This window comes from Paroedura picta, chromosome 5, assembly GCF_049243985.1.
Source record: "Paroedura picta isolate Pp20150507F chromosome 5, Ppicta_v3.0, whole genome shotgun sequence".
NCBI classification, from domain to species: domain Eukaryota; kingdom Metazoa; phylum Chordata; class Lepidosauria; order Squamata; family Gekkonidae; genus Paroedura; species Paroedura picta.
The window spans coordinates 19,457,140-19,596,577 of NC_135373.1; the positions used below are offsets into that span (position 1 = coordinate 19,457,140).

The 139,438-nt window shown below is 47.4% G+C and overlaps 3 protein-coding genes across 5 annotated transcripts; 1 reads left to right on the top strand and 2 right to left on the bottom strand.

The window, feature by feature from the left end:
- The first annotated feature begins 11,490 nt into the window (after window positions 1-11,490).
- Window positions 11,491-65,585, top strand: LOC143837218 (pleckstrin homology-like domain family B member 3). Its single transcript, XM_077336811.1, is given in 17 exon segments — window positions 11,491-11,665; window positions 27,410-27,697; window positions 32,535-32,681; window positions 33,837-33,977; window positions 37,903-38,031; window positions 38,968-39,123; window positions 40,276-40,386; window positions 45,450-45,498; window positions 45,501-45,535; window positions 49,362-49,460; window positions 52,939-53,032; window positions 53,476-53,644; window positions 54,856-54,943; window positions 58,936-58,992; window positions 59,785-60,004; window positions 61,703-61,788; window positions 64,574-65,585. Coding segments are annotated over 16 exon segments (1,977 nt in total). The 5' UTR covers window positions 11,491-11,665; window positions 27,410-27,436; the 3' UTR covers window positions 64,709-65,585.
- A 12,037-nt stretch (window positions 65,586-77,622) lies between these two features.
- On the bottom strand, window positions 77,623-85,209 carry LOC143838972 (chemerin-like receptor 1). Of its 2 annotated transcripts, none has more exons than XM_077340856.1 (2): window positions 85,123-85,209; window positions 77,623-79,630 (listed from the first exon to the last, which is right to left on the bottom strand). In XM_077340856.1, the coding sequence occupies exon 2, from the start codon at window positions 79,620-79,622 to the stop codon at window positions 78,570-78,572; it is 1,053 nt and encodes a 350-aa protein (XP_077196971.1). In that variant the 5' UTR covers window positions 79,623-79,630; window positions 85,123-85,209; the 3' UTR covers window positions 77,623-78,569. The 2 variants fall into 2 exon arrangements, with proteins under 2 accessions (XP_077196971.1, XP_077196972.1); XM_077340857.1 differs by lacking the exon at window positions 85,123-85,209 and adding an exon at window positions 83,895-83,953.
- A 10,125-nt stretch (window positions 85,210-95,334) lies between these two features.
- Window positions 95,335-115,160, bottom strand: LOC143837219 (ly6/PLAUR domain-containing protein 3-like). Of its 2 annotated transcripts, XR_013230936.1 has the most exons (6): window positions 115,003-115,160; window positions 105,173-105,304; window positions 101,871-102,041; window positions 99,616-99,756; window positions 96,174-97,478; window positions 95,335-96,058 (listed from the first exon to the last, which is right to left on the bottom strand). XR_013230936.1 is itself a non-coding variant. In XM_077336812.1 (5 exons), exons 1-5 carry the CDS (start codon window positions 115,064-115,066, stop codon window positions 96,919-96,921), a joined length of 1,068 nt encoding a protein of 355 aa, XP_077192927.1. In that variant the 5' UTR covers window positions 115,067-115,160; the 3' UTR covers window positions 96,106-96,918. The 2 variants fall into 2 exon arrangements, 1 of the variants encoding a protein (XP_077192927.1); XM_077336812.1 differs by lacking the exon at window positions 95,335-96,058 and having other exon boundaries at window positions 96,106-97,478.
- Window positions 115,161-139,438: the final 24,278 nt, after the last annotated feature.

A 139,438-nucleotide genomic window follows, 5' to 3' on the forward strand; every position in this document is an offset into this window, starting at 1 on the left:
GATGGCCCCAGGGCTTGGTCTAACCTATTAAATAGTACTGTCTGTCCCTTTAAGTGGCTGCTTCCGTGTCGAGTCAGTTCCCCGGGCATTTCTGCACATCGGCAAAAATAGCATTACGCCAGCTGAATGGCATTATCGCACCTCCAAGCCCCTCCTCACTTTTTTGCTGTCTGGCTTTCGTCTGCCACCTGTTTGCGCTTCTCATCCTCCCCACCTGATGCTGGAAATGGCGGAAGAGAGCAACTCGCATTACACATGGCTTTCTTCCGCCTGTCAAACAAATCCCCTTTCTCTATGTTTTAAAGCAGGGGTAGTCAACCTGAGAGCCTCTTGTGGCGCAGAGTGGTAAGGCAGCTGCCTGAAAGCTTTGCCCATGAGGCTGGGAGTTCGATCCCAGCACCCGGCTCAAGGTTGACTCAGCCTTCCATCCTTCCGAGGTCGGTAAAATGAGTACCCAGCTTGCTGGGGGGTGAACGGTAATGACTGGGGAAGGCACTGGCAAACCACCCCGTATTGAGTCTGCCATGAAAACGCTAGAGGGCGTCACCCCAAGGGTCAGACATGACTCGGTGCTTGCACAGGGGATACCTTTACCTAGTCAACCTGTGGTCCTCCAGATGTCCATGGACTACAATTCCCATGAGCCCCTGCCAGCAACCAAAAGGGCAGGGAGTGGCGCTGAGCTCCTTTTCCTGGAGCTTAATAAAATGACCAGTCTTGATCTCAGCTTCTCCCATTTGATTTTGGCTACTTCCTTTTGGAGTTCAGAGGAGTAAGCCAAACAGCCCCCATCTCACTGCAGCCGTCTCTGACCTCCTACCGCTGATGACAGTCTAGGAATCCAAATTTCCTCTGGTCTTTTACTCCCTTGCCAAAAACTAGAACTCAGTGAAGTATGTTCTGCTTCTGAAAGAAAGGAGTTACGTAACACAAAGTAGACAGGACTGGCAAAATAACCCCGTTTCAGAAAATTGGCCGACATTTATGGCATTGAGGTTTAACAAATCCATTCCCCAACTCTGGGAACTAGCCCATGATTAACCACCAAGCCAATTTCGCGCAGTTTGCTGTATCAGCAGAATCAAATGAAATTGAGGAAGGAGAAGATTTCATTGACAAGCTGTTTAAACCTGCACAGGGAAGAAGAGACCATGCCAGAGAGGAATGAGAGGGCTGACTTCCCTATGGGAGTATCCCTACCACACGATCCCAAAGGAGTCAACCAAGACAGCATTCAGAGCCACTGGGGCTTAGGAACAGAGTTTAGGGCCTAGTCTGCACACAATAGATAATGCACTTTCAATGCGCTTTAGAAGTAGATTTTCCTGTTCTGCACAGGAAAATGCAGCTGCCAAAGCACATTGAAAGTGCATTATCCTATGTGTGCAGACTAGGCCTAGGTCCTTGTGGGGGACATGGGAGCAGCAACAAGGACAGAGGAGGAACCAAACCGAAATGAAAGACGGAATGAAGAGGGCATGAGGATAGGAGGAAACAGCAATGGAAGAAAAAGGAAAATAGAAATAATTGGTGATTCTCTCATGAAGGGTATGGAATCTCATATGTTTAGGCCTGATCCCCTAGTCCGAGAAGTGTATTGCCTGCCAGGGACCAAAATTAATGACATTACAGACCGGATGCTGAAACTGCTCAAACCTATGGAATATTACCCGTTTGTGATGGTCCACATGAGAACGAAGGACATGACTACGAACACAATTGAACATATTAAGGTTGACTGTGAAGATCTTGGGAGGCAGCTGAAACAAAAGAGTGAACAAGTAGTATTCTCTTTGATTCAGTTTGTCAGGGGAAGAGGAATTAATTGGGAGCTGAAGATAATGGAGGTGGACCGCTGGCTGCATTGGTGGTGCTGTTTTCTGGGATTCGGATTCTGGGACCACCAGAATCTAGAAGAAGGCCAATAGCATGGGATGGACTTCACTTGTCAAAGAAGAGGAAGGATGAAGAAGAAGAAGAAGAGTTGATTGTTAATATGCTGCTTTTCTCTACCTGAAGGAGTCTGAAAGCGGCTTACAGTCGCCTTCCCTTTCCTCTCCCTACAACAGACACCCTGTGAGGTGGGTGAGGCGAGAGAGCCCTGATATTCCTGCTCAGTCAGAACAGCTTTATCAGTGCTGTGGCAAGCCCAAGGTCACCAAGGATGTGGGGGAGTGCAGAATCAAACCCGGCTCGCCAGATTAGAAGTCCGCACTCCTAACTACTACACCGAACTGTGTTTGGTGGGGACCTTGAAAGATGAATCAGGAGAGCATTAAACTGACACCACAAGGGGAAGGAAACATGCAACAGAGGGATTTCAAAGTAGGACAGCAAATAGCCTGGGAAGGCCAGGTCCAGTGGAACCAAAGATAAGAGGTTTCAGCTACCGGTACACCATTCCCTGAAGCCTGGGCAATAAGAAGGAAGAGCTTGAGTTTCTCATGCTGACAGAGAGAGATGATTTAGTAGGCATTGCAGAGACTTGGTGGAATGATTCCCATGGCTGGAATACAGTAATGGATGAATATGAGTCGCTCAAGAAATTCAGAAAAGGTTGAAGAGGAGGTATGTGAGGAGAGGGATTGCCTGTTAAGAAATACTAGAGGAAGGGAAAGACACTCCAGTGAAATGTATCTGGCTGAAGATAAGGGAGGGGGAAAAAAGAGTATAGTGGTTGGCATCTGCTACAGACTGCTTGACCAGGGTAAGAATGGAATGCTGCCCTCCTTGAATAGCATGTTAGAATATCCGGGGAACAGGACCTTGTAATTATGGGTGATTTAATTTCCCTGTTTGCTGCGGAAAAAAGCTCTGCTCAGTATCTAGAGTCACGCAACTTTCTGACCTGCCTGGCTAACAATTTCGTTTATCAACCCTATGAGAGGCCTAGCCATACTTGACTTAATACTGACCAACAGGCAGGAGTTGGTGGTGAGGGTAAAGGAGGAAGTGACCATGTCCTCCTAGAATTCCCTTTGAGATGAGCGGCAAAGATGTTATCTGAAATGGATCCCATGAGGGGAATTATGGGAAATTTAGGTATATAGCGAGAGACTGACCAACTGCAAGATCTTTTTTTACCCATGGCTCCTTTACTCAGATAGAAACCTATTTAAATAAAGATGGAAATTTAACTTAGGAATTAATTAAAAGGATTTTCATTTAAAATCTAAACTAAAAAGTTTCCTTAAACTAAACACATACACACAGAGGAAACAAAAGAGGTGATTGGATGTAAAGAAAAAGGATCATGATTTGGGGCATAGAAAAGTATATTTACCATCCAACAAGAAGAGAAGCAGCAGTCCACTGGCAAGCTGGGTTGTCTCTGCTCTCTTTTTATAGTGAATTTTGGACCTTGGGGGCTAGGAACAGTTCATATAAATCCTAAAACAAAGTCTGACAAGATTAATTGAACTATAACAAAGAAACTGAGGGTTTGTTAATGGGCAGACCAGACTTTGATCAAGAAATTCTAATGGACTATTTGGGAACCTCTGGAGCTGGTGAAAGACTATGGACAAGTCCTGGGGGTTGATCACATCTACATTTTGACTGGAAGCGGAGTCCAGGTGTGGTGGACCCTTTTGCTACTGGGATTTTGATGTCCCAGTAATGAAAAGACAGAAAGAAGCTGCCCAAAGGATTACTTCACCAAGAAGAGACATTAAGATAAAACAATACAGGGTCCTTGAGATGATCAGCCACTGGCCAAGTGTTGTCTTACTCCTTTTGTGCTAGGGTGGGGGAGAGATCATACTGCAAATTAATTGCATCACTCCTGTGATAGCCACGAAATCACTAACAGGAGACAGGCTTCACAAAGAGCCAGCCTTTGGCTTGTTTCTGACATGCAAAGCTTTCTGGGTAAGCTCTACTGTCTTGCTTATAGTGAACCAGAAATAAAATGGAGGACTGAAGACACTTTCATCTTTGGATAGTGAAGGCCATACTGGGGGTGTCTCAAAGGAAGTTCGTGGGTAGGCTTTCTGGGTAGGCTCTACTGTCTTGCTTATAGTGAACCAGAAATAAAATGGAGGACTGAAGACACTTTCATCTTTGGACAGTGAAGGCCATATTGGGGGTGTCTCAAAGGAAGTTCGTGGCCAGACATGCAGGTTAGACTTTCGTGGGATGGACTTCAATAAACTCAGAGACATGGGTGGGCATAAGGGATTGTGTCTGAGCTTGGCCCTTCTTGCATGCCCAGGGAAATTCTGGTTGCCACTTTGGGGTGAGAAGACGAATTTCCTCCAGAGCAGACTGACCAGGGATTCTGGGTTTTCTTGGGGAAGAGGGCATCATCTGGAGATGGAATTGGGGTCACTGTGGGTTGACAGGTAGTTGTGAATTCCCTACATTCTGCAGGGGGGTGGACTAGATCACCTTGGAGGTACCTCCCAACTCTGTGATTCTATGATGAGAGTCATCCCATGGACAAGAATGTGGAAAGAGAAAGGAGCAAGTGATGGGTGGGCTCTCCTTAAACAAGAGCTATTCTGTGCTCAAGCCACGACTGACAGAAATATGGTAGCCTATTTGGATGAACAGAGAACTTCAGGAGGAGCTAAGGAAGAAAAAGAAATTTTCACAAAATGGAGGGAAGGACAGACTTTTGAAGAAGAGTACCTGCAGGTTGCTAGGCACCATAACAGAGGCCAAAGCTGAGACTGGCCAGGGAAGCCCACTTTAACAAGAAAAGCTTCTTCAGATAGGTAAGAAACAAACATAAGGTAAATGAGGCAATAGGCCCGCTGTTGGGTGAAGATGAAGAAACTCTGACAGAAATCAGAGAGAATGCAGAAAGGTTCAGTACTTATTTTGCCTTTCCTCCCTGGAAGAATTTGGGTACTCGTGGTAGTAGGCAAAGTCTAGTATATGGACTGCAAGTTGACAGGGACAGGAAGGTTGTCAAGAGACACCTGGCTGCACTGGATGAGTTCAAATCCCCTGGGCCAGATGGTGTGCACCCGAGAGTGCTCAAAGAACTTTCTGGAGAGCTTGCAGAACCCTTGTCCATCATCTTTAGGACCTCTTTGAGGACTGGAGAGGTGCCAGAAGAAGAAGAAGAAGAAGAAGAAGAGATGACCCATGAAACTGCAGGCCAGTGAGTTTGACCTCAATTGCAGGGAAGATAGTAGAGCAGATATTAAAGCGGGTGCTCTGCAAACATCTGAAGGACAATTTGTTGATTCCAGGGAAGCCAGCTCAGATTTGACTCCAACAGGTCCTGCCGGACCAACCTGGTTTCCTTCTTTGATCGAGTGACAACGGGATTACTAAATCATAGAAACACAGTTGGTGTTGTTTACCTGGATTTCTGTAAAGCTTTTGACAAGGTTCCCCTTGATGTTGTGATGGGTAAACTGGAGGACTGCAGACTGGATTTTGGGATGGTTAGGTGGATAGGGAACTGGTTAGAAAACTGCACCCTAAGAGTAGTTGCCAATGGTGTTTCATCAGATTGGAGGGAGGTGAGCAGTGGGGTGCCAGAGGCTTCGGTACTGGGTCTGGTATTTTTCAACATTTTTATCAATGGCCTGGAGGAGGGGGGTAGAGGGACTCTTCTTTACATTTGCAGGATGACACTAAATTAGGAGAAGTAGCAAACAACCCAGAATACAGAGAAAGAGTTCAATGAGATCTGAACACACTGGAAAAGTGGGCAAATAAGAACAAGATGCAATTCAATAAGGTGAAGTGCAGAGTTCTACATCGGGGTCACAAAAATGAGAAGCATGCATACTGGATGGAAGATCTGGGTAGCAGTGTGCGTGAATAAGATCTTGGGGTCCTTGTGGACTGTAAGCTAAATATGAGCAGACAGCATTGATGCGGTGGTAAAGGATGCAGATGCAGTCTTGGGCTGTATCAACAGAGGAATCGCATCAAAATCACAAGATGTCTTAGTCCTGCTGTTATACTGCACTGGTCAGCCCCCACCTGGAGTCCTGTATGCAGTTCTGGAGGCCTCACTTCAAAAAGGATGTGCATAAAATTGAGAAGGGTTCAGAGAAGAGCGACAAGGGTGATCCGGGGCCTAGGAACCAAGCCCTAGGAGGAAAGGCTGAGGGACCTGGAAATGTTCAGCCTGGAGAAGAGGAGGTTGAAACATGATCGCTTTCTTCAAGATTGGCACTTGGAGGAAAGCAGGGAATGGTTCCTGCTGCCAACAGGAACCATTCCCTACTTTCCTCCAAGTGCCAGTCTTGTTGGCAGCAGAGGATCATAGAACTACAGTTTAAGCTATATATAGAACGGTACTGGCTTGATATCAAGGAATTATTTATTTTATTAATGATACTTTTATCCTGCCACTCCCAGCACAGCTGGCTCACAGTGGCTCGCAAAATATTACATCCATAAAAACATCCCATAAAAACACCCCCCTCACATAACAACCCATAAGGCTTTAAGAACAAAAATATTAACAACAAGTGGTTAATATCCATTGTTCCTCTTAATATTTGTGAAGCAGCCTTGGGGGTGGAGAGTGTCCTGGCTGTCCGAGATGGAATAGGGCCTGATTGGCCCTCCCTCTCCAGCTCCCGCCCTCCTTATGCAAAACCTTATGAAGATGCAAAACCTTCCCTCCACGGAAGAAATTAACATGTTTGGGAGAAACTTGGCAACATGCTATTTCTCATGAGCAGGGGATCTTGAGACCACGGATGAGCTTTAAACTGCAAAATTGTTTTTTCTTGCAAGACTGTGCAGATCCCTTGTTTTTAAAAACTGGGACATTGGCATTTTCTGATTGATGCTTTCTCCAGGGATCGTTACTGGGCTTAGAAAACGGCCGTCACTGTGGAAGCCACTGTGTTTGGGAGGGAAGGCTGCCCCAAATATGGAAGAAATATCAGGGAGGTCTGGAATGCATAGGTTTGTTTTGCACACATCCCTTCTCCACCCCCCACCCCCTGCCCCAGCAGCTTTGGAGTCACTCAGGGTGGTAGACGTTTTCCATTTCACCTTCACAACACCCCTGCGAGGTAGGCTAGGTCGAAAGAGAGTGGTGGGGATTGGATGAGGTCACTGAACGAGTAAGGATTTGAACCTGGGTCTTGCAAGACTTAGCTCAACACATTTGCCACACTGCTGCAGGAGGCAGAGCCTTGCTCAGAAGGCAAATCAGAAACCAGAAGCCAGCAGACCAGAAAGAAGAAATACCCCATCAGAATATTCACAAAACTCTTGGGCCTGATTTACTTATTCGTTATTGATGATGATGTTAACCATTCAGTCGTGTCTGATTCTTGGCGATCCCATGTCTCAGCTGTCTCCGTGTCTTTCGATCTCTCACCGCTTCTTTTAGTTGGATAATACTCTGGTCAGGGTCCCTTCTGGTCATATCTAACCATTGCATTCTTTGTCAGCCTGGTTTCTTTTCACCACTGACCAGTCCTGGCACCACTGCTCTCTCTCCAACAAGCCAGATCGTATGGTATGGCCAAAGTCAGCGAGCCGGAGTTCTGTGATTTTGCCTACTAATGATATATCGGGCTTTCTGAGCCATAGGATTTCCTTGTTTGTGAGTTTTGCTGTCCGTGGAATCCGCAGGAGCCTTCTCCAGGACCAGTAACTTATGACTCCATCTGTACCCAGTTTTTCTCCCCAAAGGGAACCCAAAGGGGCTTGCCTCATTCTTCTCTTATCCCGTTGAATTCTATAATAACCCAGTGCGGTAGGTCAGATTGAGAAAGGAGGCCACCCAGCAGGCTTCATGGAAGGAGCGGGAAATCGAACCTGGATCTCCCAGATCCTAATCTGACTCTCCAACCGACTCCGATGCTGGCTCCTCCTGTATTCAAGAGGTTGCTTTTATGGACTGCGGCCTCAACCATAAACCTGGTGGAAGAGCTCTGTTTTGCAGGCCCTGTGGAACACAGAAAGCTCCCGCAGGGGCTGCAGCTCTCCCAGGAGCTCATTCCACCTGGTGGGGGCCAGGACCAAAAAGGCCCTGGCCCTGGTTGAGGCCAGGCAAGCTTCTCAAGGGCTGGGAACAACCAACAAGTTAGTACTTGCAGAACACAAGGCATAGGGCGACAGACTATCCCTCAGATATGGGGGTCCAGACTGCAAAGGGCCTTAAAAGTCAAAACCTTGAACCGGAACCAGATACTACCTGTTATCTTGGGCAGCTGTGCAGACCTGTTGTTGAAATGAGGCCAAAGGCCAGGCCCCCAAAGTGACTGTGGTCCAGCCCGCCAAAACTATTTTCCATCTGTCACAGAAATGTGAGCATCGTGCTTTCCCCGGAGATGTGATGGAGCTTTTTGTACTCTCTCCATCTGCGACTGAATGGATTGGAAACTCAGGGCCTTTTCGCACGGGGATCTTTGTTGCAAATTGTTTGCGGAATGAAAAATCGGCATTTAAAATAGTGGAATTCGTCGTTATGCATACCTGCCTTTGTAGTGGAATCAGTTGCGTTTTTTAGCGTTTCCCACAGGCTTCCGGTCTCGGCAGAAATCGCTAGAAAGGAAGCGCTATTGCCAAGCTCGTCCCGCCCCTGGCCGTCAAGCAGCCAATGGGCAGCCGTTAGCATGCTCCCAAACAGCCCCTTTCCCTTTAAGAAAGGTTTTTTAAAAAAAAAAACGACCCATAGCAACGAATCTAGGTAGATTCGTTGCTACGGAGAGACCCATCCAGCTGCCTAATGTGAGCTGTCGTTTGATTGTATGATCGTTTGCACGCTGCCTCGAGTGATAAAAAATAATTCCCCCCCCCCTTCTCACGGGCCCGATTTTCGGCTGAATTTATGTGTAAAAAATAAAGGGACTTTATTTCAGCAAACGGGCTTTTAAGTGGTTTGTGCTTAGTGACTAAAGGTGAAGGACTGAAGCCAGGGAAGCCTCTAAACAGAAAGAGGCTCGCCGGTGCGTTTATCCCCGCTAGCTCGGAGAAAAAAAAATGGCGATCGCTTCGCCGGAAGTTTGGAGGAGAGAGCCAGGGGGAGGGACTTTGAAGAACCAGCAACAATGGTAACGCACAGGTCTTTAGCGCTACTGTTGCAGATTGGTTGCAGGAGTGTATCGCTATCCGGAGGGTGAATCCACTTTTCTGGATTCCCCTGAAAGCGCCACAACGAAGCGCTTTTTGCGGGTCGGTTTCAGGATTGTTGCAGATTGTCTACGACGTCGTGGGTTATGGCAAATTAGTAGCGTTTCCAATTAGCAACCATTGTGCTATTTTGAAGCCGTGCGAAATGGCCCTCAGATATTAGTATTTAGGGGGACTGCCCTAGCTGTCTGCATAACCGTTGTACCAACTTGGCTACATATTTTATTATTATTATTATATAATATAATAAATGTGTGTAACTTTGCCATCTGGCAAAGGTAGCTTTGACTCCGGAAAGCTTATCCCTTGACAATCTGCACCCCTGGGCTAAAGTCCAGTTCTACTATTGCAGACTAGTCCTTCTATTGCAAACCCTGGCTGAGTTAGCTCAGGCTATCTCAACCAGGGTTTCTCTAAGCCTGAAGAATGTTTCAGGGATTTCTCAATGGTAAAGAAGTCGAGAAAGGCTGATCTAACTTTTGGTCTGAGTCTTGTAGCTGCTAACTGGAGGAAAATTGGGATTGTTCCGTCCCTTGGAACGGCCTCTTTCAAATATGGCAACAGGCATTCCTTGGTGGGTAGGGGAGGGGTATTTTAATTAAAGAAGGAGGGGATGAAAAGGAGCATTCATTTTCTCTCTCCTACCCGTGGCTGACATCCCTGCCCCTCCATTACCAGGGAGGGGAGCAGGAAAGCTCACAATTAAGGCTGGCTGGGCCAGTATATCAGGCAAGTGCCAAGGATGGAAGGCGCATGTACACATGAAGCAGTGGTTAGTCAGTGGTTCTCCAGGGTCTCAGACTGAGGTCTTTCATATCTGCCCAGGGAATTGCTGATCACCACTGTGGGATGGTAGGTGATTTTCCTCCAGGCCACACTGGATTCTGGAGGTTTTTGGTGGTGGTGGTGTGGGGGATCACTTGGGCATGGAACTTGGGGTTGCTGCGGGTGGGCAGGTAGTTGTGAGTTCCTGCACTGTGAAGAGGGTTGGACTAGATGACCCTTGAGATCCCATGATTCCATTATTCTACTTCCTACCTGATCCTTTTAATTGGAGATGCCAGGGATCGAACCTGGGACTGCCTGGATGCCAAGCAGAGGTTCTGCCTTGAGTCACAGCTCCTTGCTGGACTCTATGCTCCATTTTTTGGAAGGGAAATTAAATTGTATAAATTATTCTTGGGACAACGTTCATCAGGGTAGGAAAACAGAGCTGACTATTTTTTTTCTGGGGGACGACTGGCTTTCATCTGGAGTTTGATGCACAGCCAGAGAGATGTCAACCTCCAGGTGAGGCCTGGAGTTCTCCTAGAATTACAACTGGTCTCCAGACTGTAGAAAAGAGTTTCGCCCGAGGAGATGGACACTTTGGAGGGTGGACTCCATGTGGCATCACATCTAAGCTCCCCAATGGCAATCTTCGCTTCTCCCCAAACCTGCTGGATTCCATGAGCCAAGCTGTTTGGAAAGCCCCGATATGGCCAAGAGGTCTGCTGCCCACCCCTGAGGGGAAACCACTGCCTCTAAATACATCTTGCGATGAACAAGAAAGCATCTAAGCACAAACAGGGTGACTGTAGCCTCACTGCCCTAGGCCAAAGTCAGGCTGCTATATGCAAAGGCCCCTTCTGCATCTCACCCCTCAGACACTGATCCTTGAGCAGGATGGGAAGAAGGATGAGGTGGCAGGTTACAGTAGATGAGCAATAGGTATGTGAGTGTCCTGCATAGTGCAGGGGGTTGGACTAGATGACCCAGGAGGTCCCTTCCAAGTCAATTATTCTATGATTCTAAAAGAGCTGTTGTTTTGGACCCTGCTTTTTACTACCCAAGGGAGTCTCAAAGTGGCTTAAAATCACCTATCTACTCCCCAAAAGACATCCTGAGAAGTAGGTAAGGCTGAGAGAGCTCTGGGAGAACTGTGACTTGACCAAGGTCTCCCAGCAGGCCTCAAAGTCGCTTACAAACATCTTTCCTTTCCTCTCCCCACAACAGGCGCTCTGTGAGGTAGGTGGGGCTGAGAGAGCTCTGGGAGAACTGTGACTTGCCCGAGGTCTCCCAGCAGGCCTCAGGTGTCTCAAAGTGGCTTACAAACACCTTTCCTTCCCCCCTCCCCACAACAGGCACCCTGTGAGGTGGATGAGGCTGAGAGAGCTCTGGGAGAAGTGGCCAGACCAAGATCACCCACCAGGCTGCATGCAGAGGAGTGTGTGTGTGTATGTGTGTGTCTTGAGAAATCTTATGAACTAGCAGAGAGCTGGAGCGTTTGTCGGCCGGAAGCTGCACCTGCCGAACGTCTGCCTGTCGTCCAGAGCGGGGGCGGAGCTGCGGGCTCCCCGCTGCCCAGGGCTGGCTTTGATGCTCCCCCCCTCCCCCTCGCTGGGCTCTGATGTCACGGGTTTCTTGTTTTTTTCCAAGGCAAGCTGGGTTGTAAAACTTGTTTGCACGCCGGCGAGGCGGGCGAGGGCGAGGGCGACTCCGGCAGCGGAAAGCGCTCGTGGCGGCAGTGCCCGGGCGGCCAAGCGGGCAGGGAGGCAGCGGCGCTGGGGGCGACCGGGGCTGATCTGCGCCCCCCCCCCCCGCACCCTCGTCCAGCCGGGTGAGTGGCAGCTGTCCATCCCGCTGGTCCTGGTCGCCCGCGGGCGCCGGTGCGCTTGGGCAGTCTCGAACCGACGAAGGCGACAAGGCGGCATGGGGAGGGGGGCGGAAGCCGGGATTTGGGGGGGGGGGGGAGAGAAGGAAACAAAGGCAGGATGCCCACTCCCCAAGTTCTCATAGGAGAGTGAGCTTGCACCCTCCCCCCCCCCCAAAAAAAAACTCACCCTGGGATTGACGGGAGCTTTCTTCCACCCCCCCCTTCAAGTCATTGGGGGTCTGCTTCGGGGATGGTCATACCAGGAGTCGAAGCCCCCAAAGATCGGCGCGTCAAAGTGATGGGGATGGGGGGTGGGGGTGGGACGACTTCGGGTGCGGGACGGGGGAAAGCCCCTAGACGGCAGATGGGAGGGGTGCGCGTACAGGTGAGAAGGGGGCCTGAGAAACAGGGAGCTCTACCACTCGGAGGGTCCAGCTGTTGGAAAAGAGTTGTTTTTTTTGGGGGGGGGGTGATTGATGGAAGCCAGAGTCGCCTACCCCCAAAGCGCTGCTCCCGAATTTGGACCCATTCCGGAGGTGGGGGGGGGGAGGCTCCCTTCTCCGTGGATGTTCGGGGGAACCGGATCGGTTTGGGCGAAGGGCTGCATAGCCCGGGTTCGGAGGATGCTGACGAGGAAGCGTGGCTAGTTTCGAACCCAGGCCAGGGCTCTGGCGCAGCAGTTCTCTCTCTGGCCACACTGGGCTGCGGGAAACCGAGGGAGGGCAGCGGAGGAGCCCACCCGGCTTGGCTGTTTTGGCATAGCCCAGAAATCCACCCCCTTCCCTTGGTAGATGCTCCCCAGAGTGGATATGAACCATCCATCGAGGTCTCTTTCTCGCTGTCTCCTGAAGAGGGATTAAAACTAATCCTTCTCTTATCCCTACAAAAGGCGGTTGAGGTTAACTAAGCCCAGAAACAGAGAGCTGTTTACCCAAGGAGCACCCACCCACCCAGACAGCTTTCCATCTCAGCCGGGATTTGAACCCGGGACTCCGCTGGCAAGACGGAAACCCTATTTGGGGGAGAGGGGGGGAGAGAGGGAGAAACAAAAGCAGCGCTGAGTCCAAAGCTTTCCGGCTGATAATCAAACAATGGGCCACTTTAATTATTTTAAGTTGGATTGTTTTGAACAGAGATACTTACGGCTCGGTAGGTGCCGTCCAAGGAAAGATATCCCTCCCCGTCCTTTTTGAGAGGGCTCCTTCTCCGAATACTGCCTTCAAAGCCAGAAAGAATGCTTTTTATTAAAGGGCAAACATATGCAGATTTAATCGCCATTGATTAAAAGCCATTTCATTAACCCAGTGAGTGCTTTAATCAATCCCTTAAAAAGCGTTGGGTTAGATCCAAGAACGGCAATTCAGCTTTGTGGGAGGAGAACTCCTCGGGTCAGCTCAGGGGGATGGCTGGATTCGATTGTTTGGCGGATTAGTGAGTTTTGCTCCTCCTGATAGGGGAGAATTCTTGAGCTGCTGTTTCAGAGTTCATAGGGCAAGGGTAGTCAAACTGCGGCCCTCCAGATGTCCATGGACTACAATTCCCAGGAGCCTCTGCCAATGCTGGCAGGGGCTCCTGGGAATTGTAGTCCATGGACATCTGGAGGGCCGCAGTTTGACTACCCCTGTCATAGGGGCATGGGCGAAAGGCCTAGAAAGGTTTAAAGGCTGCCTTTGTTGTTAAGTGACCAAAAACCTCAAAAATATATAGTGCTGGACTTGTAAGGTTTCTTTATGGGCATCTAGCCTAGCTCCTCGTTGGCCGCAGGGCCTTCCCTGTTGTGGCACCTTGTTTGTGTAACGTGCTTTGTTAGGGGAACCGGTCCATTTTAGAAAACAAGCCAGATCTTTAAATTTTTTTAATGGCTTCAGCAGGTTTGTTAGGGCAGGGTTAGTCGACCTGTGGTCCTCCAGATGTCCATGGACTACAATTCCCATGAGCCCCTGCCAGCGAATGCTGGCAGGGGCTCATGGGAATTGTAGTCCATGGACATCTGGAGGACCACAGGTTGACTACCCCTGTGTTAGGGTACAAGATGAAGGCTTTCCCCTCTAAGGTTGCCAAGTTTTGAACTGGCTGCAGCTTCTGCACTGTCCGGAGCAGCTTGCTGTGTGGCACTGAAAATGAGAGCATGTTGCCGCTTTGTGACACAATAGCCGACTCGGGTAATTCAAGCTGCCATTTCCAGCGCGGAACCAGGTCACGAGCACATAGGCTCCCATCGGTTTTATTATTTGAAATATTCTTTTTTAAAAAATGAAAGGTTATGAACACGGCTGCTTTTTTCCGGCCGTGCCCAGCCTTGAGCGGCCTTTGCCTGGAAGTGCAGGGAGTAAAAATAGTGACAAAAGACAAACAAATATTTCGTAATAACTGTGCTGATGTTATCGACACCGGTTTGACCATCGCCGAAATGCACATCTCCTTCTTTCCTTGTTTGTGCAAAGGCACTGGGGCTCTGGGTGTCCTTATCTAGGACGCCGACCCTTCGAGTCAGAGTGTAGATTCCGTGCCTTGGCCAGAGATACAGGGACTGCTGCGTGTAACCTCCTAGGGGCAGGGGTCTGTTGGTCTGTGCCTGTGAAGCTCTCTGATCAAGGCCAATTCCTGTGGCCATGTGATCAGGCTGTACCAGTCGTCCTAGCCGGGTTCGAGGCAATCGGCCCGTGCAACAGAGGCAGTAACTGAACGGTGGCCCTCTTCCCACGTGGCTCGTGTCTGGCGGCTGAGCCACGGGGGCATGGTGGTCGGAGAGGGAGACCCAGGCTCAGATCCCCGCTTTGCTGTGATGTTCGCTGGGAGAGCTTGGATCGGTGATTCTCTGAGCCTTGTTTGGAATGTAAATGTGAGGAAATAAAGAACCACATATGCCACTCGGAGCTCTTGAGAAGAAAAGTTGACATAGAAATGTGTGGTTGCTGGGCTTGATGGACAAAATGCCCAGTCCGGCCCTGATAAATATGGATAACCCAGTTTAAATGAACAACAGGAGGTATGTTGTCAGTGCTTTCTTTTCTGTGTCACCCCCGAGAACTGAGGCCGGGCCAGGACAGATAAAAAAATGGCTGGCGAAGAAGAAAAGGTATCCCCAAACACCAGCATTTCCAAAACTTTTGATCCCCATTTAATCTCCTCTCAAACCGAGAGCCAGTGTGGTGTAGTGGTGAAGAGTGACAGGCTCTCTGGAGAACTGGGTTGGATTCCTTGTACCCCGCAGCCAGTGGGGTGACCCTGGGCCAGACTCTTAGAGCTGTTCTTGCAGAGCAGTTCTCTTAGAGCTCTCTCAGCCTCACCGACCTCACTGGGGATCTGTTTTGTGGAGAGGAAAGGGGCAGGTGTTTGTAAGCTGCCTTGGGGCTTCTTCGGGGAGAGAAAAGCAGGGTGTAAAACCCCCAGCTCTTCTTCTTCTGTGGGAAGAGGGATCTTTCGGCTGGGCTTCTGTAAAGAGAAACTTTACCTTTGTGTTGATTTGTGCCTGTGGATCGGTACCATGACAGAGCTCTGTGCCAGTGACTGACCATGTCTGGCATGAATCTCAGTTCTATCATGGAAATAAAGGAGAGTCTAGTGCAGGTGGGGCCAAATTGTGGTTCTCCAGACGTCCATGGACTACAATTCCCATGAGCCCCTGCCAGCAGGGGCTCATGGGAATTGTAGTCCATGGACGTCTGGAGAGCCACAATTTGGCCACCCCTGGTGGCTTACAATGAGCAGACCACCCCTGGTGCCTTACCATGAACAGACCCTTGGAAGTTGGACATGGACCCTGGCTCACGGTACAACGTCACGCAGAAGGTCACAGGTTCAATCCCCGACATCTCTCTTTGAGAGGACCAGGCAGTTGACGATACCGACCTTGATGGTCTGAGTCAATATTTGGCAGTTTCGTGTAATTCAGGATTTCTGGTTCCGCCTCTCTCACGGCAGAGTCTTCCGTGTCCTGCCTTCATTTTCTCTTTGTGGTGACTCCCTCCTGCCGGAAAAACAAGACTGAATAATGCGGCCACGCCTACGTCAGGGCGAGGTGCTGACAGAAGAGCAGACGCAGGCTGATTTTCGTTGGGCGCACCGTAATCGCAGTGCGTCCATGCGTTTGGGAAGAGGTTAAATTAAAAAGCTCTCCCACCTTCTGAAAGGTGAGCCCCTGGGAGCTGTTTGCAGGGACAGGTGTGAATTCCCCCCACCCACCTCCCACCCTCAATGTATATGCTGTGGCTTAACTGCACGCCGGCATGCTATCGCCACAGATCTGGCTTTTCTCAGTCGGCACGTTAACGTGGCTCTTACGGAAAACTTTGACCTTGGCTGTTATTGGTGTCCTTTGTGAAAAAAAAAAGAACACAGCGAGGCTCTCAAGTGGAGAGAAACCAGCCAGGGGGTGATAGCGAGGGATAAACATGCAGGTTGCTGAAACGGACTCCGTCCTTTCGGACACTTGAGGCCAACTTGACGTCATTGCGTTAGATTAGCCGGCGCTGAAGAACTCATGGCAGGTCTGCATCTCTGGAGCGGCCAGTAAATGAGAGGCACTGTGGCTCAGGTCAGGCCTGGGAATGTTCAGAAGTTATTTACGTTTTATTCCCTTGACTTTCCTTCCCATCCTGCCCTTGCTCCATGGAGCAGGGGTAAGCACAATCCTGTTGGCTCCATCGGGATCGGCGGCAACCAATTTAGTGCTGCCCAGTAAATTTCATGGAGCGTGAGGATTTGAATCCAGCTCTTATGCCGTTCTAGGCTGACTGGAAGGACAGCCGCAGTGGCGTAGCAGGGACGAGAGTTGGACTAGAACTGAGGAGACTTTGGTTCGAGTCTCTACATGTGCCACAAAGCCTTCCTGGGTGACCTTGGGCCAGTCACTCAGCCTGGTCTTTCTCGCAGGGTTGTTGTGAGGGTCAAATGGAGGAGATAGGAATGAGATTAGCCTCTTTGAATCCTCATTGGGGAGAATGGTGGGGTGAAAATGAACTCAGCAAATAGGCTCTGAGACTAAACTGTTTGCTTGTATTCTGGCATACCCCACATAGGAATCGTGTTTGTTTATGAGGATGGATTTGAGCTAACCTTTAGAGGTGGTAGTTTCCAGGTGTGTTTCCTTTAAGAAATATGCACAAGGTACCTTGGCTATAGTGACAGATTCTATTTTCCTGGGCTCCAAGATCACTGCAGATGGGGACTGCAGCAAAGAAATTAAAAGACGCTTGCTCCTGGGGAGGAAAGCTATGGCAAATCTAGACAGCATCCTTAAAAGCAGAAACATCACCCTGCCAACAAAAGTGCGTTTAGTCAAGGCTATGGTCTTCCCAGTCGCAATGTATGGCTGCGAAAGTTGGACTATAAGGAAGGCCGAGCGTCAAAGAATTGAGGCTTTTGAACTCTGGTGCTGGAGAAGACTCTTGCCAGTCCCTTGGACTGCAAGGCGAACAAACCGGTCAGTCCCAGAGGAGATCAGCCCTGACAGCTCCTTAGAAGGCCAGATCCTGAAGATGAAACTCAAATACTTTGGCCACCTCATGAGAAGGAAGGACTCCCTGGAGAAGTGCCTAATGCTGGGAGCGATCAAGGGCAAAAGAAGAAGGGGACGACAGAGAATGAGGTGGCTGGATGGAGTCACTGAAGCAGTCGGTGCAAACTTAAATGGACTCCAGGGAATGGCAGAGGACAGGAAGGCCTGTGGGATCATTGTCCATGGGGTCGCGATGGGTCGGACATGACTTCGCACCTAACAACAACAACAACAACAAAAACCTTGGCTATAGCTCAGTCTTGTTGTGGGGGTGGGGTGGACTGATAAAATGCTGGATCATTTCATGGTTTCGGAGAATGAGTGATCTAGGTGGCTCCGTGGTGCCTCTGCTCAAGGAGATATCTGCAGGGGAGAGCTCTTGGCAGTGACTAGGGATGCCAGCCTCCAAGTGGGAATAGCAATAGCAAATAATAATAAATTGCTGTATAGCTATTCCATGGAATTTGGGGGTGGCGGAACAACCATTAAACAATATTTATCGAACAAGTGTCCCAAAGAGTGTACTGACAAAAGTGAAAAGAGAAAATATGAAGACATAAGTTTTACAAAAAACTTGCATCACAATATCCAGGCAAACCGCTCTGCTACACAAGAAATGCTGATTCTGTGAAGGCTCAAGGGGGTGGCAGGTTACAATGGAGCAGCGATAGGGTTGTGAGTGTCCTGTATAGCAGTGGTCCCCAACCTTTTTATCACCAGGGACCACTCAATGCCAGGGACCACTCACCTTCAAAATAAGATACAGACATGCCACAACAATGAAGTGTGTTGTAAAGGGCTGGGGGGGGGATGAAGTGAAGGGCCAGGGGGGGGGAGAAGGTGTCCTTCGGGGCCCACCTCCAATTAGTCGAAGGACCACATGTGGTCCGCGGCCCACAGGTTGGGGATCGCTACTGTATAGTGCAGGGGGTTGGACTAATGACCCATGAGGTCCCTTCCAACTCTATGATTCTATGATTCTATGAAATGCCTGTGCAAATAATGCCTAAAAGTATAACAAACCATTTCTACAAGATTCAAGTGGGTAAGCCGTGTTGTTGTTGGTTACGACACTAATTTACTAATTTGCCATAATTTGCTTTTCCCTTATATTTACACAGTTATGATGGCTGTTCAGTCTGAGGAAGAGTGCTTGAACTCGAAAGCTCATGCCTTGAATAAATATTTGTTGGTCTTAAAGGTGCTTTAGGACTCGGTTTTCATTTCCGCAAGAGTAGTTGTCCAAAGTCTTTCCCTTCAATGTATCGCTGTAAATGTTCACAACAAATCATCAACATCAGTACGATCGTTTCGGTCAATATGACTTTTCTCAGTTTCTCTTTCCAATCTCTGGATCTCGCCGTCTTGAACTTGAAGGCAGAAATGTAGCGCTATAACGATCGCTATAACGATCTTGAATTTATAAGATGCTAAAGGTGTGATAATGGACCTCCCTGGTTTAATTCGCTTGTTTCAAATATTCTCCATCAACACCTCACGGGAGACTGAATGAAGACTGTGACTTATTGACAATTTTGAGATTAAGAAGGTTTCTGCCTTCAAGGCTGCAAGATGGCAAGATTCAGAGATCTGAAAGGGTTCCTGCAAGTTTTTTGTAATACTTATGTCTTCGTATTCTCTTTTGTCAGCTGGCAGGGGCTCCTGGGAATTGTAGTCCATGGACATCTGGAGGACCACAGGTTGACTACCCATGGTTTAAGGGGTGTTTTCCCCCCATGCCATGATAGCAATTTAGTATTGGTATTCTGATTTATGGCTTATCGCTGTGGTTCCCTTTCATTCATCTTCGCCTCCAAGTGGGGGCCTGGAAAACTCCAGACTTCAGGGATCCAGACTGCAGAGAAGAAAATTTCTGCTTTGGAAATCTAGCCTAGTAGCAGTGGTGGCTAAACTGTGGCTCTCCAGGTGTTTATGGACTACAATTCCCATGAGCCCCTGCCAGCATGGCCAATTGGCAGGGACTCATGGAAACTGTAGTCCATGACCATCTGGAGAGCCACAATTTGCCACCCCTGATCTAGTGCCTAGTGCAGTTTGGTTGATATATCTTCAGTGGTTGCTCCTAGATCAAGGCGTAAAAAAGGAGATGATTTTTGTCGATTTGCCCCTCTTGGTCCTCCAACTTTCCCATCATGCTTTTCCCCAGGGGCCAGTGTCCCCCAGTGGCAGATTTTGGGGGCTTATTTTCAGGAAGGGCAGGCAGGAAAACTGCATTCAATGAGAGGATTTCGCTGGGATCCAAGCCAATGTGTATATTTGTGGATCCAGTTTTATTATCTGTATATATGTTGATGATATGGCTATTTAGTTTTAGTATTTATATTCCAACATGTCTCTTGAGCCTCAATAGGGAGAGGGCCGATCAAACGGTCGCTATATACCACACTGGTGCCACACTCCCTCATGGGGCCTGCTAGTTTCGCTTGCCAAATTCTGGCCTCTTTATGAAGCAAGACGAGGCAGCAGAAACTGGAACCGTGAAGTGAAGGGTGGCACAGCAGGAAGCGGGCAGATCTGGTTTGACCTGAGGTATATCAAAAGGCCGCATCTGCACATTACTAGATGTTGCACTGTCATTGCGCTGTAGGAGTCATTTGAAACTGGGCCGCCTTGTCCTGGAAAAGAAAACCAGGTTCAAACTATTGTTACAACACAGTATCCTGCATTGCGTGGATGTGGTCCAAGAGACACTCCTCATGGAAGGACACTGCTTCATTTCACCACCAGCACAGATGCAGTGTTGGTTCCTCCTCAGCCACTATATTGTCTCAGACTGGGGAGTAGGGGTGGTTTAGGATGAATTGCACAGCCCATCCTAGCTAGGTGAATGGAGGCCACATCTGGAGCATTTTGGGAGCCAGCTGCTGTCAACTCACAATGAAGCGTAAGGACACATTTTGTTCTTGGGCCGAGCTTTCAGGAACTGAATTTATTTTTTAAAAGGCCAAGAGCCAATTCACACACAACCTTGAACAGTACTGTGGCTGACTGGCCACGCCCCATGTTGCTTGAGGTGGCTTGGAAAGTGGTGCTTGGCCTTTTTACCTCAGGGGCTGAAATGGAAATGGCTGGTCCAGGGGTGAGGGCTGTCCTTAATTTTCACTGCCACGGTGATTACACCTTGGTGGTAACTCTCGCCCTGCTTCCTGCAGCATGTTAACACCTGGTCTTTGGCCTGTTTTTTCACCTCAGGTAGGAGAGAGAGAGAGAGAGAGAGAGAGAGCAGCCATATCTCAGTGGTAGAGAATCTGCTTAGCAGGCAGAAATACCTGGCAACTCCCGATAAAAGGAACAGGTAGGAGGTGATGTGAAAGATTTCTGCCTGACACCTTGGAGAGCAGCTGCCAGCCAGAGTAAGCAATACTATGTTAAATCAGTGATCTGATTCAGTGTAAGGCAGCTTCACGTGATCCTTTGTTAGGGAAATGCTGTGGCTCTGTGGTAGAAGCACCTGTTTGGCCTGCAGAAGGTCCTAGGTTCAATCCTGAGCAACTCCAGGATCAGGTGAGCTCCAGGATTGAAAGGATCAGGTAGGAGGTAATGGGAAAGACCTCTGCCTGAGTCCCTGGAGAGCTAGCTGCTGCCTGTCAGAGTTGATAGATCAGTGGTCTGATTCAGTATATGGCAGCCCTATGTATTTCTGTGACGGAGCAACTGCTTGGCGTGCAAAAGGTCCCTGGTTCAAACCTCAGCATCTCCATCCAAAAGGACGGGGTAGAGGTGATGGGAAAGACCTCAACTTGAGAGCCAAAGCCAATCTGAATAGACCAGGCTTTTTCAACCAGGGTTTTGTGAGAGCCCCGGAAATTCCACCAACTGGGTGGAATTTAGTTATTTTTAAATATATTTTTAATTTTAAAAAATCAGGTGATGTGACCATATATGGCAGTGGTTCTCAATCTGGGGGTTGGGATCCCTTTGGGGGGGTCGAATGACCCTTGCCCAGGGGTTGGGGCAGGGCAAGCAGCTTGGCTGGGGGGGGGGCGCCATCTACACAACAGCCTTGTAGGGTAGATCGAGATTGAGCGTTCGTCTGTCTGGAGCAGCGGAAAAGAGCGAGATCGGCATGGTGGGACAAGAGGCAGAACTGAACTGAGAGACCCCGTAATAAAAAAAACCAATTTATATACAATCATGAACCATGGATCTTCACACCATTGGTGAGTTTTGGTTTCATATCTGTGAAAGAACACGTGCATCATTTTATGGTTGGGGGGTCACCACAACAGGAGGAACTGTATTAAAGGGTCGCAGCATTAGGAAGGTTGAGAGCCACTGATATATGGTTATGTCAACCAGCCTCCCCCCCAATGGCCAATGGAGGGGTGAGAAGGGGAGGGGCCCCGGCCATACAAGTCCTTGCTGACCGAGGGTCATCACATGTACTAGCAACTGGAGTCCAGTGAAGTAAGTACTCTCATGTTAACTTAACTGCGGAGGGGTGGAGCCTGTTTCTAGCATTGGGGGGCAGATGGAGGTGATGGAGCAGCATAGGCCTGCCCCAACTGTGTTTCTGCAGGCTCTCACTGCAAGCTTCCTTTGGTAAAGAAAGGCAAACTGGTAGCCAGCCCAGAGTGCTGGAATGGGACCAGCATACCTGCAGGACTGCCTTTCCCCTTATAATCCCCCCAAAGTCTTGCAATCTTTGGATGAACATCTGCTCAGGTCCCTTGCCTGAGAGAGGAGAAACTTGCCAGTGGTCCCAGCCTGGTGCAACAAGCTCCCAGGAGAGATCAGGGCCCTGCAAGACCTTACTCAGTTCTACAGGGCCCGTCAAACTGACCTGTTCCTCCAGATTGTGGCCCACAGTAACATCCACCAAAACAGCTAGGAGGAGAAGTCAGAAGATTACATCCCTGCTAGAGAACTCCCCTGTCTGGAAATTTTAGAGGGGGTCATTTTGTATATTGTAACCATTTCAATTGATGATATGATGCTTTGGTTTATTACCCGCCGCTCTGGGGTAATCACTTGCATGCTGATTTTACTGTGTTGACCAGCCCTGCGTGTTTCGGAAGGGCAGGCTAAACATAAAACATTTATTTATTATGCATTATTCATGTGACGACTAGCTTGTATTGTCATGGAAAATCCTACTCATTTTCATGCTTATCCTCTTGTGCTCTCTGCCCAGAGAAGCAGACAGGTAGACACGGGGTGTGGGCTGCACTGTCAAATTCAAAGCAGCAGGCATCTGCAGGTATTGCATACGGCGGGGTGGCTTTTCCATCCTAGCCAAGCCATTGTAGCTGCTGGCTTGAGCCCACACCCGGAGCCAAAGGGATTTGTTTAGCCTTTATTAGTATAATTTGTGGCTCTTTTAAAATATTTGCTGAGCTGTTTTCTGTGCTCAAAGGGCGTCTCTGCCCAGGAGACCAGGTTCCAAGGACAGAACCAGTTCCTTCTCTCTATATATATATATTTGTTTTGTTTTTAAAATGAACAGGGAATAGTTGTGGTGGAACAGTGGAGCCTCCAAATCCCAAGGCAGTGTTCCTTTGAGTACCAATTGCTGGAAGATGGACCAAAACAAGGGAGGACTATGGCCTTCATAGAGGAATGACTGTAAGGATCAGTACAAGGGGAGGGCCTGTGGCTTTAGAGGTACCGTGTCTGTCTGACATGTGAATGGTTCCAGGTTCAGTTTTGAGATCTCCGGCGAAAAAGGTCAAGGAGAAGGTGACGGAAAGACCCCGTGAGCTGGTGCTAGAGTACACAATGACCTTCATGGATCAATGATGTAATATCGTATTAAGGCAGGACAAAGCTTGAGTCCAGAGGCACCTTAAGGCAGGACAAAGCTTGAGTCCAGAGGCACCAACCAAGTTTTATTCAAGATATAAGCTTTTGTGTGCAAGCATACTTCGTCAGATATAAAGCAGTATAAGTATAAAGGAGTAAAAGGCAGCTTCATGTATTCAGTAACTGCTCTGAGCCGCAAGGGAGGCAGTATAATAAAACTAATAAAATAAAGGATAAAGAATCGGCATGGTGTCGTGATTATAGCGTCAGTTTAATAGTTGGGAGACCCAAGTTTGAATCCCCATTTGTGCCGTGGAGGCTAGCTGGGTGACCAGTGAATAACACTCAGACCATTTCTGCACCAGCAGTATCGTTCAGATTTGCATTTTTAAAGGGCCGGCGTTTCCGTCCGTTTCAGCATTAAAATTTGCCTGTCCAGATGCAGTCTCAAATTGCTGTCTAACTTAATGCACGTTTTGTGAATTTCCGATGTCAGTGATTTCATCAGTAAAGGCTGCGTCTAATCCAGGACTGTACAGTGCGGAAATGCATGCATTCAGGTATTTCCCTGCCTCTGTCATTTTGAGTCGTTTGAGCAGGCTTGGCAAAGATGGGAAAATGCCAGGTGCGCTAGCTTAGTGACCTGAGCCTCCATTGCAAGGGAGGCATCATAGAATCATAGAATCATAGAGTTGGAAGGGGCCATACAGGCCATCTAGTCCAACCTCCTGCTCAACGCAGGATCAGCCCTAAGCATCCTAAAGTATCCAATAAAAGTGTGTATCCAACTTTTGCTTGAAGACTGACAGTGAGGGGGAGCTCACCACCTCCTTAGGCAGCCTATTTTCCTGCCTATTCCACTGCTGAACTACTCTGACTGTGAAATTTTTTTTCCTGATATCTAGCCTATATCGTTGTACTTGTAGTTTAAACTCATTACTGCTTGTCCTCTCCTCTGCAGCCATCAAAGATTACACCCAAGTTCCTAGCAGATTGTGCAGAGGTTGGTTGCACCATGTCTAGGTATGGCAAATGTGCTTCCTCACCCGGTCCTTTCCCACCTAGCCACAGGACCTCTGTCTTGGAGGGGCTGAATTTCAGGCGTTTCTGCTTGAACCAAACCATCACTGTTTCCAAACATCTGATGAATGTTTCCAGGGGAAAGTTGGAAGGGCCCTCCAACAGGATGTTCTCAAAGCTTTGTTGCGAGTCTTCCTCCACACTCACTTTAACTGTCTCAGCCCATGTTGTCTCTTGAGTACCAAGGAGCTTGCTTGGGATGGGGTGGAGAGGGTATCAGGAAGCATCTGGCTGTGCCAGGTCTTGACCAGCTCATCTGATAAGTTCCCAGGAGGCATCAAATCCCACAGAACATTCAGGAAACCATCCAGTTCCATAAGTCTCTGATGGTGGGTCAAAATGCGTCCTCTGCCTACATAACGTGGTAGTGGTACACTGAGGTGGGCCTTCAGGTTTGACCATGTTATGGCATTAACTGCCACCAGATCCACTTCAACCCCTGCTCCAAAGATCAGATCCAGGGTAGGGCCTGCAATGACCTGCGGGAACCCTAGTGTTGCCATGGAGGCAGGCATATCTGCATGGACATTGAAGTCCCCCAGAATCTGTAGTCTGGGAAACTGACGTGCAGGCGGCTGCGGTCTACAGGAGGCTCAACAGGGCATCTGGTGGTGTGTTGTTGTTGTTGTTAGTTGCGAAGTTGTGTCCGACCCATCGCGACCCCATGGACAATGATCCTTCCTGTTCTCTACCATTCCCCAGAGTCCATGTAAGCTCGCACTGACTGCTTCAGTGACTCCACTTCATTCTCTGTCTTCCCCTTCTTCTTCTGCCCTCAATCGCTCCCAGCATTAGGCTCTTCTCCAGGGAGTCCTTCCTTCTCATGAGGTGGCCAAAGTATCTGAGTTTCATCTTCTGGATCTGGCCTTCTAAGGAGCAGTCAGGGCTGATCTCCTCTAGGACTGACCGGTTTGTTCACCTTGCAGTCCAAGGGACTCGCAAGAGTCTTCTCCAGCAGCAGTTCAAAAGACTCAATTCTTTGACGCTCGGTGGTGTGTTAGGCGGATGGCATTCCCACCGGATGGTCAAGTTCTCGCCAACACATTCAGTGCAGATGACACTAAATTGGGAGGGGTAGCAAGCACACTAGAAGACAGACTCAGAATACAGGATGATCTTGTCAGGCTAGAAAACTGGGCTAAAATGAATAAAATGAATTTCAATTGTGAAAAATGTAAAGTTCCTCGTTTAGATAGGATGAATCATATGCATCACTACAGGATGGGTGATAGTTGTCCTGGTAGTAGTATATGTGGTCTTAGCAGACCAGGCACTGAACATGTGTCAGCAGTGTGACTCGGTGGCTAAAAAGGCAAACAGGATGTTGGGCTGTATCAAAAGTAGTGTCCAGATCACACGAGGTGATGTTACCAGTTTACTCCGCTCGAACCAGAACCAATAGGTTGAAATGAATTCAAAAGAATGTTTGGCTAAACACTTGGAAGAAGTCCTTGAGTGTTACAGTGGCTTCTCAGTGGAACAGGCTTCCTTGGGTGGTGGTGGGCTCTCTTTCTTTGGAGGTTTTTAAACAGGGGCTAGATAGTCATCGGACAGAAATGTTAATTTTATGAACTTAAGTGGATTGTGAGTGGGTGGGCAGGAAGGGATGTGCGAGTGTTTGTCTCTTGTGGCCCTTCCTCGCATACCCAGGGAATTGCTGATTACCAGTGTGGAATGGTAGGTGAATTCCCTCCAGGCCAGGCCAAATTCTAGAGATTTTTGGTGGGGGGGGGATTTTTAGTGGGGGGGGTTGGACTAGATGACCCTGGAGGTCCCTTCAAACTCTATGATTCTATGAATGCCTGAGATCTTTTGTGCTGGAAGTGTTCTGAAGGAGTACACCTCCCAGTCCAGGATAGCCTCCTCCCTTGGCCTGAAGCCCGAGACTGATGGAGGAACGAGAATGCGTCGGGGGCGGGGGCAGGGGAGCCTCCTTGAAGATGACTGTTTCACCCTCCCTCACCCAGGTCTCGGTCATGCATGCCAGGTCAATCCCATGCTCTGTTTGCAGAGTTTAGGATTCATTTATTGTTAATTTACCTGGTGTTGCAGATGTGCTGATCCTCCTAGCCTCCATCGCTGCATTTCTGGGGATTAGATGGGGTGTGATCATTGACACATGGCAGTTGTCCTTGAGAATACCGAGGGTGACTGCTGTATGGCAAATTGCATCTCCCGCTTCATCTTGTCCAGGCTTCTCCCAGCACCATACTTTCCATGCCCTCTTATTGTTGAGATCCCTGACCCTGTCGGGCCCTTTCCCCTATAATCACCACCCTCTCTGTCTGGTCGAAGTCATCATTCAACGGTGCTTCTATTCATTCAGTTCTGACACTCCTCAACAACCGTTCAATTTATTCCTCTAATAACAGTCTACCTAGTCTATTACAACCCTGATAATCAGTTCCCTATTCTTTGTTGTCCAACTACTTTCTTTCTCTCATCCCGCTCTCTCTCCAGGTTCAACCTACCTCATCACTACCTCTCTGTCACTCATATCCGATACAGTCACCTTTTGTTCACTACTCTTACTCTCTACACTCTTTATTCACTTACTCTGACCTCTTCACTACCTCTCTTCTCAAGTTCTAGACACTCACCCTCTATTTTGCTTATACTCTCTCCTTCGTATCTCTTTTACTCACCTACCCCTAACTAGAAGTTGTTTTTATACTCTGCTTTTCATTGCCCAAAGGAGTCTAAAAGCAGCTTCCAGTCGCCTTCCCTTCCTCTCCCCACAAAGGACACCCTGTGAGGGAGGTGAGGGAGGTGAGGCTGAGAGAGCCCTGATACTACTGCTCGGTCAGAACAGCTCAATCAGGACTAGCCCAAGGTCACCCAGGTGGCTTCATGTGGAGGAGCGGGGAATCAAACCCAAATCGCCAGATTAGAAGCCGCCACTCTTAACTATTACACCACGCTTTCCACACCCTCCCATTATCATTCAATAATCTTACCAGTAACCCTATTCCTAACTTCTATACATTTATTTACAGTCCCTTCCTTCCCACTTTCTGTTCCGTCTGGGCCAGATGAACAATTCCTGTTTATAACATCGTCGAGCACTGATCGAGAGCACGGAGATTATATCAGTTCATTCTATGCAGTACATATTTAATGTTAAATAGCAAAATTCTCACTTCTTTAATGGTGGTCTTTAATACTCTTTCACTCCTCCCCAGAAATGTTTCACAGGTTGCTGTTTCTGGGCTTTTTGGAATACCTGACTGATCTGAAATAGGACGGTGAATTCGATGGACCCTTGGTCCGATCTAGCAGGGCTTTCAGCTATTCAGGCCAAGGTGACAATGATTAACATTAATAATAGCACCAATTTCTTTTTGTTTGTTTGTTTGTGCCTGCAGAGCAGAGCTACCATGTGCCCCTGAACAATGGTGCTCCAGAATGCAGATGCCATGGGGGTGCTAAGCCAGTCGGAGGAGTATCCGTGTCCAGCTTACTTGGAGAAGGCTCACTTGGAGGATGCATGTCTGCCGAAATGTTGCCGGTCGCCAGATAAGGAGGGATCCCCGACCCGTGGCAGTACGGGAGGCGACTCGCTCTCCTCAGAGGGTGGCTGTAGCCCTGGGGAGAATGCCGGCGACACGACAGAAGATGATGAGGCCAGCAGCACAGAGAGCGCCCAGAAAGGGGTGAGTATTAGGGCAGGTGGAGTCCAAAGTTGTTTTCACTCTGTAGCCGAGGATGGGGAGGAGGAAGAGAGGCACTTGTAACATGAATGAGCATTCTGGCTTTACGGCTTTTCTATTTTTTAGAATCATAGAATCATAGAATGGGTTGGAAGGGACCTCATAGAGTTGGAAGGGACCTCACGGGCCATCTAGTCCAACCCCCTGCACTATGCAGGACACTCACATCCCTATCACTCATCTAATGTAACCTGCTACCCCCTTGAGCCTTCACAGAATCAGCCTCTCCGTCAGATGGCTATCCAGCTTCTGTTAAAAAATTTCCAAAGATGGAGAACCGACCTCCTCCTGAAGAAGCCTGTTCCACTGAAAAACTGCTCTAACTGTCAGGAACTTCTTCATGTTGTTTAGACGGAATTAGTTCTGGTCCGTCCCTCCGGGGCAAGAGAGAATAGCTCTGCTCCATCCTCTACATTAGCGGTCCCCAACCTTTCTCAGGTCAGGGACCGCCTCCGGTGAGGGGAGAGCCGACGGCCCGGGTGCTGCGAAAACGTGCACGCGCAGTTGCTGTGCATGCACGTTTTCGCCACCAGGGGTGCTAACACGCATGCGCAGCAACTGCGCACATACGCATTTGTGTCACTGCCGTGCCGGCGGCTGTGCCTGCCTCTTCCCTTCCTTCTCGCTGTGGGCGGGGGGAGGCAGGCGCGTCTGCCTGCGGCCTGGTACTGTGGCCTTTGCGGCCTGACACCGGGCCACGGACTGGGGGTTGATGACCCCCGCTCTATATGGCAGCCTTTTAAATACTTGAAGATAGTTATCAGAACCTGTCTCATTTGTCTCCTCTCCAGGCTAAACAGACCAAGCTCCCCCAACCTTTCTTCATACGTCTTGGTCTCCAAACCCCTCACCATCTTTGTTGCCCTCCTCTGGACACACTCCAGTTTGTCTACATCTCTCTTCAACTGGGGTGCCCAAACCTGAACACATTTTTATATTATCTGCCCTATCTCCTTGGACTCAGGACGGATCACAAGAACAGCAGAAACATGTAAAAAGAGGACACAAAAAATGCAGGTTTAGAATAAGTACATCAAGTTATAAATATTAAACCAGGAATTTAACTAGTTGCCTGCTCTTCTATCAAGGAGAAGGGGGGGTCATAAAGATGGCCGCTTTGGGTTCTGACAGGGAGGCCTGCTGATGAGGTGTTCTTAGGCCTCAGCCTTAGGCCTGCCTTTGCCTTTGCAAACATAATGGAAAGAAGAGTGGGCTACCTTGGGTTGCCAACTCTGGATTGGGAAACAACTGGAGATTGCGGGGGGTTGGAGCCTGAAGGGGCAAGATTTGGGGAGGGGAGGGACTTCTATGGGGCATAATGCTATCTAAAGCAGCCATATTCTCCAGGAGAACTGATCTCCTTGCCTGGAGGTCAGTTGTAATCCCAGGAGATCTCCAACCACCTCCGGGAGGTTGACAACCCAAGGCAACCCATTTCAGTAATCCCACATTTGCATAAAGGGAGTGGCTTCCTGATTCACCGATTAATGTCCCCAGATGATGCATATCTCTGGAAACACCTGTCGCCTTTGCCCTTTGTGCTTGTAGGTGTACACTTAACCAAAAACATATCAGGACATGTTTGCCGCAGGCCGTATGAGGTGATGTGGGGCTGTTTTTAAGGAGGATCAGCTGACTGGCTAGAGAGTGTTTGTTCAGTGATGGGTATGAATTCTCCTGCAGGCCGGTTTCATTGCCTAGGATTGTTTCCGCACTAGGGATATTGTTCAGATTTGCATTTTTAAAGGTTTGAGGTTTTAGTCTGTTTCCGCACTGAAATTCACCTCTTTGGGCGCAGACCGTAATTGCTCCCTCGCTTGCCCTGCAGCAAAGGAATCCCCAGAAAACCAGTGAGGAAGGTGAGGCTGAGAGAGCTTTGATATTACTGAAGAAGAAAAAGAGTTGGTTCTTATATGCCGCTTTTCCTCTCCCCAAAGGAGGCTCAAAGCGGCTTACAGTCGCCTTCCCTTTCCTCTCCCCAAAACAGACACCCTGTGAGGTGGGTGAGGCTGAGAGAGCGCTGATATTACTGAAAAGGAAGAAGAGTTGGTTCTTATATGCCACTTTTCTCTACCTGAAGGAGGCTCAAAGCGGCTTACAGTCACCTTCCCTTTCCTCTCCCCACAACAGACACCCTATGAGGTGGGTGAGGCTGAGAGAGCCCTGATATTCCTGCTCAATCAGAACAGTTTTATCAGTTCTGTGGCAAGCCCAAGATCACCCAGCTTGGCTGCATGTGGGGGAGGAGTGGGGAATCAAACCTGGTTCTCCAGAATAGAAGCTGCCGCTATCAACTACTACACCAAGCTGGTTCTAATTCGGGCTGCCAATTGCAGAAATGTGTGCAGTTGGGTTTTTACCTGTGCTTGCCATTTTCAGTCGTTTGGGAATGCACCTTTCTTTGTTGCTCTCCCCCCTCCCTCCATTCTGAAAAATCTACTTTAAAAAAAAACGTAGTGATTGCGTTACAACGCAATTTCTACACTTTTAAAAAAGTAATCTTGCAATCCTACACAACACTGTTATGGAGTTACAACATTGTAATTTTATTGTACTAACATTGTAATGTTATAACCCAGGTTTTTAAAATTAATTACATTTGCTACACTTTGATAGCCTGTACGACCCTTCCCACTCTCGGATTGTATGAGTCTAGTTCAGCAGTGGGATGGGCTGCCTAAGGAGGTAGGGAGCTCCCCCTCACTGGCAGTCTTCATGCAGTGGCTGGATAGATCCTTATCCTGGATGCTTTTGGCTGATCCTGCATTGAGCAGAGAGTTGGGCTAGATGGCTTCTAAGGACCCTTCCCATTCTAGGATTCTATATTCTGCGACTTGGATACGTTTGCATGAGTTTGCACTTTTGCCTTTGCTATTTTTGCATAATTCATCCTGGCTTCCCTAATCTTAGGGAGGAATAAAGGCAACAGCCCCTGCTCCCGATAACTGGAAGCCTGGTTCAGGAAGCCTCCTGGTTTCTGAGTTTCCCACAAGCGGCACCCAGATGTTTTTGAGCATGTTTGCATTGCAACCAACCATCAGCACTTCCTCCATTTTTTTAAAATCAAAGTTGAGATTTGCAGATAGCCAAATTCTATACCGAATGCGACATTCTGCACCTTTCCCCTCCAAGGCACTCACGTCACTGTACGTGCCTCTCTGCTCTTCCGTCTTATCCTTACAACAGCCTTCTGTGGTAGGCGAGGCTGAGGGGTACTGTGTAACTCAAGGGTAACCAGCAAGATTCATGCAAAGGGGAAGAGCGGAACCCTGGCCTAACATGAGGTTCTTACCGCTACCTTTTTAACCTTTTGACTGTGAAGGAGCCCCTGAAATATTTTTCAGGCTTTATAGAGCCCTGGAAGTGATGTCGGAAATGTGGCCGAGTCCATTACGGCAGGGGCAGTCAACCTGTGGTCCTCCAGAGGTCCACGGACTACAATTCCCATGAGCCCCTGCCAGCGAACGAATTGTAGTCCGTGGACCTCTGGAGGACCACAGGTTGACTACCCCTGCATTACGGCAAGCTATAAGGGAAAGACAGGGGGGCTTTTGGGAAGCCCAGCTTTGTGGCATAGGCTAATATAGTCAGATCCAAGGCTAATCCGGCAGCTAGGCAAGGGGCGTTCAGTGGCGGCTTGCCATTGCATGCCTTCCCATCCTGACCCTGGTGTTCCTTGGAGGAACTACCACCTAAATCCTTGGAGATCTCCCATCCAAATACTAGCCAGGGTTGGCCCTGCTTAGCTTCTGAGATCTGACGGGATCGGACTTGCCTGGGCTATTCAGGTCTGGGCAGGTCCTAGTCAAAGTGAGCCGGTATGGCAGGGATGGGCAAACTGTGGCTCTCGAGATGTCCACGGACTACAATTCATGGGAATTGTAGTCCGTGGACATCTCGAGAGCCACAGTTTGGCCACCCCTGCTCTAGAGGAAGACAATAAGAAGAGCCCTACTGAATTAGGCCCGTGGTCCCTCTAATCCATTGTCATGTCTTGCATGGTAGCCAACAAGGCACAGAGGCTGAGGTCTTTCCCCCATGCTGCCTCCTGGCACTAGGATTTAGAGGTTTACTACTGCTGAATGTGGAGGCTTCTTTTAGCAGAGGGCCCCTCCAGTTCAACACTCTGCATCCCACAGTGGCCGAATGCAAAGGGCCATCCAGAGGCCACCCAGTGGGGTCAGAACTGTGGAAGTCCCCACTGTGGCTCTCCCAAGCATCATGTTCCATCTCCCCCTGTGGCTAAACGCCACTGATGTGCTTCTACTCCATATGTTTATCCGTTCCCCTCTTGAAGTTGTCTCCATGAATCTAATCCCCCTTTTCAAGAGGGTTTCCTTTCACCCCCGGGGATATCTTGAATAAATTAATTAACGACACTTTATTTTGCTAACCCGCCCGTCCCATGGGGCTGATGGCAGGCAACGAAATTCCTAAAAGACAGCCGTCAATACTAATGAATAACACGAAACGTTTAAAGCATTTAAACAGAAACTTGTGCCTCTCTTGAGGTTCGATCCCAGGCCTCTGATGACTCCTCTAGACGAGTCCTCATTTGTCCTTTCCCGAAACAGAAAAACAAGCCGCCTCCCCCTTTTTTTCATGTTCCTCACAGTTTCGCTTCACCCCTTTGATGGTTTTAAGCTTTTTGTTTATTTCCCCCTAGTTATACGATACCCCTTTGGCGACTGGGTAACGACAATGACGTGCAGGACTGATTCAAAACACATGCTGCCCGTGGGCGCCTGTGACATCTCATTGTACCATGCTTTGTTCCCAGGACGAGAGCCCCTGCGCAGGAAGGAATGGGTGCCCCACGGAATGGGATCACCCACCACCACCCCGTCATCATGCTTTGAGCAAGATCTCGGCTCTTGAGAACCGGATCAAGGAGCTGCATCGCCAGAAGAAGGAGATGAACATTGAGGTAGGCCTGGGCCTGTTCTTCTCCCTCCCCGGTGTCATGGGGACAAGGATGTCTGGAGGGCAGCCACAAACACCTGTATAACAGGTATTGTCGAGGCACCACGCCCTGGCAGGCAGTGGAGTGCAGGGGAAGAACTGGGGGAAAGTCACAGATAGGACAGAAACCAGAACCTCCTGGAAGAATCTGTCACTGTGGCTGTCCTGTTGTGGGGAGTGCATCAAGAGCTGGCTTGGGGTAGTGGTTATGAGGGGCGGCTTCTCAGCTGGAGAACTGGGTTCAGTTCCTTCCTCCTCCTCCTCATGAAGCCAGCTGGGTGACCTTGGGCCTGTCACAGTTCTCTCCGAGCGTTTTCAGCCACTCCTATTTCTATTGTGAGGCGAGGAGCGGGTAAGCAATGGTAAGCCGCTTTGAGAATCCTTTGGGGAGTAAAAAGTGGGGTCCAAAATGGGGTTTGATCTGTGTAGGAACGTTCAGGGCAGGGGTGCTCACCAGATGTCCATGGACTGCAGGGCTCTAGTGCCCTGCCAGCACATGGGGTTCTGTCCCCCCTGTTTGGACCTCTGGTGGACATGCGAGACTAGATTTGGACCTAGACTGGATGATGATTAATTACATTTATTTCGTCCAAAGCTTTCGTCCAAAGACTCATGGTGGTTCATATAAAACAATCCCCATGAATGCTTCTGTCCCTTCAAATCAACTCCGTCCCAGCATACCAAGATGTCAGAATCCCTCCTTCCTCCCGCAGCCACCCACCGAGGCTTTCGCCCGATGGAATAGCACAGCCTGCGGGGCGCCCGCTGCTCTTAAAACCTGGCCTCAACCAAAGACCTGGTGGAAGATCTCCATCTTGCAGGCCCTGCAGAACTGTGATAGCTCCATCAGGGCCCTCCGCTCTCCCAGGAGCTCATTCCACCAGGTTGGGGCCAGGACTGAAAAGGCCCTGGCTTGGGTCTAGGCCAGGCATACTTCTCTGAGGCCAGGGACCTCTAACAGATCAGTACCTGCTGAGCAAAGAGCCCAGCCGGGGGCATAAGGAGACAAGCAGTCCCTCAGATAGGCTGGGCCCAAGCTGCAAATGGCCTTAAAGGTCAAAAACAAGACCTTGGACTTGGTATTAGGACCCAGGGCTTTTAACTCGGTTCCCTTCCCTAGCAGATGGACTTGGAAGGGGCTTTGCTGGCAGGAGAACTGAAGGGGGAGAAGCAGGAGCTGCAGCAGGAGGAGGAGCGGCTGGTGGAGCTGCAGAGGCGGCTGCTGGAGACGGAGCGAAGGTGCCAAGCAGAGCGAGAGAAGGTGAGGAGCGGCGCGGTGGCCTTCTCCTCCCCGGGCGGCTTTCAGCCTGGCTTCTCGCCAGCTGCTTCCAGGGGGAGCGGAGGATGCAGTTCTTGTTGTATACGCTTATCTACCTGCTTAATTTTGGAACTGGAATCGATGCACAAGTTGTTTGTGTTTGGAGAAAAGTACGGGGATGCCAAGAGCCTCTTTTGGCGCAGGGTGGTAAGGCAGCAGACATGCAGTCTGAAGCTCTGCCCATGAGGCTGGGAGTTCAATCCCAGCAGCCGGCTGAAGGTTGACTCAGCCTTCCATCCTTCTGAGGTCGGTAAAATGAGTACCCAGCTTGCTGGGGGGTAAATGGTAATGACTGGGGAAGGCACTGGCAAACCACCCCGTATTGAGTCTGCCAAGAAAACGCTAGAGGGCGTCACTCCACGGGTCAGACATGACTCGGTGCTTGCATAGGGGATACCTTTACCTTTACCTTACGAGGATGCACTGTTGGGCTCATTCTGTTGGATTTAAGACAAAATAAAACGTGGGTTTGGGAAAAGGAGCTGCCACTGACAAGCACAGTCATAAGGAACTCACAGTTTACCCCCAACTTTGTGCAGAGAGTGCTGTCTGTTACTGATTTCCCTTTACCATTTAACCATCTGTTTCTCAGGGCACCGTGGAGGGCTGTGGCTCAGTGGCAGAGTATCTGCTCGGCATGCCGAAGGTCCCAGGTTCAATCCCCAGCATTGCTAGTTAAAATAATCAAGTAGCAGATGATACGACGGACCTCTGTCTAAATGCCTGGAGAGCCGCTGAAGTCTCTCTACATCCCTGGAGAGTCAATTGGAGTAGACCACAGGTGGCTAAACTGTGGCTCTCCAGTTGGCCACAAACATCTGGAGAGCTCATGGGAATTGCAGTCCATGCAGTAGACAATAGTATGATCCAGATCAGGGGTAGTCAAACTGCAGTCCTCCAGCTGTCCATGGACTACAATTCCCACGAGCCCCTGCCAGCGTTCACTGGTAGGGGCTCCTGGGAATTGTAGTCCATGGACAGCTGGAGGGCCGCAGTTTGACTACCCCTGATCTAGATCCATGTCAGGCAGCTTCATGTATTTAGTTGTTAGGGAGAGGCCATGGCTCAGTGGCAGAGCATCTGCCTGGCATGCATAAGGTCCCAGGTTCAAAACCCCTGACTTCCACAGCTGGAAGGCTGAGGGAGCAGGTGATATGAAAAGCCTCCAGTGCCATCTCCGAAAGGTAATCTTGAGAGGCCAATGGTCTAACCGAGGACAAGGCATCCTCCTGTGCTCAGAAGGTCCCAGGTTCACTCCCTGGCATCTCCACTTCAAAGGATCAGGTATGAGGTCCTGGCCTGAGGTCCTGGAGAGCCACTGCCTGCCTGAGTGGACAATACTGATCTTGACAGACCAACCATCTGGCTTGAAATAAAGCACCTCCCTGTGCTCAGGTGCTTCAGAGGATCAGGCTGTGACTCAGTGGGTGTGGGAGTTCACTGGGTTCAGTACACAGCTTCTCCCGTTAAAAGGATCAGCGGGGAAAATGACACTAAGACATTACAGAGCAGCTGCCAGCCTGAGTGGTCAAGACTGGCCTGGGCCTACTGTAGAAGCCACCCTGCGGAACGGGGGACTTCCGGATCCTCGTTTGGACTTTTGCCTGAACTATTTTCTGCATGCCTAAGGAAGTGGTCAGCTCCCCCTCACTGGCAGTCTTCAAGCAAAGATACACACTTTTCTTGGATGCTTTAGGATACTTTGGGCTGAACCTGCGTTGAGCAGGGGGTTGGACTAGATGGCCTGTATGGCTCCTTCCAACTCTATGATTCTATGATTCTATGTATTACATTTGTTGCATTATTGCATGTAAATTTATACTCATATTGTGTGGCTTTTACCTATGTTATCTTAATGATGCTCTCGGAATAATTATTTTGCACTTCAGAGGCATTATTTACGGAGAATTAAGAGCCACTGGAGGTTGTTATTGTACAGCCGGTCCCTGCTGGGCAGTCTCAGAAGAGTTCTCTGCCTGCAGGAGCTGAACAGAGCTGTGGACACGCCCACCTGGGGCTCCTCCCCTTCCCACCACATCCGGCCCGTCATTGGTTATTTGCGGGGGAGGTCGACATGACCATATATGGTCCTATCACCCGATAAATGTTTAACAAATTTAAAAAATATATACAAAAGGAATGAAACCCTGATTGAGGAAGCCTGCCATAGAGTCTTACCCTTCAAAAGAGGCATTTTCCCCAGGAAACTAATCTCTGTCAACTGGATATGCGATCTCCAGATGCCACCTGGAGGTTGGCAACATTTGTTTCCCTGGAGGCACTGGCTGCTTTAGAGGGTGGGTTGTACATCAGCTATGTCTCACTGAAGAGGCTCTCCCTCCCAACCCCTAGGTACCACCCCCAAACCTCTAAGAACGTCCGAAATGTGTTGGTTGTGTAGCAAGAGCCTGCCTGTGGGTTCCATCCAGGGCTCAGAGCTGTCTTTCCTTTCTGCTTTCAAACATTTGCCATTTAAGGACCGAGGACAGAGGGGAACCCTCTCTGGCTGGTTTCCCATTTGGCAGAAATTACAGTTCCCTGTGAGTCGATGCCTTCAGAACCCAGCAGCGCTGATTCCGTCTGTTCTGTCACATTGCTGGCTGCCATAGAGCTTGAGTAGGTGCTGTTGTGTCGGAAGAATTGGACCAGGGCAAAGGTTGCCTGTGGTTCTGGCACAACTACCTGATTCTTTTGGGTGCTCCCCGCAAGAATTGTATTCATGTCCTTTCTATCTGATGGTCGGTGGGGTCTGGAGATAAAGAAGAAGAAGAGTTGGTTCTTATATGCTGCTTTACTCTGCCCAAAGGAGTCTCAAAGCAGATTACAATAACCTTCCCATTCCTCTCCCCACAACAGACACCCTGTGAGGGAGGTGAGGCTGAGAGAGCCCTGATATTACAGAAGAAGAAATAGAGAATTGGTTCTTATATGCAGCTTTTCTCTACCCGAAGGAGTCTCCAAGCTTTCCCTTTCCTCTCCCCACAAGAGACACCCTGGGAGGGAGGTGAGGCTGAAAAACCCCTAATATTACTGAAGAAAAAGAAGAGTTGGTTCTTATATGACACTTTTCTCTACCCGAAGGAGTCTCAAAGTGGCTTACAGTCGCCTTCCCTTTCCTCTGGCACAGTTCTCCTGGAGAGAATGGCTGCTTTGGGTTGGAAAATTTCTGGACATATATTTTTTGGGGGGGTGACCTGGAGAGGGCAGGGTTTAGAGCGGAGGGGATGGACCTCAGCGTGGTACAATGCCCTTAATTCCACTCTTCTTCATTTTCCCCAGGGGAATGGATCTCTATCAGCTGGAGATTGGTTTTGAAAGCGGGTCTCCATGCCCCACCTGGAGGCTGGCAACCCTATAGGGTGAACTGTACAGCACTATAACGGGACAGTGTGGTGTAGTGCTTAAGAGCAGTGGCTTCTAATCTGGCGAGCCAGGTTTGATTCCCCGCTCCTCAACGTGCAGCCTTGGGTAACCTTGGGCTAGTCACAGTCCTGCTGTTCTCATAGAGCAGTCCTGTCCGAAGGTTTCTCAGCCCCACCTAACTCACAGGGTATCTGTTGTGGGGAGAGGAAGGCGATCCTAAGCCGCTTTGAGAAACGCAGGGTGTGAAAACCAACTCTTCTGCTGCCATCTCTCCACAAGCTCCGCCCCCCTCAGCTCCGCCCCCAGATCTCCAGGGGTTTCCCGGCAAGGAGCTGGCCATCCTCCCCATGGATGGAATCCCTCAGTTCTATGGAGAAAGGCACCTGGGACTTGCGGCTTCTCCTGGAGGGGTTAAAGCCCTGCCTGGCGAGGGAGAGGCGGCTGGAGAGGTGTTTCCCATGGGAATGTGGCAACTCTTACCCTGCCCTCTTTTTGTTTTTGGCAGGAGAAGGCGCGGCTGCAGGAGGAACGCCACAAGGTTGAGGAACTGCAGAGGCAGCACGCAGAGTCGCAGACGCATCTGGAGGACCAGCCGGAGTCCATGCGGGAGCGGATGAGGAGGCAGCTTCTGGAGGTGAGCGGGGAGAGGGGTTCAGACCCTGCAGGAAGAGAGCTCTTCTGAGACTGCCCAGCAGGGAGCGGTTGTAGGATTGCAAACTCCCTTGCGGGGTGTCCTGATTGGGGTGTTGGGAGACCTGGGTTCGAATCCACTTTGCCATAGAAGCTTGCTGGGGGGCTTTAGGCTGATCACACTCTCAGCTTCACCTGCATTGCAGGGTTCTTGTGAAGGCTAAGCGGAAGAAAAGTTAGGCAGCTTTGGGGACCCATTGGAAAGAAAAGTGGGATAGAAATGAAGCAGGTAAATAAATACATGGATATTCCCCCTTATTTTTTAAAATCCTCCTTGCATGTAGAAAGCTAGGTATCAGGGTTATAAATCTTCTTTCTAGTGCTAATTTTCTACTTGCAGGTTTTTTAATGTGCAGGTGAGAGCCAGCTGGGTGTAGTGGTTAAGAGTGGTGGCTTCTAATCTGGCAAACCTGGTTTGATTCCCCACTCCTCCACATGCAGCCGGCTGGGTGACCTTGGGCTTGTCACAGCCCTGATAGTGCTGTTCCCACAGAGCAGTCTCTCAGTCCCACCTACCTCAGAAGGTATACGTGGTGGGGAGAGGAAGGGAAAGTGATTGTAAGCCACTTTCTTCTGGTAGAGAAAAGTGGGGTATAAAAACCAACTCCTCCTGCTCCTCCTCTTCCTCCTTCTTCAGGGAGGGTGCATCCAAACAATGCAATTCTACTGCCTTCCGTTTCTTGCAATCTAAGCTTGTATACCCTAAGAAATGTGATTTCCCCTCCACCCTCCTGCCCAAGATTTCCCGTTGGCATCATCCAACCAAACTCCTTCTGTCCAGCACCAATGACATGCCGACCAGAAACAGGGGCTGTAACCAGTGGGTCCCTGCTGTCCTAGAGGAAGTAAGCTGGAAGTCAGGTCCGACTCTCTCCCCCAGACATCGGAGATGCTCGATGGAGCCCTGAGGAGCTATGAAGACCTGGAGTTCCAGCAGCTAGAGAGGGACAGCCGTTTGGAGGAGGAGAAAGAAGCCGCTTGCCAGGCCCTGGCCGAGGAAATCACTCAGCTTCAGAACAGCATCAACCAGAGGAAGGTGAGGAGCAGCGTCCCCGATCTCTGGGGATCCAGGGCCAGGGCTCAGAGATCTACACAAGTTATTCCACTTCCACCCAGCACATTCCTAGGCTTCCCTTTGCATAGGTTCAGTGAGTGCTTATCGATAGTAGCATGAGTCAGATGCTTAGGCCATCGTGCCCTGGGGACAACATGTAAATCCGGATCTTTAAAAATCAAACCTGAAAAGCTCAGTCCATGGAGTGGAGAGGTGTAATTGCCTAGAGATTGAGGGAGATCGCCCGTGCAGGTCTACTTTGAAGTCAGTCCCATTGGGCTCAATGGGGCTTACACCTGGGAAAGTGCTCCTAGTTTTCCTTGGGTGGGGAGGTAAGTTTTCAATGAGCCGTGATCAGTTTTAAACCAGGGGTAGTCAACCTGGGGTCCTCCAGATGTCCATGGACTACAATTCCCATGAGCCCCTGCCACTACATGGGAATTGTAGTCCATGGACATCTGGAGGACCCCAGGTTGACTACCCCTGGTTTAAACAGTGGGGCTCAGTGGGGAAAAGAGCATCTTTGTTTGTGTTTAAGCCATTATAATTGTAAAGTTTTTCCAAATGAGAAATGAATGTTTGGCAGGTGGTTTTTGGAAGCGGGATAGGATGCCACTCTCTGGGAAAAGAGATCAGTGTAGTTTGTCTGTTAGGGTTGCCAGCTCTGGGCTGGGGAATTCCTGGAGACTTTGGGGGTGGAGCCAGGAATGGATGGGATGTAGGGAGGGGAGGGACCAGAGATGATCATTCAGGGGGATCCTCCCTATCTGGAGATCTGTTTTAATTCCCTAATTGGAAGCCCAGTAGGCCCCCTGAGATGAGCACAATTCATTCTAGGACAGGGGTAGTCAACCTGTGGTCTTTCATATGTCCATGGACTACAATTCCCATGAGCCCCTGCCAGCAAAGGCTCATGGGAATTGTAGTCCATGGACATCTGGAGGACCACAGGTTGACTCCCCCTGTTCTAGGAGTTATTTTCACGAGTCAGAGCTCACTTCACCTGATGAGAGGCGTGTCCAATCCCGGCAGATCGATTACAGGTTACTGCTCCTTGTGGCGGGGGGGGGGGCAGAGGTGGAAGAGTTCTTGCAGCCCATTGAGGTTCTAACCCAGTTCTCTCCTCCCACCCAGCGGAAGGTGCAGAGGTTGGAAGGGCAGGCCTGTTTGACTCAGGAGCAGATGGTGGGCGAGAGCCAGCGGTTTGCGCAGGAGAAGGGAGAGGCCGTCAGGAGTCTGAACGTGGTAAGAAATTCCCAACCTTGCCCAGAGCCTGGAAAGAAACCCGGAGCCCTGTTTCCCAACCTCTGGCGTGCCGATCTGATTCCGCTTTGCTTTCAATAATAAAAACAGAATTTGGAAGCTGGGGCAGGTTCCCTGATTCCCAACCTCTGCCTGCCAACCTGCCGCTTCTGTTTTTTCTATTTAAATTTTGATGTATTCAGAAGAAGGGAAAGAAAAACACGACATGTTATTTTTTTATTTTATTTATTATATTTCTATACCGCTCTCCCTTCCAGCTCAGGGCAGTTGATATAGAACATCGAGGAAGTGCAGCATAATTCATGAGGTGGAGTAAAAACAATAGGAACAGAGGTTTCAACAGCTACCTGTATTTCCTGTAACATTTCCATATAACAATTCCTGTGACAGCGTTAACTTGCTAACTGTGCTAACAATGATTCCATAGGTAGATCAGTCCAGGATTCAGTAAATGAGTAGGGGGGTTTTCTGGGGGCCCAGTAGATGCTGTTGTTTTGGTTTACTTCAACCAAATGCGTGGTGGAGGAGCTCCAAAATATTACATATTACAGAACGACTATAATTTAAAAAGAGCATTAAGCTGATATTTTACAATTGGCTTCTTATTCTTTTGCATCATTATAATATAACTAGTAATCAAGCCCATTTTAATTTTTTAATAAAATGGGCGCTAGGGACGACATTAGAGGGAAGGCCTGAGAGGCAGAAGGCTTCCCTGGGTTCTTGGATGGAGGGGAGAGAGCGGGTGGGAGCTCGGGGAGATGAAGGCTGGAGGCGAATGGTGGGGCGCGGCTCGCTGGGGCGGCTGTCGGCTACCGGTCAGTGGCTGGGCTTGGCGACAACTTACAGCGGCTTGGGGCGGCGGAGAGAAGACGATCTGAGGCGAAGATCTCAGCGAAGATCTCAGGCAGCGAGAGGGCCGGCGGCAGCGAGTAGTCATCGGGCGCCATGTTGGGGCCTGGAGCGGCTTGCTGGAAAGGTGGAAAGCGCCCTCAGGAGCTCGGCGGCGGCGGCGAAAGCAGCAGAGAGGAAGGCAAGAGGTTCTGGAAGGGCGTGCGTGGCGGCGAGCCAACCCGAGGCCGTTCGCCGCCCCGAGGCTCTCCGGAGGCTTCTCTCCGGCAGCGGACGCTGCGAGGCTGCTCCGCCGGCCGGGAGGAGGCGGCCAGGGCCACCCGCCGCCCCGAGGCTCTCTGGAGCGTTCTCTCGGCCGGCGGAGCGGCCGAGAGAAAGCTTCCCGCCCCCCCCCCCCACCCGAGGCTCTCTGGAGCCTTCCCTCGGCCGGCGGAGCGGCCGCTCCGGCAGCCGAGGGAAGGCTTCCCGGGCCACCCCCCAGCCGAGGCTCTGTGGAGCCTTCCCTCGGCCAGCGGAGCGGCCTCGCAGCGTCTACTACGCTGCGAGGCCGCTCCGCAATATTCCCTGGGTGGGTGAAGCAGGCAATGGGGCTTGGGGCGGGATTGACACTCGGAGGGGCCAATCAGGAGCCGCTTTGCGGCTCCTGATTGGCCCCTCCGAGTTTTTATCCCGGACCGGTCCCGCCCTAACTCCTCCCCACTACCCCTTACTCCTTTATACAGTCCGTGGCGCCCGTGGCGCCACGGGCTGTTTACAGATTATTGGACAGAAATGCTGGTTCTGTGAACTTAGACAGATTGTGGGCAGAAGGAATTGTGTCTGAACTTGGCTCTTAGTTATTTATTTAGATTTGCTGATCACCACTTTGGGACTGGGAGGCAAATTTCTTCCAGGCATGGAATTGGGATCACTGTGGGTGGGCAGGTAGTTGTGAATTTCCTGCATTGTGCAGGGGTTGGACAAGATGACCCTGGAGGTCCCTTCCAACTCTCTGAATCTATGATCTCATGGTCACACGCCTCATAATGCATTTTTTTCTAAAGTTTGCATTTCCCCTAAATTTTACATAGATGGACTCTAGATCAATTTCCCCCCTTTCCATTGCAATTCTACTGATCAATGTAATATCGGACTTCTACCTACCAACCACCTTCTCCATCCCATTCAAAAGAAACAACAGGATTCGAAACCTCGGAGTTCTCCATCGCTAAACCTCATTTTCTAGCCTGCGGATTAAAAAAAAACAAAACAAACAACAGCAACAACAATTAACCACAGAAATTCCGGCTTCTTCTTTTCCTGGGTGTTGCAACGAAGATGAGCTTTGAATGTGTGCTTCACGCACATCTAGGGAGATCCTTTCTCCGGCTGTTTTCCAAAACGGAAACATTTTTCAGAAGTGTAGGAAGATCAGCTGGATCGAGGCGGGTCACTTTGGGCCAAATGAGATTCAAACCAAGAAGAAAAGACCTATCCTTATTATTATTGTTAGGTGCAAAGTCGTGTCCGACCCATCGTGACCCCATGGGCAATGATCCTCCAGGCCTTCCTGTCCTCTACCATTCCCCAGAGTCCATTTAAGTTTGCACCGACTGCTTCAGTGACTCCATCCAGCCACCTCATTCTCTGTCATCCCCTTCTTCTTTTGCCCTCCATCGCTCCCAGCATTAGGCTCTTCTCCAGGGAGTCCTTCCTTCTCATGAGGTGGCCAAAGTATTTGAGTTTCATCTTCAGGATCTGGCCTTCTAAGGAGCAGTCAGGGATGATCTCCTTTAGGACTGACCGGTTTGTTCGCCTTGCAGTCTAAGGGACTCGCAAGAGTCTTCTCCAGCACCAGAGTTCAAAAGCCTCAATTCTTTGACGCTCGGCCTTCCAACTTTCGGTCCAACTTTCGCAGCCATACGTTGCAACTGGGAAGACCATAGCCTTGACTAAACGCACTTTTGTTGGCAGGGTGATGTCTCTGCGTTTTAGGATGCTGTCTAGATTTGCCATAGCTTTCCTCCCCAGGAGCAAGCGTCTTTTAATTTCTTTACTGCAGTCCCCATCTGCAGTGATTTTGGAGCCCAGGAAAATAAAATCTGTCACTACTTCCATTTCTTCCCCATCTATTTGCCAGGAACCTATCCTTATAGCATGAAACAATTAAGCAACCATTCTGGCTGACGTCCTTGGAATGAAATAAACTCAAAGTAAACTCAAGAAAGGACATTGTTTAAAAACATTCTTTATTATTGTTTAATTGTTTAATGCTATAAAGATAGGTCTTTTCCACTTGGTTTGAGTTATCTGAGACCATCCTGTGTTTATCTTATTGTCACCAAATGAGACTCAGCCTGGAGAAGAGGAGGCTGTTCTCTTTAAGTATGGGAAAGGTTGACACTTGGAGGAGGGAAGGGAGTGGTTTCTGTGGGCAGCAGAGGGTAGGGCCTGCAATAGGCTACATGTAGAACTGAAGCTACTAAGGAAGAAATGTTCACAGTCAGAGTAGGGTTGCACTTCAGCAGTGGCATCAACTGCCTAAGGAGGTGGGGAGCTCCCCCTCACTGGCAGTCTTTAAGCAGCAGCTGGACAGATCCTTATCCTGGATGCTTGAGGCTGATCCTGCATTGAGCAGGAAGTTGTGCTAGATGTCCTGTCTAGCCCCTTCCAATTCTGTAATTTTATGGGTCTCCATGTGTAGGCTTTTGGGTCTCGCTTCCCCAGACCCAGCTTGGATCCCTGTTCCTTCAGCTGGTTTCCTGAGTGGAAACATCTCAGGGTGGGGAGTTATTTCGGTATTTTTCTGAAGTATTCTGTATATATATATATATATATATATATATATATATATATATATATATATATATATATATATATATATATATATATATATATATATATATATATATATATATATATATATATATATATATATATATATATATATATATATATATATATATATATATATATATATATATATATATATATATATATATATATATATATTTAAGGCCATCCCTAAAGAGCCTCTTGTGGTGCAGGGTGGTAAGGCAGCAGACATGCAGTCTGAAAGCTCTCCCCATGAGGCTGGGAGTTCAATCCCAGCAGCCGGCTCAAGGTTGACTCAGCCTTCCATCCTTCCGAGGTCGGTAAAAGGAGTACCCAGCTTGCTGGGGGGTAAACGGTCAATGACTGGGGAAGACACTGGCAAACCACCCCGTATTGAGTCTGCCATGAAAACACTAGAGGGCGTCACCCCAAGGGTCAGACATGACTCGGTGCTTGCACAGGGGTACCTTTACCTTTACCTTTAAGGCCATCCCTCACAGCTGCTATGTGGCTGAGGGGAACCCAGGTTGGGCTCAGGGGACTGAAACCCATCCTCTTGTCAATGCAAATCTGTGGTCTGGCCTCTAGTAGCTGGCCCTGGTTTAGGGCAGAACCACATGTAAACTATAGCTTAGCAACTTCTTTTATTGGATTCTTGTTTTCTATTCCCATGATATATTTCCTGAGGCTGCAAAGTAGAGGAGGATGTGCTGGGACTTGCTGTATCTTCGCCCATTTCCTTGACTATTTTTTTTCCTGCAGGAAAGTGCCTATATCTTTCCCACTAGGGCAGGTCAAAGAATCTGTGGGAAGGGACGTTTTCCACAGAAAAACCACGCAAGAGAAAACGTTAAGAGATCCCTTTCCTTTCTGTACCCATTTTCCTGCACACACGGAACCCTCCACTGTCTTAAAACAAAGTTTGCACAAAGGAGCTGGGATTTTTTGCTATTTGGGAGTCAGATGAAGGATTTGAAGTTTAATCAACAAAGTCAGCTGGCTTCCCAATACGTCTCCCGGCTTAATTGCCAATAAAGAGAGACCACAAAGGCGCCACGAGGCCTTTGAGGCACTCCTGTGAAACAGATGTCTAAACAAGATGTCTCCGGAGCGCCCTTCTCTTTAGACAAAGCGGGATGAGCCCCCCCCCTCCCCTTTCCTAGCAAATATCCTGAATGGGGGATGGTTGGAGTTGTTCGCCTGCCAGCCCCTTGCCCTTGGCACAGGGATGTGATCCATGCTGGCAGGAAGCAGGGTGGGTAGGGCTGACCTCTCCCAAAGGAAGGCGCAATTGTCAATCCAAGTTTTAGGACCCTCAACTCAAGATACTTTTATTTAGGACAAGGCTCTTGCGTCACCCTTTTGCTTGTCTGTCTTAGGAGAAGAACCGTCTCATGGATATGGGCCAAGAGTATTTCGAGGACAGAGGGCGGACTCTCCGGACAGCCAGCAGTCCCTCACTCAGGTGAGTGCCTTTGGAGAGTTCCTTTTTCGTCACCATCTCCCTGTCTATATGTCCATCGAGGCCAGGACTCCTGTTCCCAGTGGGTTCATTGAACAGTCTGGTTGGATGTCATGTTGGCAGCGTTGACAACTCCCAGCTAGGAAATTCCTGGAGGATTTGGGAGTGAGGTTTGGGGTGGGGGGAGACCTTAGCAGGAGCTCAATGCCCAAGAGGCCACCCTTCAAAACAGCAGAGGAACTGATTAGGGTTGCCAGCTCTGGGTTGGGAAATAGCTGGAGACTTTGGAGTTGGACTTTGGGGAGGGGGCAGGATTTGGGGTGGGAGGGACCTTGGCGGAGTCTAATGCTATGGAGTCCACCCTCCAAAGCAGCCATTTTCTCCAGGGGAATTGATCTCAGTTGCCTGGAGATAAGCTATAATTCTACGGCATCCCCAGGTCCACCTAGAGGCTGGCATTCCTAGAATCTGTGCTACCCAGAGATGAAGTTTAATTCTGGGAGATCTCCAGACCCACCTGAAGGTGGGCAGCCCTAGATACATGGAATCCCAGTCCTTGATTCTCCCACTTCTTCGTAAAGCTCTAGTAACATCAACAGCTTTTCAGCAGGCAGAAATTCAACAGGAGCAACTTTCTGCTGGTTTGCGGAAAGCTGCATCTGCCTGTGTGTTTCCTAGCTAGGACAAAGGACTGTGGAATTTCACACACTGGTTGAGTGATAGTGCACTACAAAGGAATAAGGCACTTTACAGAATAAAATGTGCAGAAAACCCAGCAAGAGGTAGGTCCCTGCTCTAAGGAATTGACCAGCTAACCCGAATACATAAGTGTGTGTTAGTGAAGTTAAATACTTTATTTAAGTTGGGGTTTGAAGAATAACGAGAAAGTCATTTGACACTGGGTAGCTTTTTCCCCATTTATGACGAAGGTAGCTTGTCAAAGGCAACACAATATATTTTGCTGTGTACAATGCATTTCTTCTTTGTCACAGGAGAAAGCACCATGACTGTCAGGGGTTTTCCTCTAGTAAAACTTTCCCATTTCCCATAGCCAAACAGCACCTAAAAGGATGGGAAGTCCCAGCGAAGAAGGTTGGCCTTCAAAGTACTTGTTTCTGTTTTCAACATCTCAGCCAAGTTTGTCTCTGCCTGTTCCAGATGGCTCATATTTCAAAAGCAGAGGTCCCCAGTGCAAGGCCCACAGGAGCCATGGTACCTGTAGACACCTTTCCTGGTGCCCACTGACTGTTTTGAGGAAGTGGGTGGAGCTGGATGGGCTTCTTGCTCAGCAGGCCTTATGATTCGTTGCTGGAGATCTGATTGGCTACATAGACTAAAATAACAAATCATTTACAGCTGCCACTACCGTACTGGTTTTTATTCTCTATCAGTCCCCCTTCCCAGTGCATTTTTTTTAATTACCCCACTTCTCCCCTGGATTTGGGCTTTCTCCATGTGCCTGGATCTGCCTGCATTGTCAGCCATTTTATGTCTCCACTGCCCTGCATGAGAGTTCTAAATGTACCCAAAAGTTTATTTCTAGCTCTGTTGTAGAGGTAACACTGCTAGCCACATCCTATACTTGATAGCCAAAAGTCTTCCCGGGTGGGCTAAACACAGCAGTCACTAGGAACGGGCATGAACCGGAGCACAAACTGAAGTTCATGATAAATTTTGGCCAATTCACAGTTCACAAAACAAAGTTTGTGGCAGATTAACCAGCACAAACTTTCCATGAACTTTCAAGCTGTTTATGGTGGTTAATGACAGATAGTGAATGGATACATTTCCAGATAGTCTCCACTCAAACAAAAGGTTTTCCAAACTTCAAAACAATGGGCTGTATAGAATTATCCAACAATTGGAAACACTGTTGTCGTTTCAAGAGGATTTCCCCCTTCTTTGTCCACCTCCCTTTCTTGTTCAGAGCTTGTAACTCTTCCTGCCCTTACTCTGTGCTTAGAGATCAGTTCTTTTAAGCTTGCTATGCCAGTGGCACTGGGTTCTGCTGGGCACTTTGTGATTGCACTAGTACTGCTGGGATTGCAAAGATACAATCCCTTGCTTGGATTGTGACTGAGCTAGCATTGCCACATTGGCACTGGGTTCTGCTGGGCATTAGTATTTTGCACTGGTTCTGCTGGGCTTGCTTAGTTTATGATTCTTTGTTTAACATCAGTCCTGTTGAGCTGGCATTGCCACATTGGCACTGGGTTCTGTTGGACACTATATATTTATACTGGTTTTGCTGGGCTTGCAAAAATGCTGTCCATTGTTTGGATCATGTTTCAGCTGACATTTCCACATTGACACTGGGTCTGCTGGGCTTGCACACATGTCCCTATTATGTTTTAATTCAAAGATCCTCTGGGGGTGTTGATTCTGTTCTGCTGGGCTTCCATTACTTTCTTGCTGTTTTTTCATCCATTGGAAACTGGTGGAAGAGGCATCTTCTGGGAGGGGGGAGGCATAACTCAGACCTCATAGACCCACTCTTCACCAAATTTGGAGGCAAGAATTAGAGTCAGCTGGAGATCCCTTGCAAGTTTGGTGGCTCCAACTTACACAGGATCCATTCTTTACACTCCTGAACCTCCTGAATTTTCATCTCACAAAATTACTACCTGTCAGATATGATTTCCCCAGAAAGCACTTTCCTGGAGGCACCTTCTTTGGGGGGCTGTAACTCAGACCCTGTAAACCCAATCTTCACCATACTTGAGGGCGGGTAGAGGATAGTCAGCTGAAGATCCCCTGTGAATTTGGTGTCTCTAGCATGCTGTGTGTGTGTGTGTGCATTCTACCACTCAAACCGAACCACATTTTCTAAATTATAATCTCTTACATTGAAAGTGATGGGACCATTCTTTGTCCTGAGGTGTGTTTGAAAGTGACAGTTCTGTTTTTTTTCCAGAATAGCCAGCAGCCATCTGCACAGGGGCACCTATTGGCTAGCATGTGTAAGATTACTAACATACCCTCTCATCCATCTCATCTTAAAAGGAGAGGGACTGTGACTCAGTCTCAGATCAATGTTTTCAGAATCAGAACCTTTATTGGCATACAGAGCAGGTGGTCAGTGCACAGAGGGTCCCAGGTTCAAAGCCTGGCATCTCCAGCTGAAAGATTATCTGAATGCCAGGGTGCAGAAGCTGCCAGTCACCGTAGATCAGTGGTCCCCAACCTTTTTATCACTGGGGACCACTCACCGGGGACCACTCAACGCCTTTTACTGAGGCCTGGTGGGGGGGGGGGTAGTTTACTCCTCTACTCTCAACCACTGCCCTAACGCTCTCTGATCGCTATGGTAATGTTTAAACATCCCTTCAAAATAAGATACAGACACGCCACAACAATGAACATAAGGAACATTTTATTTTCATGGAAATTTTAACTCATGACAATGACAAATCAATGGGAACCCTGAGCTTGTTTCTCTGCAACGAGATAGTCCCATCTGGGAGTGATGGGAGACAATGACACCCAAAGTGTGTTGTAAAGGGCCGGGGGGGGGGGGATGAAGTAAAGGGCCGGGGGGGGGGGGGAGAGAAGGCGTCCTTCGGGGCCCACCTCCAATTAGTCGAAGGACCACATGTGGTCCGCAGCCCACAGGTTGGGGATCGCTACCGTAGATGATGCCCCAAGAGTTTGTCAATTCCAGGAGTTGTCTACATTTGAAAAATCTTACCTCTGTCTCTCTCCTTTGCTGTTCTCCTGACTAGCACCAACCAATCAAGAATGGACTTCATAATTCTGGTAGCGATAAGCAGTCTGCACCTTTGTCCTTTCAACTGTGCCCCCACAGTGATTTATCTATGTCTTCCTGCAGCTCACATTCACCCAAAAGACAGATCGGAAAGTCATTGTGTTGGGCTCCGACCAGTCCGACTCGTCCTCCTGTGTCTTCTCAGTCCGCAGCTCTGTCAAGGTCCGTCTTGTCCTCTTTGGTCTGTGTTTGACTGTAAATGTCTCTTTTCCTTTTGTCTGTTTTCACTGCAGAGAAGCAGGGAAGGTGGGCTGGGCATTTTAGACACACTCTTCACCAAATTGGAGGCAGGTATCAGAGTCAGCTGGATATCCCCTGCAAGGCATTTTAGAAAGGCATGGGAACACCTAGGAAAACGTGTGTGGAGCCAATGGGTTTTTGAAATGACCCTGCGTAGGGGGCATGCCGAGGACTGTCAATGTGTCATGAGGGCAAAGTCTCGTTGACCCAGCCTTTTTCAACCTTTTGACAGTGAATTAACCTGAAAATTTTTGCAAGTTTCAAAATAACTCTGAAATGATGTCAGCGGGATGTGCCTCCCTTCCACAACCCCAGAAGTATAGGACCATACGTCCCGAGAATAGCGGGCAGTCCCGGGATTTCCCCAAAAGTCCCACGTCTCGGACCATCTTCAGAATGTCCCGCATTGTCCGCCCATGCCCATCCTGCTCGGCCCGTGCGGCTATAGGCTGCCACTGCCGCTGCCTTCCCACTGCTCCCCCGTTTCCCTCTCAGCTTCCCTGGTGGGCGTCCTTCCCAGTCGGTGCAAAGAGGGTGCGGTGGGATGTCATATGTGGGGCTGGGGCTCGTGGCTCAGGGGCTGAAGGCTCAGGCCGCTTTCCTCTCCTGGGCGTTGAGGGAGGGAGGGAGGGATCACGCAGGCCGTGGTGGCCTCTTTTGTTCTGCCCTCCGACAAGGCCAGGCCAGGTTCTGCTCGGCAAGGCAAGGCTCGGCTGCCACCCCGTCCAGCGCGATGCAGCCCAGCCGGCCACACGGGGCCCCGAGATGCTGCTACCGTGGCTGAGCACAGCCTAGCCCCATGGCTGCACCTGGCCACCCCACGATGATGACGCTGGGGCTTGTGTGCCCCGCTGCCCCACCCCTACTCCCGCGCCGCCCCCACCCCAGTTGGAGGGAGGAAGGGCCCCCACTTCCGGTGTCCCGCTTTCTTACCCAGAAAGGACATGTCACCTCCCCGCTTCACTCCAACTCCCCCACCCACGTAGAATAAACAAGAAATGATCCCCCCACCAACCCCAAGAGTACTCATCCAACAGGAGAATGGTGGCCTGCTTCAACCACCTCTGGAACCAAAATGCTAGGCCACAGCAGTGGGCAGGAGCCGGGCCTTGCTCCCTACCTGCCCACCCTCAAGTCCTGAAGCTGCCCAGTAGCTTGTTCAGCCTCCCACCATGGCCGTAATCCAGGCTGCAGCTGCAGCGGGTGGGAGCTAGACCCTCGTTCTTCCCCCATCCCAAGCCCTGAAGTTGCCCTGCAGGTCCCCCTCCCTCCCTCCCTCCTACCCACCCACCCCACCCAGACTTAAAAATAGCTACAAAAGACCCCCCTCCCCAACCAACCCCAAGAGGACTCACTTTGCTGGACTCCAGCTGCCACCAACAGGTTGACAGTATGTGAGGAGCCTTGGCCAGCAACGGATTGTATGGCTGAGACCCCTTTCTTCCTACCCCCTCTATGCCCATCATCGGACATTTGGGGAGGGTGCGGGTTGACCTTCCCACATATGGAGAAAACCACCTTGAGAAAATGTAAGATTAAATATATATATAAATTGAATCCCCCCAAACTGGAGTAACCCCTCCAGGGGTCTAGTGTAACCCTGGGGCGATGTATAACCCCGGCTGGGAAATTCTGCATTTGCCCATTTAGAGAGGGAGACTGGCATTCCATTGCCTTTATTATTATTATTGTTGTTGTTGTTGTTGTTGTTGTTGTTGTTGTTGTTGTTATTATTATTAGATTTATTTCCTGCCACTCCCCGCAGTCTTATCCCCATTAAAATCCCATTAAAAGACTTTAAAAACAATTAAAATCACAGTTTGATAGTTCTAAAATCAATTCTAACAAATTTCACCCTTGGTTGTAAACTGTACTGATTTTAATGTTTTAAGTGGGGGGTTATGGGTATTTTTGTGACTTTGATTTTATATTGTAAGCCGTCATGAAACGACATTGTCATACGTGGTGAGGTATAAATCAAAGCATCAATAAAGAAATGCATGCTGATGTTCAGCTGATCGTTGAGGGGAAAGGGCGGCCAAAGTGACAGGGGCGTGGTCATCCTGGGGAGAAAGAAGAAAAATAAGGGCCGCTTATCAGAAGCTCTGACCATCACGTTTCTGACAATTCCCAGAGTCTTACTAGAAAATTTCCGGCAATTGCTAGAGCTCTCTTTTCACTTCCAGGTTGCCCTAGGAATATCGAGGAACTCTATGGTCAGAACTTCAGTAAACGACCAAAGCCTTATTGTTCTTTTTCCTCCTGGGACACTGCCCCCCCCTCCCAATAACCCTCCCATTGGTTGCCAGGCAACCCTGCCAGAGATGGACCAATCGGGTTACCCTTTGCTCAGAGGTCCATCAGCTGAAGCAAAGATAAGCGAAAGGAAAGCAGAGGAGTCTGAAGCAATCTGGGAATGTATTTTTCCCTGTGCCAAAGAAGCTTCGTGGTTCTGTGGGTGCAGAGGATGCTGGGGTGTTTGCTCCAGCAACGAAATCCAAGGTTCGGGGACATTAGGTGAGCCATAGAGCTCCACCTGCTGGGTGAATGGGTCACTGCCCCTCTGTGGAAGGCTAAGCAGGCAGAGGTGTAAATAGCAAGGGAACTGTCCTTACCCTTAACGAAAATGTAGTCCGATCGCATCTTTAAGACCAACAAAGATTTATTCAAGGTGTCACTCCTTGTGGTCTCAAAGGTGCGACTAGACTAAATTTTTGTGGTGCTACTTCAGACCAACACGTCTACCCATTTGGATCTGTCCTTACCCTGCATACGGAGCAGCAGGAAAACAAGGTGAGGTCATTTGGCGGTGGCGGAGAGAGTTACCTTTCAGTTTAGGCAGGGTCAAAGAGTTCGGCTCCTCCTCTGTTCCCCACTGGAAGCGTGGAAACGTCTTCAGCCTGATGCGTGCTTGGTGGTCCTGAGTTCTATTGTGCGCGTACCTTTGTTTGCGTTGTTGGTGTGTCATTCTTTCTCTCAGCGAAGCGAAAAGATAAGACTCCACGCAAGGCAGAAAGGGGAAGTGACATTTGTAGAAATGAAACCGTCTAGCCCAGGGGTAGTCAAACTGCGGCCCTCCAGATGTCCATGGACTACAATTCCCAGGAGCCCCCTGCCAGCATTTGCTGGCAGGGGGCTCCTGGGAATTATAGTCCATGGACATCTGGAGGGCCGCAGTTTGACTACCCCTGGTCTAGCCTAACATAACAAGATGTCCTGTGAATGTCCAGATGCTGAGATCACATGATTTGCCGGGTGCTGTTTTTTTATCGCTTTTTTACAAGGGTGCAGTCAAACAAACAATTTTTTAAAAAAGATTAGGGCTTCTTGCAAAGAGTAAGGATCAAAGGTAACATTCTTACATCAGACCTGATTCTTCCGCTGTCTGCTTCCTGCCCAGGGCTCAATCGGACTGCAGAGAACTGGAAGCCTGCCCCGGAGGCGTGTGGACCGCCATTCCACTAGGACGGCCCAGCGCCCGCTTTCAGTCCACGGTAAGGGTTATCTAGGATAGTTCTGGGTTAGGGGTGGAGGCTGGGAAGGAAAGGGAGCTCAGAAGGGATGTGATAACCTAGCACAGAGGGTCAAATATACAGCCCACAGGCCGGGAGCGGCCCGTTCAGTGCTGTTATCTGGCCCACGAGTAACCCGAGAGACAGCTTGTTGTTAAGAGTGGCAGCCTCTAATCTCTAATCTGGTGAACCAGGTTTGATTCCCCGCTCCTCCATAGGCAGCCAGCTGGGTGACTTCTTCATTGAGTGTCTCCTGGCTCTGCTGGAAGTCTTGCGTTTGGCCTCCATTTCTGGGTGCTTCCCACAGCTTTGGAAGGCTGTGGCGCCTCTGGGATTCTGGAAGTTTTGGGGCCCTGATGGAGCTGCTTTGAGAATGCCTTTGAGGGTGCTTAGCTCTTTCCTTGTCTCTCCTCCTCCATCCCCAGGCGCCCTGGACCCCAGCGTGCTGGCAGTGCAGCTCACCGGAGGGGGCAATGGGTCCTACCTTGGTGGCACCGGCCTGCAGTACTCGCGTCTCAACAACCCCCTCTTCCAGCTGCTGGGTGGCCAGGGAGCCATGGGCCAACTGGGAGGGACCTCTCAAGGCACTTACAGGTGAGTAGGGGCCCTTCTTGCTGCCTTTCGTCTGCAAAGACCTGTCTGTCTCCTAGGGTTTCATTTGCCTGGTAGCCTCCTGATGACTGTGACCAAGGCCCTCTGACACTCGCTTACCTGGACAGTGGGTGGAAACTGGGGCCAAATTGGGCAGGGGTGGGGGGGGGGAATGAAAAAGAACCTGCAACGATTTATTCTTTAAGTGACTGGTGCTCAGTTTTACTGCATATTTAAACTCTGCCAGCACAAAACAGGGTAGGAATAGGGCTGAGGAGCAATGCCCCTACGGATCTTTGTGTGAGGGCCATTTTCTCAGTCTAAATTGTTCCTATTTAGCTGGCCGTTACTAGCTGGCCATTACCCTGCAGAGTCTAAACCAGCCCTTCTTAACTTTTTAACCATTGAGAAACCCCCGAAACATCCTCCAGGCTTCGAGAAACCCCAGAAGTGGCACAGTCATGCAGAATAGGGAAGCAGAGCTGTGGACATGCCCACCCAGGGCCCCTCATTGGCCATTTTGGAAACGGGGAGTGTCACCTGATGAATGTTTAACACATTTAAAATATATATAGAAACTGAATTAACTCCCACTCATTCGGGAAACCCTTCCTTGGCTGTCCAGAAACCCCAGGGTTTCATGAAACCTTGGTTGAGAAAGCCTGGTTTAAATTAAAAGAAATTGTGGAGGGGAATTAGATTTGGGGTAAGATATGCATGGGGTGAAGGCTAGGTACCTTCTCTAGAATCATAGAACCACAGAATCATAGAGTTGGAAGGGGCCATACAGGCCATCTAGTCCAACCCCCTGCTCAACGCAGGATCAGCCCTAAGCATCCTAGAGCATCCAAGAAAAGTGTGTATCCAACCTTTGCTTGAAGACTGCCAGTGAGGGGGAGCTCACCACCTCCTTCGGCAGCCTATTCCACTGCTGAACTACTCTGACTGTGAAATTTTTTTTCCTGATCTCTAGCCTATATCGTTGTACTTGAAGTTTAAACCCATTACTGCGTGTCCTCTCCTCTGCAGCCTGTCTACTGGTGCTGCTTCTCTGTTCAAAGTCAGAGTACTTCCTCCCCCACTTTTAAGTTTGGAAATTAGATGGTGCTTCTCCTGCATGGCATCTGTTTTGGAGCCCACAAACCTCCTCCCCCTACCAATCTCCAGAATTTCCCACCAGTCCTGATGCTAACCAGATGCAAATCTCTCTGCAGCCTGGGGAACTGTGTCACCACACTGGCCGAGATGGAGCGGAAGGTGCGGGAAGCCATGGCTGAGAGGGAACGGCTGTTGCAGGAAAGGGTGAGGAGCAGAGAGAAGGGATCCGAGCCCCCCCCCCCTCAAATCGCAGGTGATGCCTGGGGCAGTGTTCTGTGAGAATCCTCTCTTAAGCACGTAAGAAGAATCATAAGGCCAGCTCAGGTCAATTATGTTTCGCCATTCTCTCACTGAAAAAGACCAGATCTCTGTTCAGGACATCAATAGCAACCCTTCCTTCGAGCACTTCATGAAACGGTCTCAGCGTACGAAAGCAGGCAGTCTGCATTTCCCATTTAATAGCCCCCATCAGTCCAGTCCTCCATGTGTTTATCACATCCCCCCTCCATTCCTTTTAAAAATTATTTCCGGCAGTAGCCATCACAGCTTGGTGTAGTGGTTAGGAGCACGGACTTCTAATCTGGTGAGCCGGGTTTGATTCCCTGCTCCTCCACATGCAGCCAGCTGGGTGACCTTGGGCTCGCCACAGCACTGAAAGCTGTTCTGACCGAGCAGGAATATCAGGGCTCTCTCAGCCTCACTTCCATCACAGGGGGTCTGTAATGGGGAGAGGAAAGGGAAGACAATTGGAAGCTGCTTTGAGACTCCTTCAGGTAGAGAAAAGCGGAATATAAGAACCAATTCTCTTTTTCTTCTTCAGTAATCTCAGGGCTCTCTCAGCCTCACCTCCCTCACAGGGTGTCTGTTGTGGGAAGAGGAAAGGGAAGGCGACTGTAAGCCGCTTTGAGACTCCTTCGGGTAGTGAAAAGTGGCATATAAGAACCAACTCCTCTTCTTCATCTTGTGGCAGTGAGTTCCACAGCTGTGTTCTATGAAAACGCAGTGGGTTTATAGAAAACATAATCCATTTTAATGTGTGGCACTGGGAACTTTGGGGGTGGGGGAAGATACCCCCTCCTTATTCACTCCCTTCAAAGTGATAATGGCCTTATCAAACTCTCTCTCCCCACACCTTGAGTTGCCAACTCTGCGTGGAGAAATACTGTGCCATAAAGTTCACCCCCCCAGAGAAGCCATTTTCTCGAGAGGAACTGATCTCTGGAGGTGTCTAGGCCCCGCCAGGAGGCTGGTAACCCACCTCCCCGTCAGCTACTAAACTGCTCCCAGACTAAAAGACAAAATGTGAAGCTGGGAGATTGGGAGATGGGTCTCTCTCTCTTGACTGCCTTTTTATTAGGAAACTGCTGATACGGAGGGCCCTGATGTGGATGTGGGAGGGGGCCAGCATCTCTCCTGTTATTTCCATGAACTCAAACGTCCTGGACTCCCAGCAGATACTTCTGCTAGTGCAGAAAACCTACAAGCTGTGTGAATGTTTCTCAGGGCTGAGTGGAGGATTGCATCTGAAGAAGGGAGCTCTGAGTCCAAAACTCATGTTGGAATAGTAAATTATTAATACATATTACATGTCTATGTTGCCCTCTCCTAATAGGCTCAGGGCAGTGAACAACAAAGTTGTTAAACAACAAAGTTAAAACCGCCTCCTTTAAAATTAGCCCCGGTCAGGGTTGAGCAAAACTTGGAGGGGTTTTCAGTTTGCGGATAAATTTTCAACATGGGGGGGGGGGGGGGTCCAAGATGTTGTTCTTCTAGCCTCAACCACAGGCCTGGCGGAACAGCTCCGTTTTATAGGCCCTCTGGAATTGTTTGAGGTCCCAGAGGGCTTTAATGTTTTCCAGTAGCATGTTCCACCAGCCTGGGGCCAGAGCTGAAAAGGCCCAGGTCCTGGTCGAAGCCAGCTTGAAGATTGTTAGTCCTTTCACTCCAACAGCCTGTCTAAATCTGAACATACATATCAGCCATTTACCAACAGTCACCACTAGGAGGAGCTGTCCAGTGTTTTCAGGGTGCTGTGGGTGGGACTGAATTGTAGCAGAAACACAGGCCCTCCCTCCGGCCCCCTACATTCTCTGAGCTTTGCTGGCACTAGCAGCAGTACTGAGGGTGGAAGGTGCTGCATGTGCTTGTTGGGGCAGGACAAGAGCTCTGCTTCCGACGTGCAGCGCCACCTAGAGGCTTTTAGCTGCAAAAACCTTACTGAGGCAAGCTTGCTCATGCGCAGTCCCCCCTGTCTTCCTGCAGAGGAAATACTCGGTGAACAACAGTTACCGGTGAACAACCCCGGTTTATTTCACTGTGCGTTTGACATTTCTGAAATAGCTTAGGATGCTAATTTTATTATTATTGTGGTATATCCAGTGCAGTCAGGTTTATTCCAGAAGAAAGATTTTTTTTCCCCTCTTGTCACTGGGAGATGATGTGTGTGGAGGATCAGTCTAGGTTGTTGGAGATCCAGGTTCGAATCCTTACTCTGCCAATGGAAGTTCACTAAGTGACCTTGAGCCAGTCACTCCCTCAGCCTCACCTGACTCATGAGGTTAGAAGAAGAAGAGTTGGTTCTTATATGCCACTTTTCTCTACCCGAAGGAGTCTCAAAGCGGTTTACAGTCGCCTTCCCATTCCTCTCCCCACAACAGACACCGTGTGAGGGAGGTGAGGCTGAGAGAACCCTGATATTGCTGAAGAAGAAAAAGAGAATTGGTTCTTATATGCCGCTTTTCTCTACCTGAAGGAGTCTCAAAGTGTCTTGCAATTGCCTTCCCTTTCCTCTCCCCACAACAGACACCCTGTGAGGTGGGTGAGGCTGAGAGAGCCCTGATATTACTGCTCGGTCAGAACAGCTTTATCAGTGCTATGGTGAGCCCAAAGTCACCAAGCTGGCTGCATGTGGAGGAGTGGGGAATCAAACCCGGCTCACCAGATTAGAATTCGGCACTCCTAACCACTACACCAAGTTGGTATGAAGATAAAATGGAGCAAGGGAGAATGTCATTACTTTTGCTGCCCCCTGTTGGAGAGAAGCGGAGTACAAATTGTTGGAATCTGCAAGTTCTGTAGTGTGCATGATTTAACGGTACACGAAGAATATCCTACAGGGGGCATTAGAGGAGATGCGTGCTAGTATATTTAGATTAGAAACTTCCTAATGTTTTTCAAATAATCTCCTCCTATATCCTGATAGGTTCAATCGGAGACTTCCTGCTCCTTTGAGTACACTTCCTCCCTGATTGCCTCCAGAACACCAGTCAGTTAAACTGTTAATTCTTTCTCTCTTCTCCCTCTTTACAAAGGTATTAATTTTATCAATAAATATATTTGTTTTTAAGAGAATTATGCTCCACTTTTCACTACCCAGAGGAATCTCCATGTGGTTTACAATCGCCTTCCCTTCCTCTCCTCACAACAGACACCCTGTGAGGTAGGTGAGGCTGAGAGAGCCCTGATATTACTGAAGAAGAAGAAGAAGAATTGGTTCTTATATGCCGCTTTTTTCTACCCGAAGGAATCTCAAAGCGTCTTACATTCGCCTTCCCTTCCTCTCCCCACAACAAACACCCTGCGTGGTAGGTGAGGCTGAGTGAGCCCTGACAGGACTGCTCGGTCAGAATAACACTATCAGGGCTGTAACTAGCCCAAGCAACCGCTGCCGTGCACCTCCTTTGCGTATTTACACCCTGCCTACATAAATATCTTAAAATCAATTTAAAATGTCATGAAGTGCACCTTTCAATTTAAAAGGCTAAGATTTCCTCCTTGCTGTCAAAAGACAGTAACTGAGCCCAGGATTTCCATGCACAAGTCTCTTTCCTATCGACTCCCAAATTCCATCATATAATATCCAGGAATCTCTCACTCACTTGCACCCCCCCCCCACCCCCTGCTTCTTTCGCATTAGAGACAGACACCATTTCAGGAATAGAACCCAGGCATCCTTCCGCCTCTCCTGACCTCGAGTAACCCTTTTCATCTGCCTTCCCCATGGGTTCCAGAACAAGGAAGTTGAAAGTTTCACTCGGTCAGCTTGCTGTCTGAGCGTTCATGTGAACGATTGGGTGGCAGGGCTCTAAGCCATGCCAGGAAACTGGCGAGGGGGGGGGTTGTCCCTCCCCCCCTCCCACAATGCCTGCAGCCCTGCCTTGCCCCTGCAGACTTGGCTTATGGCTGTTTCCCCCCAGGAAGCCAAGAGAGCCGCGGAGGAGGCCAAGCGCATGGAGTTGCCCCCGTCGACCAAGGTAAGTTGGCTTGTCTTTGGGATAGAATTAGCCTGGGCGGGGGCTTTTCATTCATCCTTTTGAGCCAGGTAGCCTGGGCGGGGTTCGCGGTGCCAGAACCTGTTTGTGCGCAGGTGGGCAGCAGAAGCAGCTAAGGTTAATCTCTGCGGACTGTTTAGTAAGACAGGAATCAGCCTGAGTGTTCCCCAGATTGCTAGTGGTTCTGGAAAGGCCTGTTGGGTGGGCATTCAGTCCTCAGAGACAGCCAAGGTTTTCAGGGTTTGAGATTTCAAGAGTCAAAACTCCCTTTGTCCCTTGAGAGCCAGTGGTGGGTAGTGGTTTAGCATGATGGGCTCTAACCTGGAGAACCGGGTTTGATTATCCGCTCCTCCTCCACATGCAGCCAGCTCGGGGACCTTGGGCCAGTCCCAGCTCTCCCAGAGCTTTCTCCGCCCCACCTACCTCACTGGATGTCGTTGGGGGGGAGAGGAAAGGAAAGATGTTTGTAAGTCACTTTAGGACTCCTGTGGGTAGTCAAAAGGGAGTATAAAACCCCAGCTCTTCTTTTTCATAAGATGCAAAGAGGACTTACCTGGAAGATCTTGTTGGTCTTTTAGGTGCTACTGGATTTAAATCTAGCTCTTCTGCCGACCAATTAAGCTTTGAAATGATCTTGGATGGGCATGTATCTTTGCTCTAGTCTGAAACCAGCAAATGTCTTGGGTGTCCTTGTATGAGAAAATAAAGCCCCTCATACAATAGGCTATGCTGTCCTCTACCTCTCTTGAATTTAAGTATGTCCCTCTCCTGCAGACTCCCGATCCTGTGGAGATCTGGGAGGCCAAACCGGCTGTGTTTGACCTGCGTAAACACCTGGAGGCGTCGGGGCACAGCGTGGATACCTGCCCGCAGGTGCGGGTAAGCAACAAGGCCTGCAAAGGTTACCTTGTCAAGATGGGTGGAAGAATCAAGACCTGGAAAAAGCGCTGGTTCACCTTTGACCGGCAGAAGCGTGTCCTGGCGTACTATGCAGGTGAGAGAAAGTACATCCTCTGTCCAGCGTGTGCTGAATGATGCAAGGTGCCTGAGATCAAACAGCAACTCGAGGGGGCAGTTCGGATCAAATAAATGGGAAAACGTAAAAAAATTACACCTTCCTTGTAGCCCCACCCACCGAGCTTTTGATGTCAAACAAGAAACACAATCCACATCTTTTTTCCCCCCTGGATTTTCCATAGGCCTGATTTTTGGATGCATTTGGTCTTGCCCATCTTCCAACCTTGCTGGTGACAGATGCTTTAGTAACACTCAGACTTGACTACTGGGACACAGTCTGAGTGGGGCTGCCCTTGAAGCTTGTGCAAAATGCCCCAGAAACCATTTTTTTACTGGGGTATGCTACTGTGAAAGTATTAAGCCAATGTGATGCTACCCATAATGACTTCCAGGTGGTTTCCAGGTCTTTGGATTTAGACTGTGGTGGATGCGGATAATGAATTCTCTTATTTACCTGCATAACGATTTTCAGTTATTTTCTAAACATGTATTGTGAACCGCCTGGGAAATTCAATATAGTTGGGAAGAATTCTAGAAATATGCTAAGTGTATCAAATCATCAGGATATCTGTGATTCCCCAGTGAGAATTTGAAACTGGCTGTTTACACACTAGAGCAGGGCTAGTCAAACTGCGGCCCTCCAGATGTCTGTGGACTACAATTCCCAGGAGCCCCTGCCAGCGAATGCTGGCAGGGGCTCCTGGGAATTGTAGTCCACGGACATCTGGAGGGCCGCAGTTTGACTACCCCTGCACTAGAGAGCCTGTATGGTGGATAGAGGACCCCGGGCAACCCAGGTTCGAATCCCTACTTCTCCCATGGAAGCTCAGTGAGTGACCTTGGGCCTGTCACAAACATTCAGCTTGGCCTGCCTCACAGGGGTGTTGTGGGGAAATGGTGAAGGGGAAGACAATTTCCAAGCCAATTTGAGTCCAGACTGCAAGCCCAAAAGTGGGATATAAATAAAATAAAAAGCATATGCTAATAATGGTATTATTGTTGATTTTTATGTAACTATTACTTTGTTGTTATCTGCCCTGAGCCTGAAGGGGTGGCCGATAAATCGAAACAACAAACAAACACACATAACACCCTGTTTCTTGTACCTCTCTGATCTTGTGTCTCCATGATCAAGGCCGTCAAATTCCTTAATTCCTATTCCAGATCTTTGCAGATCTATTTCCGTTACCCGTTCAGTTTGTGCAATTTCACCTCTCACACAGTCAAGCTTATCTGTGCTCTCCATGCACCTAAAAATGTGTGTGTGTTTATTTCCTTTCAGATTCATTCATTCATTCATTCATTCATTCATTCATTCATTCATTCATTCATTCATTCATTCATTCATTCATTCATTCATTCATTCATTCATTCATATTTATATATCACCCTCCCCGAAGGCTCAGGGCAGTACTCAGATGAAAACTCAGATGAAAAATCTCTTTTTCTCCCCATGTTTTTTAGAATTTCTCTGCGAACACCATCTAAGCATAGCCTCTCTTTGCATGTTCTTAGGCACATTGAGTCTCGGGGTGGTATGCGTGTCTTTGGGAACGGAGCTGCACACCCAAGAAGCATGCCTTTCCCCCTCTTTCCCTGCATTCCATCCCACCACCCTTTCAACTTCCTTCGACTTCCCTCATGAATGCGAATCCCTGTCTCTTTCTCATTCCAGACAAAGAAGAGACCAAGCTCAAAGGTGTGATTTACTTCCAAGCGATTGAAGAAGTCTATTATGACCATCTCCGCAGTGCCTTCAAGGTATCAAGGGAATGTTTCCTTTCTCCCCTGTGGCTCTCCTCTCGATATCATGGATGCTTTGGGCTGATCTTGCATGGAGCAGGGGGTTGGACTAGATGGCCTGTATGGCCCCTTCGAACTCTATGATTCTATGAAAACCCCATTGTGGGGCTGGATTTGCAGGGCTCAGTGCAGGGCCAAATGGATTGGGAATTCCATTGCACTTTCAATCTACTTGGCAACTGGATTTGACTGTGACCGTTTCCACGTTAGGAGACATTCCTTGTTTTAATCACACTTTGGATTTCCTTTGGATGCTGTGAGTTGATTCTAGCCTTTCCACATTTGGCTTCCCTCCCTTTATTTCCCAGTCTGAAATTTGTGATGCGCTTTCTGCACTGAGTCCAACTGAGGCAGCCTCCCGTCATGCTTTGCTCCCTTCCCCTTTTCAAAAAATGAGCTTTTTGCAAAATGGTGCCTGCTTACACCTTAGTTTTGATTGTGCCCCTTAATCCCACCATTCTGCGCCCTTGATCGCTTCCCTGCTTCCCCCAAAGTGTCCCAAATGTAATTTTAAACGGTTATAATGTTATAACATTACTACACTGCTGTGTAATACTGCAAAACTGCTTTTTTTAGAAACAGTGTTATAACACAATAACCCTTTAAAAATAAAAAAGCATATTTTTTGGAATGGAGGGAGGGAGGGGAAGGGAGGATGGCGACTAGGAAAGGGTTCCCAAACAACACAAAATGGTGGATGTGGAGAAAATCTCGATTGCATGCATTTGTGTGTTGGGCAGCTCTGAATTGGAGTTCATCAGACCTTGGTTTAAAAAATGAATGCCAGTTTTTTTTGGAGATTCCTTTGCTGCAGGGCAAGTGAGGGGGCAATTTTGTTCTGTGGCCAAAGAGGTGAATTTCAGTGCGGAAATGGACGAAAACTCGGCCCTTTAAAAATGCAAATCCAAACGATAACCCTACTATGGAAATAGTCTGTGAGAAATGTCAAAATCCACTTGCAAACTGTCGGTGGAGTGGCTTGAAGCTGCATTCATTCATTCATTCATTCATTCATTCATTCATTCATTCATTCATTCATTCAGATTTTTATACTGCCCTTCCCTACGGTTCTGAGCAGTTTACATAAAACATTTAGAATATTTACATAGGATAATATCAATATAACAATAACAATATAACATATCAATATAAACAAATAACAATAACAAATAGCATGATCTAACATGTGTGAAAGCACCCACTGTCTTTCTACCTGTGAATGCAAAACAGGAAACTCAACTTAAAATCTTGTGTTCCGTTGGGTTGAATTAGTACAGAACAGATTTTGTACGAGGACAGACTCTTTCAGCCTTTTGATTATGAAGGAGTCCCCTCCCCACCCACCTCCTTGGAGGTTCAGATCAATCTGGTTTTATTATTTAAAAAAAAGAACAATGTAATTTTGTTACAATGCAATTCCAGTATAATGAAATCCAGTATAAATAAATCTAATATAATGTAATCCAAAAGCAAAGATGCCTGATGCCCGCCCGCACTGCTGCTCCGGGTCAGGAAGGCTGTGCTGTGCTGCAGGGCAAAATTGCCATGTCTCACATTTTAAAAATGCTCCAGGCCTCCCCACAGCGCAGCAGTCTCTCTGACCCAGAGCAGTGCTGTGGGCTGGCATCGAGCCCTTTTGCCTTTCCCCCCTCCCTCACCAACTTCCAGGTTGCAAAGTACCATGCAAAATACTGAACCATTATTCTTCCACTCAAGTATGCTCCCATCCATACCCTTTGACCTTCCCTGAGCCAGACAGCAAAGGCTGCCCTGTTGCTGAGGCTATTGCATTTTTGTGCCATTGCTCCCATTCTGCTCTGCCCAGGTGAGTCTTGCTGCTGGGTAAGGGTGAGCACAAACCAACCCACAAAGCAAAATTCGTCATGAATTCTGCCCTGTCTGCAGTTTGTGAACCGAAGTTTGCGATGGGTCGATCACCATGAACTTCTACAACTTTTAGAACAGTGGTGGTTTGTGGATAAAGCAGAAAACAGATGTTTAAAGGGACTGCAAGTCCCTTTAAAACATTGCTTTTTGTTCCTTAAGAAAGCCAAAAAAAAGTTTGCTCCTTGCCACTCAGCTGCTCTGCACTTTCTTGTGCAGTCCATTTAAAGATTAAAGCAGCTTTTTATGCTTTCTTGTTTACTCTCTTTAAACTTAAGCACATGATAGTACAAAAAGCAGCTGAGCAGTGAGGAGCAGCCTGCTCCCACCTGCACAGCAGGTTTTTTTGCGCTTTTTACAAAACCTGTATAAAGGAACTACAAATCCTTTCAATAGGGTTTGCAGGGCCACAAACCAGTTTAGTTCAAGAATGAACCTCTCGGTTCAGTTTGTGGTTTGGCCTTGAACCACGAACTCATACAAACCAAATGCCTCTGGTTCATGCCCATCCCTATGGGACCCAAGGCAGTTTTTTCTCATTTGACTGCCACACCACAAATACCCAATTCAAATGTCATCTAGTTCTTAGCAGAGAAGCAAAATACACTTCTTACAGTGACCTGACAATTTTAACTGCTCTCTCACTGCGACAGATAGGAAATTTGCCACTGATAATATAATATTTCCTTTTTAACACCCCCTCCAAATATGAAACTACACATTTGGATCATTTACCAGAAAGTTTAAAAATCTAAGGTGCCAACAAATTAAACTGAGGTCTGGAATAAAGACTGCCAGATGATGTATGTGTGAAATAACTTTTTTTTTTGTCATTTCAACCTTTGCTTCCTTTCACCAGAGCCCCAATCCCAAGCTGACTTTCTGCGTCAAGACCTATGACCGTCTCTTCTGTATGGTGGCGCCCAGCCCCGAGGCCATGCGCATCTGGATAGACGCGATCGTTACTGCAGCAGAGGAGAATGCTCGCTACTAATGGGCGTGATCTGCCCAGGACTTGACTTTGCACATTTGACCTCTGCACTTTGACCTCCAATCCCAAGGTGCTTCCTTACGTGATGTAGAACTCCACCCCAAAGAGGGGGTTTGACAGCACAGTAGCCAACGGGAGAGGCTGTGTGTTTTTGATTGGAAGCATGTAGTTCATCCAATCATTGGATCAAAAGGACGGTGTCTGTGTACCCAACGGGCCCCATCATAGAATTGCTGGAGCCTGCCTGAAGATCCTAATTTAAAAAGCAAGATCGGAGCAATTAGGAAAGGACTGCATCTCAGTCGATGGACTTTGTGGATGCGAACTGCTGTCAGTTTTATGAAATCAAATTTGCGCTGAATTCGAATCAACATCTCTGGGGCCTGCCCTGGTTGGATATCATCTGCTGAAGAAGCAAGAGACTTTGGAGAGAAGAGATTTTGTATGAATTTTAACGAGTGAGTGGGCCAGAACTTCCGCGGAGCGGGAAAGATTCGACTGCCCTGTCCGCCTTCACCGCCAAGTAGAAGATGAGACTTACTCTGCACGAGGTCAGATTGGGCCTTGGCTCTGACCGCTCACAGCAGCTCTGATTCCCATGTCCCTCGCACTTAGACTTCCGCAAGCATTTGAGGCTTTCGTCCCACAATACTTTGCCATGGTGCCTTGACATGAGTTTGTCTGGAATATGGAACATGTTCCTACGTGCAGGGAACCGTCTTGCGGGAACTGCCGTACCTCGTAAGCAGGATGACAAGATAGTGTACAGTTCTTGTATTTATTGTATGCTTTGGGTCTCTTTTGAATAGCTGGGACACTGTTTCAAGGGAACTGTGTAAAAACTGTAGACTATTTATTACATAAACCTGTCAAATGGAAACAGATCTGAGACTCTTTAGATTTACTTGCAAAGGGCACCTCTCTCTTTGTCCTCTGTTAAAATATTGCACTATACACGCCTCTCAAGCACGCCTAGGAGAGCAGATCAGAGCTTTAAGGGCAGCCCTGTCCAGATCCAGGGGTGGGGCAGCTGGTCTCTACCAGTCCAGATCTCTCTGTGCTTTCCCCCAAATCGCACTGGCTTGTCTGTTTCCTTGCCCACAATCCAACTTCACAGGACTTTGGACTGATTTTAAAAATATTCTTTTGGAATTTTCACCAAGAGCACAACTGGGGTAGAGGGGGAATCTGGAGCAGGGAAAAGAGGATTAAGGACCAGTGGGATCTCCCCGTCCGAGGTCCTGAATGGAGAAGAAGAAGAAGAGCTGGTTCTTATATGCCACTCTTCTCTACCTGAAGGAGTCTCAAAGCGGCTTCCATTCGCCTTCCCTTTCCTCTCCCCACAACAGACACCCTGTGAGGGAGGTGAGACTGAGAGAGCTCTGATATTACTGAAGAAGAAGATTTGGTTCTTATATGCCGCTCTTCTCTACCCGAAGGAGTCTCAAAGCGGCTTCCATTCGCCTTCCCTTTCCTCTCCCCACAACAGACACCCTGTGAGGGAGGTGAAACTGAGAGAGCCCTGATATCACTACTCAGTCAGAACAGCTTTATCTGTACTATGGTGAGCCCTAGGTCACCCAGATGGCTGCATGTGGGGGAGTGCGGAATCAAACCCAGCTCACCAGATTAGAAGTCCGCACTCCTAATCACCACACCAAACCTGCCGCCTCCAGCCAGCCAGAAACCTTGTTTCCTCTTTGAATGGACATAGGGTAGCCTGGCCTGTCTTCAATGCATCACAGGACACTAAGATTTCCCCAAAGCTCTATAGTTTCAGGTGAATTCTAGAGCATCCTGCAATGCAATGATGTTATTTCTGGTTATGCAACTGGAAATGAGGTTCCGGGATGCTCAACTGGTCCCCTGATTCCCTCTTCACAGTAAAGATAAGACTAAGGTCTAAGGCAGGTAGTTGCATGTAACGAATGCTACAGGGTTACAGGGCTCTAGGAAGAGCCTGGAGATCTCCTGCAATTACAACAGGTCTTTGAATAACAGAACCCTGAAAAATGCTCCTTTTGAATCACTTCCCAAGCCCTACCTTTCTCAAGCTCCACCCCCAAACATCCTGCAATTTCCCAACCTGAGGTTAGCAATGAATGATGTCACACATACCTTCCAAGTGGGCCACGAAGGGGCTGTTGGAATATGAAAGGTCTGTAGGGTACATGATTCAACAGCATATCTGAAGAATGTCCTGCAGGGGGCATCAGAGTAGATGGGTATTTAGCATAGTTCCATTGAGAACTTCCTGAAATTTTTCAAATGCATCCCGATTGACTCATTGGAGACTTCCACCTCCTTCGAGCCTACTTCCTCCTCGCTTGCCTCCAGAACAGACAGGATGTTAGTCAGAGACTATGGGACTCTCTGTATAAAGTGGTTTCTCTTCATAATAAAACTATTTTATTCTTTTAAGTAGCCTTCTGCTTTGCACCTCTTTGCAAATTTAAACTCTGCCAACAGAGCCAAGAGTCTAAGCCAGGGGTGACCAAACTGTAGTTCTCCAGATGTCCATGTACTACAATTCCCATGAGCCATCCATCTAATAAGCCATCCATCTAATGAGCCATCCATCTAATAAGGGGTAGCCATAAAGAGGGAAACAGAAAGGATGCTAAGATCGCTTCTCTCTCTTTCTCATAAACTCTGTTACTCCCCTCTGGAGCATCTTCCCAATGTTCTCCTCTTCTCACAGCCCGAATGTGCCACAATTAAAAGGCAAGGGATCTCATGCACGACCCTGTCCTAGATGCAGTTGCCAACTCTGGGTTGCAAAGCTTTGGAGATGGAATGTGAAACCTGGGGAGGGCAGAAGAGGGTTAGAATGCCATGAACGTCATCCTCTGAAGCAGCCCTTTCTCTCCCAGGGAACACTTCTCTGTAGTCTGGAGGTTAGTTCTGCATTTTATTTTTCAGTAATGCAACTTCAGTTTTGTAGCATTCAGGTTCGGGGGGGGGGGTTAACAGCAACTCATGAAGAAGAAGAAGAAGAAGAAGAACTGGTTCTCACATCCTGCTTTTCTCTACCCAAAGGAGTCTCAATTTACAACGAATTTATATACAACTAGTAATCAAGCCCGCTGCAGCTAAATGCAGCGGGCGCTAGACCATGGAGCCTCTGCAGCCGCACGGAGCGCTTTGCGCCTCTTGCAGCATCAGGCCGTTGGGAAGGGAGCCCCAGGCAGCCGCGCTCTGCGCGGCTGCCGGGGGCTCCCTTGCCGGCAGCCTGACGCGTCGGAGGCGCAAAGCACCTCCCGACGTGTCAGGCCGCCCTCAAGGAAGCAACTGCGAGCTGCGCTCTGCGCGGCTCACAGTTGCTTCCTTCAGCAGGCTGGGAATCGGCCGGGCCAACCGGCAGGCGCTTTGCGCCTGCCAATTGGCCCGGCCGATGGTCTGTCAGGATGAAGGGGCCAATCAGGCCCCTTCCTCATCACGGACAAAGCCCTCCGCCTGAGGGCTTAACGAATTATTTAGTCCGCGGCGCCACAGGCGCGTTAAGGATGATGAACAATGGATCTTCACGCCATTGGTCAGTTTCAGTTTGATTTCTGTAAAAGAACCCTTGCAGAATTGTATGGTTGGGGTCACCACCATATGAGGAACTGGATTAAATGGTTGCGGCACTAGGAAGGTTGAGAACCACTGCGCTACACTAAGCTGGCTCTCTCAGGAAGCAGTCAGTTGCTGCTGTTCACCTGATGGACAGAGGGGGAGCTAAACCCAAACGAAAGGCATAGATGAATATTTTGTGCTATACTGAGCTAGTCTAGAGTTTGCCTGTAACAGCTCCATGTTAACTTCAGAGGTACCATAGATCAGGGGTAGTCAACCTGTGGTCCTGCAGCAAAAGCTGGTAGGGGCTCATGGGAATTGTAGTCCATGAACATCTGGAGGACCACAGGTTGACTACCCCTGCCTTAGATTGCGTTGACTGTTTCTACAATACAATACTCTAATCAGGGGGTGGCCAAACAGTGGCTTTCCAGGTGTCTATGGACTACAATTCCCATGAGCCCCTGCAAGCACTGGTAGGGGTTCATGGGAATTGTCGTCCATGGACATCTGGAGAGCCACATTTTGGCCGCCCTGCTCTAACGGCTGGATCTATACATGCCTGTGATTGCTCTGTGTTTTGTAACTGGTGAACTTAGGGCAAGAACCAGATGTGACAAATCATACAGATCAACTCAAATGCTGTCCATAAAACAAAAATATTTGCATCTGAGCTTTCTGGGAAAGGAGAGATTATTTTAACCCTTCAAGCTCACTCATTTTTGCTGACTGAATGTGGTTTGCTTACCCCTATGCAGCTATGGACTCCTTAAAGGAAAAGAGACAATGTCTTTCAACAAAACAAAACTTTCTCCCCTTTAAAAATACCGGCAGCCATGTTGAGAGGCTCTCTGTGATTAGCAGAGGCCCAATGATTGAACCACATCTCCTATGGTTGCCAACCTCCAGGTGGGGGCCGGAGGTCTCCTGGGTCTCCAGGCACGAGAAGTCAGTTCACCTGGAGAAAACCTCAGCTTGGGAAGTTGGGCCTTTACAAGTCTCTCCCCTCCCCAAAACCCAACCTGCTTAGGCTTCACCCCTGAAATTGCCAGGCATTGCCCAAGGGGGAGCTCGAAACTTTAACCTCTCCCTTTGCTGCCAACAAACAGAGCTTTTCAGAATATGCAGGTTACATTATAGCAGGCTTTCTCAACTAGGGTGTTGTGAAACCCTGGGGTTTCTTGACAACCCTGGAAGGGTTTCCCAAATGGGTGGGAGTTAATACGTTTTAAATATATTTTAAAAATGTTAGACATTTTTGGGTGATATGATCAAATATGGTCATGTCAACTCCCCCCCTCCCCAAAAGGCCAATGATGGGCCCGGAAGGGGTGGGAAGGAGAGGGGCCCCAGGTGGGCATGTACACAGCTATGCTTCCCAAACGTATTCCGCACAATCACACTGCTTCTAGGGTTACTCGAAGCCTGAAGACTATTTCAGGGGTTTCTCTATGATAGAAAAGGTTGAGAGAGGCTGCTTCATAGGGAGGGAGGGATGACCTGCAAACAAATTTGGCTCTTACTCTGTTGTGACAAACGGCACAAGAATTATTTCTGCACAACAGAAAAAAAAGTAAAATGGTTATAGTAAAAATGGTAAAATAGTCCCCCGTCCTCCAAAACCCTGGTCTATAATACCCAGGTAAAACTTAGAACACATTGAGAAAAAAAAAGATTTGATCTGTTTCCAGATTCGTGTGGGATCAATCACCCTTGAGGAATGCAGAGCAGTGTAAGAAACAGCCAAGGGACTGTATAGAGGACCTCAAAGTAACTGTTCTGTTACAATGGAACTTCAAGAATAGACTGGAAAGGGAAATTACTGAGTTGCAAGTCATGACAGCACTCAAAATAAGGATGTCCCCAGGACTCAACAGAGATATTGGTTTCTTATCTCACAACATATGCTAACAGTCCCCAAAAGGGTCATAGATCCTCTTCAGTTTATTTTGTTTATTTGGGGTAATAGAATTGGATAGTGATTCTGATTTAACATAATGTAACGTAATTTAGGAAGGGAGATTTGAAATTTGATTCTCAAGTATGGGGATATAACTCTCCATGCTTGGGTGAACATGGATTGAGCATAGTGGCATGCTGACTTTTAATTACTCCCAAATTCAATAATTGGGAAGGCACCCTTCCCTTAGTTTTTAATCTTGACATTTTTATGAAAGCCAGCATGGTGTCATAGTTAAGTGCAGTGACCTCTACTCTGGAGAGCCAGGCTTGATTCCCCACTCTTCGTCCTCCATGTGCAGTCAGTCTCTACCCAAAGGAGTCTCAAAGCAGCTTACAATCTCCTTCCCTTCCACAGAACAGAATCCCTGTGAAGGAGATGAGGCTGAGAGAGCCCTGATATTACTGCTCGTTCAGAACAGCTTTATCATTGTTGTGGTGAGCCCAAGACCAGCCAGCTAGTTGCATGTGGGGGAGCAAGGAATCAAATCCAATTTGCCAGCTTAGAGGTCCACACTCTGTAACCCCTACACCGTTGGCTCTGGCTGGGTAGTAAAAAGGGAAGGGTAAATACCAAGATTATTATTTCCCTTATAATGTTTCTTTTAGAGCCTCTTGTGGCACAGAGTGGTAGGGCAGCAGTCATGCAGTTTGAAAGCTCTGCCTGTGAGGCTGGGAGTTCAGTCCCAGCAGCTGGCTCAAGGTTGACTCAGCCTTCCAAGGTCGGTAAAATGAGTACCCAGCTTGCTGGGGGGTAAACGGTAATGACTGGGGAAGGCACTGGCAAACCACTCCGTATTGAGTCTGCCATGAAAACGCTAGAGGGCATCACCCCAAGGGTCAGACATGACTCGGTGCTTGCACAGGGGATACCTTTACCTTTAATGTTTCTTTTATGCAGAGTTGAAGGATGATCGTGTAATTTGGCTTGTTATTCCTGTCACGCCTTTTTTTCTAGTAAACATCACCATTATGCTGTGTACTAATCCAGGACCCTCTTTCTCCTTATGTGCTGAGGTTATTTCCACGTCATTGTCTGATAAAGTGTGCTGTGCACCCATAATCTCGCACCTAGAATAAAACCTTGTTGGTCTTAAAGATCCCATTGGCCTCAATATCTGTTCTGCTGCTTTAGACCAACACAGCGAGCTATTTCAACCTGAACATAGATATTTATATTAAAATCATTCCTCAAAAGCTAGGATAAGAAAAGCACCCTTTCCCTGCCCCTGTTCTATCACTTTGACAGCATATATTTTACACGTTTACATGGGAACAGCTGGGGCTCATTGGGAGAACATCTGCTTGACATGCAGAAGATCTCAGGATCAATTCCTGATATTTCCAGTTACAGGGACCAGGCAGGAGGTGATGGGAAAACCTGAGACCCTGAAGACCCATCGCCATTTAAGCAGACACGACTGACTTTGGGTCAGTGGTCTGATTCAGTACAAAACAGCTGCTTGTGTTCATATCAGGGATAGGCAAATTGTGGCTCTCCAGATGCCCAGGGACTACAATTCCCAGGGGCTTATGGGAATTGTAGTCCATGGACATCTGGAAGGCCACAGTTTGGTCACCCCTGGTAGAGCCTGATCACATCGGATCCCAGAAGCTAAACAGTACTTGGAAGAGAGAATCTCCAGGAATAATCCAGGCTGCAGTTGGCAACTCTATGTGTGAACTTGCTATGCAATGCACAGGAGGGATTCGCTTCCTGGCTTTGAAACATCTCTTTGTCTCCAGTCCATTTCCAGAGTCAACTTCTCAAAACCGATTTCTCAGAATGTTTCTCTTGTTCTCCAATTAAGCCGAACTTCCCTTTCCAGGCTACTGATGGGGCTCAAGCAATCTTCCAACTTCTTGGTATGGCACAGCTGCGGTTTGAAAGCATCTAACAAGCAGCAATGGGTTCCATACAGTCAGGTTTTTCTTAGGTTTGCCAACTTTTGGCCAGGAAATTACTGAAGATTTGAGGAGTGGAGTCTGGGGAGGGCAGAGTTTGTGGGGAGAAGGACTTCAATGGGGTATAATGCCATAGATTCCACCTTCTAGAGAGGCCATTTTCTCCAGGGGGACTGATCTCTGTTGCCTGAAGATCAGTTGTCATCTCAGGAGGTCTCCAGCAGGGGTAGTCAAACTGCGGCCCTCCAGAAGTCCATGGACTACAATTCCCAGGAGCCCCTGACAGCGAATGCTGGCAGGGGCTTCTGGGAATTGTAGTCCATGAACATCTGGAGGGCCGCAGTTTGACTACCCCTGAGCTGGAGGTTAAACAAAAATGAATCCGTGTGAGGCAAAAAATGTAAATAAGAAATTTTACTAGTGTAATCAAGTAGCTTCAATACAAACAAAACATGTTGTCATTTAGGGAACGAATCCTCCTTAAGTCTTAATTCTCAAACAATTTCTAGTAATTAAATTGTTTTCGTTGGACTTTGAATGCTGCAGGAAAGCATATGGTCAAAAGCTCTATAAAGAGCCTTCCTGAAGTTTGACAGACATGATAGAAAGATCTTGGGGCTTTTCGCACGCCTTCAAAATCGCACAATGGTTGCCAATTGAAAACGCTACTGATTTGCCGTTATGCACAACGTCGTTGACAATCTGCCACACACCTGAAACCGATCTGCAAAAAGCGCTTCCTTGTAGCGCTTTCAGGGAAATCCCCAAAAGTGGATTCACCCTCCGGAAAGCGATACACTCCTGCAACCAATCTGCAACACTAGCGAAAAAGACCTGTGCGTTAACATTGTTGAGGTTTCTACAAAGTCCCTCCCCCTGGCTCTCTCCTCTGATCTTCCGGCGAAGCGATCGCCATTTTTTTTTCTCCGAGCGAGCGGGGATAAACGCACCAGCGAGCCTCTTTCTGTTTAGAGGCTTCCTCGGCTTCAGTCCCTCCCCTTCAGTCACTAAGCACAAAGAACAGAAAAGCCCGTTTGCTGATGTATTTTCCCTTTATTTTTTATACATTCATTCAGCCGAAAATCGGGCCCGTGAGAGGGGGGGGGGATTTTTTTTTTCACTCGGAGGGAACGTGGCAACGATCAAACGACAGCTCAAACACACCAGGCAGCTGGATGGGTCTCTCCGTTGCAACGAATCAACACAGATTCGTTGCAATGGGTCTGTTTTTTTTTTAACTTTCTTAAAGGAAAAGGGGCTGTTTGGGAGCATGCTAACGGCTGCCCATTGGCTGCTTGACGGCCAGGGGCAGGACGAGCTTGGCAATAGCGCTTCCTTTCTAGCGATTTTTGCCGAGACCGGAAGCCTGTGGGAAACGCTACAAAACGCAACTGGATTCCACTACAAAGGCAGGTATGCATAACGACGAATTCCACTATTTTAAATGGCGATTTTTCATTCAGCAACCAATTTGCTACAAAGATCCCGGTGCGGAAAGCCCCCTTGAGTTCTCCAGACAAAGTTGAATGAAAACAAATTTCTTTACTAGAAATGGTTTGAGAACTAAGGAAGATTCAGGGCCTAAATGACAAACTTGTTTTGTTTGCACAGAAGCAGAAGCTGTTTGATTACACTTGTAAAATTGCTTAGTTTTGTCCCTCATGACCTCATTTTTGTTTAACTTACTCACCATGTGGCCACATTTTGGTTACGTAACCACCTGGAGGTAAGCAAGAGTGCAACAAGGGGGTTGCCCAATGTCTGGGGGGTAATGCAACAGACCAGGAATCACTGTGCAAAAAAGATCTGTGTAATAAACTCAAAATCCCAAATCAAAAATGTTTTTTACAGAAATGAAATTTTCAATTACTTAGAAAGAATGCATGTACATTTTGACAAGATTGTTGTTGATTTCTTATTTCAGATGTCACTGTTGTTCACACGAAAACCCAGTCAAACTCATTTCGTCAAGTGCTTGCTTCTTTGGTGGACTCACGGGGTATTTCCACACATCAGTTAAAAAAGCTGAATGGCAAAGCGCTAATTTTTTCGCACTTCTGAGCCCATCCTCACCTTTTCTGCTGTCTTCCCTTTCTCTCCGCCTTTTCATGTGTCTCACCCACCATAACTACTGCTGGAAATGGCAAAAGAGAGCAACACACCTTATACGCATTGTGCTTCCACCTGTCAATCAATGCAGACAACCAGTCCCCTTTCTTCATATTTTAAAGCCACCGCAATACCTGCTAATTTTCGTTTGAAAATGCATAATTCGTAAAAATGCCAATGCATCGAATCATAGATGAATAGTGCTTTTTGAATGCCACCCTTATCTGATCACAAGTCTTTTGAGACATTTAAAAACTAATATCATTCCTGATTTTTTTTTGGGGGGGGGGGAACTTTCAAGAGGCATGCTTTGTGTTACAACTTTGAATTTTTTAAAAAAAAATTCTGGCATCACCTGCATGCTTGTCTTCCTATTTGTTGCTCCAGTAGGTTAGCCATTTTTAAAAATAAATTCCTGTCCCCAGGAAGAAGGGAAATGGAGGTGGGTATGAGGGCAGAATGAGGCAGGTGACTATAGGACGTTTGAGCCTTCATACCTTCCCTCAGCTGGTTGACTGCTGGTTGCTCTCCTGTGCTCGTGCTAAATAGGGTAGTGTCTGCACTTACTTTGTTTATTCCATTGTCAGTCCTGTTGAATTCAGATCGATTTGAGCTTGGGTCTTCCTCTCCCCCCCTCCCTATTGAAACAGAAAAGTGTTCTGCACATGGTTAGGGTAGTTCAGAAGGGGGGGAGCCAAGCATAGCCTCTTTCTTACTTTTCTTGAAGGGGGAGGGAGAGGATCGAAGAAGGCAGAGGTGGAAGAAAAAAAATCCATGATTGACAGAAGTTTAGAGAAATTAGGGGCTTCTCCTTTAAGGCAAGCTTGTCACATGAGCAGCTTTGGCCAATCAGGGGTTCTCTGCCACGGAGCAGAGCCCAGATTCAAAACAGCCTGTTTTCTCTATCCGAATTTTAAAATATTGAGGATTAAAAGCACTCTAAGATATCACACAATAAAGGTCGGGTCACTCCGGATCAATCCTGCTTGTTGCAGAAGGAAAATTTAAATTGCCCCAAATCAAAACAGAAATCGCATTCTGTGTAGACAGGAGAGACTGAATTGACCTGGAATTGGAATAAAAGCTCCGTGAAGTTTACACCTAGGTTGGGGAATCCCAACTAGCACTTTAAAATGGAGGATGTAGCCAGACGGTTATTGCCCAGATGCTAGATGTTGTCAGCATCATCTGGAGGGGCTGGAATATAATGACTACCTAAGGTAACCATTTAATTGGTGTGGAAATGCCCACAGAACTAACACAATGAGCAATAATAAAGTAGAATATTTGATGCAAAACCTGTGTGATGAATTACAAGAATAGTTCTTACCCACATAGGACAAGTTTTTAATATGTGCCCAAATAAAGGAATTTCACAATTTATAAGTGTCCTAGGAAAATTCTCCATAGTTTTAACACAGTCTCTTCCATAGCCTTTCTCAACTTTTTGCCATTGAGAAACCCTTGAAACATTCTTCAGCCTTCAAGAAATCCTAGAAGTAGTGTGATCATGCAGAATTTGGTTGGGCATAGCTGTAGACCTGCCCACCTTGAACCCCTCTCCTTCCCACCCCCTCCAGGACCATCAATGGCCATTTTGGGAGGCGTCAACATGCCCATATATGGTCACATCATGATCAATTTTTAACAAATTTTAAAATATATATTAAAAATTAATTAATTCTCACCTATTCAGGTAACATTTCCAGGCCATCAAGAAATCCCATGGTTTTGTGAAACCCTGGTTGAGAAAGCTCAAAGACAAAATATATGGAGTTAAATCAGTAGCAAAGGGTTAATCATTAGCAAAGCATTTAACATAGAGTTAAATAATTAGTCTGAGGGTTCACATTGGGGAAAGTAGCCTGTGGATTGTTGCCGCCATCGGTCGAATGTGCTGGGAGTTTTATGTTGTTTTTATCTTTTTATGTAAACTGCCACAAGCCATCTCTGCCAGGAATGGTGGTCTATAAATATAAATAAATATCTGTTCCATTTAATATTTCTGGTAAGGCCTTGGAGGAGGAACATGTCTCATGGCTTCAGTGCCGCTCAGCACATAACACCCACTCAGGGTGGCTGTCCCGCTCCTGAATGCCTCCTTCTTCAGCCAGCTTGTCTGTCTGAACAGTGGCCAGCCAATCACCTTCTGTCCCCCACTTCTGACCACCCCCTCCTCCTTCCACTTCCCCCTAAGGCTTGAAGGCTGCAGATCCCTGCCGCATGAGAGCTGCCCCTGTTGGGGAGTTCCCTAACAGCTGCCCACAGCCTTTCTAGGTCCTGGGGGGGGAGAATTCTTCCACTCCACCCCCCTAATCTAGCACCCGTTGTATTCCTGAATGCAACGGGCTTGGCCCCTAGTATATAAATATAAATGGTAGGTCATAAACCCAGCTGATGGGTGGTTCCACAGTAGTAGTAAGGATAGTAAGGATTATATACTGGAGGGTGTAATTTTGAATTACATTGATGGCGCCACTTCTAAATTTCTAATGGTACAGTACCCCAGGTTCCAGCATTTTACACTTTACATAAAATCCACAAGCTAGGTTATCTGCTCCCCAAGGGGAGGCCCATTGTGTTGGGCAGTGGATCTGCACTAGAGCCCTTGGCAAAATATGCGGGCACTTGTCTCATGTGGGTAAGAAATATGATTCTAATTCATAACTCAGTTTTTGTGATATGTTAGTTCTGCGAGTCCACCAAAGGAGTAAGAATGTGCGGAATTGAAGTTTGACCGGGTCTTCATGTGAGTGTCATGAACCCCGATTCATGCCATCTAAGTTTCATTTTGGGCTTCTCACCAGCCGTCCCCAGCCAAGGCCATAAAGCAATAAACCTGTCGGCTATCTCCCAGCCTCCCTTCCTTTTCCCAGCGGGAAATGCTCCATGCTGATATATCAATCTTACTATAAGTGTCCTTGTGGAGACAACTCCAAGTCTCAACAAAGTGCCAACTGCTTAGATAAGATTCTGGGCCATCTGGTCACCTGGGAATCAACCCACCTTTGCTGTCTTCTCGCTCTCCCGCCAAAATGCCTATGTGCCCCCTCCCTTATGTGGTGGGCTCTATATCTGCCCCGAGTGTCCCTTTGTACTTTGTTATCATCAAGATCTTTGCTTAGGAAGATCTTGGTTTGCCTTAGCGTTCTGTAGAGACTCTGTTAAAAAAAGCTCTCTTAGAATCCTCAACTGGCTGTTGGATTTCGGATGTGCCTTTATCTCGGACTCTGCAGGCTGGGCTCAGCCTAATTCCTGACAGTGAGCAACAGTGTGACATCTGAAATAAGAAATCAACAGCAATATTGGAAATTACACACATTCTTCTAAGTAACTGAATATAACATTTTTGTAAAAAAAAACATTTTTAATTTCTGATTTTGCACAGTGATTTCTGGTCTGTCAGGTTACAACCACCAGGTGGTCGGGAACCCTATTTGTCATGCATAAAAAATATGTACATCCTATTTACATTTTTTTCATAGAGTATTTACATCCCCAATTTTGTGTCTGAACAATAAAAAGGCGTCACACAATTGTTAAGAATTCATACAAAACGGTTAGCACCAATAGCAGCTATTAAAAACATACAATGACACAAGAGGGATGGGGATTTTTTAAAAGCCTTTTGGGGAACAAGAAAAGTTTTCAGCTGACACTGGGGGGCCTCTAATGAGGAAATTGTCCACTATACAGAGATAAGTGGCTCAGGTGAGCATAATCCTGTCAGATCTTAGAAGCTAAGCAGATTTGGTCCTGGTTAATACTTAGATGGGAAAGCACCCAAGATGTTCCAGGTTTGCTTTCTAGAAACAGGTAATGGCAAATCACCTTTGAACATCTGTTGCCTTGAAAGACCAATGGGAATTCCATAAAGGGGCTAGTTGCCCTCTGGCCACCAGCAGAAGATGGGGGGAAGGGTTACCAGATCCTGATTGGAAAACTCCTGAAGATTTGGGAGTGAAGCCTGGGGAGGACTGGGATCTTAGTCCCAGAAAATTCACCCACCAAAGCATCCATTTTCTCCAGGGGAAATAATCTCTGTAGTCTGAAGATGAGCTTTAACTTCAACCCAGGTCCCACTTGGAGGCTGGCATTCCTAGATCACCATTAGTTGGCTACGACTCAAAGGCACTTTTCATACACATGTGTGCCTACAGTGAAGAGTGAGCCCCACAGGACATTTGCTGAGAAAAACCTGGTGCAAAATTCTAATGGCTGTTTCCATCAGGTGAGGAACCAACAGTCGACCTTTCGGCAAGAAGCCGGAAGAACAGATGAAGGCTTATGGGCTTCAGAAAACCGTCAGTGTATAGAAACTTGAATCTGTCCTTTAGGCCAGCTCGTGGGCTATGGTGGAGCAGCCCAGTTCATCAACTGAATCAGCCGCTTCTTTCTTGCGACCAGAAAGCCCCCCCAGAGAGTGGACAGTCCCTTCAAGCAAAGTCCGTCTGAAGGCCCCAGCCAGGTTCAAACGGTTTATTTCTCGGCGGAAGTCCAGGCCCATGAAGAAGTAGAGGATGGGGTTGGTGCAGCTGTTCAGGTAAGCCAGACACGAAGCGAGAGGAAGGCCGATGGAGACTGCCTGGCCTTTGTAGCCCTTCAGTTTGAGCAAGAGGAAGAGATGGTAGGGTGCCCAGCAGAGGAAGAACGTTATGACAATCACCAGGATGACCTTGAAAGGCTTCTTGGAGCGAATGGTGGCTTGGCGTTGCTTCACCTTCACTGCAATCACCCCGTAGCAAGCCACAATGATGACAAAGGGGGCCAAGAACCCACAGACCAGCCTCAGCAGATATAAGACCCACTTCACACTCTCCCCATCCCCCAGGGCAAGGGAGCATTTTGTCTCATTGCGCTTGGAATCAAAGATCACAGTTCGATAGACGTAAAAAGGGAGGCTGGCTGCGGTGGCCACCGACCAAGCGCCGAAGGCGGACAGCCACGCCAAGCGAGGGCCGCGGCGATTTCGGGACCACACCGGGTAGAGCACAGAGGCGGCCCGGTCCATGCTGATGGCCGCCAAGAGGAAGACGCTGCAGAACATGTTGAGGTACTTGGTGAAGCTGTTGGCTTTGCACAGGAAGCTCCCGAAGGGCCAGTTGCCTTTGTAGAAAGCGTTCTTCATCAGGGGCACGATCCGGCTGATGGAGAACAGGAAGTCCGCCAAGGCTAGGTTGAGGAAAAAGATGCAGTTGACGACGCAAGAGGCCTGGCGGACTGTGATGGCGATCACGGCTCCGTTGCCAAGGGAACCAAGGAGGAAGACCACGCTGTAGAAGAAGGCCTGAACCATGTCCACGATGTCGCTTGCATCAGTTTTGCCTTTAGGGGGCGTCAACCAAGAGGCACCAGTAGGCCACAGGGCAGTGAGGTTGGCCTCCATAGTGGAACCTGGCAAAGAAAAAGAGATAGGGGTAATGAGATGGGTCTTTTTCTGTGTGGGAGGCTTGAGGGGGCAGAAGTTCCTCATTTTTGGACCTTTGTGCCATTCTGCCTGTTGGCACTGGAGCTGAGTCATGAATACCACCTTTCAATACCCTGGGCACAAGCTTGAGTTGTGGTAGAAGCTGAGAGGCAGAGTTTGGGACCTCCTGTCATAGTGAATGAGTTAAGTAAGCAAAATGTGGCCATATGGTGAAGAGGTTAAACAATGGTGAATCTCTGCGAGGCAAAAGTGTAAACAATAAATTTTACTAGCTTCGACTTGAATACAAACAATGTTATTATTTAGGGCAGGGGTAGTCAAACTGCAGCCCTCCAGATGTCTATGGACCACAATTCCCAGAAGCCCCTGCCAGCATTCGCTGGCAGGGGCTTCTGGGAATTGTGGTCCATGGACATCTGGAGGGCCGCAGTTTGACTACCCCTGATTTAGGGGATGAATCCTCCGTAGTTCTCAAACAATTTCTGGTAAATAAGCTTGTTTTCTTCGAGCTCCATCGAGACAACTAAGTGAGTGAGCTGGCATATTCATATCCCATCCATTTAGGGATCCAAGTCTACAAGCCATAATAACACATTATAAACACAAATGGATTTATTTTAAAAGCAATCAGAACAATCCTAGGCACATGGACAGGAAGAAGCTTAAATGAGAATGGCTGAGCCAACACCAAACAAAAAAGTCTTCACTTGCTAGCAGCAAAAGGCAATGCTATCAGGGACAGTCAAAATCCCCTAGGGATTCTGTAATTTTGGGGCCATGACAAAGAATCCCTTCCTTGGGCTGCCACTCATCTCAACTCAGATGGCAGTGCCATACAAAACAGGGATTATCATAGTAAGGTAGGATCCCTATGGGAGCAGCCGATATAGGTGAGAATGGATTGAAGTCCAATTCAATGAATGAGGACTTCTGTAAAGCCAAAATATCTGCTTGTCCCACACACACACACAATACCTTTATTGGCACAAAGCAGCTTAGCAAGACAAACAAAGATAGTCCAGATACATGAGTCAGTTTAAATTTAAAAACTGAAGACAGAAATTCTGCCATAATAAAAGTGACATCGGCATCCTTATCACTCAATAAAAATGGGCAGATCAGGTCTCTTGAATGGTTTCTTCAAAAATATCTGCTTAACAATGAGGCTTCCTGTTGCATCTCTGCATGATTTGCAGCTCAGACCATAAAGGCTAACAAAAATTGTGAGGGGATGAGTTCTGTGAATTTTTATGGCTTTCAGACTTGGGATCCCTGGATGGATGCAATGTAAATATGCCAACACACTCACTTAGTTCTCCTGATGAAGCTCAGCGAAAATGAGCTTATTTACTAGAAATTGTTTGAGAACTAAGGAGGATTCATAGAATCATAGAATAATTATGACCTCCTGGATCATCTAGTCCAACCCCCTGCACTGTGCAGGACACTCACAACTCTCTCGCTCATCCACTGTAACCTGCCACCCCCTTGAACCTTCACAGAATCAGCCTCTCCATCAGATGGCTATCTAGCCTCTGTTTAAAAATTTCCAAAGATGGAGAATCCACCACCTCCTGAGAAACCGCTCTAACTGGCAGGAACTTCTTCCGGATGTTGAGACGGAATTTCTTTTGCATTAATTTCATCCCATTGGTTCTGGTCCGTCCCTCTGGGGCAAGAGAGAACAACTCTGCTCCATTCTCCATATGGCACCCTTTTAAATACTTGAGGATGGTGATCAGATTCCCTCTCAGTCATCTCTTCTTCCGGCTAAACAGGCCAAGCTCCCCCAACCTTTCTTCCTAGATCCTTTCCCCACATACTACTGGCAAGACAAGTCTCCCCCATCCTATATTGATGTATTTGGTTTTTCCTAACCTATCAAGATCATCTTGTATTCCAATTCTGTCTTCTGTTGTGTTTGCTATCCATCCCAGTATAGTATTGGCTCCAAATTTAATAAGTACCCCCTCTAATCCTTCATACAAATCATTTATAAATATGTTGAACAACACAGGCCCCTGGATAGATCCCTGGGGAACTCCACTTGTCACTCTTCTTCAAGACGATGCTGAACCATTAACAAATACCCTTTGGGTACTATCTGTCAACCAGTTATTGATCCACCTGACAGAATTAGGATCCATACCGCATTGTACCAATTTGTCAACAAGAACATCTTAAGGAACCTTATCAAAAGCTTTACTGATATGCAGATAAACTATGTCCACAGCATCCTCCTGATCCAGCAAGGTAGCCACCTTCCCAAAAAAGAGATAAGGTTGGTCTGACATGACTTCTTTTTGTGAAACCTGTGCTGAGTCTTAGAAATCACAGTTCTCTGTTCCAGCTGCTCAAAGACTGACTGTTTGATTATTTGTTCCAACATTTTGCCACCTACAGATGTCAAGCTGACTGGTCGGTAGTTGCCCGGATCCTCCTTTTTCCCTTTCTTGAAGATGGGGAAAACATTGTTCTGCCTCCAATCGTCTGGCACCTCACCTGTTCTCCAAGTGTCAAAAATAATGGACAGAGGTTCAGAGATGACATCTGAAAGTTCTTTTAGTACCCTTGGATGCAGCTCATCTGGCCCAGAAGATTTTATTTCATTTAAAGAAACTAGGTGTTTATAGACTGCCCCAACAGTGATCCTTGGCCACCATTCCCATCCCCCTCTTGTGTTAAGTTTTTGCCACATTGAGCACTATTTCCCTCACAAGAGAAGACTGAGGAGAAACAGGAGTTAAGCAGTTCAGCCCTCTCTTCATCATCTGTTATAATTTCACTTTCTTTCCCTCGCAGTGGTCCTACAGAGTCCCTGCTCTTATTCTTACTTGAAATATAACTAAAGAAGCCTTTTTTGCTATGTTTAGCACTTCTTGCTAGTCTAAGCTCCTAATAAGCTTTAGCTTTTCTAACACTCTCCCTACAATAATTCGTTATTTGTTAATAGTCATCCTTGGTAGTAAGGCCTTCCTTCCATTTCCTAAATGACTCTCTTTTATTTCTCAAATCATTTGACAGCTGCTTATGGAGCCACCTTGGATCCCTTAGGCTCCTTCCGTCTTTCCTTCTTAAGGGAATTGTTTGTGATTGAACCTTCATTTTTTTCACTTTTAAAAAACTCCCAGCCCTCTTGGACTCCCACCTCTTTAAGTCTTTCTGACCACGGGACTCTGCCCAACATACCTTTAAATCATCCCCTAAATCAGGGGTAGTCAACCTGTGGTCCTCCAGATGTTCATGGACTACAATTCCCATGAGCCCCTGCCAGCAAACGCTGGCAGGGGCTCATGGTAATTGTAGTCCATGAACATCTGGAGGACCACAGGTTGACTACCCCCGCCCTAAATAATACTTTTGTTTGTATACAAGTAGAAGCTTTCTTGTTTACACTTTTGCCTTACAGGGACTCAGTATTGTTTAACCTATGGTGCTCCAGGACTCTTGTTCCTTTCCGCTACAGGTAAACACGGCTACCCATCTTGACCTTGCCCCTTCCGACCACCCTCCTCTGAGTTTTAGTCATCTTCTTTGCCCTTTGCACCAGAAATAGCTGGATCATTCGATCATTCCCAATACAGAGAATCTCCACTGCCAAAAGAGGCTGCCTTCTCTAGATCTGCATGAGACACTGTACTATGTCTCCAGTCAGGAGCACACTAGGAGCTTTGAGATGCACAGAGATGCTGGGACGGGTTCTTGCAAAGTGAGTAATTCTAACGAAAAATGACTTGAATTTCTCTGCCCTGATCTTTTGACCTGCACATCTCCGTTTTGATTCAGCTTCTCCCTTTTTGACACTAGACCCAGGATTCTTTATCTGCTGGCCAGATTCCATTTCCTCATCCTTATTTTATCTCCCAAACTTCACATATTTTTGACAGCGTTTATGAGTTAATAAAACCAGTGTTGTAATGTGCATCAACGGTGCACAGCGTCTAGGAAAACATCCGAGCAATTGCATATAAAACGACACAGAAAAACACTACGCCAGGCATACCAAATGTGATCTAAACTAAGAAACCGACAGTGCGGAGCCCAAAACGGTGGGCAAAAATGCAAAAGAAAGAAGCGAAACTGGAAATATGCACATATCCCCAGTTCTTACATCCGTCGGAATGAAACCTGTTGGGCGAAACAGAGAAGTAGATTTGAATCCATTAGCACCTTAGAGAGAAAAGTGATTTCACAGGTATAATCTTTTGAATCTACTAAACTTGACTCTACCTGTTGTACTGCAGGCCAGCGCAGCCCCCCTCCGATGCAGTGACCTTTGCCTCCTTCCTTCCCGACAGTTGAAACTGAATTAAGATTTTGAAATGCTGCTGTCTTTTCAGAATGAGGGCCTAGCCTGGTTTGCAGTCTGTATTGTAATCTGTTGCCATTTAGGATCTGCGTTGTGGATGCTTCCTGCCCACCATTATCTCATAACATCTAATCAGCATTGCGGGGAGATGCAGATGCACCAAAATCTTGCAAGCCAACTTAGAACGCTCGAAAGAAAGAAAGAAAGAAAGAAAGAAAGAAAGAAAGAAAGAAAGAAAGAAAGAAAGAAAGAAAGAAAGAAAGAAAGAAAGAAAGAAAGAGTACTTTGCAAAACAAAAAACAAACCTTATAGCAGGAGTTTGCCATTCACTGCCCAAAATCATTTTGAGTGTGTTGGGGGTCAGGCCTTTGTCTAATACTCATTTAGGAAAGTGTTGTCTTCTCCAATCAGTCATGGGGCCATTCTCTGCTCTCCTAGGATCGAACCTGGGACTTTCTGCATGCCAAGCAAAGGCTCATCTACTCAGCTGTAGCTCCCCGCTAGAAGTTTAGGGTCACTACTAAAGAGCAGTTACATTTGGTGATGATAATATTTGTAGAAGTCTGCATAGCGGATATCATAGAAACATTTGGAGATTGAACCACATACATATTACCATAGGATTCAGGTCCTATCCTTCTGATGTATGATAGGAATTCATTTAAAGAGGACTGATTATTAAAGGTTAAAGAGTATCTTACATCACTGACAAAGAGACCGAAAACGAAAAAATACCTAGGAGTTGGGTTTGATGTTTTGGAAGATCGAGGAATTGTTTACAGTGGAATAAACTGTTCTTTGCCATCTCCAGCTTGAAAATCATTTCATTTGCTTGCCCCCCGAGAAGTCGGCAGAGGAGGAGACATGGACAGGAAAACCCAGAATGGCTCAATCCTGTAAACGTACTGAGCACCAAAAGCAAAGTGGAACAAAAGGCACGCAGGCTACACACACGACCACACAAATCCCAGGGCAGACGCCGTGAGCGCCTAGCCACAAATGAGGAGAAACCTAAACAGTGGTCCCACTACACAGCAGTCCTCCCTAGATGGGGACGAAGCGTGCTTCCCTTGCACGGAATGCTCACAGGAACAGAACACAGGAAGCCCAACATCAAGGAGATGAAGAATCCCAAACCCATCCCATTACCTGTCCCCAGCTCCAGAGGAGTTCGCTCTTCTCCTGTCTGCCACAAACGTCCTTTCACAGGAAACGGGTGGTTTGCTTGCTCACTGCCTTCCCGCAGCCTGTCTGAGGGCTTGGCCTTGGGCCAACCTGAAGGCTGGCTCTCGATGAAAAGCGGAATCTGGTGCGAAAAGAGGAATCGCTTTTTGAGAGGTAGAGGGGAGAACACCAAGGCCAGTGTGGAGTAAGGAAATGTTGCCAGATGAATGCATGTGGCAGCTTGAGGCCGTGCGAAGCTGGGAGGGCAGTGACCGGGGTTTCTAAGGAACAGGGATCATTGTTCGATAAAATCTCACTCTCTTAAATTGGGGCAAGAAGATTCATGGAGTCTGAGAGTTCCCTAGAAATATGCCCTGCAACAGGCAGTGTTTTATTAAGATATGAGCAGAAGGCTGAATTTCACAAGCTGAATAAAGGAGGCAAATGAGCAACAGCTTGGTGTAATTTCTTCTGCAGTTTTAACAATTGCAGCGCTTCTGCTGACCAAGCTGAGGAGTTCTACTCCAATTGTCTCCAATTTTGTTGGTCTGTGTTGCTGGTAAAACTGAGAGCATTTCCGCACATTATTAAAAATAGCGTTACGCCAGCATTATTGCACCTCCCGGCAACTCCACTCCTCCTTGCTGTCTCGCTCTTCTGCCACCTTCTTACGCTTCTTGCACTTCACAAGTGCTACTGGAAATGGTGGAAGAGAGCAATGCACTTTATACGCTACTCTCTTCTGCCTGTCAATCAATCCTGGCAACCAGTCCCCTTTCTCCATGTTTTAAAGGGCTCGCGATGCCTGCTAATTTTTTAAAATTAAATACTTCTCCATTTAAACACCTGTGCATCTAATCATAGATGCATAGTGATTTTGGAATGCCACCCCTTATGGAATCACAAGTCTTGATACTTTAAAAAAATAATCTTGTTCCTGATTTTGGAGGGGGGGGAGGACTTTAGAGAGGCATGCATTGTGTTACAACTTTGGGATAGAATTATTTCTGGCATCACATGCATGCTTGTTTACCTATTCATTGCATGAGGCTGTGCTTAATTTCTAAAAAGCACTTCCCCTGGAAGAAGGGAGAGGGAGGCAGGTGCGAGGGCAGCACATTGGAGGAGGGCATAGTGCTTCTTTGCCTCCATGCATTTCTTTGGCTGGTAGCCTGCTGGTTGCTTTCCTGGAGCTTGCGCTTTTTAGGTTGTGGAATCCACTTTATGCGATTCCCCAACTAGTGCTTTAAAATGGAGGATGTAGCAAGCAGTCTGCTGCATAGACGCTGTTGGCAAAGAAATGTGGAATGGACGGAATATAACGACTCTCCATAGTCAATGAGCAGGCAGGCGGGGGGACTTTCTGCAAAAAGTATTAGAACATGCAAGAACTGCAATTTGCATAGTTGAGCACAATATAATGGGTGTCCTGCAGGGGGCATCGAAGGAAGAGCATATTTCGCATAGTTAGGACAGGAAATTGCTGATGATTGTCAAATTATTTCCTCTAATATCCTGATTGGAAGCCAACAGGAGAGTTCCTGCTTTTTTGGCACACTGCTTCTCTACTTGCCTCCAGAACAGCAGCTGAACAACAGAATGACTGCCGACAACAGCTACCACTTAGTTCTCTCCTCTCCTCTTTCCATGCATAGTTATTTCTCTTTTGAATAAAAACTATTTTATTCTTTAAGCAGTCTGGTGCTCTGCTCTCACTGCATATTGAAACTCTGCCAGCAAAAAATGGGAGAAACATCCAAAATTTTAGCAACGTACTCCAATGCGACATAGATGTGACATTAGGCTCATTGGGAATGTTGAGGTGATGCTCTGGTTTTTGAGCAAAGATTCTGTGGTGGAAGCTAATTTTACCATAGAGTTTTTGCCCCCAAACCAGAGCATTGCCACGATGTCCCTGACGTGCTTACATCTCTTCCAGGTCACATTTAAAGTCACATGGGCACATAGCTGAAACATTGGTCGAGGCTCCCTTTTCCTGGTAAGCCCACTCCCCAACTCCCACCAGCTGTCCAGAGACCTCTGGCCACCCTAATGCGCTGCCATGAAGTCCACCCTTCAAAGCTGCCATTTTCTCCTGCCCCTTTTCTTCATTTGTTATTTGCCAGCGCATTCTCGCTGCATTGAATTCTGAATACAGACCCCAAATTTGTGCCTGGCATTCTACATTTATGGTTTTCTCCAGCGCTGTCTGGAAGTTCATTTGTAGTTTGCATTTGTCCGCTTCTGTGGAGAGAACTTGTGTTCCCACTTTCTGCCTTTCCTCCTTTCCATTTTTTTTAAAGCTGAGCATGTGCAGTAATGCCATCACATAACAGGTGTCTTGATGCAGTCTGGAGATCAGATGCAACACGAGGAGGTCTCTAGGCCCCACCTGAAGGTTGGTAACCCTACCTCATCCTAGGTGCTTCTGAAAGGAGTGGAAGACCGTCAATGAGAAGGCAAAGGCATTTGGTCCCTGCTCAGAAACCCTCTATTCATTAACTTAATTATATGTTATTTATTCTTCCCCCTTTCTCAGTGGGACTCAAGGTGGATTACACAGGAAACAAATCAGTACAATCAATAGGGTGAGACATCTGATAAGACCACGCAATTGGATTTGACTTGTAGAAATCTGGAAATCAACTAGAGGTTAGGCACCGTGTTGTGTATGCAGATCTGCCGAGGACTGGAACCTGAAGTTCGAGGCAGGATCATAATTCTGATCTAACAAGCAGGATGAATATTAAGGCCCATTCCGCACAAGGACCAATGTTGCCAATTGCTTTCACAAAGAAATAACGGTATTTTAAATAGTGGAATCTCGGCGTTCCGCATTTGTAGTGGAATCCAGTAGCGTTTCATTCGTTCCCCACAGGTTTCCGGTCTAGCAGGAATCGCTAGAAAGGAAGCGATTTTTTTCTGTGCTTGTTCCCACCCCTGGCCGTCAATCAAACGAACAGCCAATGGGCGGTTGTTATCATGCTCCAGAAAAGCCCCTTTCCCTTTAAGCACAGTTAAAAAAAAAAACACGCTTCAACGAATATGCCTTGATTCTTCCTAACATAGAGACCCATCTAGCTGGCGTGTGAGCTGGCGAGTCATCATTACCACGCTCCCCCAAGTGGAAAAAAATCCCCCCCCTGCACGGGCACGATTTTTGGCCGAAATTAAAGGGAACTGGCAAACAGGGGGCTGTGTTGTGCTTGGGGACTTAGGGGAGCTTTAAAGCACTTCTGTGGAGGGACTGCAGCCGGAGAAGCCTCGCTGGGTGAATCAAGCCTCGCTGGTTCATTGCTTTCCCCGCTCACTCCGAGGGGAAAAAAATGGTGATCGCATTGCTGGAAGTTCGGAGGAGAGAGCCAGGGGGAGGGACTTTGTTGCAACTGCTACATTGAGAACACACAGGTCTTTTTCGCAAGTGTTGCAGGTTGTTGGCAGGAGTGTAGCAATTTTCTGAGGGTGAATCCACTTTTCAGGATTCACCGGAAATCGCTACAGCGAAGCGATTTTAGCGCTAGTGTTGCAGGAGTGTTGCAGATTGTGTGCGACGTCATGTGGAACATCAAATTTGTAGCGTTTACCATTTGTAAGACTTCTGCTACTTTTAACTCGTGCGGAATGGACCTAAATATGAGCCATGAAATGAAAGCAGAATTTATACGATAGGAGCCTACTTAACAGCAACAGCTAGCATAAACTGTTCATAGGCCCTTACCCTCTTTCACATGTCCCAGTGCAAACCCAGTGTCTGGAATGCCTTAAGCTAGGAGTAGCAGTTGTTATAATAGTCTTACTCTCTGTTAAGAGATTGTTTCTCTAAACTGAAGTTTCCTGTTGAAAACAATGAAATTAATCTCCCATGAAAAAGCCATGCAGTGAAACACACTGGGATCTGTTTAATATTCTGGACATCAATGTACCAGCTGAAGTTTGAAGAGTCCTTAGAAGTCTGTTTATTGTACTGTAACAATTGATACACCATACTGGTATCTCAGTGCCCTATTACTTGGCCATTACTTGCCCCGGCATTGAAAACAGGATGGGAGGGCCAATTCCAATTCATCAAGGCAGGGGTAGTCAAACTGCGGCCCTCCAGATGTCCATGGACTACAATTCCCAGGAGCCCCTGCCAGCATTCGCTGGCAGGGGCTCCTGGGAATTGTAGTCCATGGACATCTGGAGGGCCGCAGTTTGACTACCCCTGCATCGAGGCCTGGGGACCTCTAAACAGGCATACAATTTTGCGGAGATTCCCTCGTGAATTGCTTCAGCTAGGTGAGAAGACCTTGGATGCTGCCAAACTGATCTCTCCTTGCGAAGTAGTTGTTAAGAATGGTGGGCTCCAACCTGGAGAACCGGGTTTGGTTTCCCATTTCTCCTCCACACAGAGCCTGCTGGGCGATCATCAAGACAGTCACAGTTCTCACAGGACTCTCTCAGCCCAACCTACCTCAGGAGATGCCTGTTGTGGGGAGAGGAAGGAGAAGATGGTTGCAGGCCTCCTTAAGGGAAAGAAAAGTGGGGTATAAAACCGTACTCTTCTTTGAGAAGAGAAACGCCAAGTCAGTCCCAAGAGACCTCCTTGTCCCATCATGCATTGCATCCATATTGACAAGTGGTGCTTTCATTCGCTTGATGAACAAGAGACTTTTGAAAATGTCTTTGTCTCCAGTTTTGTCTCCTTTCAAGTGAGTGGAGAGGGAAGTCCGAGTGGCCAATCTCAGCCAGCGAAACCTGTATGGATTCAAACGCAAAGGCCTCACTTCCCTTTTCAGCATGGTGAGCCTGCGCATGTGGCGGTTAAGAGCAGCAGCTTCTAATCTGGAGAGCTGGGTTTGATTCCCTGCTCCTCCATGTTCAGCCAGCTGGGTGACCTTGGCCTAGTCACAGTCCTGATAGTGCTGTTCTCACTGAGCAGTCCTGTCAGGGCTCTCTCAGCCTCACCTACCTCACAGGGGGTCTGCTGTGGGGAGAGGAAGAGAAGGCAATCTCAAGCTGCTTTGAGACTCCTTTGGACAGTGAAAAACCTGGTTAAAAAAATGAACTCTTCTTCTTCCTGGGATAAGAGGCCTTTCTTTCCTCTCCCACAGGACTCCTAAAGCGATATAGTGCTCAGAGCAGGGTCCACCTCTGACCTTTCCTTTCCCAGGCCAGCAAGAAAACAAAGAGGAGGCGTCAGATTTGGCCTTTGACTTCATTTATGGCCTCTGTTTAGCCCCAGACATATTTCTAATTCCAGGGCTACATTTTAGAGCCTAATAAGCAAAATGACAGCTTCTTTTCCAGTGTGACTGAGCGGCCACAAGTAGCTCGCCCACATTCCTGTATATAAATAGGATTAGAGAAGCTCTGCTAGGTCAGCCCAGCCAGGATTGTGTATGCTTAACCCTTTGCCCCTTCCCCTTCCTCTTGAGAGCCAGTTTGGTATCATGGTTAAGTGCCCACTAATCTGGAGCACTGAGTCTCATTTCCCACTTCTCTACATGCAGCCAGCTGCATGGCCTTGGGCCAGCCCCAGTTCTCTCAAGGGTCTCTCAGCCTCACCAATCTCACAGGCTGCCTGTTCTGGAGAAAGGAAGGGGAAAGTGTTTGTAAGCTGCTTTGAGATATCTTTGTATACTGAAAAGTGGGGTACACAAATAGCTTCTTCTTCTTCTTCTTGTCCTTGTCCTTGTCCTTGTCGTCCTTCTCCTCCTCGTCCTCGTCCTCGTCCTCTTCCCCAATTCTTCTAGCTCTTTCTTCAGTATGCTGGGAACTGTAGTCATCAGGCTATGGAAATTCCCCAGGAATGCATTTGTTACTACCTATCCCTTTTGTTGTGTTAACCTAACTTTGGGATCTGTCTCAGCAAGACCATGAGGTGGGGAGGGCATCTGTAAATAGAGAAGTTGATCTCAACTTATGTATTTAAATGATTTCTTCCTTGTGCTGCTGCCAAGAGGCCTTCAAGATGGTGGTGGTGTATCAGTACTAGTATCTTGATGTTGGGATTGCAATCAGCAAGTAATTGGGTGAATTCAGCCTTGAAGGGCTGTTGTTGAGCTGTTTAAGCAGCTAAGCTGTACCTGTGTGCTTACTAGGGGCATCAAGGTGTCACAGGTAAGGTTGCAATGGAAAACCCTGAGCACTTGTCCTGAGGATTCCTTTGTTTAAGGTGGGCTCCTGCCCACTTCATCCTTCTTCCGGAAGAGGAAGATCAGTGTGTACATTCTGAAGCAAAGAGTATTCAATAGGCTCTCTGCTCTCTTCATATATAGTTTCACCTGCAAAGCTAGTCATAGGGGCTTGCACTGTGTTTTCTTTGTAACAACTCTTTAAGCAGACTGAAGCAGATGAATATGACATTCCTGTAAATAACTATGCAGTAAACATTCTCTTTTTTAAACCTCCTCAGACAGTGAGATGTTAGATATTCCCATGCATGTGCATACTGGTGCCATGGATAATACCAAGGAGCCAGCTTGGTGTAGTGTTTAAGAGTGGCAGCTTCTAATCCCCTAACATACAGCCAACTGGGTGACCCTGGACTTATCACAGCCCTGATAGCACTGTTCTGACCAAGCAGTTCTTTCAGAGCTCTCTCAACCCTACCTCCCTCACATGGTGTCCGTTGTGGGGAAAGGAAGGGAAACTACTTGGAGACTCCTTCAGGCAGTGAAAAGCTGGGTATAAAAACCAATTCTTCTTCTTTTTCTTCTGGGAGAGGAGAAAGAGAAAAAACTGCAGGAAAAGCAGTGGATAATATTACCATTCGTTGAGATGTTGTGCAAGGAAAAGCCGCAGAGGGTAGTTTCCTAGTGTCTAGGCAGCTGACTATCCACAGATCTACACAAAGTTTAGGCTCCCCAGTGTGGGTGCTGAGCACCCAAGAGAGAAAATACAGGCAAAATCCAAAGAGAGATCTAGCAAAGGATCCAGGGTAAACACAGCCAGAAGCAGCCACACATGGAGTTCAGGGCACACAGCAGAGCAGGGCCTCAAAATCAGATTATGGAACACGAGCTGGAATAACAAAAGCAGCTCTTAATATGGGGGGGGGGAGTAAAAGGAACAAAGGTTTCATTTTCCTATATTTGGATGGAGTTGGGGGAATTTCAGAGTCCAAGCAGCCTGCTCCTGCCTATTCTGCCCCCCTCCCCAGGCCTGCCAACGTTTTTTAGAACAGGGGTGGCCCAACTGTGGCTCTCCAGATGTCCATGGACTACAATTCCCATGACCAAGAGACCAAGAGCTCACAGCCTTGACTCTCTATTATACAGGAGCATTTGCCTCATTATATTCAAACATTAACAAGGACGGACTCATTGCCACTGACGAAAGCCAGACTGAAAACGGAAAACAAATGAATCTAGAGACTGTTTTGGCAGAGTCAAAGTCTAAATCAGGGGTAGTCAAACTGCGGCCCTCCAGATGTCCATGGACTACAATCCCCATGAGCCCCTGCCAGCATTCGCCAGCATTCGCCACTCTGTTCCGTCCACAGCCCTTTGACTGTGAGGCTTCCAGAATTGTGGACAGATGGGGCCAGCATCTAGTCCAGGAGTAGTCAAACTGCGGCCCTCCAGATGTCTATGGACTACAATTCCCATGAGCCCCCTGCCAGCAATTGCTGGCAGGGGGCTCCTGGGAATTGTAGTCCATGGACATCTGGAGGGCCGCAGATTGACTACCCCAGGTCTAAATAAATGACATAAGAGACGTTTTATCTTCTTATACTTAATTAAGCCACTGGATAGATTCTGTCTCTCCTTTGTGGCATATTTATGACTGACAGCTGGTAGGGGCTTATGGGAATTGTAGTCCATGGACATCTGGAGAGCCACGGTACACCTCTGCTTTAGAACAATGGCCAATGAAGGACAGGGCTAGAGTTTCTAACCTCCAGATGGCACCTGGAGATCTACTGATGTTTACAATTGATCTTTAGAGGACCAAGGTCAGTTCCCCTGGAGGACATGCCTGCTTTGGAGGGCAGATTCTATGCCATTATACCTTGCTGAAGCCTCTTCCCAAACCAAGCCCTTCCCAGGCTCCATCCCCCAAATCTCTAGGCATTTCCCATTCTAGAGCTGGCATCTCTGGGCAGGGGGACATTTCTGAGTCTGGGAGAAGAGATGGATTGGGTGCAACTCAAGGATTAAAACTGGGTGCTGACGAAATGGGAGCTCAACAGAGTTGACCGCACAGCAACCAACCGACCAGGGGAAAGACCAGGGGAAAGACTAATTGTAATGCTATTCACCTTTTTCAACCTTTTACCAGGGAGGAGCCCTGGAAATAATTTTTCAGGCTTTGAGGAGCCCCGGAAGTGATGCCAACAGGCCACACCTCCCAGCCATGCCCCTGGAAGTGACATCACTGCCCACGTTAACAGGTAGGCTCAAGGAAGACTGGACAAAGAGACAAAAGGCAGTTTAAGGTAGGAGTAGGCATGCAGGCTCTGCCCCCTCCAAGGTGCAGAAATCGTGAGAGATCTCACTCAGAAGAAGAAGAAGAGTTGGTTCTTATATGCCGCTTTTCCCTACCCGAAGGAGGCTCAAAGTGGCTTACAGTCGCCTTCCCTTTCATCTCCCCACAACAGATACCCTGTGAGGTGGGTGAGGCCGAGAGAGCCCTGATATCACTGCCTGGTCAGAACAGTTTTATCAGTGCCGTGGCGAGCCCAAGGTCACCCAGCTGGCTGCATGTGGGGGAGTGCAGAATCGAACCCAGCATGCCAGATTAGAAGTCCGCACTCCTAACCACTACACCAAACTGGCTCTCACTCAGATATCTCAAACTTGGGAGGCAGGTTGGGGGAGCAATGACCATTGGCCAGTTCCCTAGTTTGTGACCAAGTCCATTAAGGCAGGAGGGGGAAGGCCCCTGGTTGGAAATCCCTAAATTCTGTTGCAGGACAGAAGGATGACAAAACATTGCTATTATGGGCTGAAAAAAGATTAAAAATGAAGATAGGTGCGACATGTATCTCTTCTCCTAAGTATACAAGAGAATGGAATCATAGATAGCATAACATTCCAATGATGTGACGATCCTCCTACTCTCTTATTTCCTATAATTTTGACAGTCTTAACTGGCCCAAACTAGTTTGTGGCTTTGGTGGCAGGCTCCTGTCTAATCCAGGATGTTCTCATTACTGGTTTTACCTCTGCCTCCATTCATTGCATTCATTGGTTTACAGCAGATAGTTTAAAATGCCTCTCTTCCACCAAGTGGAAACTCAACACTCAGCTATTTTTTTTTTTTTAGAAGGACAGGAAGGTTGGTTTTTGTGGCTCTTCTGTGAGGCCTAAAACTCCATGTGTCTGCAAAAATTCTTTCATAACTTTGATGTGCAATTTTGGCAACTTATTTGAGAAAAAAACCCCCAATAAAGCTCTGCAAATAGGAGCCACTGTGAAACAATACAAGAGCATGGAGAATGATGAAGTAAAGATTCTTCGGGTCTTCTGATTACAAACAGTTAAACACCAGGAACATAAAAGGTAAAGGTAAAGGTATTCCCTGTGCAAGCACCGAGTCATGTCTGACCCTTGGGGTGATGCCCTCTAGTGTTTTCATGACAGACTCAATACGGGGTGGTTTGCCAGTGCCTTCCCCAGTCATTACCGTTTACCCCCCAGCAAGCTGGGTACTCATTTTACTGACCTCGAAAGGATGGAAGGCTTAGTCAACCTTGAGCTGGCTGCTGGGATTGAACTCCCAGCCTCATGGACAGAGCTTTCGGACAACATTTCTGCTGCCTTACCACTCTGCGCTACAAAAGGCTCTTGTGGAACATAATACCCCTGCTATCACAATTGTAGAAAAATGAGAAATAGAGTTTGGATCATAGACATTGCAATCCCAAGAGACAGTAGAATAGAAAAGAAGGAACAGGAGGAGATAGTGAAATACCAAGACCTTTGAATAGAGTTAGAGCAGAAGATCACTGTCATGCCAAATATCTTTAGAGCTTTTTGAGCAATGCCTGGAAGTTCAACAAGCAAATAAACACTCTGGACATTGAGCAAATGACACCAGTTCCAGAAGACCGGGTTGCTTGGAACAGGAAGAATCCTCAATTCTCAAGAACTTGGATAGATATCAAATTGTGGAATACCATCTACCAGTCAGATATCTGATTGTGACCATTAATAACAATAATCATGGGAAAAAATAGCCAGAGACATTCTTCAGCCAAGATAAATGCCTTTTATTTTATTCCCTGTGATATTTCTGATCTTGGCAACAGTAGAATCTGAAGCTATTTACAAAAACAGTAGAAGAGCAGCTCCATTTTCAGCTGCCTGGGGAGCCAGGTCCATGTTTGGTGGCATTTGTGAGGTGACATACAGTTACAAAAGATATTTGAAAGTGTCCGAAAGAAAACTCGTGACCGAATTAACGAATTTTCATTTCATCCATCCACTTAACCCATCAGGATACATTCTCCTTTAGGAACTGCTAAAAAACCAAATAGCTCCATTCCAAATCTTGATTCCAGAGTTCAAACGATAAATTTTGGCATCACGGACCAAAAATCTAAAATTTTGAAGACATTCGGAACATTTTATTTCCATTCTAAACCGGACCTGACCTTGTGCATCCTAGATTGTAGGCAAATGTCTTATTTTGCAAGTAATTTCCCAGAAGTTCTTCATGAGGTAAAGTCACCAGGACTTTACTGTTCTGCAGCAATTGATTTTTCTTCAGATAAGCTCTGCTATATCATGTGGGCCTATCAATCCCTTTGATAATCAAGTACCAGCATAGATAAAACATACTGGATTAAAAAAACAAAAACAAAACTAGCACCTATATATTAGTTTAGCTGTAATTCTCACTAGCAATAGTTTCAATAATATTGATGAACCAAAGTGAGAGTCGTCAGAATGCACCTTTAATGATCTAAAGCAGGGGTAGTCAAACTGCGGCCCTCCAGATGTCCATGGACTACAATTCCCAGAAGAGAGGCTCCTGGGAATTGTAGTCCATGGACATCTGGAGGGCCGCAGTTTGATTACCCCTGATCTAAAGTCTAAACAGAGTACTTGGTTGGCAACCAAGTCTTGACTGTTAAGGTTTGGAGGAGTAGCATGTTTCTACCTTACACTCTAGATTTAAAAGGCTTCATCTTATTAAATCCAAAGAGACCTGATGGTCCATCAGTCCATCTAACAGAAGGTCCGGACATCTCTAGCCACCAGAAGCTACCTTAGCAGCCCTTCTCAGTCCCCCAAAGCCTAAAAACCTATGATATATGTCCTCTAAAGTTGTTAACTTGAAACAGGTTGAGAATTGAATATGCCTTGGTAAGTTGGTAAGCTACACCAAAAACGACCCCCCAAAATGGCCATCTGGAAGGACGGGAACAAAATGGCCAAGTGTGGATGATCCTTGAAAAAGAGCCTGTACGAAGCACCATGTACAAAAGGAATTTGACAACACTTTGTAAACTCAAAAACTGAGTTTTGTTACAAATACCTATAATGCAAAGCTCTTGCCTTGTTGGTTTGGTATCGAGTTTGAGTCATCCTTTCCATGGTGCTACAAGATAGTGCCCATAAAAACAAGGCAGTAGAAGGTGCTTGAATGAAAAAGTACTTCTGATAGGCAAAATGTGTCGCATAGATCTTGTACCTCTCTTCCCATGTTAGAGGCCAAAACACTGGTTTCAAAACAAGATGCCCAGCTTGTGTAGGCCGAAGCCTAATTTGAGTGCGAAAAAAAAATCATAGAAAATGGTCTGGATTGGAACTGAACTGAGAGATGAGGTCAGTTTCCTTGGCATTCCCCTTACATAAGCAACCCAACTAGCAGCAAGTTCAGCAAAAACAACCCCCCTAAGCCTCTCACACCACCGCTATATGGGACTTGTTCTTGGTGCTTGCGCTCCTCGACATGAACAGCATTGATAAAATATTCATTTTTCACTGGGATGGTTGCTTTGTTCTCATCGTTGTGGTCTTGGTCGTGGTCATGGCTGTGGTCGTGTTCATGGTCATGGTCGTGGTCGTGGTCATGGTCATGGCTGTGATCATGGTTGTCGTGATTGAGCAGCGATGGGGTCCCAGTGACAGAGGGGATTTTGATGTTGGCCTCAGTAGGAGCTGGCAAACTCTCCTGAGTGGCCCCGAGGGTAGCTTCTTCAGTGGTGTTACTGTCACTTTGCTCGGGCAGGATTGCAAGTCGTGGGATCTTGGGAGCGAAGTAAGTTTTGTTGGAGAGGTCAACATTGCAAAGGTTACCGGAGCAACAGGAACCCACCAGCGTGATGGCTGGGCTTCCTCGCGTGACTTTGGTGCACTCCTCATCCTGAACGCAACCCTTGATGGGCCTGGTCAATGAGAACTTGCCTGAAAAATATTTGAAAAGAGGGATGGAAAAAGTGGGGAAGTGAGGAGGTTATTTGGAAGAATTTTTACTTCATTTACTTTATACTTGGCCTCTGGTTCTGTGATATTTATCACACACATGCTGGTGCTCCTGAATGCAGCCTGCTGGTTGAGCCGGGGCAGGTTGCCTTGCCCTTCCCTGCTCCTGCGTGGGGGGAGCACTTGGCCTGGTACATCTTGTCTGCCCTAGATTTATGCTCCTACAGGGGAGCCAGGGTGGTGAAGTTTAAGAATGTGATATTACAGTTCATCACAGTACCCCATTCTTAAAAATAAAAATTGCCACAGGAGGCTCCACAGTGCCATGCAGCACCACAGAGCCACTTGAGGCATTTTGTGTCCCTTCTGGGATGCTGTAGTCAGGGGAGGAGCCAGGCTAGGATAGCCTGACTCTTCTCCTGCCTCATGAGCCAGTCTTGACATAGGCCCCCATTGCACTCTGGGGCAAAAAATGGAACGTGGATATATCCACATTCTCTTGCCACGGGGCAACAGAGGGCCTGAGTTGGGCCTCACCTGGCATAGCAATGGCCCGGTGTCAACATCAAGAGGAACTGGGAATTAGCCCCGCCACTGGATGAGTGGTGAGGCAGGGCAAATTCCCAGTGCGGTTCCTGAAATTTTTGCTGAAAGGCAGGACACATGCAATTAATAAAATATTATTCTTTGAAATATAAAGAAACACTGATAGACTTGCTAGACCCCTGCCCTCGAATCTGGTTGGGGGTTCCATACTTTCAGACTGTACTTCCCAACCAATTACCCCCCCCCCCACACACACACACAAAAGGAAGAATGCCAGAAATTAACACAATATGCCCCCGTGGCCAGGAGTAACTTGGCATGTTGGGAACGTCCAGGGTAATGATGCTCTGTTTTTTGGGCAAAATTCTACCATTACAGCATTGCCTCTTGATGTCCCCAGTATGCCTACATAATTTCCGAGTCATGTAAGCATGTTGAGTTAATTTCTGGCATTCCTCCCTCCTCCCAGTAAGTGCATCTCCAATGATTCTACAGGAGAGATTTCTGAATAGGCCTTATGAAGGCCCTTGTGGCCTTAATAGGACTGATACATCTTTTCATGTGTTGCTTGGATGCAGTTTTCTGAGCATAAAAGGGACTATTATATTAAGCTAGTAATGGAACAGTCTTCCCCCTTCATCTTCCTTTGCTTCCTGATAAGGATCCTAAAGCTGTCATTTTATCAGTAATAAAATAATAAAAAGCCCTTATGTTCAAACAATGATGAATCGTATTCAAGTATTCAAGTATTTAAAAGGCTGCCATATAGAAGATGGAGCAGAGTTGTTCTCTCTTGCCCCAGAGGGACTGACCAGAACCAATGGGATGAAATTAATTCAAAAGAAATTCCATCCAAACATCTGGAAGAAGTTCCTGACAGTTTGGTTTCTCAGTGGAACAGGCTTCCTCAGGAGGCGGTGGGTTCTCCATCTTTGGAGATTTTTAAGCAGAGGCTGGATAGCCATCTGATGGAGAGGCTAATTATGTGAAGGCTTAAGGGGGTGGCAGGCTACAGTGGATGAACGATAGGGTTGTGAGTGTCCTGCATAGTGCAGGGGGTTGGACTAGATGACCCATGAGGTCCCTTCCAACTCTATTATTCTATGATTCTACAGGAGAGATTTCTGAAGAGGCCTTATGAAGGCCCTTGTGACCTTAATAGGATTGATACATCTTTTCGTGTGTTGCTTGGATGCAGGTTTTCTGAGCATAAAAAGGACCATTATATTAAGGTACTAATGGAACAGTTTTCCCCCTACATTTCCTTTGCTTACTGATAAGGATCCTAAAGTTGTCACTCTAGCAATAATAAAATGTGTTTTAATCCTTATAGCCCTTACGTTCAAACAACGATGAATGAAAATACTTTGCTGCACAAGATCTGTTATGCAGTGAGCTTCTGAGGGAATACAAAAAAAGGGGGGGGAAGGAAAGGAAATTCCCTGCTTCCAGTAGGCCCCTTATATGGTTCACACCAACTACAAACTCTGGTGTTTGTTTTTCTGCCAAACTATCAAGTCTCTACAGGGACTGGAACACCCAAGCTTGCCTAACTGAATGGTGGTCATCTTACCAGCTCTCATAGTGATGTTGCCATGGAAACAACCCCGAAATGAATTGTAGCACTTGACGATGGTAGAATTGTCCACTGAACACTCATCACCTTCGCAGCTATAACATTCCACCCCATTTGGAACCATTGCAGACTCGTTCCCTGGAAAGCAAAAACCTGGAATGAGTGTGGACAAAGTGCAAAGGTGCACCCTCTACATCAGCGATCCCCAACCTGTGGGCCGCGGACCACATGTGGTCTGTCGACTAATTGGAAGTGGGCCGCGAAGGACGCCTTCTCTCCCCCCCCCGGCCCTTTACAACACACTTTGGGTGTCATAGTCTCCCATCACTCCCAGATGGGACTATCTCGTTGCAGAGAAACAAGCTCAGGGTTCCCATTGATTTGTCATTGTCATGAGTTAAAATTTCCATGAAAATAAAATGTTCCTTATGTTCATCGTTGTGGCGTGTCTGTATCTTATTTTGAAGGGATGTTTAAACATTACCATAGCGATCAGAGAGCGTTAGGGCAGCGGTTGAGAGTAGAGGAGTAAACAACCCCCTCACACACACACCGGGCCTCAGTAAAATTGTCAAGCGTTGAGTGGTCCCCGGTGATAAAAAGGTTGGGGACCACTGCTCTACATGGTTTCAACACCCTGCCTTCTCTTCCCAAAGCATGCTGGGTACACTGGTCTGTGAAGGGGGCGTTAAGAAAATGGTGCAGTTTCTCAAAACTATAGTTCCCTGTTTCACACATAGGGATGCCATCCTTCAGGTGGGACCTGGGGGTTCCCTTGGAATTACAGGCCGTCATCACACTAGAGTTCCTCTGCAGAAAATGGCTGCTTTGGAGGGTAGACTCTATGGTATTGGCTCCTCTAAGGTCCCTATCCTCCCCAGGATCCATCCCCAAATCTCCCGGAGTTTCCCAACCTGGATCTGACAACGCTACCTCCTTATTCCCTGCTGGTGGCCAGGCAGAACCTGGAAACCTATTTACATGAAGGAAATCATGCAATTGTACTAGTTTAAACTGGTCTATGTTAATCATAGCCTCTCGTGGTGCAGAGTGGTAAGGCAGCAGACATGCAGTCTGAAAGCTCTGTCCATGAGGCTGGGAGTTCAATCCCAGCAGCCGGCTCAAGGTTCACTCAGCCTTCCATCCTTCCGAGGTCGGTAAAATGAGTACCCAGCTTGCTGGGGGGTAAACGGTAATGACTGGGGAAGGCACTGGCAAACCACCCCGTATTGAGTCTGCCATGAAAACGCTAGAGGGTGTAAAGGGTCAGACATGATCCAGTACTTGTACAGGAGATACCTTTACCTTTACCTTTATGTTAATCATTCAGAATGCACCCCAAGCGTAGGATGTTGGGGCACCAATAAGGACACCTGTCTTCCTCCCCTCCTAAAAACAGTGATAGGGAAGGGGTGTTCTGATCAGGCCACGGTAAAAGGAAGAGGGAAGCATTCATATATCTCTTCTCCATTCCAGTGGCTTTGATCCATACTGGGCTCCCTGAACCTGCTATCTGAGGCTATATACTGAAGGATCTGCTCACTGGTCACAAACATAGCATTTGGCTCTCAGTACATTTAGAATAAGAGAAATGCAGTGACTGGGGTTCAAAGGGGCTGTCTTTTGGAGAACACAACAAATGGTAGTGGGGCGTTTGAAAGGAAGATGATTCTGTTGGAACTGCAATCAGTAAGTAATCTGGTGAAGTCAGCCTTGAAGGGCTGTTGTTAAGCTATTTAAGCAGCTAAGCTGTTCCTGTGTACTTACTGGTGCATCATGTGTTACAGCAGAGGTTGCAGTGGGAAAATCCCAAGCACATGCTCTGGGATTCCCTTTATTTAAGCTGGGCTCCTGTCCACTTCCTCTTTCTTCAATAAGAGGAGATGTATGTGTATGTGTACTCTGAAGCAAGGAGAGTCCTCCATTAAAGCTCCCTGCTGACGTGTAGTCTGCCTGCAGCCTAGCCATAGAGGCTTACAATCTGCTGTTTTTGTAACTACTCTTTAAGCTGTTGTATTCTGCTTCAGTAAGGAGACTGAAGCAGATGCATATATGATATATATTTCTGTATAATATTTCCAGTAAAGATTATTCTCTTTTGAACCTCAAAGCACTGTGAGGCTGGATCTGTACTTCAACCACAAAGGTAACTAGTAATGGCATACTGTCAAAATGTCAGGTAACTCAGCAGCTCTATTTCTCTGCAGGGACTCTGGACCAAGCCTAGACCGAAAGTCTGAACAGATTCTCACCAATGGCTTGCAGCTGCAGATTTCTGTGGTTCAGTTTGTTGTTGCAGAAGCTGCTGTTGCACTGGTACAGCTGGGAGAAGGCAATAATGCCATGGAGCTCAACTGCTTTGTCGTTTTGCCCAGGCATGCCCAAGCCACAGCCCTTCTCGCCAATCAAGAAATTCCCATGACCTGCAGATGGGAACAGAAGATATGCAAGGAAGTCAGGAACGGGGATCTAACTCAGAGGGTGTGACCTGATACTACAAAAGAACAAAACTGCTCCTGCCTCTTCCTCCATCTCCTAATTAACACATGATATTACCATGTGCACAGTATTAACAGGGGGCACAGTGGGATGATGTCACCATCAAGGATTAAATTTGCCTGGTCTGACTGGTTATAGTACAGAATCTATGTTTTGCATTTGTTGCTGCTGCAAATGCAAACTAGAAGAAGAAGTAGAAGAAGTAGAAGAAGTAGAAGAAGTAGAAGAAGTAGAAGAAGAAGAAGAAGAGTTGGTTTTTATACTCTGCTTTTCATTGCCTGAAGGAGTCTCAAACAGCTTACAACTATCTTCCCTTTCCTCTCCCCACAACAGACACCCTGTGAGGTAGGTGAGGCTGACAGAGCCCTGATTTTTACTGCTTGGTCAGAACATCACTAACAGGGCTGTGAATGGCCCAAGGTCACCCAGCTGGCTGCATATGGAGGAGGAGCAGGGAATCAAACCCGGTTCTCCAGGGGGTTAACCTGCACTGGGTTTTTTTTTTTATCCCTGGTGACTCCGAATTAAAGAAAGCCATCTACACGTTATTCAATTTCCATTTTGATATTTAGTGCTTTGAATTTTCCCTCTACAACGTCTATGCTTATGCTGTAGTGAACCTTTTCCCCGTGATATCCAGGAGCGGATATAACTCGCTACATTTGAGGAAACCACTGTGACCGTTTGCACAATGGGAACCTCAGTGCCCCAGTTCCCATGTAGGAGCACAAATCGGGGGCGGATGAGGCAGACTGGGCTAAATGCTCCCCCATGTGGGTGCAGGAAGAGGTGGGGCAACTTGCCACGACTAAAACTCCAGCCTGCTTCCCGGCATGAAACCTCCAGTGTGTAAATAGAGAACCCCAGTATTAAGTGTAGATCTCTGCATTTTGCCGGATTAACTTTCTTCCCAGCCCCTCCAATGCTCATGTAGCAAATCAGTCTTTCGCTGATTGGTCAGGGCATCAGTTCAAAGACTGCTTGGCTCCTGGTTGCCATTCCCTTATTTCTGCCCTCATTTTGTGATCTGTTTTAAAGTGACTGTGCTCCAAAATCCTACACTTCTCTAAGCAGAGATTTGCCTCTTGGATTTATTTTCCCCTCCTCGTTCTCTGTGAAGCTGGGACCCCTCCCCTTCCCATCCCTTCCAGGCTCATCATTTGCTATTGTGGAGGGGGGGGGGGGTGGCTCGACAGGACCATATATGGTCCTATCACCCGATAAATGTTTGACAAACTTAAAAAATATATTAAAATTAATTAACTGTCACCCATTCAGGAAACCTTTTTGGGGCTGTTAAGAAAGCACAGGGTTTTACAAAACCTTGTTTGAGAAAGCCAGGCCTGAAGCATCCAGAAGAAGTATCTGTCCAGCCGCTGCTTAGAGGCAGAAGAAGAAGAAGTGTTGGTTCTTATATGCCGCTTTTCTCTACCCGAAGGAGTCAAGGCGGCTTACAATCGCTTTCCCTTTCCTCTCCCCACAACAGACACCCTGTGAGGTGGGTGAGGCTGAGAGAGCCCTGATATAACTGCTTGGTGATAACAGTTTTACAGCGCCGTGGCAAGCCCAAGGTCACCCAGCAGGCTGCATGTGGGGGAGTGCAGAATCAAACCCAGCATGCCAGATTAAAAGTCTGCACCCCTAACCACTACATCAAACTGGCTCTGACTGTACTTCCTTAGTTAACAAGAATTGCATTGCTGGATCCATCTAAAGTCCATCAAGTCTGTGTTCCAACGAAAAATTGGCCAGATGCTTCTGGGAAACTGGCAAGTAGGTCAAGAAGGAGATGGCATCCATTATTACGTGTTCCCCAATATTAGGCCATTGCAGGCATTTTACTGTACAAGGAGGTTGCATGCAGTTATCAGTGCTTATAATATCATCATGGCTAATAATAATCCTATTTTTAAGAGCTATTGCTCACCCCTATATCTTGTGGTGGTGAGTCCCATAGGTTAATTACACGCTGAGCAAGGAGCCTAGCCACATCACTTGTCCAGGCAGTGGGTAGAACCTCTTAATCCTCACCCTCCTTCATTAACACATTCCATTTTGATGCTCTCCGTAAGCTGTTGGCAGAACCTACCTAGCCCGGCTTCCCAGCATGGCTTCCTATTAGCCAACATCAGAGCTAAAATAACCTGCTTTCAGTGCTGGGACTCATCCTTGAAAATATGCCAAATAATGAGGCTTCATTCGAACATCTTGCCAGGACCTTTTCCTCAGCCAGGGCTGTAGTTGTCTTTCATCACTAGAGGGAGCTGCTGTGTTTTTAGTCAGAATTTCAGAGAAACAAATGAAAGGGGGGAAAACTTCCATGGTCTTCCCCATCACTCACAAGAATTTCTTCTTGCCAAGACAGTGTTTTCATGGCTGCCGTAAGATGCCACAAAACATTAATAACAGGCAGGAACTCAGGTTGTGGCCATGCTCACCTGCCCCTTCTCCACCTGATGGAGCACATCAGAAAGTTTCTTGGGTTTGGTAGTCTTGACTCAAACTCTGATGTGTCATGATAACCAATGGAAGGCACCTGATAAAATTGGACATTATTTCCTCCTGGGGTTCTAAACTGGAAGGAAGTGGTTTAGAGATCTGCTCTCACCTCTGAATAATCCTAAAAGGCACCAAGGAGAAAAGGTGAGGGACCAAAAGACAGAATTAAGGTTGCCTGGCAACTGTTGAGAAGGCTGGGGAGGGGGGGAAGGAACAAACATCACAGATGACATTTTTTGAGGGAAAATACAGCTTTACATACTCATCAGAATTTGATCCAGGAAGTGACAAGGGTAGCTCTGGGAATCACTGAATACTCTGTGGTAAAACCATAGAATTGCTGGTGATTCCTAGAGGTACCCTAATCATTTCCCGTGAAAGGTCCAGCGAATACCATAGGCTGCTTTGTTTCCTTTTATCCTCCCCTCCTACGCACATACACTGCTTGAAACAGTGGTGAGCATTAGGGCCTAGGGCTTGCCAAACCTACCTCAGATGGGCTCAACCCCCAAGGCTTCCTTTTGGAGAAATTAAAGAAGAGTAAATGCCTACTCACTCCATTGTACAGCAGCCACTGTTTCCACGCACACCTTGCTGGCCTCGGCACATTTCATTGTCTTCATATTCCCTGGACTGCAGCCACCATCCCCGATGTCCACGCAGTTTCGGCACTCCAGGGCCAAGACACCTACACAACAGAACAGTGGGAAAGGATTGAGTTTTGCTCATCAATGAAATGCATCATTCTATTACACTGATAGCTCACCCTTCCTCCAAATTGTCGAAGAACACTGGATCAGAGCAGGGGAGAATCTCTCTGTCTCTGTCTCTGTCTCTGTCTCTGTCTCTGTCTCTGTCTCTGCCTCTGTCTGTCTCTGTCTTTGTCTCTGTCTCTGTCTCTGTCTCTCCATCCATCCATCCATTCGATTTCTAGCCTGCCACTCTTGGAGACTGGCTCTTAGAGACTGGCTCGCGGCGGGTTACACAAAAATTCATTAATACAATAAAAGCCCATAAAATCCCATTAAAAACTCAATAACAGTACAATAATCCCAGAAGGCAAAAACCCTGATTCCTAACAGAATACTTTCAGAGGCAGCATGGGGGGGGGCAGATGTTCGGCACTGAGATGTAGACACCCCAACATTACATTGGCTCTAGCGCTGGCCCCGACCATAAACCTTGTGGAAGAGCTCCATTTTGCAGGCCCTCTGGAAAGCAGAAAGCTCTCTGAGGGCCTGTAGCTCCTCTGGAAGCTCATTTCACCAGGTAGGGGCCAGGACCGAAAAGGCCCTGGCCCTGATCAAGGCCAGGTAAGCCTCCCTAGGCCAGGAATGGTCAATAAGTTGAAACCTGAGCCATTGTATGGGAGTGGCGGAATACATACAAACAAACAAACAAACAAACAAACAGATAAACCAAACAACAGGATGCTACCTTGAGGTGCCAAGACAACCATCTGGGAAGCGTCGGGTCTCAAGCATCAAAGGTCCAGAAACCATGACAGAAAACCAGGGAGGTTCTGACACATGCACTGATATTTTAAATGTATCTTTACAGCTTAGTCCGAAACACCATAAATAAATCTGTTGTTGATATTGGCTTCTTGATGCTGGCAATCAAAGCATTACTGCCTCCAGATATGGAGGTTCCCTTTACTCCCTATGGCTAGTAGCCATTCCATACGCTGGTCCAACCCCCTTTAAAGCCATTTATGCTCATGGCCATCACTACGTCACTACCAGCAGTGAATTCCACAATTGAATCCCTTGTTGAGCAAAGCAGTCTTTCTGTTTGTCTGTCCTGTACGTATTTTCCAGCAGCTTCACGGGATGCCCTCCGGCCTTTTCTGGGAAAGGGAGAACAAGCTCACCCCAGGAGCTCAGGATGAAATATTTATCCAACTGTCTCTCATCCAACCACCCTATGAGGGAGATCAGTCCCATCTCTCAGCCTAACTTGGCCTTTCCCAACCTTTTGACCGTGGAAATATTTTTTCCGGCTTCTGAAACCGGGCCGGAAGTGAAGTCAGTTGGCCACGCCTCCCTGCCACACCTGAGGAGGACTGGGGAGGGGAGAGAAATATGTCAGTTTGAGGCAGGAGTACGCCTCCAGGTTTCACCCCCTTACCTAGGCATGGTGTGAGAATGCCACTCCGAGGTCAATGGAAGCAGCTGGTAACCTGCTTTTGCGACAGTGCTGGGAAACGCTTGTGGCTGAGTCCAGTAAGGCAGCAAGGGGCGGGAAGCTGTAGTGGTTCCCAGGAATTTGATATTGGTGCCGCTGGGTTTTACTTCCTGCCGTATTGTACTGAGCAACAAGCTAGAGAACCAGATATAGCTCCCCTCCCCTCTCCCAATGAGTTCTCTTATGGTTTCTGCCTTTGGGAGGAGGTGGAGCCTGCGTATCTACCCTCGCCTTAAACTGCCTCCTGTCTCTCCTCCCTTCAGTCCTCCTTGAGCCTGCCCGTTAACACAGGTGGTGATATCATTTCTGCTGACTTGGCAGTTAGAATCAAAGAATTGGAGGGACCTCCTGGGTCATCTAGTCCAACCCCCTGCACTATGCAGGACACTCACAACGCTATCGCTCATCCACTGTCACCTGCCACCCCTTTGAACCTTCACAGAATCAGCTTCTCCATCAGATGGCTATCCAATCTCTGTTTAAAAATTTCTAAGATGGAGAACCCACCACCTCCTGAGGAAGCCTGTTCCACTGAGAAACCGCTGTAACCGCTGTAACTATCAGGAACTTATTCCAGGGGCTTCTTCAAAAGGCTGCCCTTGATGGATGGTGTTGGGTCATGTACACAGTAGAGTTTCAAGTGAGGCCAGTACCCATCAACAAAGGCTGCAAGGGGCACATTTGGTCTCTTTCCTGGTACAGACCACCCTCAACTAGAAGGACCTATATGATTTCTGTGTCAGCTCTGGCTACATAATGGGCATCATTGCTTGGCTACGGCTGGCTATGTGCCACCAAAAGGGGGGCTAGCAGCCCACAGATAGTTCAAGCAAGTATCAAGCTCCAAATGAATGTTATTTTTAAGGAGTGGCTGCAAAATGGCCTCCTCCAAAGCAGTCACAACGGCTTCCTTTCTCAAGGAGGCATTTGGACCCAACCACCCTCCCTCTCTCCCTTTGTTTGATATAATTAGGCAGGAAAGGAAAAGATCAAAGAGACAGGGGGAGGGCTGGATGCTTTGGAATGGTCGGTTCACATCTTCTGGCTGGAGTGGTTGGAATTCCACAAAGCCAAAGCACCAATCAGAAGACAGGACAATATCCAGTCATCAACAGCTGGTTCCATCAGAGTGGTTTGTCAGGGATCCGAAGGTTGAGCAACAAAATACATTAATATTAAAATGCAAATATGATTAAGTGTAGCAACCACAGACTTCCTTGGTGGTCTCCCATCCAAGTACAAAACAAAGCCAGCTCTGCTCAGCTTTTGAGATCTGATGCAATCAGCCTAGCCTGGGTCATCGAGGTCAGGGGGTCAGAGCACTACCAGAACTTTCTGATATGTCCTAATCCATGACATGTAGGGACATGACGCTTGGATGACAAATCAACAACGGTTGACTGGAATAACAGTATCAGCAACAGCCTGATGTAGCACACCATGGTTGCCGATGGGTAGCTGGATCTGGCAAACGGCATGGATTTGGAGTGTTAGGTCCACCCAAAGAATTGGCAGAAGAGGTCTTTTCATGCTTTTCTCAAGTGGACTTTCCTCGAAATTCTTCTCTGAGGATCAGGGGAACCTCACAAACAAAATGTATCAATGGACAGGGGATTGAGACTGGAATAACAAGTGGGGAATTAGCTCAAAGGATCACTTCCGTCCTTTTCTATGTACAGCTTGCAGCAGCAGAGAATGGGAAAAGAAACTCTTCCAGTGGATTGACCCTTGTTGTCACACTCTTGTCATCCTGCTTGTGAGGTTCTCCTGACCAGCAGGGAGGACTTTGGGAACAAACAGTGGGCCATAAAAACATAAGAGAAGCCCATCCAGTCCAGCGCTCTGTGTCATGCAGCGGCCCAAACTCAGGTGTCATCAGGAGGTCCAGCAGTGGGACCAGGGGTCCGCTTGAGGAAGCCAGGAAAAGATCTTCCAGTACATTCCACAAAGTCTTCGGTGGATTCAACCCATTTTCTTCAGACAGCACCACTTTTGCCCACAGTCTCACCCAACAACATCAGGTTTTACAATAAGCTCCTGCTAATATTATGCAGATGCATGTTCCCTTCCCTGCTTTTTCGGTCCGCTGTTGACAGAACAGCCACTTGTATCTTTCTGCCTTGCTTATGAATGGGGAAATCTCTCCTGGAACCTCATTGTACCTGCCCTTCTTATTTGGTCCTTGCCCCTTTCCCTTCCATCCTGTTGTCTTCCATTCCCTCTCCTCTTCCAACCCTTTCTTGGCAGGGCAGCATCCGCTCTGGTTCTGAGCTGGGCCCAACCCTCGGAAGAGGCCAGGAGGATTCACCAAGGTGCTGGAGACAAGTCCACGCTGTGCAATTCACTGTTGTGTTCTGATGTCTGTGGCAACCAGCCCATCCCACTCCTTCTTGAGCTCTCTCAGCCCCACCTACCTCTCAAGGTGTCTGTTGTGGGGAGAAGAAGGGAAGGTGATTGTAAGTTGCTTTGAGACTTCTTTGGGCAGTGCAAGGCAGGTTATAAAACCCAACTCTTCTTCTTTGACACCAATTGATTTTTGCAAATCACTTTCAGATCACGTTGCCAACCTCCTGGCACTGTCTGCAGAACTCTAGAATGACAACTGATAACAGCAATCAGTTCCCAAGGTGGGCAGAGGGAATGGCAACTCCAAAGGATGGACTTCACACTGTTATACTTGCTGAGATCCCTGCCCTCCTCAAACTCTGCCCTCCCTGGGATCCACCACTCCGAACATCTGGGAAATGTATTCCCCTACTAGGCTTTACCCCCTGCTCTCTGACCGCGACTCTCACCTGCTTTGATTTGGGAGTCTGACTGGAGAAATGAAAATACATAAAACCCCCGGGGGGATAAAGCTACCCACTTCCAGATGGAAGCTGGAGTTCTTCTGGAATTCTCCTAGAGTTCTTAAGATTACAGAGATCAGTTCCCCTGAAGAATATGGCTGCTTTGGAGGGTAGACAGTGCGGCATCTTCTCCCATCCAAACTCCCCCCACTTCTCAGAGTGTTCATGCCTCAGTTTCTACCCCCAAATCTTCAGGAATTTTCAAATTTGGAGTTGGGAACTGTACCAAGGAGGGGAGAACTGCAAGGGCAAATAAGAGTTACGCACCAAGTCCTCCCAACAGGAGAGTAAACATGGGGCAGATAATGTCACATTTCCCTTTCTGGCTCTTGTTTATTTATAATCTGCAGGCCTAATCTGAATCAGTAGGAAAGTGTTTCCAAACAGGATTAGGCTCAATAACCTCAGGTCAGGCACTCTTAGGTGGAGTCTGCATAGGACTTTTTATCTAGTCCCACTCTGAATAAATCCCTGCCATCCACACTGAATTCGATTTCCATTTTGATTTTGGGCACTTTAAATTTGCCCTATGCAAAATGCATGATTGAGCCCCTGTGAAATCCAGGAGCGCATATAACTCGGTATAATTGATCAAGCCGCTTTGAGGGCTCTCAATATTAAAGTGTAGACCTGTACTTTGCTGGATTAATGTCCTCCCTACTGAGCTAGAGTAGCAGTCTGTTCCTGATTGGCTGGGCGCCATTTCAAAGACTTTCTAGTTCCTGGTTGCAAGATTTTCCTCCCAAGATTTATTGTTGCCCTACTCTTGGAACCTGTTTTAAAGTGACTGCACTCCAGACCCCCACACTTCTCTCAGCAGTGGTTTGCCTCATTCTGTGAGGCTGCTCCTGGCTCAGCTTGACTCCCCCCTGCCCACCCGTCCACCCACCTGCCGGCTCACTCCTTCAGGAAAGGAAAGAAACTAGCAGCCTTGTGCTCAAGTGCAAAAGGCTTTCTGTTTCAATTCGTGGATGAAGAAGCAGAAAGACTTGGATTCAAATCAAGGCTACCCTTGAAAATGTTTTGGAAACTAGAGGTGGTTCAGAATGCAGTTGCAGGGTTGTTGACTGGAATATCATGGTCAGCTGGTTCTGCGGTGGGTGACCTAGCTGTAAGTTAGTCTTCAGATCCAATTCACTGAGTTGATGTTTACCTTTTAAGCCCTTAACAGTCTGGGTTCCTCAAATCTATGAGACCGCCTCTCCCATTACAACCCTCTGCACTCCCTTCGGTCATCACCTAGTCTTTCTCAACATTTATTATCATTATTATCATTATTATTATTATTATTTAGATTTTTATTTCTCACCTCTCCCGGAACCGGCTTGTGATGGGTTACAACAGTCCATAATAAACCCCCATTAAAAATTAAACAGGATGTAAAAGAATTGGAACATACTAGTAGGAAAACATGGCGGTATCAATTGGCTATTATTATTATTATTATTATTATTATTGTTTAGATTTTTATTCCCCACCACTCCCAGAACTGGTTTGTGGCAAGTTACAGCAGTCCATAATAAAAACCCCAATAAAACCCCATTCAAAATTAAACAGGGCGTAAAAGAATCAGAACATATGAGTAGGAAAACATGGCGGTATAAATGAGCTATTCAACCCCCCATAATGACATCCAAAAGGGGAGTGTTGAGAGGGAGCCAGAGCCCGACACCAATAGGTTTCCCTGGTGTATTGCTGACGCCCGGGGGGGGGGGGGCTTACCTGAAAACCCTCCCAAGTTCTGCTCAAGCCTTATACTATATACTATGAGTGGTCCCCGGTGATAAAAAGATTGGGGACCACTGCCTTATAGGATAATGATTAACAGAGGCAGTTTTGAGACATAAGCTGTTTTATTGTGAATAACTCTTTTTAACTTTGTAGTTAACCATCCTGAGCTAAACAGGAGATGGTGGAGAAATCCCTGAGATATTCTTTAGGCTTTCAGGAACCCCAGAAGTGGTGGGATGAAGCAGACCCACTTGGGGCCCCTCCCCTTCTCACCCCCTCCAGGCCCATCATTGGCCACTGGGGGAGCAGGTCAACATGGCAAGATATGGTTGTGTCACCTGATAAATGTTATATATAATTACATCCCACACATTTGGCAAACTCAGGGTCATCTAGAAACCCTCCCTTGCCAGATCCGTTTCGTTTCCACAGGGCATGCAAAGCTGAATTAGGCTGGTTTTTGGAGGGCAACCGTGTGTTCAGGCAGTATGGTGACAGCCACATATTGTAATATTATAATGTTAATAATCATAAATATGTATCTACCACCATCTCCTGTTTAGCTCTGGACAGTTAACAACAAAGAGCCAGCTTGGTGTAGTGGTTAGGAGGGCGGATTTCTAATCTGGTGAGCCGGGTTTGATTCCCCACTCCCCCACATGCAGCCAGCTGGATGACCTTGGGTTCGCCACGGCACTGATAAAACTGTTCTGACCGAGCAGGAATATCAGGGCTCTCTCAGCCTCACCCACCCCACAGGGTGTCTGTTGTGGGGAGAGGAAAGGGAAGGTGAATGGAAGCCACTTTGAGCCTCCTTCGGGTAGAGAAAAGAGCCATATAAGAACCAATTATCTTCTTCAGTAATACCAGGGCTTTCTCAGCCTCACCTCCCTCCCAGGGTGTCTGTTGTGGGGAGAGGAAGGGAAAGGCGATTGTAAGCTGCTTTGAGACTCCTTCAGGCATATAAGAACCAACTGTTTTCACTATAAAACATTTTACGTCACAAAACCGCCTCTGCTAATCATTATCCTATACGGCTTGAGCAGAACTTGGAGGGTTTTTCTGCCTGCAAAGGGGTTTTCAGGTAAAGAGGCCTTTCTGACCTCAGCCATAGGCCTGGTGGAACAGCTCCATTAATATTCATGTTTTATATTTGTTATTTGGTTTTATGTGGTTTTTACCTTATTGGTTTCAATGACGTGATTCGAGAAGAAATCCAATAAATAAATGAACGTTATAGTTCAGTTAGACTGTTTCCACACTAAGGTTTTGTCCCGGATTTGTATTTTCACAGGGTTGAGCTTTTTGCTCAATTCCACACTGAAATTCCCCCTTTTGGGCGCAGACTCGATTGGCCCCCTCACTTGCCCAACAGCAAGAGAATCCTCCAAAATCCGTTTTTTAAAAAAATTTCAAAGCAGGGTCTAACGGGGTCTAAATCAGGAATGGCCAGGTTTTTCCGACACATCCAGCAGCTTTTTATTTTACAACGGTCTGGCTTGAACCCCCTAAAGAGGGTTATCTTTGCCTCCATCCCACATATCTTCAACCTCCCCGTCTCAAGCTTGGTAACATAATCACAAAACTCTCTTAAGATTCATGCTATTGACCTGCCAGATAATCCCTGATTTACACTGTCAATATCTAACCTATTTGAATCACTCCGGACTCAGTAACCTCAAGGCGGTTGTGTTTGAGAAAGATAGGGCTCCCAAGTTACAGTGAACATACACATAATCCATGTACGGTGTACGCTTGATTTTTCTTTATGCAAGAGCCAATTCCCAAGTTACATCTGAACAGCTGAACATGCAAATTCAACCCCAGGCACTGATCTCTGATTTAATTTGGAACGTGAATTCATGTTGCCTCCTTGTTACAAAGAAGTGTACACACATACATGAAGGTTGTATTCATGTCACGCCATAACACGTGAACGGGGTTGAAGTGTGATTCTAAACAGCACCCTTTCCATGGAGGTATTGTTCTTATGAGAACAATGGCACACAATAGTGAGTAGAGAAACCCCCTGAAGGACAATTCTCACGGAAAAATAGAACATTCTGGGAGGATCTTTTTGTTGACTGTTGATATGCTAAACCTTCCCCGCTTGGTATTTTCCTATTGTCTCACAATCTATTCTGGGAGAAATTGTTCAAGTGGGCCAAGCGGAATCCTGATAAAAACACCCAGAGAGAAGAGGCGAAAACACTCACTCTTCTCCGCGTAAAAATTTCTTGAATTTTCGTTACTGCGACAAAAACGGGCCTCAAGTCTTCTTTACGAGTACATGAGTAATGCATGGCATGCCCTTAGAAGAACTGTGACTCAAAGTTTTTGATGGAATGGGGGGGGGGTTGAATAGAGAGGCCACAGTAAACATTTAAGTTCTGGGGTCTGTTCTTGGGTTGGGTCAGAGGTGAACCCGTTTCTGCCACTCGACTGAGCAGACCCAAAGAAAAAAATTCCAAAAGTTGAACTTTGACCTCTGGATGCCCTCCCTGTGTTGGTAATCTGTTGTCTATAGCCCCCATTCAGTTGGGAGAACTTGGCCTCAGGCTCATTTTCCCAAGTGCGGTTTTTGTGGCAAAATTCTCTTGAACAGATGGGTGGAATTCATCCCTATCAGGTTCCATGGCCACCAGATTAAGTCCTGTTTGCTCAGTGAGTGTCTTTCTATAAGCAACTTTTTTGGTGAAGGTAATGTGAAATTAGCATGTATTAGTAACTAGCCTGGAGCCTTTGACCATAGGGTGAGAAAGAAAATCTCAGCAAATAGCTTCCATGTTGCAGCCTGTAAGGGAAGCCAAGCAGTAAAATAATAAACTGCTCAAGGTCACAATCCTGAGTGGAGATTTCAACCAGGTTTTGCTAGTCCAACTCCATCAGCCTATCATCAGCCTTGGAAGTTGGACCCCTCACTTCTAATTAGAAAGAAAAGACAGAATACCCTGTTGAAAGGCACAGGATCACCTGCTCCTTCAGCCACTGGCTATCAGATGCACATATAGAATCATAGGATCATAGAGTTGGAAGGGGCCATACAGGCCATCTAGTCCAACCCCCTGCTCTACGCAGGATCAGCCCTAAACATCCTAAGCATCCAAGAAAAGTGTGTATCCAACCTTTGCTTGAAGACTGCCAGTGAGGGGGAGTTCACCACCTCCATAGGCAGCCTGTTCCACTGCTGAACTACTCTGACTGTGAAAAGAGTAGTTCAGCAGTAAATACACATTTAATGTAAATACACATGTCCGTACACTGGCAACACACATTCCCAATCCCACAACTGCGGCCCAGTTTCCCATAAAATGGAAATTACAGTCATTCTGCTCCTTGCACCGGACATGCTGCAATTTTTTGTAATTTCTCTCCTGGCCATCCCCAAACCACGTCTTCTGTACATAGTGATTCTCTTTCCCTGAAATCCGAGACAATTGAGGATTTCATCACCTCAGAGGATCTGCTCTACACCATATTCAGCACCAGGTAATCTAGATTCCACAGGCCCTTCTAAGAACCCCGCTATCAATCTATGTGTCTCTGAGGATCCATCATTCTTGCACATCCAGAATGGTCCTCTGATGTCAATAACACACACGAGCCTTCGACCTCTTACCTTTTGAGGAGAACATGAGTGTCCCCAGGAGGACGCAAGCTGGGAAGAAAAAGCGGGACCCCATTGTTATGTTTTGGCTCCTTTCCACCTCCCTTGGGTGCCTCCAGCTGCTGTCCGTGTGTGGAAGATGAAGCTAAGAGACTAAATATTAGTAGGCAGTTGAGGCGGGGTGTCACAGCCTCTTCTGTGGGCCACTCCTCCTTAAGTTTTGGAGCTCAGCACTTGGAAGCCAGCCCAGAAGAGTCTTCTACCTCCTTTACATCCCTTCCTCAGCAATTTGAGGCTCGTTATTTTGGGCGTCACCCCTCTGAGGAACTAGAATAGCCAGTTGGGGATACTTCCCCCCCCCACACACACACACAAACTGACGCCGTTCACCCAAAGCTTCAAGGGTGGGGAAGATAATTATGGGCGAGTCTGGGAAGCAAAGGAGACCTGGGCTGAATCTGCACTTGCTTTATTTAGTCCTGTTGAATTCAGATCAATTTGAGCTTGGGTCTTCCTGATTATTTTCCCCCGATTTGAAACAGAAAGTGCTCTGCACTTGATTTGGGGAGGGCGAAGGATTTCTTCTCCGTTTGACTGCCGGTGGAGAATCAGCTGGCGGCTGAGGGGGGGAGGAGGGGAGCCGGGAGCCGGCTCCTTGTGCTTTCTTTCTCAAGCTAATACCAGCTTGGAAAGCTTGCAGCCGTCCTTTTGAAATAGGAGGCTTGTCTAAATTGGAGACACTGGAAAGTAAATGCCACCCCCTCCCTTCCCCTCCCCTCCCCTTCCCTTCCTGAGTTTGCAGTAACGTTTATTAAAAAAGAAAAACGAAAGCCAGCTAGCCAGCAGCTTCTCAGAGAAGAGGCAAATCCAGAGGGAAACAAATTCCAGAGGGAAAGAAAGAGAAACAATACATCTTGGGAGGAAAGTTTCATAACTGGAAGCATTTGAACTGCACGGAGCTTTTATTCCAACCCCAGATCGATTCAGTCCCTGCCCTCTACACGGAATGCGATTTCCGTTTGGATTTGGGGCGATTTAAATTTTCCTTCTGCAGCAAGAAGGATTGATCCAGAGTGACCCTGCCTTTATTGTGGGATATCTCAGACTGCTGCTAATCCTGAATATATTCAGAAAATCACATTGTTTTGAATCTGGGCTCTCCTCCGTGGTAGAGGACCCGTGATTGGCTACAGGTGGCCATGTGACAAGCCTGCCTCAAAGGAGAAGCCCCTAATTTCTCAACTTCTGTCGGCCTTGGATATTTTTTTGTGCCTTCTTCGTCCCCCCCCCCTCAAGAAAAGAAAGGATTCTTTTCCTCCCTCCTCTGACTTCTTGGATCCTCTCCCCCCCCCTTCAAGAAAAGAAAGAAAGAGTCTCCATTTGCCTCCCCCCTCTTCTGAGCCTCCCTAACCACGTGCAGAAGACTTTCCTGTTTCAATGGGGGGGGAGGAAGACCTGAGTTCAAAGCGATCTGGATTCAACAGGATTGACAATGGAATAAGGGCGGTCTAAAAATTAAATAATAATAATAATAATAATAATAATAATAATAATAATAATAATAATAATAATAATAATAATAATAATAATAATAATAAAGAAAGTAAGTGCAGACTCTGCCCAGCAGTCTGAGATATCGCACAATAAAGGTGGGGTAACTCCGGATCAATCCTTCTTGCTGCAGAAGGATAATTAAAATCACCCAAAATCCAAACGGAAATCACATTCTGTGTAGAGGGCAGGGACTGAATCGATCTGGGGTTGGAATAAAAGCTCCATGCAGTTTACAGCCTGGAAACTGCAGATTTCTCCAAGGTTTGCTGAAGGGGTGTCCTGATAAGACAGTGCTCGCAAAGTGGACTGATATATCATACATGGCACCATACTTACACATTCCAGTTTTTCGATGCGGATTACTGTGTCATGCTGAACCCTTGCAAAACCTGATCACTTCTGCTACACAGCAACAACAGGCCGAGTAGCTGGAAACCCCAAGTTCAAATTCCTGCTTCAGCCATGGAAGCTCACAGAGTGAGCTTGGGCCAATCACATACTCTTTGCCTGCCCTGCCCTGCCCTGCAGGGTTGTTGTGGAGATAAAATGGAAGAGCTGTAATCTGCTTTGGGTCTCCACTGGGGAGCAATATGAGGCAGAAATGAATGAAATAACTAAAACGAGGAAACGAGTAGGCAGTTTTGTCCTCAAGGAAGATCACCGGTTCATAATAAAATCAACTCTGCCTCTCCCTTGGGATTCTCTAAGTCGAACCCCTTGTAACTTTTTCCTAAATGAAAAGCACCAGAAGCGCAAAAAGGGAGGGAAATGGCTTATCTCTTCCCTGTAAGTCACTTTCCCCCACTGGGATGGTCTCTCTCCAAGGATGTTATGCGCCCAGCAGTGGGTGTGGTACAGAGACCTGTAGCTGGTATTTTCCATGAGGAAAGAAAAGAAACCTGTGGGCAGATTTTTGAGAAAGAAATTGGCGGTGGAGAAAGTGCCATCCAGTCACATGGTGAACCTGTAGGGTTTTTACAGGAAGAGACGTTCAGATGTGCTTTGCCATGGCCTCCCTCCACATCACGCCCCATGTGTCCTCAGATACACTGAAACACAATTTCCTCAACTGTTACATAGAGGTAGAGAAAGGGTGGTGGTGGGGGAGGTTTAATTGCCAGGAAGGGCTAGCTACAGATGCATAGATAACAGGGCAATGATAACTGAGAGTGGATTAAGGCAGTTGCCAATGGCTGTAAGTCAGCATGCAAATACAAGCAATAATGGAAAGATGTGAGAATGAAGATGCAGACAAAGCAATGGTAGCCAGGTGTGTTTCCTGGTGGCTGTATTCAGGTGACCCATGAGTGTGTCATGGGGGCATGGAGGAATGATCGAAATTACATCTGCCTGTTACTAGCCTATTACTATTAAGAGCCTCTTGTGGCACAGGGTGGTAAGGCAGCCAACATGCTCTCTGAAGCTCTGACCATGAGGCTGGAAGTTCGATCCCAGCAGCTGGCTCAAGGTTGACTCAGCCTTGCATCCTTCTGAGGTCGGTAAAATGAGTGCCCAGCTTGCTGGGGGGTAAACAGTAATGACTGGGGAAGGCACTGGCAAACCACCCCATATTGAGTCTGCCATGAAAACACTAGAGGGCGTCACCCCAAGGGTCAGACATGACCCAGTGCTTGCACAGGGGATACTTTTACCTTTATTACTAGCAGATCGGGCTTTTTTCCCAATTTATTTCGATAAGACTATGCCTCTATGAATATATGAATATGCGTTTAAACAGATAAATAAGCGTTTAAAAAAGAAATTGGGCCACCACCGGACCTTTAAACAGTGGAAATATATGCCGGAAGGTGATTGGTTGCCTAGAGTGATTGACAGGCCGAAGCGCTACAAGTTTAAAGTGCGTTGCTCTCTCTGACACCATTTCAGCCCGCAATTATGGAGGGCAAATAGCGCTAAAAATGGCCGGAAAAAGCGAGGCAGAAAAAAGGTGTGGAGGGTCAGTGAAGTGCTATCAATTATCGTGCTTTGTGATCCATCTGGCATAACGCTATTTTGAACAATATGCGGAAATGCCCCGAGTCTAGTGACGGCCCCAGGGCCAACAAGGAACAAAAAGGAGGAATTGAATGTCTTCATATGTGTAGATGCACACTCCGTGGGTTACATTGCCCCTGGACTCCGACTTGGTTCTGCTGCTTCAGATCGACACAGCCACCCTCCTCAAGCAAAGAAATGAACCGGGAATCCCTTCATGGATCTGATTTCACTGCCAGCAGGTGATTCAGTGGATGGAACAGGCGCCTAGTTGCCACAGACTCCCACCCAAGCCGCAGTCCAAACAGGATGTGACATCCCTTTGCAGGAGAATATGACTCTCCGTGACTCACGCCTTCATCCGCGCTGATTCAGCACCTTTCCACCTACACACTGGGAGGGTCGCAAGAGGTAGACCCGGCAGGTTGGAACATGAACGGTCAGGCACATGCAAGGACAGAGAGCCACGAAACACTTTTGCTACATTCTGAGCAAGAGAGCTGAGCTGTATGTGGGGGGTGGGCGGGGGGGGGGCAAATAGGATTCCTCAGGTTATCACTCCAGGTTGAGACATTCCTGGAGTATTTGGAGATAGGGCTCGGGTTTGGCAAGACGTTGACGCAGTTTCTTCAGGTACAATCAGTCCTTATTCACCCCGACTCCAACTAGAACATCGGACATCCCATGAATTTATATACACTGGCCAGGCAAGAGTTCTGACTGGCCCTAAACAGAGCCATCTGATTGGTCCATAAGGATGTCCTGTTACAGCTTCCTCATTGGCTGGATTTGGGCCCTTCATTTACATACTGTAGATCTTAAGCATACTGCCTACAGACACAATGTTGTTGTTGTTGTTATGTGCGAAGTCGTGTCCGACCCATCGCGACCCCATGGACAATGATCCTCCAGGCCTTCCTGTCCTCTACCATTCCCCGGAGTCCATTTAAGTTTGCACCGACTGCTTCAGTGACTCCATCCAGCCACCTCATTCTCTGTCGTCCCCTTCTTCTTTTGCCCTCGATCGCTCCCAGCATTAGGCTCTTCTCCAGGGAGTCCTTCCTTCTCATGAGGTGGCCAAAGTATTTGAGTTTCATCTTCAGGATCTGGCCTTCTAAAGAGCAGTCAGGGTTGATCTCCTCTAGGACTGACCGGTTTGTTCGCCTTGCAGTCCAAGGGACTCGCAAGAGTCTTCTCCAGCACCAGAGTTCAAAAGCCTCAATTCTTTGTCGCTCGGCCTTCCTTATGGTCCAACTTTCGCAGCCATACATTGCAACTGGGAATACCATAGCCTTGACTAAACGCACTTTTGTTGGCAGGGTGATGTCTCTGCTTTTTAGGATGCTGTCTAGATTTGCCATAGCTTTCCTCCCCAGGAGCAAGCGTCTTTTAATTTCTTTGCTGCAGTCCCCATCTGCAGTGATCTTGGAGCCCAGGAAAATAAAATCTGTCACTATCTCCATTTCTTCCCCATCTATTTGCCATGAATTGAGAGGGCCGGATGCCATGATCTTTGTTTTCTTGATGTTGAGTTTCAAGCCAACTTTTGCACTCTCCTCCTTCACCCGCATCAACAGGCTCTTTAGTTCCTCTTCACTTTCTGCCATTAGAGTGGTATCATCTGCATATCTGAGGTTGTTGATATTTCTCCCTGCAATCTTGATCCCAATTTGTGACTCCTCTAATCCCGCATTTCTCATGATGTGCTCTGCATACAAGTTAAATAGGCAAGGCGACAGTATACAGCCTTGCCGAACTCCTTTCTCAATTTTGAACCAGTCAGTGATTCCATGTTCAGTTCTCACTGTTGCTTCTTGACCTGCATATAAATTTCTCAAGAGACAAATAAGATGCTCTGGTATTCCCATCTCTTTAAGAACTTGCCACAATGTGTTGTGCTCCACACAATCAAAGGCTTTAGCATAGTCAATGAAGCAGAAGTAGACGTTCTTCTGGTACTCCCTAGCTTTCTCCATGATCCAGCGTATGTTGGCAATTTGATCTCTAGTTCCTCTGCCTCTTCGAAATCCTGCCTGTACTTCTGGAAGTTCTCGATCCACATATTGCTGGAGCCTAGCTTGTAGGATTTTGAGCATAACTTTGCTAGCATGAGAAATTAGTGCAATGGTGCGGTAGTTTGAACATTCTTTGGCATTGCTCTTCTTTGGGATTGGAATGTAAACTGACCTTTTCCAATCCTGTGGCCATTGTTGAGTTTTCCAAATTTGCTGGCATATTGAGTGTAGCACTTTTACTGCATCGTCTTTTAAGATTTTGAATAGTTCAACTGGAATGCTGTCACCACCACTAGCTTTATTGTTGCTCAGACTTCCTAAGGCCCATTTGACTTCACATTCCAGGATGTCTGGCTCCAGGTCAGTAACTACCCCACTGTGGTCATCAGGGATACAGACACAATGCTGCCCTCCAAAGCTGCCATTTCCCCCAGGGGAACCAATCGATGGAGATGAGTTGTAATTCGGCAAGCTGTCCAGACCTAAGGATGCCAGCCTCCAGGTGGGACCTGGGGAATCCTTGGGAATGACAGCTAACCTCCAGTCTACATAGATCAGTTCCCATGGAGAAAGGAGGCAGCTTGAGGCAGAGGTAGGTGTCTAGGCTTTGCCCCCTGGATATAGGGAGAAGGCTGGGGAGCCACTGGGGAGTTCTCACAGAGCCCCTGGAGAGCTCTCACAAAATCTCAGGGCTCCAGTGAGCCATGTTTGGGAATCTCTTCTTTGGAGGGTGGCTCTAGGGCATTGTACCCCACTGAGGTCCCTGTCCTACCCAGGACCCATCCCCAAATCTCCAGAAGTTTCCCAACCTGGAGCTGGAAGCTTTATCCCCCATCCCCTGCCGGTAGCTATGTGGGACCTAGTAGTCCTCTCCAGACCCCACCTGGAAGTCAGCAAACTTATTCTTGCAAATCTCAAGAAGGACAGGGTGCTTAGCAAGCGATCGAGGCCTGCCCATCGAGGCCTTTCCCCCCTGTGATCGTTGGCAGCTGCCGTAATTCAGGAAGCAGACTCCTGGCAGTTTCACTGCTGCCCCTCCCCAGACATTCCTGCTTCCGACAGCCACACAACTCAGTTATGGGAACGTCGCAATCAAAGGGAGACATTTGCATCCCGGTTGCCTAAGGAGCAGAGGTAATTAAAACAACAACACTGACAGATAAATTCCCTGCAAACCGCAGAGAAAAGCAGGTGTGCGCACACATGGTTGTGCTTGTGTGTGTGTGGGGGGGGGGGGTGGGGGGGTGTTATCAGGACAGGTGGAAGTGACAGGTGCCTTGGATTGTTTGTAAGTGTGCTGGAGGACTCAGTCCTGTGTACCCTTACCTGGGAGTAAGCCTCATTCAACATACATAAAATTATTCCACCTGTGGAGCCAAGTCAGTTTCTATAGATTGGATTATGAGCTGGCCAGGTTGGGCGGTGGGGCTGCTTATTTTTGGGTACCATTTGCATTCTCTGGGATAGAATCATAGAATCATAGAGTTGGAAGGGACCTCATGGGCCATCTTGTCCAACCCCCTGCACAATGCAGGACACTCACAACCCTATCTTGAGATGTCTTGAGATACAGGAAGATCTCCACTGTGATGTGTGTTTTTGTAGTGTGGATTCCTTTCAGGGGAATTTGTGCATGCGTCTCAGTCTCGGGGCAAATCAAAGGGTGTGTTCAGTTTTATTTGGAAATAAAACAGGGAGTGATGAATCTCTGCCAACCATAGAATCATAGGATCATAGGATCGTAGAGTTGGACGGGCCATACAGGCCATCTAGTCCAACCCCCTGCTCAACGCAGGATCAGCCCAAAGCATCCTAAAGCATCCAAGAAAAGTGTGTATCCAACCTTTGCTTGAAGACTGCCAGTGAGGGGGAGCTCACCACCTCCTTAGGCAGCCTATTCCACTGCTGAACTACTCTGACTGTGAACATTTTTTTCCTGATATCTAGAATCATAGAATCAGAGCGTTGAAGGGGGCCATACAGGCCATCTAGTCCAACCCCCTGCTCAACGCAGGATCAGCCCAAAGCATCCTAAAGCATCCAAGAAAAGTGTGTATCTAACCTTTGCTTGAAGACTGCCATGAAGAGAGCAAAGGGGTTGCTGGGGGGCGGGGAGGGGGGGCTCCTCCAGGTGAGGCCTGGAGATCTCCTGGAATTTCTGCTGCTCTCATTCCCCTGGCTGCTTTGGAGGGTTCAAGCCGTTGTTGAACAGGAAGAGCTAACTCAGGTTAAACAAGCTACGGTCACCAGACCCAAGGTACAAACATCCTGACCGCCTCACTGTGCCTCTCTCCCTTCACCCCAGATTCGGTGCAACGTTCAGGCTGGATTTCCACCTAAGGGTCTAAATTAAACTAGGCGTGCTACAAATTTCCCAGTAGACATGTTGGACAGTTAACTTGTTTGACTGCATCAATTAGACACGGATTGTTGGATATGTGCGTTGGTCTGTTTGGTTTGTAACTGAACGACCAAATCTTGCGCTGTTTTTGCAAAACCACTGCCCCTCCTAAAGATTGCAGAGGAGCAGAAGACCCAAGAATACCCCCTCCAGTCACTTAAGAAATGAGACACGAGCTACTGTGAGACAGGTGCTCTTGTGAACTTATGTCAGTATTTCTTGACGGCTCTGGAAGGAGTTAATTTATTTTTAATGTTTTTTTTTAAAGCATTGTTAAGGTCATGTCGATCTGTTCCCCGACCCCCCAAATGGCCAATGATGGGCTTGGAGGGGGTGGGAAGGGGAGGGGCTATTTTTCTCAACCATATTGATCATGATTGGGGGTTTCTCGAAACCTGAAGAATGTTTCGATGGGTGATTCAATGGTAAATAAGTTGAGAAAGGCTGGCTTATGTCCTGGTATTTTGCTAATGCTACCGAAGAACGCAATGAAACAGGCTTTGTTTGTACTACAATCCTGTTCAGTGTGCATTATTGAGAATTTTTTTCCTTTGGCTTTTGAAGGATTGGAAATTAAAGAGTTTAAATATTGAACAATAGGATGTTTTTTTTTAAAAAAAAGAAAGACTGGAAAAAAATATGTAGTGGATTTAACTACATCTGGTATCCATTGTTTGTCAAGCTTTGCAGGAGCATCGCAAAGGGGGAAGCTGAATTCCCCTGAGTCATATGAGAACAAACATGCACAAAATGCTAACTGTGCTGTACATTTGTACGTTTTTTAAACTGTTGCAATCTGCCCTAAGCCTCCAGGGAAAGGCAGAACAAAAGTAGAAGAATAAATCCGTGCGGTTAGAACGGAACGTGGTGAAGCAAACCACCAAACAGCTACGAGCAGTCTGTCAATAAATAAATAAATAAATAAATAAATAAATAAATATGCAATCTGTTTGCAGGTGGCTCACAAGTCGTGAACGAACTGGTAGATGTTCAGGCATCCATAGTCTAACTCTCCGCGATCTAGTTTGCTCGTTTTCGTTATCTCGCACCTCATCCATGGATCTTGGGCACATGGCTCTTCCTCCATTATCCATGATGCTGAAATGGAGCCTCCAATTTCAGAGGCAGTGTACCTCTGTGAGCTCCCTAGAGGCATTTGGCAAGACTCTGTAAGAAACCAATGGATCTTTCAACCTGCTTCAACCAGACTTTTTTTACGTTCTTGGGTGACTTCTATCCATTTGTCCTACTGCTCATAGAATCATCGAGTTAGAAAGGATCTCCGGGGTCATCAAGTCCAGCCCTCTGCAAAATGCAGGGGATTCTCAACTACCTGCCCATGTAGGAAATTCACAACTACCTGCTCATTGAGAGCCAGCGTGTTATGATGGTTCAGAGTGGTACCCTCTTATCTGGGAAAGTGGCTTCTCCTCCTGCAGCCCGCTGGGTGACCTTGGGCCAGTCCCAATTCTCCCAGAGCTCTCTCAGCTTCACATACCTCACAGGGTGTCTGTTGTGGGGAGAAAAAGGGCAGGTGATTGTAAGCTGCTTTGAGACTCCTTCTGGTTGTAAAGAGCAGGGTATAAAATCCAGTTCTTCTTCCTGATACCCATTTTAAAGAGAGCTAAAGGGGTGAGCACAGCACAGCAAGAATTTTAATGGGTGACATTTCTTTCAGTCACACCCTGGCACAGCAAACTGCTCTGGACAGCATTCCTTCACCCAGAGCAGGGGTAGTCAAACTGCGGCCCTCCAGATGTCCATGGACTACAATTCCCAGGAGCCCCCTGCCAGCGAATGCTGGCAGGGGGCTCCTGGGAATTGTAGTCCATGGACATCTGGAGGGCCGCAGTTTGACTACACCTGATCCAGAGCCTAGGCCCCATTTGCATAGGGAGGCCCTTCCAGCATCTTTAGGGATTAGACAAGAGGCAGAAACTGCATAGATGGCAGGCTTTTCCTGCATTGAAGTGCACGGCTGGGGAAGAGCTTTCTAGTTGGCTTTTTAATCTGTGTGTGTGTGTGTGTGTGTGGTGGGAAATACCCCATTATTGCTATTTAAAAAAATATGACAATGTAAAGTACCAGTGTTCTTTAAGCTTGTTTGTGTCCTAGTAATGAGGAAGAAGAAGAGCTGGTTTTTATACTCTGCTTTTTCACTGCTCGAAGGAGTCTCCAAGTGGCTTACAATCTCCTACCCTTCCTCTCCTCGCAACAGGCACCCTGTGAGGGAAGTGAGGCTGAGGAAGCCCTGACAGGACTGCTCAGTCAACACAACCACTGAAAAGCTGCATTGTAGCGAATTTGCGGTCCATTCCGCACAATTTCAATGTTGCAAAAGGCTTGAAAATCGTAAATGCTACTAATTTGCAGTTCCGCAAAACGTCGCACACAATCTGCCACACTCCTGAAACAGTCCCGCAAAAAGCGATTCGTTGTAGTGCTTAAAGGGAAATCCAAAAAAGTGGATTCACCCTCCAAAAAGCACTGCACTCTTGCAAACAATCTGCAATACTAGCGAAAAAGACGTGTGCGTTCAAATTGTTGCGGTTCCAGCAAAGTCCCTCCCCCTGGATCTTTCCTCTGAACTTCTGGCGAAGCGATCACCATTTTTTTTTCTCGGAGTGAGCAGAAAGCAATGAACCGGCGAGCCTTCATTCACCCAGCAAGGCCTCTCCGGCTACAGTCCCTCCACAGAAGTGCTTTAAAGCTCCACTAAGTCCCCAAGCACAACACAGCCCCGTTTGCAAGTTCCCTTTATTTTCGGCCGAAAGTGGCGCCCGTGCACAGGGGGGGGATTCTTTTCACTCGGGGGAGCGTGGTAGTGATGACTCACCAGCTCACAGCTAGATGGGTCTCTACGTTAGTAGAAATCAAGGCATATTCGTTGCAACGTGTGTTTTTCTTTTTTTTTAAAGCCCTGTTCTTAAAGGGAAATGGGCTTTTCGGGAGCATGATAACAGCCACCATTGGCTGTTCGTTTGATTGACAGCCAGGGGCGGGACAAAGCACAGAAAAATCGCTTCCTCTCTAGGAAACCTCTCTAGGAGACCGGAAACCTGTGGGAAACGATTGAAACGCTACTGGATTCCACTACAAAGGCAGGTATGCGTAACGCTGAGATTGCACTTTTAAAAATAGCATTTCCACTTTCAGGAACCAATTGGCAACATTGGTCCTAGTGCGGAATGGGCCTGCAAATTTGCAAAGTGGAGCACAGCTCCACAGGGCTTAAAGAAGAAAACATTGTTTTTAAAGAAGATGAAACAAAATGGGCCAGATGAACTGCATCCAAGGGTACTAAAAGAACTTGCAGATGTCATCTCTGAACCTCTATCCATTATTTTTGACACTTTTTGGAGAACAGGTGAGATGCCAGACAATTGGAGGCGGGCAAATGTTGTCCCCATCTTCAAGAAAGGGAAAAAGGAGGATCCTTGTAATTATCGACCCGTCAGCTTGACATCTGTAGCTGGTAAAATTTTGGAATAAATAATCAAACACTTGGTCCTTGAGCAGCTGGAACTGAGAACTGAGACTCAGCCTGGGTTTCGCAAGAACAAGTCATGTCAGACCAACCTTATTTCTTTTTTTGAGAAAGTGACTACCTTGCTGGATCAGGGGAATGCCATGGACATAGTTTATCTGGATTTCAGTAAGGCTTTTGATAAGGTTCCACATGATATTCTTGTTGACAAGTTGGTAAAATGTGGTATGGATCCTAATTCTGTCAGGTGGATCAATAACTGGTTGACAGATTGTACCCAGAGGGTACTTGTTAATGCTTCAGCATCTTCTTGGAAACAAGTGACAAGTGGAGTACCCCAAGGATCTGCCCTGGGGCCTGTGTTGTTCAACATATTTATAAATGATTTGGATGAGGGATTAGAGGGGATACTTATTAAATTTGCAGATGATACTAAACTGGGAGGGGTAGCAAACACAACCGAAGACAGAATCAGAGTACAGGATGATCTTGATAGCTCTAGAAGTGGGCTAAACTGAATAAAATGAAGTTCAATAGGGACAAATGTAATGTTCTGCATTTAGGTAGGAAAAACCAAATACACCAATATAAGATGGGAGAGACTTGTCTTGGCAGTAGCATGTGCAAAAAGGATCTAGGAGTCTTAGTAGACCATACATTGAACATGAGTCAGCAGTGTGACTCAGTGGCTAAAAAGGCAAATGGGATTTGGGGCTGTATCAAATGGAGTATCGTGTCTAGATCACAGGAAGTGATGGTACCACTTTACTCTACTCTGGTTCGGCATCACTTGGAGTACTGTGTTCAGTTTTGGGCACCCCAGTTGAAGAGGGATGTTGACAAACTAGAATGTGTCCAGAGGAGGGCAACAAAGATGGTGAGGGGGTTGGAGACCAACACATATGAAGAAAAGTTGGGGGAGCTTGGTGTGTTTAGCCTGGAGAGGAAACAACTGAGAGAGGATCTGATAACCATCTTCAAGTATTTAAAAGGGTGCCATATAGAGGATGGAGCAGAATTGTTCTCTCTTGCCCCAGAGGGACAGACTAAAATGAATGGGATGAAATTAATTCAAAAGAAATTCCATCTAAACATCTGGAAGACGTTCCTGACAGTTAGAGCGGTTTCTCGGTGGAACAGGCTTCCTTGGGAGGTGGTGGGTTCTCCATCTTTGGAAAATTTTAAACAGAGGCTAGATAGCCATCTGACAGAGAGGCTGACTCTGTGGAGGCTCAAGGGGGTGGCAGGTTACAGTAGATGAGCGATTGGGATGTGAGTGTCCTGCATAGTGCAGGGGGTTGGACTAGATGACCCATGAGGCCCCTTCCAACTCTATTATTCTATAATTCTATGATTCTAAGAGAAACAAATTTTGTATAGAAAGGGAGAGAAGAGAAAGTCCTACTGACTAACTGCTGACTATAGCCAATCTTCTGTTCTAGAGGCAAGCAGGGAGGAAGTGTGCTCAAAGGAGCAGGAAGTCTCCAGAGAGCCAATTGTGACATCTCCTCTGATGCCCCTTGTAGGATATTCTGCAGACTGCAGATCTCGCATATTCAAACAAATTAGACCCTCGATCCATCATGAAGCTGCCTTTTCGTGAATTAAGTTAAGACCGGCGGATTCTAATTTGGAAATCTTAGCTTGATTCCCCCTCTTGCACATGAAGCCTGCTGGGTGACCTTGGGCAAGTTACAGTTCTCTCAGAGCTCTCTCAGCATTTCCTGCCTCACAGGATGTCTGTTGTAGGGAGAGGAAGGGAAGGTGATCATAAGCCTCTTTGAGGCACCAGGTAGTGAAAAGTGAGGTATAAAAGCCAACTCTTCTTCTTCTTCTTCTTCTTCTTCTTCTTCTTCTTCTTCTTCTTCTTCTTCTTCTTCTTCTTCTTCTTCTTCTTCTTCATCCCAGCCTGGCAACAGCATTCCAAGGGTCTCTCAGACAGAAATCATTCACATCACCTTGTCCTTTTAACTGGCGGTACTGTGGATTGAAGCTGAGACTTCTGTCATTCCACGACCCCTGAAATCAGACCCCTGATGAACCCACCCGGCATTCTATTCTATCCATTATAAAACTGTGGATTGCAGTGGCCAGATGATGAATCCTATCACCGCACAGGGAGATTTGTATTCCAGCATGGCAAAATAAGACCCACAGTCTCTGCACTTCCAGTACATGTAAAATTTCCAGCTCTGGGTTGGGAAATACCTGGAGACTTTGGGGGTGGAGCCGGGAGTGGGCAGGATTTGGGGCGGGGGGGGAGACCTCAGTGGAGTATAATGCTATCAAGTCCACCCTTCAAAGCAGCCATTTTCTCCAGGGGAACTGGTCTCCAGGTCATCCCCAGGTCCCACCTGGAGTCTGCATCCCTAAACATGCCAGGATTCACGCACTTTTTTTTGGAAAGGGGCCTTGGTTGGCTTTCACTCAGACACGGAGGAGGTTGCTGGAGTTCTGGGAAGAGGCCCGAATTCTGAGTGAAGGAAGGAAGAAGCCTCTGCTTATTTTCATGTTTGGGCTTGTGAGTGGCACCAACTTCTGGGCGCCACCAAAGCAGTGGAACCGGTTGTCTAGACGGTCTTGAGCCTCTTCCACATGCAGCCAGCTGGGTGACCTTGGGCCAGTCTCAGGGATGCCCTCACTGAGCAGTTCTCAAATGGCTCTCTCAACCCTAGCTACCACACAGTGTCTGTTGTGGGGAGAGGAGAGGAGTTTGTAAGCCATTTCGGGACTCCTTCGGGTAGTGACAAGTAGGGCATGAAACACCGGCTCTTCTTCTGCTTCTCAACTTGCTGTAAGACAGAGAACCAAAGTCCGTCGGAGATCTGCATTCCTCCCTGGGATGAGTCGAGGCCTAGGGTTACCAACCTCCAGGGGTGGTCTGGAGAGGTCCTGGAATGACAACTGATTTCTGCACATCAGATTCCCTGGTCAAAAGAGACAAAATGGCTGATTTGGACTCTATAGTATTATACCCTGAAGAACCTCCTCCCCCCTCCCAGATTCTACCCTAAAATCTCCAGGAGTATCCCAAACTAGAGTTGACAACCCTACAAATGGCCAATGTTTTAGGCAACATCGAGAACCCAGCAGAAGCTCCCAGCAGCAATGCAGTGAGAACAGTGAAAGACAGACTCAGGGCTGCGTGGGGATCCGGGGTGTCTGTGCAGTGGGCAAGGAAGACTGCCCAGAAGGACCGGAGGGAGGGGGGCTAGTTGGCCCCCATGCTAGTTCCTACTAATTGCTCCCTATTGAGAAACATCAACCTGCAGCAGCTGCCTGGAACAACTGGAGATGCTGTTGTTAAGGTAAGCAGGCAGGGAGGGGACTTAACTCAATTGATGGAGCAATAGTTGGAGCCTGGACAGATACGCTTTCATCTAGGCACCCTCCCCACTATGCCCGCCAGCTTCTTGAAGTTCTGCCATCAGCAAAGAACTATGCTTAGAACTTCCAGCACACAGGAGCCAGCAGCTACACTCCTGGCTGATACCTTTCCTCAGTCCTTCCATGGATATTTATATATTTACCACTCAAGTTAAGCTAACCACTCAAGTTACTACCACTGCATTTCTGCATTCTCACAGAGTTTTCCTTTGTCTTGTTTGTATGACCTACCCCTGTGACCTCTGCTTATTTTTGACTCTGTACTCTGCAGACCAGCTGCTGGAATTCCTGGAAGAAGGATCTGGCTTCCCACCCAGCCATGGGGTGGCAACAGTTCTGGTCATGTTGATGGATGATTTCTGCAGATTTCTACACCAGCTTCATTGGCTCCCAATGGAATTCTGAATCAGATTCAAGATGTTGGTCTTGATCTTTAAGCCCATGCACAGATCTTTAAGCCCTGGCCCAGTATATCTAAGGGAATGCCTTTCCAAATATGCCCCCCTGAAGAGAGCTACACTCAGCGAACACCAACCACCTAATGGTCCCTGGTCCTAAGGAGGTCTGCTTGGCCTTTTCAGTTCTGGCACCCACTGGGTGGAATGAGATCCCTGAGGAGCTTGCTGAGTTCCACAGAGTCTGCAAGACGGAGCTCTTCTGCCAGGCATTTGATTGAGGCCAGAGCAGCAGGTAATATCTAACTGCCCCCCTCTTCTCCTTTCTTCCCTCCCCCTCCTAAAATATATACTTACGAGCCTTGAAAGGGCCCCCGCCCCTGGCCCCCAGCCAGGCAGCTTAAGGTGGCCTCGGGTGGCAGCTCGCAGTCAGATCAAGTGGGACGGGTAGGAGCTGGGCAGCTTGTTAGCAGGGCCAGAACAGAGCTCCTTAGCAGTCCTTAACGAGCAACCAGCAGGCCAGGAGGCCCTCGTCAGCAGGCCTAGCCTAGCAGGCCAAGAGGCCCTTGTTAGGAGGCCCTCCACCACAATCCTTTGCCCAGGGCCTCTCCCCTTATCTACTGCTGGCTCCAGGCACTGAGGCGTCTGAGAGCAAAGAGGCTAGAGTCCAGGGACGGAGGGCGGGAGCTGCAGGGGCAGGGCCAATCAGGGCAAAGCTGGCTGCACCCTGATTGGCCATATTCCAACTTGGACAGCCAGACACGTCCCACCCCCTAGGCTTTTTCATAAATATATAGAGGAACAACAATGGATAAGGGTGGAGGGGCTCTGAAGCTGATTATGTTTGGTTGCTGGCTGCTGGAAATCTACCAGGAACTTGACCAGGAACTGTTGTTTTAACTGTTGATTTTATTGTTAATTGTTAAACATTTTATTTTACTTAATGCTGGCCATGTTGTTCAATGGCCTGAGACAGCAATTGCTCAGAAGGGCAGTATAAAATCAAACAAAATAAATAAACATCAGAGTTGCAGGCACAAGGCTGCGAACTTGAGCTTGGGAAAATTCAGACAAGGCCTTGCGAGGGAGGAGTTTGGGGAAGGAAGTTCGCTTTCTGAAATGACTATTTCCTTCCTGAACTGATCTCTCTTTCCTGCAGATCTGTTGTTATTCTGGCAGGACTCCAGGTTCCACTTGGGAGTTTGTTTGTTTGTTGGTTAATTAATTTATTTATGAGTTCCCTTCATGTGTATGTGCCAACAGATCATGATGATATGGCCAGAGATTCTCCTACATGTCTGATGACCCATCAGCGTTTAGGGTTGCTGTCTCTGGGTCAGGAAGTTCTTGGAGATGTTAGGAGTGTACCATGGGAAGAGCAGGGTTTGGGGCGGAGCCTCAGAAGGTTCTGCTAACAGAGAATCCACCCTCCAAAGCAGCCATTTTCTTTCGATCATCCGAAAATCAACTACAGTCTGAGGAGATCACTGGGCAATATTAATTTGCTGATGGGGTTCCATTCCAAAAAAATCTCAGATTCTCAGGCTTATGTTCCAGTTTTTTTAAGTGCTCACATAAGGGTGCCTCCGTAGTGTGGTGTTTAATGTGGGAGATGGGTTCCATTATTCTCATCTTTAATGATCTCATGGAGATGCCAACATAAAGTAATTCTCACGGATAAATAATGCAATATATCACATTTTTTGAAAGACACTTGGAAGTTGGCAGCTCTTTGACTTCAAGGTCTTGGAGTAAAATATGTCACACCTTTGAGAAAGAGTTGAAGATATCCCACTTAGCAAATCCCTTGGGTTTGGAGTGTGAGGAAAAGCTACATTTGTTGAGGTGACGATGTTCTCCATTGTGGTTAAAGGCCCATCATTATGCTTGTCAACTTCCAGGCGGTGGGTGGAGGTCCCCCTCTTACAACTCATCTCCAGGCAACCGAAATCAGTTCTTCTGGAGAAAAGTACCCCTTTGAAAGGTAGCATTATATCCCATTGAAGGCCCTCCACTCCCCGAACCCCTGCCTTGCCAAGCTCCACTCCCAAATTCTCCAAGTATTTCCCCAACCCAGAGCTGGAAATCTTACCCAACATCACTACTCGGGTTAGGTTACGATCAGGCAAAAATTGTAGTGAAACAAAGGATTGAGGACACAGAGTGTCAAACTGACCTTTCTTGCTCACCTAGGTATGGTGCACCACAGTGTTCCAGATATATTCAAGCCACAGCAGACTCTCTCTCCTATTTGGAAACAAAATACTATAGGAGAGCATTCACACTAGCTAGATGCTCTGCGTTACCTTCTGCCATGCTGGTGGGCCGCTTCAAGAAAACCCCATTAGCTGAAAGACTCTGCCCCTGTAATTCCGGGGAGATAGAGTCAATCGAACACGTCCTCTTAAGGTGCCCCACCCCACTCTGCAAGAAATAAATTCATCCTCCCATTACGCAGGGATTCCTCCATCAGCTCAAACAAAGAAAAAGTAAAATTCCTCCTGGGGAATAGTAGGGGCCATATTATTAAGCAGGTTGCCAAATTTTGTGCGCATGTGCTTAGCACACGGGAAAGACAACTTAAGCTTAAGTGAAGATTTTCAGAGGAATTTTTTATAATGTACCCATCAATTATACAATTTTATATATTTTAAATTTTGTACTGGCTCCCTGATTATGCAATTTTCTACTCTGAAATGTTTTTTCTTGCTATCTGTTTTATCAGTGCTGTATTAAAATAAATTTGAATTTACCCAACATCCTCTGTACCAATGTTCTAGAACATTCCACACATGCCTTTGGGAAGGGATAAAAATTGCTGGAATAACCTCATCTATGTGGCCATTAAAAGCACAGGAGCTTGGCTTCACCTCTGTACACTGTTTCTATCCAAGACTAACCCAAGGGATTTTTTAAAAAAATTCAGGAAGCTGCTGCCTAACTGGTGCTGCATTCTAGAAGCCAGGCACTAAGACCTGCTACAAACTGAGTCACGTCCATGCCTGGAAGCCAATTTCAGAAGGGGGGCGGGAAATAAACAGAAGGCTGGTGGCACAGATGTTACCAGACAGGTAGGCTCAAAGACAGGGTGGTGGAGCTATTAAAGTGTCATGCCAGGATTTATTTATTGTTTATTTCGAAATAGCATTTGCTCCTCTCTACGAACCTGTCGGAAGCGGCTAACAAAGTTAAATATAATTTAAACATATTAAAAGATATTAACTGGAATCCAGTTGAGAGCCAGGTTGGAATCCGCACTGTGCCCCCGGAAGCCCACTGAGGAGATGTTGGGCTTTTGTTTTCTCAGGCCAGCCTACCTCGCAGGGCTGTAATTGTAAGAATAAAATGGAGGACGGAATGGTGTTGTATGCTACTGTGCATTCCCATCGGACAGAAAACTGAGGTATATATAATTCATTTCCTTATCTTTTCAGAGAAGCTAACTAGATGAGGAAGAGCCATAATCTGGGAGTGGAGGAGAACAGAACTGGACAATAATAGAACTGAAGTCAAATCCCCTTTCAGATGGATTATATGTGTTTATTCTCCCCTCCTTGAGAGCCAGCTTGTTGTCATGGTGAAGAGCAGCAGTCTCTAATATGGAAAACCAGATTTGATTCCCCACTCCTCTACATGCAACCGGCTGGGTGACCTTGGGCCACAGCCTCACCTCCCTCACAGGGTGTCTGTTGTGGAGAGAGGAAGGGACGGTAATTGTAAGCCTCTTAGGGGCTCCTTTAGGTAGTAAAAAGCAGGGTACAAATAAAAAGCTGGCTATCGTCTTCCAGAGAATCTGTTCCCCCCATCATAGGAAATCATTGTCTCCTGCTCCAATATTTTTGTAACTTGGGGGTTCTTTTGAGGTGAGGTTTCTGCAGCTATGCAGAACGTTTGGTGCCTCTGCCTCAAACTGTCCCCCAGAGCCTGGAAAAGACATAAAGGGGAAATCTCCACAGACTAGAATGGTCCCATTGGTTTCAGTGGTGCCGAATTGATTCGCCTGCATCCGAATAGATACAGCCTAATCAAGACTACACGTTTTGTGATTTGGACGAATTGATTTGGTCCAAATTGAAAATGGTCCGAATCTTCTTCTCCTTGTACACAGCGAAGTTGAGTGGAATCCCAGACAGAATTTCAACAGGTGCAGCTTCCCCAAGCACTCCAGCACGCAATTTTGAAGAGTATCACCTACTGAATCTCAGCCTGAATCTCATTTTAAAGATCCAGAGATCAAAGTCTTAAAAGTATTTTATTTCACCATCAAGAATTGAGCAAAGATTTAAGATCCTTCATTAGTGAGCTTACATTGATACATTTGAAAGATGTTATATTCTTCCCCATTCCCCCACAGTAAATCTGTTCTTTGCCCCCACCCCCGCCCCCGCCCCCACCCCTGAATCTTTAAGCAGCCAGATCTCAGACGATAGTCAGAACTGTTTTTATCTTTCAGGGAAAATGTTTTTTTTTCTTAATGTGTTTCTTAGGAATGTGGAATGTACTCTAACTAGAGAGTAAGGTGAATTAGTGAAGACAATTAGTAACCCGCCATGAGCCATTCTTGGGAGTGCTGGGAAATTATTATTATTATTATTATTATTATTATTATTATTATTATTATTATTATTATTATTATTATTATTATTATTAATAATAATAATAATAATAATAATAATAATAATAATAATAATAATAATAATAATAATAATAATAATAATATGATTGAACCTTCCCCACACCCCAAATACCAGGCCGTGGGAGTATCAAAATGGCAACTTAGAGAGCCTTCCCACCCTGGGCCTCTTGTTCCAACTCTGAGAGAAGAAGAAGAAATAAAAAGGTTTAATTTTGTTTTGATTTCTACCCTTATTTGGGCATGTTGACCCGCCCCCATTCCAAGTGGCCAATGATGAATCTGGAGAGGGTAGGAAGGAGAGGGGCCTTGGCCATTTAAACCTGTGCTCTCTAGGGCTCCTCCCACTTACGATGAGGGCATGACAGGGAGGTGTGGCCAGCTGACATCACTCCCTTGTACCTTGGAGACTGAAAAATATTTCAGCGGTACCTCCATGATCAATAGATTAGAAAGGGTATAAAAGAAGAACTTTGAATATTGTTCAGTGTGCCAGCTAGGTAGGGAGATCTGAGCACTCAATTGAGGTGACATCAAGAATGATTATTCCAAACAAAATTGTATGCTCTGTCAACAAAAGCCTTGAGTGAATCTTCTCTCTCCCAGCTATTGGGGGAAGGGGTGGGGTTTGGTTGTCCTGGTATTTGGCAAACTCTCCTAACACAATACCTAATCCAAACCAAGCTTAGCAAATGGCCAGCATGGGAAATCAACTCCACCGCGAGTGAAATGGTCCTCTGGGAGTAACCACTGCAAGTGGAAATCTTAACCGGATGGGCCTGTTCTCATCTAATCAAAGAATCACCGTTCCGGTTCTGTTTTAGAGATGGAGGAATGTGAAGATGCAGCTTGGCAAAATCAGCCTCCCAAATCTGAGTAAACAACAGCACAGCATTCCAGTAGAACAACTCCAGCTTCATCACATTTCCTGAGGAAGACTTTTGTGTCTAGTCTTGCATCTAGTCTTGCATCTAGTCTGGGGGGGGGGGGGGAGCTGGTCCATCACCCACTTAGTTTCCCTTTGGGGTTGCCATCTCTGGAAAATGTGGGGGCTGAGCCTGAAGACAGTAGGGTTGGGGGAAGGGAAGAACTTCAATGGGGTATAATGTCATAGAATCCATCTCTCCAGGATACATGATCTCTGTCACCTGATTGCAGTGTCCCGTAGAGTTGCCAGCTCTGGGTTAAGAAATACCTGGAGATGTTGGAGGTAGACTCAGAACTGGGCAGGATTTAGGACAGGGAGGGGTCTCAGTGGAGTGTAATGCTATAGAGTCCACCTTGTCCCCTGGTCTCACCTGGAGACTTGCATCCCTAGCCAGCCCCTGGAAGTTAAGCATGAAGAACGTGAGAGGCAAATGTATTACAAAAGTTCCAAGTTTATATTGTTGTAGTAAGAGCTTCAGTCAAGGCTGACTTCTAATCTGGTGAGCTGGGTTTGATTTCCTGCTCCCCACATGCATCCAGCTGGGTGACTTTGGGCTTGCCACAGCACTGATGGAACTGTTTTGACCGAGCAGTAATATCAGGGCTCTCTCAGCCTCACCCTCACAGGGTGTCTGTTGTGGGGAGAGGAAAGGGAAGGCGAATGTAAGCCACTGTGATACTCCTTTGGGTAGAGAAAAGTGGCATATAAGAACCAATTTTCTTCTTCTTCAGTAATCTCAGGGCTCTCTCAGCCTCACCTACCTCACAAGGTGTCTGCTTTGAGGCGAGGAAGGGAAGGTGATTGTAAGCCACTTTGAGACTCCTTCTGGTAGAGACAGGCAATAAATAAGAATCAACTCCTCCTCCTCCTCCTCTTATAAAGAACTCACTTTCCACTAGCTTACCTAGAATTGAACAACTTCCCATAGCACTGCTTACAAATTATAAATCTTCCTCAGAATTTCAGTGCTATCTCACCTCAGAGCTGTTAACAAGCACATACTCCCTTTGGATAGAGAAAAGTGGCATATAAGAACCAACTCTTCTTCTTCAAAGTCTCTCCACCATCAGTTACTTCCCTCCCTGGGTCACAGGACATTAAAGACCTTTCTTCCTAGGTAGAGGTGAGGTAGCCAATTCCTGGTTGGGAAATTCCAGGAGATTTGGGGGATGGAGTCTGTGGAGGGTGGGGCTTGAAGGGACCTCAGTGAGATGTAATACCATAGAGTTCACCCTCCAAAGCGTCCATTCTCATCTGGAGACCGTCTGGAATTCTGTTTCAGAGGGTAGCCCTGTTGGTCTACGATAAAACAGATTCAAGTCCAGTCACACCTTAGGGTTGAAGCTTTCCAAAATCAAAGCTTGCTTCTTCAGACGCAAGTAGAAACGGAGACCTCCGAGTCTGTTCATACCAGTCAGAAGGTGGAAGGGGGTGTTCTAAAGGATGCAGATAAAGGATGCAAAGATACCATGCATATTGTAATCACCTTGATTAAACCAGGGAGGAAATGCTGGTGGGGGCAGAAAATTAGCACCTATGGTGAGATAAGAATGCCATCTCCCTGTTCAGCTCTGGGAGGTGGGGGAGGGGTCCGTTGTTCTGAACTTGTGAGTTCACAACATCCTTCTCACCTTGTGACTCAATTATGCACTGGGACTTTGACGTTCATTCATTTTTTTAAAAATCTGCATCTCATGTCACATTCAACTAGGGTGTGTTTGTTTTTGTTTGTTTGTTTCCATCTGCACCTGTATCCCAGTAATCAGGGTTCACCATAGAGTGAGCCCAATTTCCTTCTGGGATATCCAAGAGGGGAATTTCTCTGGTTCATTGGAGAAATGAGCTCCACTTGCACAGTCTTGCCTCAGCAGATGCAGTTACCTCTTCCTCCTCCCAGGCTGTGCCTCCACTACAGACGATCTCTGCTTATTGGTCAGTTTCAGGCAGGAATTGCCTTTTGAAATCATCTTAAAGCTGCTTTCACTTCCAGATTTCCATCTTGGTGCCTTCTTTTTGTCTCAGCTCCTATGCATCAAAAGGAATTTCCCCTTTGCTTTACGTTTTGGTGTAGTGCAGCCTTTCACAACTTTTTCACCCTTGAGAAACCCCAGAAACATTCTTCAGGCTTCGAGAAACCCCAGAAGTGGCATGATTGTGCAGAATATGGTTGGGAAGCACAGCTATGTACATGCCCTTCCCTTTCCCACCCCCTCCCGGCCCACCGTGGGCCTTTTTGGGAGGGGTGGGTATACATGACCACATATGGTCATATAACCTGATGAATGTTTAACCCATTTTAAAAATATAAAGGTAAAGGTAAAGGTATCCCCTGTGCAAGCACCGAATCATGTCTGACCCTTGGGGTGATGCCCTCCAGCGTTTTCATGGCAGACTCAATACGGGGTGGTTTGCCAGTGCCTTCCCCAGTCATTACCTTTACCCCCCAGCAAGCTGGGTACTCATTTTACCGACCTCGGAAGGATGGAAGGCTGAGTCAACCTTGAGCCAGCTGCTGGGATTGAACTCCCAGCCTCATGGGCAAAGCTTTCAGACGGCTGCCTTACCACTCTGCGCCGCAAGAGGCTCTTTAAAAATATATTTAAAGCATTAATTAACTCCCATCCATTTGGGAAACCTTTCCATGGCCGTCATCTTCACTGACATTCCAGGTGCTTGGGGGTAGAAATCAACATGAGAAACGCCTCCAGAGCTCACTCAGAAAAAAAGCAATAAAGAAACAATTTAACAAAGGAAACTTTCCACTATTTAAATGGCATCATTTTTTCTTTTTCATGTCCTCATTAAAAAATAAACCATGGTGGAAAGTGGTGAGACAGAGATCTTTTGGGTTTGTCTGCAGGCAATTGTGTTTCTGTGTGTGTCTGTGCATTTTGCTTCAAGCAATGCACAGGGACTTGTAAACCAGGATTCTCGTCAAATACCAGAGATTTGCCATTTCTTCTTAAATTGGTATCTTTCTGTACAACCCAGGGAGAAAGGGCAGGGGGAAAGATGGAGAGAGAGTGAAGAGATAGGAGAGCAATGAATGTGCATGACCACCTACTGACTGACCAATGAGTGTTGATTGACATGAGAAAACATCACCCCCCCCCCCCCGAAATGCTTGTTTTTTGTGCAGAAAGCATGCCCTTGGTAATCGCACCTGAGAACTGGAATATGTCAACATTGCAGATCCAGGCAGGATCTGTGTTAGAATCAACTTCAGATAGGCACCTCCGATAATGCCAAAGAAAATGGTACATGCAGAATGTACATAGAGCAGAGATCTCCACTTGTCGTTGTGTTTTACGCAAGGAGAGCTTTGACTTTTGAAAGTGCATACCTTAAAACTCTTGTTGCACTCTAAGGTGCTAGTGGAGTCGAATCTAAGGTGTAATTTTGGGAGGTCTCCAGGTCTCATCTGGAGGTTGGCAACCAGAGTGCAGAGCTCAAAACAAGCACTCAGCGATAGGGATGAATAGATTGGCGAATGTACTGGGAGAGAGAAGGGAATAGGTCTATCAAACTTTGTCAGGGGCATTGAAGACATCTATCTTTGCAACAACACTGCCGGGTAGCCTAGGACGAAACATGTGCCTGGCCCAGGCTCATCCAGCACGGGACGGGGGAGGGGGGCATCTGGCCTGGGATTG

Bases quoted from the DNA above. Each gene is read 5' to 3' on its own strand.
- LOC143838972 (XM_077340856.1), bottom strand. From the start codon at position 79,622: ATGGAGGCCAACCTCACTGCCCTGTGGCCTACTGGTGCCTCTTGGTTG.
- LOC143837219 (XM_077336812.1), bottom strand. From the start codon at position 115,066: ATGGGGTCCCGCTTTTTCTTCCCAGCTTGCGTCCTCCTGGGGACACTC. The intron at 105,305-115,002 runs GTAAGAGGTCGA...TCTGTTGTGTAG, and splicing joins ACTCATGTTCTCCTCAAAAG to GTGTCTTGGCCCTGGAGTGC. The intron at 102,042-105,172 runs GTGAGTAGGCAT...TCCCATCTGCAG, and splicing joins AGTGGCTGCTGTACAATGGA to GTCATGGGAATTTCTTGATT.